Below are 142,983 nucleotides of genomic sequence, written 5' to 3' on the forward strand. Positions count from 1 at the left end.
TTGCTACAAGCAGAGGGTGAAGATTGGAAGCCTGTTGCCTATGCCTCCAGGTCTATGACTGATACTGAGTGTCGATACGCGAGATTGAAAAAGAATGTCTAGGCTTGGTAGTTGGACTAGAAAAGTTTCATGGCTACATATATGGACTTCCCACCTTCACATTTGAGACAGACCACAGCCCTCTGGTTGCCATCATAAAAAAAAACCTGAGTGAGATGTCTCCAAGGATTCAACGACTCATGATGAAGCTGCAAAGATATGACTTTGAACTGATCTACACACCAGGCAAATACATAATGTTAGCAGATGCACTATCCCGAGCACCCAAAATGAGTTATGTGAGCTCTACTGAAGAAGACGTGGATGTTCATGTGAGTATGGTCACTGCTGCGCTGCCCATGTCAGACACAAAATTAAAGCAAATAGCAGAAGAAACAGTAAAAGATACAGGCCTAGAAATTGAGTGGGCTTTGCGCCCATTTTGCGGCACTAGAGGTCATTGCGCTGGACTTACAGCCGGTTCAGAAATTCCCTGGGGCCCTACCATCGGCGGTAGACCAGTTGCGCTGCGCCGGCACTGATGACGTCATCGGTGTACGCAGCGTCCCGGTTGCCGTGGTGACGGGCCCCAGCGCCGAAATTGAGTTGCGGCCGCCTCGCCCGTGGCAGCCGCAACTAAGACTCTGGCAACCGAGTCTTACAGGAGTTTGCGCTGGCGCATTAAGGTCGCGCGGCGGCCGGCCGCTTTCCCGCCGGCCGCCTGCCCGCACCTCCCTCCCCGGACTCCTCCACCCCCCCCCCGCGGAACAGATGCTTCTGGGCTGCGAGCCCGGCACTTCCCCAAGGTGCCGGGCTCATTTTTGTGAAGATTTTACCGGCCAGCGGGCGGGTGCAGGCAGCTCCTCCTTAACTGAAGGAGGAGGCCTGCACTTCCCGAGTCTGCCGCACTGCATCGGGCGCCGCAGCGCTGGAATAGCGCCGCAATGCGGCAGGTAGCGCCCATTTTCAGGCGCAAACACCCTTCAGTAGCGCCGGCAGCCGTTTGGGCGCGGCGCAACTGAATTTTTGGCATGCGCAGGGGGACATAGCGCCAGCGCTAACTTTCCGGCGCTAAAGCCCTGGCGCGGCGCCAACTGAATTTCTAGGCCACAGTCTTACAAACAGTAATAGAGAACATTCATCATGGTTGGCTAAAAGGTTCCTGTCCAAAATATTTTCACATAAGGTCAGAATTGAGTGTCGCAAGTGGACTATTACTAAAATAGAACAGAATAGTCATTCCACAGGCTCTACGTTGAGACATGCTCAAAAGGATTCATGAGGGACACCTCGGAATTGAAAAATGCAAAAGGAGGGCAAGAGAGACTGGCCTAGAAATTCAGTTGCGTCCGCCAGCCGTTAGCGCCATAAGAGGGGTAGATTTCCAGCGCTAGGCACTTAGCGCCCGGGCGCAGGCCGATCTGTGCCTACGCCCAACTTCAGTTGACATTTAGCGCCGGCGCAAAGTGTTTGCGCCCGCTCAGCTGCGCGCGCAGCTTATGATGTCATTTCGTCGTGCAACGCTGTTTGTGCGCCCAAACCGGAAATTCAGTGGTGCCCGCCCAATGTGGGCGTGGCGCTGTTAAGAACTGTGAAGTGGAATGCAGCAGAGGCCCTGCGGGCCTCGGGGAGCGCTAATTAAAGGGCACTTAGACTGAACTATAAAGGCCAGCCATTTTGCTGCAATGACTTTAGTGCTTTGGATTTCTGGACAGAGACCAAGGAACAGACCTTCCTGATTTGGGACAACATAGGCGAGGTATTTTTGGCTTCTGGCCAGAGCTTGGAAATTTCACTCATTGTGATTTCACTGTTTGCAAGTTTATTATGGGGGCTGCATGGGGTTCCAACCCTCAGTTCCAGCATTATGTGCGAAGGGCTCGCAGACGCTGTGTGAGAGGGCCAGCCATGCCTAGATGCAGAGGGGCCATCAGGCGTCGGCAACGTAGGCCTTACCCACTCAGGGAATACCGGCAGCAGGTGTCCTATCTCACCATGACTGCCGCGCATTGTGTTAAGAGGCTGCGCTTCAGAAGGGAGGTGGTTGCAGAGATCTGCCAGCTGCTTCACAGAGATCTGCATCCACAGCTGATGTGCAGGACGTCTCTGTCGGTGGAAGTGAAGGTCACGGTGGCTCTGAACTTTTATGCAAGCGGCTCATTCCAAGCCGCTGCTGGGGACATAGCGAACATTTCCCAGTTCGCCGTGCATCGCTGCATCCGGCAGGTCACCGATGCCCTTTTCACAAGGAGACACCAATTCATCTCCTTTCCCATGACCCTAGAGAGGCAGGAGCAGCGTGCAGTCGGATTTGCCAGGATCGCCGACTTCCCCATGGTGCAGGGCGCCATTGACTGCACGCATGTGGCTATGCGGGCACCTATCGACAATGCCGAGGATTACCGCAACCGGAAGGGCTACCATTCCCTCAATGTACAGCTGGTGTGTGACCACAGGCAGCGCATCCTAGCTGTCAATGCCCGCTTTCCAGGAAGCAGCCACGATGCATTTATCCTGCACCAGGCTACTGTGGCTGACATGTTCGAGGCACAGCCTCCACCAAGGGGATGGCTTATTGGGGACAAGGGCTACCCTTTGTGTACATGGCTCATGAACCCGCTCCGCGCGCCCGGGACCCCTGCGGAGGAGGCATACAACGAAAGCCATCAAGCCACAAGGAACATCATAGAGCAAACGATTGGCGTCCTCAAGCAATGGTTCCGCTGCCTGGATCGATCCGGCGGATCTCTACAGTATTCGCCGGATAGAGTCTCCCAGTTCGTCATCGTTTGCTGCATGCTGCACAACCTGGCTATCCGCAGGACTCAGGCACTGCCACCTCATGTTGGACCACCACCTCAGGAGGACGAGCAGGAGGACCATGAGGAGGAGGAGGAGGAGGAGTTGTACCAGCCCAGGAGGGAGCCACAAGGTCCAAGGGCCGTCCGCCGGCGGCTTATTGAACGGCACTTCTAGGCCCCCTGTCAGGGAATGGCTTGTGGCAATGAACGCACCTGAATGCAGCCGCTCCGCAAGCCCTCAGCCGGTTAATGCAACAACCACTTGAAACATGACACCTGGACAAGCTGAATAAATAAAAAGCTTTATTTAACAAACTCAGGGCCCTTCCCACATGAAACAGAAAAACAGACAACACCCCCAAAAAACAGTCAAAAACATATCTCACTCCCACAACCTGGGGAGGAATAACAAAACTTGTCCATCCAATTGGCCTTCATCCTCGGCCTAACCAAGAAAAACCCCCCCATACAGAACACAAACACCCCCATATAAAAAAACAGTTGCCTTCATCTTCGGCGTTAGCAAAATAAGCCCCCCCCATACAGAACACAAACACCCCCATATAAAAAAACAGTTGGCAACACACTCTACTTGGTGTGCCGAGAGGGCGAGTCCTTGTGCAGGCTTCTCCGGCCCCTGCCCGACCTGTTGCTCCACCTCAACCTGGGCCCTGTGGGTGTTGCAAGGCTGGGGGAAGGCTCCTGAGGGGCACAATGCGTGACGGCAGATGCCCTTGGGGGTCGGCCTAGACGAGGTCCAGCCCTGGAGGGGCCGGCTGCTGACTGCTGCAGCTGTGGCTGGGCAGCATCAGTCTCTCCAGCAGCTCGTCGCAGCTTGGCTGGGGGAGTGGCAGTGGCGGCTGCATCAATGGAGGCAAGCTGGCTGATGCCAGGCACTCGCTGGTCGCCAGAGACACTGGCACTCGGCCGGGCTGGCACTGCAGCAAGCACAGCAATCTGGTGAAGGCCAGACCGCTGTGCTGCAGCAGGGCGGCGGGTGCCCTGGCGATGCTTCCGTGACACAGCGAGTGTGGCAGAAGTGAGTGCCCGAACTGCCCTGGTCTGTGCCCGCATCAGATCAGCCAGTGTCTGCATGGCACCACTCATGAACTCTCGACTCGCGTCCTGTGCTGCCGCGAGTTGGTCGACACCACTGGCCTGTGAGTCCCCGAAATCGGCCACACTATGAGCCAGGGACTCAATGGCCTGAGGCAACTGTCCCACAACCCCCATGAACTCGTTGTGGCGCCGCTCCGAGGCCGCGGACATTTCATCAAGGAGGCGCACCTCCTGGGCGAGGACCGTCTCCGGACTGGAGGCCGGACTCTCCCTCTGGGGAGAAGGCCGCCGAGCTGCCCGACCCTTCCCGCGTGCCTGGACGCCACTGGGCCCAGCAACTGCCCTCCCCTGCAACACTTCCCCCCTCTGGGGAGAAGGCCGCCGTGCTGCCCGACCCTTCCCGCGTGCCTGGACGCCACTGGGCCCAGCAACTACACCCCCCTGCAACACTTCCCCCCTCTGGGGAGAAGGCAGCCGTGCTGCCCGACCCTTCCCGCGTGTCTGGACGCCACAGGGCCCAGGAGCTACAGCCCCCTGCAACACTTCCCCCTGGCTCTCCTCCAGGCAAGATGTGTCCCCTCCATTGCCATCCCCTGGTGCGGATGAGGGTTCCCCCGATGTGCCGCCTTCCTCTTGGTCCTCGTCGTCCTCCTCTTCCGAGGGACTGGCACTCTCAGCTTCAGGGACCTCCTCCTCACCAGCTGAAAGCAGGAAGGCACAAGAGTAGCTTTAGAGTGAGGACAGGGCGTCAGCGAGGGAGGCATGATTGGTGGCATTATGCGCATTGGTCGGACAGTGGCAAAGGATGTAGATCTGAAGCGCAAGGGGAACGAGAGAGGTGCAAACGGTCATGTCCTTACCATTGGGGCCCAGCACAGGGTCGGCATCTCCAATAGCAACGGGGCCAACCACCCGGGCACGCATGAGTCGAGCCACGTGCTCCTCCAGGTCACTGAGCTCCTGGAACTGGGCACAGCCTCCCCCGGTGACAGTCCGGCTCCTCAGATTCTGCGCCAGCTTGGCCTGCAAGAGAAAGGATGGCCTCTAAGTACAGTGTGGTGCCCTGTTGTTGTGTGCACTGCCTCCCATGGTCGAATAGCTTGGCCAGTGTGGTGCCCTGTTGTTGTGTGCACTGCCTCCCATGGTCGAATAGCTTGGCCAGTGTGTGAAGTGCAGAAAGTGCTATTGATGATCATGCCAGTGCCATAGCTGCGGGAGGAGGGCTGGCCATTAGGCCTTTGAGGTCCCTTTGCCCACAATGTGAGGTGCACATGCAAGGATGAGGAGGACACTGGAAAGGGTACTCACCCTGACCAACCGAGTGAGGTCGTTGTACTTCTTGCGGCATTGGTCACCAGTCCTGGGGACATCGCTGTTGGCTGACACCCTCAGGGCGATTTCCCTCCAGGCTCTCCTGTACTGCCTCCTGGGAGCCTTCTTGCCACTGTCCGGGCACAAGATCGCTCTGTTCTTTTCCAACCCCCTAAGCAGCACCCTCAAAGCATGCTCTGAGAAGCGCTGCGCTCGTTCACGGGCCTTCTGCATGGCTTCAGGTGCTATTTGGGTCCACCAGCTGTGTTCAGGCCTAGCTGCAGGGCTCCACTATCCAGGGCGTGGCAGCAGACAAAGTCGACCCTTCCCCCTTTAAGAGCTGGCCGGCGTCAGGGTGTCTGCTGTCAATCAAAACATGACCGCACCTGCGCTGCGCCCGGCCTCGGCGTTATCAGTCCGCACCGCCGGCTTAGCGCCTAAAGATAGGAGTGCAATGCCAGTTTCAGCGCTCGCCCAAACTCCTTGGCCAAAGCTACTGAATTTCGGCGAAGTGGCCTCCACTTTCCGGCGGGCGCTAACTTTACCGCCCGCCCGACTTTACTGCCCCAAAAGTGGCTCGACTGAATTTCTAGGCCACTGTTTATTGGCCTGGCATAAATAAGGACATTGAGAACATGATAGGCAAATGTGAGACATGTCAGAAACACCAAAACAAACAAGCAAAGGAACCAATGATAGTAGCTGACATACCAACAGCACCATGGCAAAAGGTTGGTATGGCCCTTTTTCATTTAAATGGTAAAGACTATCTAATAGTGATTGACTACTATTCTAACTATCCTGAGATGGCGCTGCTCTCAAGCACCACAGCAAGCAGTGTCATAATGCATGTGAAATCCATCTTCGCCAGACATGGAATTCCCAGGATTGCCATTAGTGACAATGGTCCGTGCTTCAACTGTAAGGAGTGGCAACAGTTTGCAGCACATTATGACTTTCAGCACATCACATCCAGTCCTTTGTATGCTCAGTCAAATGGTAAGGCAGAGAAAGGTGTTCAAGTTCTCAAGCAGCTACTGAAGAAAGCGACAGAAAGCAAGTCTGATCCTTATCTCGCCCTGCTGAGCTACTGAGCCTCACCTTTAGACTGTGGTTCTTCACCTGCTGAACTACTAATGGGTCACAAGTTGCACACCACGCTACCCTGCTGTGCAAAAGAACAGCATAGTGAGGAACTGAGACAGAGACTTCAACTGTTAAAGCTGAAACAGAAATCATACTATGACAAGTCATCCAAAACTCTAAAACCATTGACAAGGGATGATGTTGTCAGGATTGAGGAATCCAGATGCATGGAACAGGAAAGCTGCAGTTCTTGAGGAAGTAGGACCAAGGTCATAAACTGTTAGAACTGAGGAAGGACAGATTCTCAGGAGGAACCGCCGTTCCCTCCTAAAAACACAAGAGACTATTCAAGACCAGATTGATGACAATGCCGCAATTGCATCTTGTCATTCACCGCCAGAACAATCTCATGAAGGCACATCAGACTTACCCATGTTGAGAAGATCCACACATGAAGTAAAAAAGCCTGATAGACTTAATCTTTGAGTACAATGTAAAGCTTTGAAAATGTGTTGACTGTTTTGAAAATGTTTATGTTTATAGAGCACTAACAAAAGTGTTACTGATATTATCTTTATTGTTTTCTTGAAAGTTGATTGATATTGATTTTGTTAAACCTCAAAGAAAGGGGGATGTAATGATCAATAACATGTAATTCTATAGTGGACACTAGGTGGAGCCGTAGAGCTGTGTAGAGCTGTATATAGCTGTATGTATATAAGACTACACTACCCAGCTGTATGTATATTAAGACTACATTACCCAAGAGGCACTAGGCTACCCACAAGGCAGCAGTCAAGATGGATGCCTCTACAGATACTGTATCTGGTCCACATGTGCACAATAAAGTGTCTAGCAAAAGCTAGCTGTGTTCATAATAAGAATGTCTATTTATTAATGAACATAAGACTGGGTTGTCTGAAACTACATAAGGTAACAGAAATGGAGGATCACCAGACTATCTGGGTTACACTCAAGATAGACAGAGTCCAAGTGAAAATGGAATTGGACACAGGGTCAGCTCTAACAGTCATAAATCAAAGAGACTACAAGCGGCTATTTTCACACATACCCTTGAAAGCTACAGAGATGTTCTTGAAGATGTATACGGGGCAAAAAGTCTACCCCAAAGGAAAAATAAGGGTGAAAGTGACATATAAAGGCCAGGAAATACCTAAAATGAATATATATGTATTGCCAAATGGAGGACCACCACTGCTAGGACATGAATGGATCCGGAAGATACAATTAGGTTGGCATTCCATACAGGCACTGAAGGTTGAGGCCAAAATGGATGACGACGTCACACCTGGATGACTGTCAAAAGTGCTAACTGACGCAAAAGAAGTGTTCCAGGAGGGACCAGGAACACTAAAAGGAATAACAGCAACGATTAAAATAGAGGAAAATGCAAGCCCAAAGTTTCTGAAGGCCAGACCAGTGCCTTATGCGATCAGACCAGCGGTTGAAGCAGAGCTGGAAGGTTTGGAACGTTCAGGAGTACTGTCCAAAGTGGACTGGAGCGAGTGGGCTACACCCATCATTCCTGTAATGAAGAGGTCGTTGAATAATACGCCTGGGGAACCAAAGAAGGTCCGCATCTGTGGGGATTTTAAGGTGACAGTGAACCCAGTCCTTCACACGGTGCAATATCCGCTTCCACGAATTGAGGATATTTTTGCCTCGCTATCTGGAGGTAAACGCTTCACCAAAATTGATCTAGCCCAGGCGTACTTGCAAATGGAGGTAGAAGAAGCTTCGAAACATTATCTTACGATCAACACTCATAAAGGTCTCTATCAATACAAACGGCTGGTGTTTGGAGTAGCCTCGGCTCCGGCTATCTGGCAAAGGGTGATGGATCAGGTCCTGCAAGGGATTCCAGGGACCCAGTGTTATTTGGATGACATCTTGGTCACGGGCGAAAATGACGGTGATCACCTCGCCAACTTGGAGAAGGTGCTCACCAGATTAAAGGAGTATGGGCTATGAGCTAATCGCCACAAGTGCGAGTTTTTCCAGAAACAGATCTCGTATTGTGGCCACGTCATCGATGAAGAGGGGTTACATAAGTCCCCTGACAAGATTGAGGCAGTAGTCAAGGCTCCAGCACCGGAAAATGTTTCACAACTGAGGTCGTTCCTCGGGCTGGTAAACTACTACCACAAGTTCTTACCAAATTTGTCTACGGTATTTCACCCACTGAACACCCTACTGCAAACAGGAGTACCATGGAAGTAGGATGACGAACGTAGATGAGCTTTCCAGAAGTGTAAAGAATTGATCACAACAAAAGAGGTGTTGGCCCATTTCAACCCAGCACTACCAATTCGTTTGGCATGTAATGCATCACCCTATGGTATTGGAGCGGTGCTGTCGCACAAATTCCCAGACGGGTTGGAGAGGCCAGTAGCCTTTGCGTCTCGGTCACTAACCTCAGCCGAGTGCAACTACGCCCAGATTGACAGGGAGGCCCGCAGCCTAGTATGGGGAGTAAAAAAATTCAACCACTATCTGCATGGGCAGAAGTTCACCTTGCTGACTGACCACCAACCACTTGTCTCCATCTTTAATCCTAAGAAGGGCGTTCCAGTGATGACTGCACAGCGGTTACAAAGATGGTCCCTGTTTCTAGGGGCGAATCAATATGAAATAGAATATAAAGGCACGAAACAGCATGGGAATGCTGATGGGCTATCGCGCCTGCCACTGCCTACTGTGGAGGAAGTTCATCAATAATTGAACGATTGCCAGTAACAAACACGGATATAGAGAAAGAGACCCGCAATGATCCAACACTGTCGCGGGTATATGAATTGACGGTGAGGGGATGGCCAACACATGGCGACTCACTGTTGCCAGCATTCTCATCCAGAAGAGAACAGCTGTCAGTATGCCAGGGGACAGTGATGTGTGGATCCAGAGTGGTGATTCCACCCAAGTTAAGGGAGAGAGTGCTAAATGAGCTACATGAAGGTCATCTGGGGGGAGTGAAAATGAAAAGCCTTGTTAGGGCTTATGTGTGGTGGCCGGGAATCGATCAACAAATCGAAGACCTAACTAAGAGCTGCTCAGGATGCCAGAAGGTCCAAAATGCACCACCACATGCCCCTCTACACCCATGGGAGTGGCCCTCCTCTCCATGGCAACGGGTGCATATTGATTTCGCTGGTCCATTCATGGACTCAATGTTCTTAACAGCAGTGGATGCTCATTCAAAGTGGCCTGAGGTGATAAAAATGTCTTCAACCACTACAGAGAAAACGATTGCGGTCCTACGGACCATATTTGCCAGAAACGGTTTGCCAGAGCAGATTTGCACTGATAATGGACCACAGTTTGTGTCCGACGAGTTCCAAAAATTTATGAGAAGGAATGGGGTAAGGCATTACACATCCACCCCGTATCATCCAGCCACAAATGGATTGGCTGAGAGGTTCGTACAAACATTTAAGAAGGCGATAAAGGCCATGTGCGACGATGAAATTCCACTACAGCATAAGATGGACAATTTCTTAGTAGCCTACCGAAACGCGACACATGCAGTTACCAACCAGACCACGGCCATGATGTTCTTTAATCAAAGGTTGAGATCTCGTCTGGACATGCTCAGACCAAATGTGCGAAGAAACGTTGAGGAAAAACAATTCCAGCACATCAATGAGAAGCCGACAAGGAGCTTCAATGTAGGACAACCAGTCTTGGCCCGTGACTACCGAACAGAGAAATGGCAACCCGGAATGATATGTACAAGGCAGGGGCCATTAATGTACACAGTGGATGTCGGGGAGAACATTGTGAGACGCCACGTCGATCAGATCTTAGCATCACAGGAACGAGTCAACCCCATGTCTCGAGTACCTGGGGATGAACCCGACATACCGGTAGCATCTACTTCAGACCCAGTAGCAGTGGAACCCGATGAACTACCCAATGAAAAGGGGTCAGAATCGCCTCTGCACCAAGAACAAGAACCTCCGGAAAGGTACTATCCCGAAAGGGTCAGGAAGCCGCCCCAAAGACTGAATCTATAAATGGAATTTTGTTGTTTAATGCACATGTTGAAATATTAATTGTTATTTGAATATTAGGAGTACTACTAATCTAAAAGGGGAGGAATTGTAGTGAATGTGCCTTTAAGTCAGAACTACTTTTACAGCTCCTGTATACTGTAGTACCGGCAGTGACCACGCTGGTATATAAGCTTTGCGCATGTCTCTGTACCCCAAGTCTTGAGACTACCCTCCTCCAGTAAAGACCTGTTTATTGCTAATGTACAGCATCCGTGTGATTATTTAAATATAGCATATCCACTGAACCACGGATCCAACAGAAAGGACAGTGTATCTAATGCACTGTGACACCCTGTCCCAGAGGGGGAAAGGACAGTGTATCTAAAGTACTGTGACACCCGGTCCCAGAGGGGGAAAGGAAAGTGTATCTAACGCACTGTGACACCCTATCCCAGAGGGGGAAAGGACAGTGTATCTATCGCACTGTGACACCCAGTCCCAGAGGGGGAAAGGACAGTGTATCTAATGCACTGTGACACCATGTCCCAGAGGGGGAAAGGACAGTGTATCTAATGTACTGTGTCACCCGCTCCCAGAGGGGGAAAGGACAGTGTATCTAACGCACTGTGACACCCGGTCCCAGGGAGGAAAAGGACAGTGTATCTACCGCACTGTGACACCCGGTCCCAGAGGGGGAAAGGACAGTGTATCTAACACACTGTGACACCCGGTCCCAGAGGGGGAAAGGACATTGTATCTAACACAATGTGACACCCGGTCCCAGAGGGGGAATGGACAGTGTATCTAACGCACTGTGACACCCGGTCCCAGAGGGGGAAAGGACAGTGTATCTAATGCACAGTGACACCCGGTCCCAGAGGGGGAATGGACAGTGTATCTAACGCACTGTGACACCCGGTCGCAGAGTGGGACAGGAAAGTGTATCTAGCGCACTGTGAGACGCGGTCCAAGAGGGGGAAAGGACATTGAATCTAAAGCTGTGTGACACCCGGTCCCAGAGGGGGAAAGTACACTGTATCTAACACACTGTGACACCCGGTCCCAGAGGGGGAATGGACAGTGTATCTAACGCATTGTGACACCCAGTCCCAGAGGGGGAAAGGACAGTGTATCTAACGCACTGTGACACCCGGTCCCAGAGGGGGAAAGGACAGTGTATCTAACGCACTGTGCCACCCGGTCACAGAGGGGGAAAGGACAGTGTATCTAACGCACTGTGACACCCGGTCGCAGAGTGGGAATGGACAGTGTATCTAACGCATTGTGACACCCGGTCCCAGAGGGGGAAAGGACAGTGTATCTAAAGCACTTTGACACCCGGTCCCAGAGTGGGAAAGGACAGTGTATCTAACGCAGTGTGACACCCGGTCACAGAGGGGGAAAGGACAGTGTATCTAATGCACTGTGACACCCGGTCGCAGAGTGGGAATGGACAGTGTATCTAACGCATTGTGACACCCAGTCCCAGGGGGGGAAATCACAGTGTATCTAACGCATTGTGACACCCGGTCCCAGAGTGGGAAAGGACAGTGTATCTAACGCATTGTGACACCCGGTCCCAGAGTGGGAAAGGACAGTTTATCGAACGCACTCTGACACCCAGTCCCAAAGGGGAAAGGACAGTGTATCAATCGCACTGTGACACCCGGTCCCAGAATGGGAAAGGACAGTGTATCTAATGCTCTGTGATACCCGGTCCCAGAGGGGGAAAGGACAGTGTATCTAACGCACTGTGACACCCGGCCCCAGAGGGGGAAAGGACAGTGTATCTAACGCACTGTGACACCCGGTCCCAGAGAGGGAAAGGACAGTGTATCTAACGCACTGTGACACCCGGTCCCAGAATGGGAAAGGACAGTGTATCTAATGCTCTGTGATACCCGGTCCCAGAGGGGGAAAGGACAGTGTATCTAACGCACTGTGACACCCGGCCCCAGAGGGGGAAAGGACAGTGTATCTAACACACTGTGACATCCGGTCCCAGAATGGGAAAGGACAGTGTATCTAATGCTCTGTGATACCCGGTCCCAGAGGGGGAAAGGACAGTGTATCTAAAGCACTGTGACACCTGGTCTCAGAGGAGGAAAGGACACTGTATCTAACGCATTGTGACACCCGGTCCCAGAGGGGGAAAGGACAGTGTATCTAACACACTGTGACACCCGGCCCTAGAGGGGGAAAGGACAGAGTATCTAACGCACTGTGACACCCGGTCCAGAGCGAGAAAGGACAGTGTATCTAACACACTGTGACACCCAGTCCCAGAGGGGGAAGGACAGTGTATCTAACATACTGCGACACCCGGACCCAGAGGGGGAAAGGACAGTATATCTAATGCATTGTTACACCCGGTCCCAGAGGGGGAAAGGACAGTGTATCTAACGCACCGTGACACATGATCCGAGAGGGGGAAAGGACAGTGTACCTAACGCACTGTGACATCCGGTCCCAGAGAGGGAAAGGACATTGTATCTAACGCACTTCAACACCTGGTCCCAGAGGGAGAAAGGACAGTGTATCTAACGCACTGTGACACCCTGTCCCAGAGTGGGAAAGGACAGTGTACCTAACGCACTGTGACATCCGGTCCCAGAGAGGGAAAGGACATTGTATCTAACGCACTGTGACACCCGGTCCCAGAGGGGGAAAGGACAGTGTATCTAACACACTGTGACACCCGGTCACAGAGGGGGAAAGGACAGTGTATCTAACGCTCTGTGACACCCGGTCCCAGAGGGGGAAAGGACAGTATATCTAACAAACTATGACACCTGGTCCCAGCTGGGGAAAGGATAGTGTATCTCATGCACTGTGACACCTGGTCCCAGAGGGGAAAAGGAGAGTGTATCTAATGCACTGTGACACCCGGTCCCAGAGGGGGAAAGGACAGTGTATCTATTGCACTGTGACACCCGGTCCCAGAGGGGGAAAGGAGAGTATATCTAATGCACTGTGACACCCGGTCCCAGAGGGGGAAAGGACAGTGTATCTAATGCACTGTGGCACCCGGTCACAGAGGGGGAAATGACAGTGTATCTAATGCACTGTGACACCCGGTCCCAGAGAGAGAAAGGACAGTGTATCTTATGCACCATGACAACCGGTACCAGAGTGGGAAACGACAGTGTTTCTAATGCACTGTGACACCCTGTCCCAGAGGGGGAAAGAACAGTGTATCTAACACACTGTGACACCCGGTCCCAGAGCGGGAAAGGACAATCTATCAATCGCACTGTGACACCCGGTCCCAGAGAGGGAAAGGACAGTGTATCTAACGCACTGTGACACCCGGTCCCAGAGGGAGAAAGGACAGTGTATCTAACGCACTGTGACACCCGGCCCCAGAGGGGGAAAGGACAGTGTATCTAACACACTGTGACATCCGGTCCCAGAATGGGAAAGGACAGTGTATCTAATGCTCTGTGATACCCGGTCCCAGAGGGGGAAAGGACAGAGTATCTAACGCACTGTGACACCCGGTCCCAGAGGGGGAAAGGACAGTGTATCTAACGCACTGTGACACCCGGTCCCAGAGGGGGAAAGGACAATGTATCTAACACACTGTGACACCCGGTCCTAGAGGGTAAAAGACAGTGTATCTAACGCATTGTGACACCCGGTCCCAGAGGGGGAAAGGACAGTGTATCTAACGCACTGTGACACCCGGCCCTAGAGGGGGAAAGGACAGAGTATCTAACGCACTGTGACACCCGGTCCCAGAGGGGGAAAGGACAGTGTATCTAACACACTGTGACACCCAGTCCCAGAGGGGAAAAGACAGTGTATCTAAAGCACTGTGTCACCCGGTCCCAGAGGGGGAAAGGACAGTGTATCTAACGCACTGTGACACCCGGACCCAGTGGGGAAAAGACAGTGTATCTAAAGCACTGTGTCACCCGGTCCCAGAGGGGGAAAGGACAGTGTATCTAACGCACTGTGTCACCCGGTCCCAGAGGGGGAAAGGACAGTGCATCTAACACACTGTGACACCCTGTCCCAGAGGGGGAAAGGGCAGTGTATCTAACGCACTGTGACACCTGGTCCCAGAGGGAGAAAGGACAGTGTATCTCGCGCACTGTGACACCCGGTCCCAGAGGGAGAAAGGACAGTGTATCTAACGCACTGTGACACCTGGTCCCAGAGGGAGAAAGGACAGTGTATCTAACGCACTGTGACACCCGGTCCCAAAGGCAGAAAGGTCAGTGTATCTAATGCACTGTGACATCCGGTCCCAGAGAGAGAAAGGACGTTGTATCTAACGCACTGTGATACCCGGTCCCAGAGGGAGAAAAGACAGTGTATCTAACGCACTGTCACACCCGGTCCCAGAGGGAGAAAAGACAGTGTATCTAACGCACCGTGACACATGGTCCGAGAGGGGGAAAGGACAGTGTACCTAACGCACTGTGACACCCGGTCCCAGAGGGGGAAAGGACATTGTATCTAACGCACTGCAACACCCGGTCCCAGAGGGAGAAAGGACAGTGTAGCTAATGCACTGTGACACCCTGTCCCAGAGCGGGAAAGGACAGTGTATCTAACGCTCAGTGACACCCGGTCCCAGAGGGGGAAAGGACAATGTATCTAAAGCACTGTGACTCCAGGACCCAGATGAGAAAAGGACCGTGTATCTACTGCACTGTGACACCCGGTCCCAGAGCGGGAAAGGACAGTTTATCTAATGCACTGTGACACCCAGTCCTTGGCTGGGATAGGACAGTGTATCTAACACACTGTGACACCCGGTCCCAGAGGGCGAAAGGACAGTAAGAACATAAGAACATAAGAAATAGGAGCAGGAGTAGGCCAATCGGCCCCTCGAGCCTGCTCCGCCATTCAATAAGATCATGGCTGATCTGATCCTAACCGCCAATCTACTATCACAGAATCATCTCCTGAATCTAACAGAATTAGACACACGAAATAGGAGCAGGATCAGGCTACACGGCCCCTGGGCCCACTCCGCTACCCACAGGGCCATGACCTATCCGAACCTAGACTCATGTCCAAATTCCTGCCCGCTCCCCGTAACCCTTAATTCCCTTTACTTCTAGGAAACTGTCTGTTTCTGTTTTAAATTTATGTAATGATGTAACTTCTACAGCTTTTTGGGGCAGCATATTCCATGGACCTACCACCCTCTGAGTGAAGTAGTTCCTCCTCATCTCAGTTTTGAAAGAGCAGCCCCTTATTCTAAGACTATGCCCCCTAGTTCTAGTTTCACCCATCATCGGGAACATCCTCCCTGCATCCACCCGATCCAACCCCTTCACAATCTTATATGTTTCAATAAGATCGCCTCTCATTCTTCTGAACTCCAATGAGTAGAGTCCCAATCTACTCAACCTCTCCTCATATGTCCATCCCCTCATCCCCGGGATTAACCGAGTGAACCTTCTTTGTACTGACTCGAGAGCAAGTATGTCTTTTCTTAAGTATGGACACCAAAACTGTATGCAGTATTCCAGGTGCGGTCTCACCAATACCTTGTACAACTGAAGCAATACCTCCCTATTTTTATATTCTATCCCCCTAGCAATGAAAGCCAACATTCCATTGGCCTTCTTAATCACTTGCTGCACCTGCATACTAACCTTTTGAGTTTCGTGCACCAGGACCCCCAGATCCCTTTGTACTTCAGTACTTTCCAGTTTCTTGCCATTAAGATAATAACTTGCTCTACGATTTTTCCTGCCAAAGTGCATAACCTCACACTTTCCAGTATTGTATTCCATCTGCCAAATCTCTGCCCACTTACTTAGCCTGTCTATGTCCCCTTGCAGGTTTTTTATGTCCTCCTCACTCACTACTTTCCCTCCCATCTTAGTATCATCTGCAAACTTTGATATGTTACACTCGGTCCCCTCCTCCAAATCGTTAATATAGATTGTAAAGAGTTGGGGACCCAGCACTGACCCCTGCGGAACACCACTAGTTACTGATTGCCAGTCTGAGAATGAACCATTTATCCCAACTCTCTGCCTTCTGTTAGATAGCCAACCTCTATCCATGCCAGAATATTACCCCGAATCCCGTGATTTTTTATCTTAAGCAATAATCTTTTGCATGGAACCTTGTCAAATGCCTTTTGGAAGTCTAAATACACTACGTTAACTGGTTCTCCTTTATCCACCCTATATGTTACTTCCTCAAAGAACTCCAGCAAATTTGTCAAACATGACTTCCCCTTCATAAAACCATGCTGACTTTGTCCTATTAAATTATGATTATCCAAATGTCCTGTTACTGTCTCCTTAATAATGGACTCCAAAATTTTACGTAACACAGATGTCAGGCTAACCGTCCTATAGTTTCCAGCCTTCTGTCTACTGCCCTTTTTAAATAAGGGTGTTACATTAGCAGTTTTCCAATCTGCCGGGACCTTTGCTGAGTCCAGGAAGTTTTGGAAAATTATTACTAATGCATCCACAATCCCTACCGTCACTTCCCTCAAGACCCTAGGATGTAAGCCATCAGGTCCAGTTGATTTATCCGCCTTGAGTCCCATTATTTTACCGAGTACCACTTCCTTAGTGATTTTGATCGTGTTTAGCTCCTCCCCCCCTATAGCCCCCTGTTTGTCCAGTGTTGGGATATTCTTAGTGTCCTCTACTGTAAAGACTGATACAAAATATTCATTCAGTGTTTTTGCCATCTCCATATTTCCCACCATTAATTTCCCGGTCTCATCCTCTAAGGGACCAACATTTACTTTAGCCACCCTTTTTCTTTTTATATAACTATAAAAACTCTTACTATCTGTTTTTATATTTTTTGCTAATTTACTTTCATAATCTATCTTCCCTTTCTTAATCAATCTTTTTGTTATTTTTTGCTGTCTTTTAAAGTTTTCCCAATCCTCTATCCTCCCACTAGATTTGGCTACCTTATATGCCCTTGTTTTTAGTTGAATACTATCCTTAATTTCTTTACGTAGCCATGGATGGCTGTCTTTTCTTTTACATCCTTTTCTTCTCAGTGGAATATATATTTTTTGGAAGTTGTAAAATAACTCCTTAAATGTACACCACTGATCATGTATCGTCTTACCCTTTAATCTATTTTCCCAATCCACTCTACTCAATTCCGCTCTCATACCTTCATAGTCTCCTTTACTCAAGCTTAGCACGCTTGTTTGAGATCCAACCTTCTCACCCTCTAATTGAATATGGAATTCAACCATGTTATGGTCACTCATTCCAAGGGGATCCTTTACTAGGACATTTTTAATTAATCCTGCCTCATTACACAGGACCAGATCTAAAGTTGCTTGCCCCCTGGTCGGTTCAGTTACATACTGCTCAAGAAACCCATCCCTAATACACTCAATGAACTCATCCTCAAGGCAGCCCTGCCCAATTTGATTTGTCCAATTAATATGATAGTTAAAATCCCCCATAATTATAGATGTTCCCTTATTACAAGCCTCAACTATTTCCTGATTGATACTCCGTCCAACAGAGTTGCAACTGTTCGGAGCCCTATAGACTACGCCCACTAGTGTTTTTTCCCCCTTATTATTCCTTATCTCCACCCAAACTGTTTCATTATCCTGATCTTTTGACCCAATATCATTTCTCTGTATTACAGTGATTCCTTCCTTTATTATCATAGCCACCCCACCTCCCCTTCCTTCCTGCCTGTCCTTCCTGATCGTTAAATAACCTGGTATGTTTAATTCCCAGGCAATGTCACCCTGCAGCCATGTTTCTGTAATGGCCACAAGATCATACCCATATGTAGTTATTTGTGCCATTAACTCATCTATTTTGTTACGAATGCTACGTGCATTCAGGTAGAGAACTTTCAAATATGTTTTGTGACACTTAGGCCTAGAAATTCGGTTGTGGGTTGCGCTAAGTCCCCCTGCGCGCGCCAAAAATTCAGTAGCGCCGCGCCCAAACGGCTGCCGGCGCTACTAGAGGGTGTCAGCGCCTCGAAATGGGCGCTGAGTGCCGCATTGCGGCGCAATTCCAGTGCTGCGGCACCCGATGCGGTGCGGCAGGCTGGGGAAATGCAGGCCTCCTCCTTCAGTTAAGGAGGAGCTGCCTGCACCCGCCCGCTGGCCGTTCAAATGTTCAGAAAAATGAGCCCGGCACCTCGGACAAGTGCCGGGCTTGCAGGCCAGACGCATCTGTTCCGCGGTGGGGGGGGTGGAGGAGTCCGGGGAGGGAGGTGCGTGCAGGCGGCCGGCGGGAAAGCAGCCGGCTGCCGCGCGACCTTAATGCGCCGGCGCTAACTCCGGCAAGACTCGGTTGCCAAAGTCTTAGTTGCGGCTGCCACGGGCGAGGCGGCCGCAACTCAATTTCAGCGCTGGGGCCCGTCACCATGGCAACCGGGACGCTGCGCACACCGATGACGTCATCAGTGCCGGCGCAGCGCAACCGGTGTAACGCCGACGGAAGGGCCCCACTGAATTTGCCAACTGGCCATAACTCCGGCGCTAGGCCCTCCAGCGCCCCAAATGGGGCGCTAAGCCTACTGAATTTCTAGGCCTTAGTTCCTGCTTTTGCCCTTTTTATTACTTTACCTTTCACTCCATACCTTCTGCCCCTTCCTGACACGCTCTGGTTTTTAATTTCCCCACTGCTACCTAAGTCTATGACCTTCTCTGTTGTCATTTTTATTATTTGCTCTCTAGGAACCTGCCCCCCACTAGTTAGTTTAAAGCCCTCTCTACAGCCCTAGTTATATGATCCACCAGGACTCTAGTCCCAGCACTGGCCAAGTGAAGCCTGTCCCAACGGAACAGCTCCCTCCTGCCCCAGTACTGGTGCCAGTGTCCCAGGAAGCAAAACCCATTTCTCCCACACCAGTCTTTGAGCCACGCATTTAACTCTCTAATTTTATTTGTCCGAGCCAAATTCGCTCGTGGCTCAGGTAATTATTACCCTTGAGGTTCTGTTTTTTAATTTGACCCCTAGCTGCTCATACTCCTTTAACAGAACCGGCTTCCTAGTCCTATCTACGTCGTTTGTACCAACATGGACCATGACAACTGGATCCACCCCCTCCCACTGCAAGTTTCTTTCCAGCCCAGAGGAGATGTCCTTAACCCTGGCACCGGGTAGGCAACACAGCCTTCGGGACTCTCGCTCTCGGCTGCAGAGAACTCTATCTATCCCCCTAATAATACTATCCCCTATCACTACAACATTTCTATTTACTCCCCCCTCTTGAATGGCCCCCCGTTCCACGGTGCTGTGGCCAGGTTGCTCATCCTCCCTGCAGTCCCTGCTCCTGTCCCCACAGGGAGTAAGAACCTCAAACCTGTTGGACAAGAGCAAGGGCTGCGGCTCCTCCAGCTCTACCTCCTGGATCCCCGTACCTGCCTCACTCGTAGTCACACCGTCCTGTCCCTGACCATGGGCTACATCTGAATTAATTAACTTCATAGGTGTGACCACCTCCTGGTACACAGAGTCCTGGTATTCTCCCCCTCCCTGATGTGTCGCAGTGTCTGAAGCTCAGACTCCAGCTCATCAACACGGAGCTGGAGTTCCTGTAGCAGCAGACACTTGTCACAGACATAATCACCGTGAGCCTCAATGGGGTCCACCGGCTCCCACATCTCACAACAGTAACACATCACCTGCTCCATTCTATGTAACTAATTAACATTTTTATTGTTAGTTATGGAAACCCTCTGCCCGATTTTAGATGCTAGTATCCCCTTCAATTAACTGGATTTAAATTAAATCATCCCTCTAATTACACCAGTTAAATGGTTTACCAACAGTCACTCTGCACCAGAAAGGCCTTATTAACTACAACCCACAGAGTTAAAGTTTGAAAAGAGCACCTATCACCCCACTTTCCCTAACTCACACTTACCCAAACACACAGCACTCTCTGATGACTCGCACTCAGTGCTTGCTCGCACAAGGACTCTTCTTTTTATACTGTTTGTTTGTTTACAGCCAAATGAGTCACCCCTGCTGATTGGTTAGAAAACTGGTTTCCACTGCCTGCTGTGCCAATTTACTCCTACTGCAGTGTAACCTTGTTTTACTCTTCTTAAACCAACAGAATCCCAAATATTTAACTTTTCCCCTTTACTTAAACTTCTTAAGTAATCTTATCAAGAATGATTTAAAGAGAAATAACAGCTAAAGAACTCTCACACTTACCCAAACTCACAGCACTCTCTGATGCACTGTGACACCCGGTCCCAGAGGGAGAAAGGACAGTTTGTCAAATGCACTGTGACACACAGTCCCAGAGGTGGAAAGGACAGTATATCTAACACACTGACACCCGGTCCCAGAGGGGGAAAGGACAGTGTATCTAACACACTGACACCCGGTCCCAGAGGGAGAAAGGGCAGTGTATCTAATGCACTGTGACACCCAGTCCCAGGGGGGAAAAGACAGTGTAAGTATTTCTCCAGTCTGACCTCTGCTGTCTCTCGCACAGCCTCCCGGACCTTCTGGACCATGTTCTTCATCCTGAAGTCAGAGGTGATGCTGTCACAGTCGAACGGCTGGCGGCACTCAGGACAGAGTTGCCCACATCGGGGTGCCTCCCTCCGGAACCTCTCGATGCAGCAGCGGCAGAAGTTGTGCCCACACCGGAGAGTGATGGGATCGGAGTAAACCTCACAGCAGATGCAACAGGTGAGCTCCTCAGAGAGCCACTGCACACTGACGGATGGGGTGTGAGGAGGGGAACTGCGGAGGGGGCAAGGCAAAGAGTCAGACATCAGGATTTGGACTTGTGGTCCCTCCCCCGGTCTCTCTCCCTCAGTCTCTCTCACCAGTCTCTCTCCCCAGTCTCTCTCTCTCGCTCTCCCAGTCTCTCTCCCCAGTCTCTCCCCCCAGTCTCTCTCCCCCAGTCTCTCTCCCCAGTCTCTCTCTCTTTCTCCCCCAGTCTCTCCCCCCCAGTCTCTCTCCCCCAGTCTCTCTCCCCCAGTCTCTCTCCCCATCACTCTCCCCCAGTCACTCTCCCCCAGTCTCTCTCCCCCAGTCTCTCTCACCCAGTCACTATCCCCTAGTCACTTTCCCCCAGTCTCTCTCCCCCAGTCTCTCTCACCAATCTCTCTCTCCCCCAGTATCTCTCACCCAGAATCTCTCCCCAGTCTCTCTCCCCCAGTCTCTCTCCCCAAGTCCCCCGCCCCCAGTCTCTCTCCCCCAGTCTCTCTCCCCAGTCACTCTCCCCCGTCACTTTCCCCCAATCACTCTCCCCCAGTCTCTCTCACCACTCTCTCTCCCCCAGTCTCTCTCCCCCTACTCTCTCTCCCCAGTCTCTCTCCCCAGTTTCTCTCCCCAGTCTCTCTCCCCCAGTCTCTCTTCCCCAGTCTCACTCCTCCAGTCTCTCTCCCCCAGACTCTCTCCCCAGTCTCTCTCTCCCCCAGTCTCTCTCCCCAGTCTCTCTCCCCCAGTCTCTCTCCACCAGTCTCTCTCCCCCAGTCTCACTCCCCAGTCTCTCTTCCCCAGTCTCTCTCCCCAGTCTCTCTCCCCCAGTCTCTCTCCTCCAATCTGTCTCCCCCAGTTTCTCTCCCTCAGTCTCTCTACCCCAGTCTCTCTCCCCCAGTCTTTCTCTCCCCCAGTTTCTCTCCCCCAGTCTCTCTCTCCCAGTTTCTCTCCCCCAATCTCCCTATCCCAGTCTCTCTCCCCCATTGCTCTCTCCCAGTCTCTCTCCCCCAGTCTCTCTCTCCCCCAGTCTCTCCCCCCCAGTCTCTCTCTCCAGTCTCCCACTCCCCCAGTCTCTCTCCCCTAGTCTCCATCTCCCCTAGTCTCTCTCTCCCCAGTCTCTCTCTCCCCTGGTCTCCCTCTCCCCTAATCTCTCTCTCCCCTAGTCTCTCTCTCCCCTGGTCTACATCTCCCCTAGTCTCTCTCTCCCCTAGTCTCTCTCTACCCCATTCTCTCTCCCACAATCTCTCTCCCCCAGTCTCTCTCCCCAGTCTCTCTCTCCCTAGTATCTCTCACCCAGTCTCTCTCTCGCCAGTCTCTCTCCCCAGTCTCTCTCCCCCAGTCCCCCTCCCCCAGTCTCTCTCCCCCAGTCTCTCTCCCCCAGTCACTCTCCCCCAGTCACTTTCCCCCAGTCACTCTCCCCCAGTCTCTCTCACCATTCTCTCTCCCCAGTCTCTCTCCCCTAGTCTCTCTCCCCCAGTCTCTCTCCCCAGTCTCTCTCCCCAGTCTCTCTCCCCCAGTCTCTCTTCCCCAGTCTCACTCCCCCTGTCTCTCTCCCCCAGATTCTCTCCCCAGTCTCTCTCTCCCCCAGTCTCTCTCCCCAGTCTCTCTCCCCCAGTCTCTCTCCACCAGTCTCTCTCCCCCAGTCTCAATCCCCAATCTCTCTCCCCCAGTCTCTCTCCCCAGTGTCTCCCCCCAGTCTCTCTCCCCCAATCTCTCTCCCCCAGTTTCTCTCCACAGTCTCTCTACACCAGTCTCTCTCCCCCTGTCTCTCTCTCCCCCAATCTCTCTCCCTCAGTCTCTGTCTCTCCCAGTCCCTCTCACCAGTCTCTCTCCCGCAGTCTCTCCCCCCCAGTCTCTCTCCCCCAGTCTCACTCCCCCAGTCTCTCTCCCCGTCACTCTCCCCCAGTCTCTCTCCCCCAGTCACTCTCACCCAGTCACTCTCCCCCAGTCACTTTCCCCCAGTCTCTCTCCCCCAGTCTCTCTCACCAATTTCTCTCTCCCCCAGTATCTCTCACCCAGCCTCTCTCCCCAGTCTCTCTCCCCCAGTCTCTCTCCCCCAGTCCCCCGCCCCCAGTCTCTCTCCCCAGTCTCTCTCCCCAGTCACTCTCCCCCAGTCACTTTCACCCAATCACTCTCCCCCAGTCTCTCTCACCAATCTCTCTCCCCCAGTCTCTCTCCCCCTAGTCTCTCTCCCCCAGTCTCTCTCCCCAGTCTCTCTCCCCAGTCTCTCTCCCCCAGTCTCTCTTCCCCAGTCTCACTCCCCCAGTCTCTCTCCCCCAGTCTCTCTCCCCAGACTCTCTCCCCAGTCTCTCTCTCCCCAGTCTCTCTCCCCAGTCTCTCTCCCCCAGTCTCTCTCCACCAGTTTCTCTCCCCCAGTCTCACTCCCCAGTCTCTCTCCCCAGTCTCTCTCCCCAGTCTCTCTCCCCAATCTCTCTCCCCCAGTTTCTCTCCCCCAGTCTCTCTACCCCAGTCTCTCTCCCCCAGTCTCTCTCTCCCCCAGTTTCTCTCCCCCAGTCTCTCTCTCCCAGTTTCTCTCCCCCAATCTCCCTATCCCAGTCTCACTCCCCCGTCGCTCTCACCCAGTCTCTCTCCCCCAGTCTCTCTCTCCCTCAGTCTCTCTCCTCCAGTCTCTCCCCCCCAGTCTCTCTCTCCTGTCTCCCTCTCCCCCGTCTCTCTCCCCTAGTCTCCATCTCCCCTAGTCTCTCTCTCCCCTAGACTCCCTCTCCCCTGGTCTCCCTCTCCCCTAATCTCTCTCTCCCCTAGTCTACATTTCCCCTAGTCTCTCTCTCCCCTAGTCTCTCTCTACCCCATTCTCTCTCCCCCAGTTTCTCTCCCCCAGTCTCTCTCCCCAGTCTCTCTCTCCCCCAGTATCTCTCACCCATTCTCTCTCCCCAGTCTCTCTCCCCAGTCTCTCTCCCCCAGTCCCCCTCCCCCAGTCTCCCTCCCCCAGTCTCCCTCCCCCAGTCACTCACCCCCAGTCACTTTCCCCCAGTCACTCTCCCCCAGTCTCTCTCACCACTCTCTCTCCCCCAGTCTCTCTCCCCCTAGTCTCTCTCCCCCAGTCTCTCTCCCCAGTCTCTCTCCCCAGTCTCTCTCCCCCAGTCTCTCTTCCCCAGTCTCACTCCCCCAGTCTCTCTCCCCCAGACTCTCTCCCCAGTCTCTCTCTCCCCCAGTCTCTCTCCCCAGTCTCTCTCCCCCAGTCTCTCTCCACCAGTCTCTCTCCCCAGTCTCAATCCCCAATCTCTCTCCCCCAGTCTCTCTCCCCAGTCTCTCTCCCCCAGTCTCTCTCCCCCAATCTCGCTCCCCCAGTTTCACTCCCCCAGTCTCTCTACCCCAGTCTCTCTCCCCCAGTCTCTCTCTCCCCCAGTCTCTCTCCCCTACTTTCTCTCCCCAGTCTCTCTCCCCAGTCTATCTCCCCAGTCTCTCTCCCCCAGTCTCTCTTCCCCAGTCTCACTCCCCCATTCTCTCTCCCCAGACTCTCTCCCCAGTCTCTCCCTCCTCCAGTCTGACTCCCCTGTCTCTCTCCCCCAGTCTCTCTCCAACAGTCTCTCTCCTCCAGTCTAACTCCCCAGTCTCTCTCCCCCAGTCTCTCTCCCCAGTCTCTCTTCCCCCAGTCTCTCTCCCCCAATCTCTCTCCCCCAGTTTCTATACCCCAGTCTCTCTACCCCAGTCTCTCTCCCCCAGTCTCTCTCTCCCCAGTTTCTCTCCCCCAGTCTCTCTCTCCCAGTTTCTCTCCCCCAATCTCCCTATCCCAGTCTCTCTCCCCCAGTCGCTCTCCCCCAGTCTCTCTCCCCCAGTTTCTCCCTCAACAGTCTCTCTCCCCCAGTCTCCCTCTCCCCCAGTCTCTCTCCCCCAGTCTCCATCTCCCCTAGTCTCTCTCTCCCCTAGTCTCTCTCTCCCCTGGTCTCCCTCTCCCCTAATCTCTCTCTCCCCTAGTCTCTCTCTCCCCTGGTCAACATTTCCCCTAGTCTCTCTCTCCCCTAGTCTCTCTCTACCCCATTCTCTCTCCCCCAGTCTCTCTCCCCCAGTCTCTCTCCCCAGTATCTCTCTCCCCCAGCATCTCTCACCCAGTCTCTCTCCCCAGTCTCTCTCCCCCAGTCTCTCTCCCCCGTCACTCTCCCCCGTCACTCTCCCCCAGTCACTCTCCCCCAGTCTCTCTCTCTCAGTCACTCTCCCCCAGTCTCTCTCACCACTCTCTCTCCCCCAGTCTCTCTCCCCCTAGTCTCTCTCCCCCAGTCTCTCTCCCCAGTCTCAATCCCCAATCTCTCTCCCCCAGTCTCTCTCCCCAGTCTCTCTCCCCCAGTCTCTCTCCCCCAATCTCGCTCCCCCAGTTTCTCTCCCCCAGTCTCTCTACCCCAGTCTCTCTCCCCCAGTCTCTCTCTCCCCCAGTCTCTCTCCCCCTACTCTCTCTCCCCAGTCTCTCTCCCCAGTCTCTCTCCCCAGTAGTCTCTCTCCACCAGTCTCTCTCCCCAGTCTCAATCCCCAATCTCTCTCCCCCAGTCTCTCTCCCCAGTCTCTCTCCCCCAGTCTCTCTCCCCCAATCTCGCTCCCCCAGTTTCACTCCCCCAGTCTCTCTACCCCAGTCTCTCTCCCCCAGTCTCTCTCTCCCCCAGTCTCTCTCCCCTACTTTCTCTCCCCAGTCTCTCTCCCCAGTCTATCTCCCCAGTCTCTCTCCCCCAGTCTCTCTTCCCCAGTCTCACTCCCCCATTCTCTCTCCCCCAGACTCTCTCCCCAGTCTCTCCCTCCTCCAGTCTGACTCCCCTGTCTCTCTCCCCCAGTCTCTCTCCAACAGTCTCTCTCCTCCAGTCTAACTCCCCAGTCTCTCTCCCCCAGTCTCTCTCCCCAGTCTCTCTCCCCCAGTCTCTCTCCCCCAATCTCTCTCCCCCAGTTTCTATACCCCAGTCTCTCTACCCCAGTCTCTCTCCCCCAGTCTCTCTCTCCCCAGTTTCTCTCCCCCAGTCTCTCTCTCCCAGTTTCTCTCCCCCAATCTCCCTATCCCAGTCTCTCTCCCCCAGTCGCTCTCCCCCAGTCTCTCTCCCCCAGTTTCTCCCTCAACAGTCTCTCTCCCCCAGTCTCCCTCTCCCCCAGTCTCTCTCCCCCAGTCTCCATCTCCCCTATTCTCTCTCTCCCCTAGTCTCTCTCTCCCCTGGTCTCCCTCTCCCCTAATCTCTCTCTCCCCTAGTCTCTCTCTCCCCTGGTCAACATTTCCCCTAGTCTCTCTCTCCCCTAGTCTCTCTCTACCCCATTCTCTCTCCCCCAGTCTCTCTCCCCCAGTCTCTCTCCCCAGTATCTCTCTCCCCCAGCATCTCTCACCCAGTCTCTCTCCCCAGTCTCTCTCCCCCAGTCTCTCTCCCCCGTCACTCTCCCCCGTCACTCTCCCCCAGTCACTCTCCCCCAGTCTCTCTCTCTCAGTCACTCTCACCCAGTCACTCTCCCCCAGTCACTTTCCCCCAGTCTCTCTCCCCCAGTCTCTCTCACCAATTTCTCTCTCCCCCAGTATCGCTCACCCAGTCTCTCTCCCCAGTCTCTCTCCCCCAGTCTCTCTCCCCCAGTCCCCCGCTCCAGTCTCTCTCCTCAGTCTCTCTCCCCAGTCACTCTCCCCCAGTCACTTTCCCCCAATCACTCTTCCCCAGTCTCTCTCACCACTCTCTCTCCCCCAGTCTCTCTCCCCCTAGTCTCTCTCCCCCAGTCTCTCTCCCCAGTCTCTCTCCCCAGTCTCTCTCCCCCAGTCTCTCTTCCCCAGTCTCACTCCCCCAGTCTCTCTCCCCCAGACTCTCTCCCCAGTCTCTCTCCCCCAGTCTCTCTCCCCCAGTCTCTCTCCCCAGTCTCACTCCCCCAATCTCTCTCCCCCAGTTTCTCTCCCGCAGTCTCTCTACCCCAGTCTCTCTCCCCCATCTCTCTCTCCCCCAGTCTCCCTCACAGTCTCTCTCTCCCAGTTTCTCTCCCCCAATCTCCCTATCCCAGTCTCTCTCCCCCGTCACTCTCTCCCAGTCTCTCTCCCCCAGTCTCTCTCTCCCCCAGTCTCTCTCCCCCAGTCTCTCCCCCCCAGTCTCTCTCTCCAGTCTCCCTCTATCCCAGTCTCTCTCCCCTAGTCTCCATCTCCCCTAGTCTCTCTCTCCCCTAGTCTCTCTCTCCCCTGGTCTCCCTCGCCCCAATCTCTCTCTTCCCTAGTCTCTCTCTCCCCTGGTCTACATCTCCCCTAGTCTCTCTCTCCCCTGGTCTCTCTCTACCCCATTCTCTCTCCCCCAGTCTCTCTCCCCCTGTCTCTCTCCCCAGTCTCTCTCTCCCCCAGTAGCTCTCACCCATTCTCTCTCCCCAGTCTCTCTCCCCAGTCTCTCTCCCCCAGTCCCCCTCCCCCAGTCTCTCTCCCCCAGTCTCTCTCCCCAGTCACTCTCCCCCGTCACTTTCCCCCGTCACTCTCCCCCAGTCTCTCTCACCACTCTCTCTCCCCCAGTCTCTCTCCCCCTAGTCTCTCTCCCCCAGTCTCTCTCCCCAGTCTCTCTCCCCAGTCTCTCTCCCCCAGTCTCTCTTCCGCAGTCTCACTCCCCCAGTCTCTCTCTCCCCAGTCTCTCTCCCCCAGTCTCTCTCCACCAATCTCTCTCCCCAGTCTCTCTCCCCAGTCTCTCTCCCCAGTCTCTCTCCCCCAATCTCTCTCCCCCAGTTTCCCTCCCCCAGTCTCTCTACCCCAGTCTCTCTCCCCCAGTCTCTCTCTCCCCCAGTCTCTCTCCCCCTAGTCTCTCTTCCCCAGTCTCTCTCCCCAGTCTCTCTCCCCAGTCTCTCTCCCCCAGTCTCTCTTCCCCAGTCTCACTCCCCCATTCTCTCTCCCCCAGACTCTCTCCCCAGTCTCTCTCTCCCCCAGTCTCACTCCCCAGTCTCTCTCCCCCAGTCTCTCTCCAACAGTCTCTCTCCCCCAATCTCACTCCCCAGTCTCTCTCCCCCAGTCTCTCTCCCCAATCTCTCTCCCCCAGTTTCTATACCCAAGTCTCTCTACCCCAGTCACTCTCCACCAGTCTCTCTCTCCCCAGTTTCTCTCCCCCTGTCTCTCTCTCCCAGTTTCTCTCCCCCAATCTCCCTATCCCAGTCTCTCTCCCCCAGTCGCTCTCTCCCAGTCTCTCTCCCCCAGTTTCTCCCTCCCCCAGTCGCTCTCCCCCAATCTCTCTCCCCCAGTCTCTCTCTCCAGTCTCCCTCTCCCCCAGTCTCTCTCCCCTAGTCTCCATCTCCCCTAGTCTCTCTCTCCCCTAGTCTCTCTCTCCCCTGGTCTCCCTCTCCCCTAATCTCTCTCTCCCCTAGTCTCTCTCTCCCCTGGTCTACATTTCCCCTAGTCTCTCTCTCCCCTAGACTCTCTCTACCCCAGTCTCTCTCCCCAGTCTCTCTCCCCAGTCTCTCTCCCCCAGTCTCTCTTCCCCAGTCTCACTCCCCCAGTCTCTCTCCCCCAGACTCTCTCCCCAGTCTCTCTCTCCCCAGTCTCTATCCCCAGTCTCTCTCCCCCAGTCTCTCTCCACCAGTCTCTCTCCCCCAGTCTCACTCCCCAGTCTCTCTCCCCAGTCTCTCTCCCCAGTCTCTCTCCCCAGTCTCTCTCCCCAATCTCTCTCCCCAGTTTCTCTCCCCCAGTCTCTCTACCCCAGTCTCTCTCCCCCAGTCTCTCTCTCCCCCAGTTTCTCTCCCCCAGCCTCTCTCTCCCAGTTTCTCTCCCCCAATCTCCCTATCCCAGTCTCTCTCCCCCGTCGCTCTCACCCAGTCTCTCTCCCCCAGTCTCTCTCTCCCCCAGTCTCTCTCCCCCAGTCTCTCTCCCCCAGTCTCTCTCTCCTGTCTCCCTCTCCCCCGTCTCTCTCCCCTAGTCTCCATCTCCCCTAGTCTCTCTCTCCCCTAGACTCCCTCTCCCCTGGTCTCCCTCACCCCTAATCTCTCTCTCCCCTAGTCTCTCTCTCCCCTGGTCTACATTTCCCCTAGTCTCTCTCTCCCCTAGTCTCTCTCTACCCCATTCTCTCTCCCCCAGTCTCTCTCCCCCAGTCTCTCTCCCCAGTCTCTCTCTCCCCCAGTATCTCTCACCCATTCTCTCTCCCCAGTCTCTCTCCCCAGTCTCTCTCCCCCAGTCCCCCTCCCCCAGTCTCCCTCCCCCAGTCTCCCTCCCCCAGTCACTCACCCCCAGTCACTTTCCCCCAGTCACTCTCCCCCAGTCTCTCTCACCACTCTCTCTCCCCCAGTCTCTCTCCCCCTAGTCTCTCTCCCCCAGTCTCTCTCCCCAGTCTCTCTCCCCAGTCTCTCTCCCCCAGTCTCTCTTCCCCAGTCTCACTCCCCCAGTCTCTCTCCCCCAGACTCTCTCCCCAGTCTCTCTCTCCCCCAGTCTCTCTCCCCAGTCTCTCTCCCCCAGTCTCTCTCCCCAGTCTCAATCCCCAATCTCTCTCCCCCAGTCTCTCTCCCCAGTCTCTCTCCCCCAGTCTCTCTCCCCCAATCTCGCTCCCCCAGTTTCTCTCCCCCAGTCTCTCTACCCCAGTCTCTCTCCCCCAGTCTCTCTCTCCCCCAGTCTCTCTCCCCCTACTCTCTCTCCCCAGTCTCTCTCCCCAGTCTCTCTCCCCAGTCTCTCTCCCCCAGTCTCTCTTCCCCAGTCTCACTCCCCCATTCTTTCTCCCCCAGACTCTCTCCCCAGTCTCTCCCTCCTCCAGTCTGACTCCCCTGTCTCTCTCCCCCAGTCTCTCTCCAACAGTCTCTCTCCTCCAGTCTCACTCCCCAGTCTCTCTCCCCCAGTCTCTCTCCCCAGTCTCTCTCCCCCAGTCTCTCTCCCCCAATCTCTCTCCCCCAGTTTCTATACCCCAGTCTCTCTACCCCAGTCTCTCTCCCCCAGTCTCTCTCTCCCCAGTTTCTCTCCCCCAGTCTCTCTCTCCCAGTTTCTCTCCCCCAATCTCCCTATCCCAGTCTCTCTCCCCCAGTCGCTCTCCCCCAGTCTCTCTCCCCCAGTTTCTCCCTCAACAGTCTCTCTCCCCCAGTCTCCCTCTCCCCCAGTCTCTCTCCCCCAGTCTCCATCTCCCCTAGTCTCTCTCTCCCCTAGTCTCTCTCTCCCCTGGTCTCCCTCTCCCCTAATCTCTCTCTCCCCTAGTCTCTCTCTCCCCTGGTCAACATTTCCCCTAGTCTCTCTCTCCCCTAGTCTCTCTCTACCCCATTCTCTCTCCCCCAGTCTCTCTCCCCCAGTCTCTCTCCCCAGTATCTCTCTCCCCCAGCATCTCTCACCCAGTCTCTCTCCCCAGTCTCTCTCCCCCAGTCTCTCTCCCCCGTCACTCTCCCCCGTCACTCTCCCCCAGTCACTCTCCCCCAGTCTCTCTCTCTCAGTCACTCTCACCCAGTCGCTCTCCCCCAGTCACTTTCCCCCAGTCTCTCTCCCCCAGTCTCTCTCACCAATTTCTCTCTCCCCCAGTATCGCTCACCCAGTCTCTCTCCCCAGTCTCTCTCCCCCAGTCTCTCTCCCCCAGTCCCCCGCTCCAGTCTCTCTCCTCAGTCTCTCTCCCCAGTCACTCTCCCCCAGTCACTTTCCCCCAATCACTCTTCCCCAGTCTCTCTCACCACTCTCTCTCCCCCAGTCTCTCTCCCCCTAGTCTCTCTCCCCCAGTCTCTCTCCAAAGTCTCTCTCCCCAGTCTCTCTCCCCCAGTCTCTCTTCCCCAGTCTCACTCCCCCAGTCTCTCTCCCCCAGACTCTCTCCCCAGTCTCTCTCCCCCAGTCTCTCTCCCCCAGTCTCTCTCCCCAGTCTCACTCCCCCAATCTCTCTCCCCCAGTTTCTCTCCCGCAGTCTCTCTACCCCAGTCTCTCTCCCCCATCTCTCTCTCCCCCAGTCTCCCTCACAGTCTCTCTCTCCCAGTTTCTCTCCCCCAATCTCCCTATCCCAGTCTCTCTCCCCCGTCGCTCTCTCCCAGTCTCTCTCCCCCAGTCTCTCTCTCCCCCAGTCTCTCTCCCCCAGTCTCTCCCCCCCAGTCTCTCTCTCCAGTCTCCCTCTATCCCAGTCTCTCTCCCCTAGTCTCCATCTCCCCTAGTCTCTCTCTCCCCTAGTCTCTCTCTCCCCTGATCTCCCTCGCCCCTAATCTCTCTCTTCCCTAGTCTCTCTCTCCCCTGGTCTACATCTCCCCTAGTCTCTCTCTCCCCTGGTCTCTCTCTACCCCATTCTCTCTCCCCCAGTCTCTCTCCCCCAGTCTCTCTCCCCAGTCTCTCTCTCCCCCAGTAGCTCTCACCCATTCTCTCTCCCCAGTCTCTCTCCCCAGTCTCTCTCCCCCAGTCCCCCTCCCCCAGTCTCTCTCCCCCAGTCTCTCTCCCCAGTCACTCTCCCCCGTCACTTTCCCCCAGTCACTCTCCCCCAGTCTCTCTCACCACTCTCTCTCCCCCAGTCTCTCTCCCCCTAGTCTCTCTCCCCCAGTCTCTCTCCCCAGTCTCTCTCCCCAGTCTCTCTCCCCCAGTCTCTCTTCCGCAGTCTCACTCCCCCAGTCTCTCTCCCCCAGACTCTCTCCCCAGTCTCTCTCTCCCCAGTCTCTCTCCCCAGTCTCTCTCTCCCCCAGTTTCTCTCCCCCAGCCTCTCTCTCCCAGTTTCTCTCCCCCAATCTCCCTATCCCAGTCTCTCTCCCCCGTCGCTCTCACCCAGTCTCTCTCCCCCAGTCTCTCTCTCCCCCAGTCTCTCTCCCCCAGTCTCTCTCCCCCAGTCTCTCTCTCCTGTCTCCCTCTCCCCCGTCTCTCTCCCCTAGTCTCCATCTCCCCTAGTCTCTCTCTCCCCTAGACTCCCTCTCCCCTGGTCTCCCTCTCCCCTAATCTCTCTCTCCCCTAGTCTCTCTCTCCCCTGGTCTACATTTCCCCTAGTCTCTCTCTCCCCTAGTCTCTCTCTACCCCATTCTCTCTCCCCCAGTCTCTCTCCCCCAGTCTCTCTCCCCAGTCTCTCTCTCCCCCAGTATCTCTCACCCATTCTCTCTCCCCAGTCTCTCTCCCCAGTCTCTCTCCCCCAGTCCCCCTCCCCCAGTCTCCCTCCCCCAGTCTCCCTCCCCCAGTCACTCACCCCCAGTCACTTTCCCCCAGTCACTCTCCCCCAGTCTCTCTCACCACTCTCTCTCCCCCAGTCTCTCTCCCCCTAGTCTCTCTCCCCCAGTCTCTCTCCCCAGTCTCTCTCCCCAGTCTCTCTCCCCCAGTCTCTCTTCCCCAGTCTCACTCCCCCAGTCTCTCTCCCCCAGACTCTCTCCCCAGTCTCTCTCTCCCCCAGTCTCTCTCCCCAGTCTCTCTCCCCCAGTCTCTCTCCCCAGTCTCAATCCCCAATCTCTCTCCCCCAGTCTCTCTCCCCAGTCTCTCTCCCCCAGTCTCTCTCCCCCAATCTCGCTCCCCCAGTTTCTCTCCCCCAGTCTCTCTACCCCAGTCTCTCTCCCCCAGTCTCTCTCTCCCCCAGTCTCTCTCCCCCTACTCTCTCTCCCCAGTCTCTCTCCCCAGTCTCTCTCCCCCAGTCTCTCTTCCCCAGTCTCACTCCCCCATTCTCTCTCCCCCAGACTCTCTCCCCAGTCTCTCCCTCCTCCAGTCTGACTCCCCTGTCTCTCTCCCCCAGTCTCTCTCCAACAGTCTCTCTCCTCCAGTCTCACTCCCCAGTCTCTCTCCCCCAGTCTCTCTCCCCAGTCTCTCTCCCCCAGTCTCTCTCCCCCAATCTCTCTCCCCCAGTTTCTATACCCCAGTCTCTCTACCCCAGTCTCTCTCCCCCAGTCTCTCTCTCCCCAGTTTCTCTCCCCCAGTCTCTCTCTCCCAGTATCTCTCCCCCAATCTCCCTATCCCAGTCTCTCTCCCCCAGTCGCTCTCCCCCAGTCTCTCTCCCCCAGTTTCTCCCTCCCCAGTCTCTCTCCCCCAGTCTCCCTCTCCCCCAGTCTCTCTCCCCTAGTCTCCATCTCCCCTAGTCTCTCTCTCCCCTAGTCTCTCTCTCCCCTGGTCTCCCTCTCCCCTAATCTCTCTCTCCCCTAGTCTCTCTCTCCCCTGGTCTACATTTCCCCTAGTCTCTCTCTCCCCTAGTCTCTCTCTACCCCATTCTCTCTCCCCCAGTCTCTCTCCCCCAGTCTCTCTCCCCAGTATCTCTCTCCCCCAGCATCTCTCACCCAGTCTCTCTCCCCAGTCTCTCTCCCCCAGTCTCTCTCCCCCGTCACTCTCCCCCGTCACTCTCCCCCAGTCACTTTCCCCCAGTCTCTCTCTCTCAGTCACTCTCACCCAGTCACTCTCCCCCAGTCACTTTCCCCCAGTCTCTCTCCCCCAGTCTCTCTCACCAATTTATCTCTCCCCCAGTATCTCTCACCCAGTCTCTCTCCCCAGTCTCTCTCCCCCAGTCTCTCTCCCCCAGTCCCCCGCTCCAGTCTCTCTCCTCAGTCTCTCTCCCCAGTCACTCTCCCCCAGTCACTTTCCCCCAATCACTCTCCCCCAGTCTCTCTCACCACTCTCTCTCCCCCAGTCTCTCTCCCCCTAGTCTCTCTCCCCCAGTCTCTCTCCCCAGTCTCTCTCCCCAGTCTCTCTCCCCCAGTCTCTCTTCCCCAGTCTCACTCCCCCAGTCTCTCTCCCCCAGACTCTCTCCCCAGTCTCTCTCCCCCAGTCTCTCTCCCCCAGTCTCTCTCCACAGTCTCTCTCCCCCAATCTCTCTCCCCCAGTTTCTCTCCCGCAGTCTCTCTACCCCAGTCTCTCTCCCCCATCTCTCTCTCCCCCAGTCTCCCTCACAGTCTCTCTCTCCCAGTTTCTCTCCCCCAATCTCCCTATCCCAGTCTCTCTCCCCCGTCGCTCTCTCCCAGTCTCTCTCCCCCAGTCTCTCTCTCCCCCAGTCTCTCTTCCCCCAGTCTCTCCCCCCCAGTCTCTCTCTCCAGTCTCCCTCTCCCCCAGTCTCTCTCCCCTAGTCTCCATCTCCCCTAGTCTCTCTCTCCCCTAGTCTCTCTCTCCCCTGGTCTCCCTCGCCCCTAATCTCTCTCTTCCCTAGTCTCTCTCTCCCCTGGTCTACATCTCCCCTAGTCTCTCTCTCCCCTGGTCTCTCTCTACCCCATTCTCTCTCCCCCAGTCTCTCTCCCCCAGTCTCTCTCCCCAGTCTCTCTCTCCCGCAGTAGCTCTCACCCATTCTCTCTCCCCAGTCTCTCTCCCCAGTCTCTCTCCCCCAGTCCCCCTCCCCCAGTCTCTCTCCCCCAGTCTCTCTCCCCAGTCACTCTCCCCCAGTCACTTTCCCCCAGTCACTCTCCCCCAGTCTCTCTCACCACTCTCTCTCCCCCAGTCTCTCTCCCCCTAGTCTCTCTCCCCCAGTCTCTCTCCCCAGTCTCTCTCCCCCAGTCTCACTTCCGCAGTCTCACTCCCCCAGTCTCTCTCCCCCAGACTCTCTCCCCAGTCTCTCTCTCCCCAGTCTCTCCCCCAGTCTCTCTCCACCAATCTCTCTCCCCAGTCTCTCTCCCCAGTCTCTCTCCCCCAGTCTCTCTCCCCCAATCTCTCTCCCCCAGTTTCCCTCCCCCAGTCTCTCTACCCCAGTCTCTCTCCCCCAGTCTCTCTCTCCCCCAGTCTCTCTCCCCCTAGTCTCTCTTCCCCAGTCTCTCTCCCCAGTCTCTCTCCCCAGTCTCTCTCCCCCAGTCTCTCTTCCCCAGTCTCACTCCCCCATTCTCTCTTCCCCAGACTCTCTCCCCAGTCTCTCTCTCCCCCAGTCTCACTCCCCAGTCTCTCTCCCCCAGTCTCTCTCCAACAGTCTCTCTCCCCCAATCTCACTCCCCAGTCTCTCTCCCCCAGTCTCTCTCCCCAATCTCTCTCCCCCAGTTTCTATACCCAAGTCTCTCTACCCCAGTCACTCTCCACCAGTCTCTCTCTCCCCAGTTTCTCTCTCCCAGTCTCTCTCTCCCAGTTTCTCTCCCCCAATCTCCCTATCCCAGTCTCTCTCCCCCAGTCGCTCTCTCCCAGTCTCTCTCCCCCAGTTTCTCCCTCCCCCAGTCTCTCTCCCCCAATCTCTCTCCCCCAGTCTCTCTCTCCAGTCTCCCTCTCCCCCAGTCTCTCTCCCCTAGTCTCCATCTCCCCTAGTCTCTCTCTCCCCTAGTCTCTCTCTCCCCTGGTCTCCCTCTCCCCTAATCTCTCTCTCCCCTAGTCTCTCTCTCCCCTGGTCTACATTTCCCCTAGTCTCTCTCTCCCCTAGTCTCTCTCTACCCCATTCTCTCTCCCCCAGTCTCTCTCCCCCAGTCTCTCTCCCCAGTCTCTCTCTCCCCCAGCATCTCTCACCCAGTCTCTCTCCCCAGTCTCTCTCCCCCAGTCTCTCTCCCCCGTCCCCCTCCCCCAGTCTCTCTCCCCCAGCCTCTCTCCCCCAGTCACTCTCCCCCAGTCACTTTCCCCCAGTCACTCTCCCCCAGTCTCTCTCACCACTCTATCTCCCCCAGTCTCTCTCCCCCTAGTCTCTCTCCCCCAGTCTCTCTCCCCAGTCTCTCTCCCCAGTCTCTCTCCCCCAGTCTCTCTTCCCCAGTCTCACTCCCCCAGTCTCTCTCCCCCAGACTCTCTCCCCAGTCTCTCTCTCCCCCAGTCTCTCTCCACAGTCTCTCTCAATTCACAATTCACAATTCAAATCGCTTTATTGGCATGATAAGGTACATCTTATGTTGCCAAAGCATCAAAATACATTTATGGTTGAACACATAAACGCGATTCTATTCATACAGTTTATAAATATACATTCGCCTTGTTTGTATATATTCTTGTCTTAGTTTACTGGTTGTCCCTCTGTTCATGGCAAGCTGTAACATAGTGTGCCGCCAGTGTTACACAGCTTCTCTCCTCCCCCAGTAGGAAAGGGAGTTTTTGGTTGTCATTCAGATTTCTGAATTCAGGGCATATTTGGGAGAATTTTTGGTAGAAATTCTCCCTGATGTCCTGATATTTTCCACAGGCTGTGAGGAAGTGCATCTCTGTCTCAACTACTCCCAGACTGCAGTGAGAGCATATCCTGTCTTCTCTTGGCAGCCTGGTCTGCCTGTGTCTGCCTTTTTCGATCGCTAGGCTATGTTCGCTAAGTCTGTACCTTGTCAAGGTTCTTCTCAGTTTCTCTCCACCAGTCTCTCTCCCCCAGTCTCACTCCCCAGTCTCTCTCCCCCTGTCTCTCTCCCCCAGACTCTCTCCCCAGTCTCTCTCCCCTAGTCTCTCCCCCCAGTCTCTCTCCCCCAGTCTCTCTCCCCCAATCTCTCTCCCCAGTTTCTCTCCCCCAGTCTCTCTACCCCAGTCTCTCTCCCCCAGTCCCTCTCTCCCCCAGTTTCTCTCCCCCTGTCTCTCTCTCCCAGTTTCTCTCCCCCAATCTCTCTATCCCAGTCTCTCTCCCCCAGTCGCTCTCTCCCAGTCTCTCTCCCCCAGTCTCTTTCTCCCCCAGTCTCTCTCCCCCAGTCTCTCTCCCCCAATCTCTCTCCCCAGTCTCCCTCTCCCCCAGGCTCTCTCCCCTAGTCTCCATCTCCCCTTGTCTCTCTCTCCCCTAGTCTCTCTCTCCCCTGGTCTCCCTCTCCCCTAATCTCTCTCTCCCCTAGTCTCTCTCTCCCCTAGTCTACATCTCCCCTAGTCTCTCTCTCCCCTAGTCTCTCTCTACCCCATTCTCTCTTCCCCAGTCTCTCTCCCCCAGTCTCTCTCCCCCAGTCTCTCTCTCCCCTAGTCTCTCTCTCCCCCAGTCTCTCTCCCCAGTCTCTCTACCACAGTCTCTCTACCCCAGTATCTCTCCCCCAGTCTCTCTCTCCTATTCTCCCTCTCCCCTAGTCTCCATCTCCCTAGTCTCTCTCTCCACTAGTCTCTCTCTCCCCTAGTCTCTCTCTCCCCCAGTCTCTCTCCTCAGTCTCTCTCCCCCAGTCTCTCTCCCAGTCTCTCTCCCGAGTCTCTCTCCCCAGTCTCTCTCCCCCAGTCTCTCTCCCCAGTCTCTCTCCCCCAGTCTCTCCCCCCAGTCTCTCTCCTCAGTCTCTCTCCCCCAGTCTCTCTCCCAGTCTCTCTCCCCAGACTCTTTCCCCAGTCTCTCTCACCAGTCTCTCTCCCCAGTCTCTCTCCCCCAGTCTCTCTCCCCCAGTCTCTCCCACAATCTCTCTCACCAGTCTCTCTCCCCCAGTCTCTCTCCCCCAGTCTCTCTCCCCCAGTCTCTCTCCCTAGTCTCTCTCCCCCAGTCTCTCTCCCCCAATCTCACTCCCCCATCTCACTCCCCCAGTCTCTCCCCCCAGTCAATTCAATTCAATTCAAATTGCTTTATTGGCATGACAAGGTACATCTTATGTTGCCAAAGCACTGATAAAACATTTATGGTTGAACACATAAACGCAGATCTATCCATACAGTGTATAAACAAATATATCCCTGTGTGTATAAATATACACTCATATAATATGCATATAATCTTTTCTTAGGTTTAATGGTTGTCCCTCTGCTTATGGCAAGCTGTAACATAGTTTGCCACTAAAGTTACGCAATTTCTCTGTTCCCCTAATAGATATGGGAGTTTTTGGTCATCATTCAAACATTTGAATTCAGGGCATATTTTTATGAATTTTGGGTAGGAAATCCCCCTTATGCCCTGATAGTTTCCACAAGCTGCGAGGAAGTGCATCTCTGTCTCCACCACTCCCTGACTGCAGTGAGAGCATATCCTATCCTCTCTTGGCAGCCAGGTCTGCCTGTGTCTGCCTTTTTTGATGGCCAGGCTATGCTCACTAAGTCTTTACATAGTCAAGGTTTTTCTCCATTTGCTATCTTTTACCATGGTCAGGTATTCAGCCATGGTGTATTGTCTGTTTAGGGCCAAGTAGCAATCGAGTTTGTTTTGGGTTTTTGTTGTTTCTGTCCAATAGGTCAGATATTTTTCCTTTTGTTTAGTAACAATTGTGTTGGGTCGAATTCTGTGTGCTACAATGTCACTGTCCTGGAGCTGGTTATTATTAGTGGTGTTAGTAGTTACTTCACTGAGTCCCAGGACTAGTTGACTGAGGGTATTCTTCTTTATGATCCTCTCTTGGCATTTCAGGGCTTCATAATGATAGCAGTGGGGGTTGCTCATTTTTAGGTGTTTCCAAAATTTGGTGGCTCTTTTTTGGATATTAATTAGTAGTGGATATTGGCCTAGTTCTGCCCTGCATGCATTGTTTGCGGTTTTCCTCTGAGTCTGGAGGATAGTTTTACAGAATTCTGCATGTAGGATCTCAATTGGGTGTTTGTCCCATTTTGCAAATTCTTTTTGTGTTAGCGGACCCCACACCTCACTGCTATAGAGTGCAATTGGTTCAATTATTGATTTAAAATTTTTGACCCAAATGCCAATTGGGATTTCTATTTGGATTGACTTTTTAATGGCATAGAAGGCCCTTTTTGCTTTCTCTTTCAGATCATTCACAGCCAGATGAAAATTTTCCATAGAACTGATTTTTAAGCCTAAGTATGTGTAGTTTGTAGTTTGTTCAATTTTAGTTGTTCCTGGTGTGAAATTTATTCTGGGTCCCTGATGTCTGGGTCTTTGCTGGAACACAAGAACTTTGGTTTTTTGGGGGTTTATTGTCAGGGCCCAGGTCTGACAGAACGACTCTAGCAGATCCAGGTTCTGCTGTTGACCCTCCTCAGTTGGTGAGAGCAGAACCAGGTCATCTGCATAGAGGAGGAATTTAACCTTGGAGTCATATAGGGCGAGGCCAGGTGCTGTAGATTGTTCAAGTAGTTTTGCCAATTCATTTATGTAAATATTAAAGAGTGTCGGTGAGATGGGCGAGCCCTGTGCCACGCCACACCCCTGTGAGAAGTATTTTGTTTGTTTGTCTCCAATTTTAACTGCACATTTATTGTTTTTATACATTGATTTAATTACATCATATGTTTTTCCCCCTACACCACTTTCAATAAGTTTCAAGAATAGACCGTCGTGCCAAATAGAATCGAAAGCCTTCTGGAAATCTATAAAGCAGGCAAAAATTTTGCTTTTGTTTTGGTGAACATGTTTGTCAATTAGCGTGTGTAGGTTGAAGATATGATCCGATGTTCTATAATTTGGTAAGAATCCAATTTGGCTTTTACTCAAGACATTGTGCTCCTCAAGGAAGTTTATAAGTCTTTGGTTTATGATACAACAGAATACCTTCCCCAGGTTACTGTTCACACAGATGCCTCGATAGTAATTTGGGTCAACTTTGTCTCCACTTTTGTATATTGTAAAGTCCGTGCCTCAATAATACACGGACTTCGGGAGAACAGTTTAACAGGTACTTTACTGAACAGGAGGGCAACGTCAGACTGAAATACAGAAGCCTGCCTAGGGCCTTTTATACAGGGGTGGTCACTGCCGGTACTGCAGTCTAAAACCAGTTCTTCCCTTAAAGGTACATACACAACAATTCCTCCCCTTTTAGATAAACAGTACATAACATTCATTTAACAACGAAATAATAACTAATTACAACTTTCTGGATATTATATACATCAACTGAAATAATCATTTATAAGTTCAGTCTTTGAGGAGGCTTCCTGATCCTGACTGGATAGCGCCTTTCTTGAGTATCCTGTTCTTGCGGCGAAGCTGATTCTGGTTCATGGTCACTGGTTGGGTCGTCAGCTTCCAATACCACTGCTTCTGAGGTAGACGCAATCTGTACTTCAGGTTGATTACCAGGTGCACCTTCTCGTGGCACGGGTTTGGCTTGTTCCTGTGACTCTAGAATCTGGTCAGCATGGCGCCTCACAATGCTCTCTCCAACGTCCACTGTGTACATTAGTGGTCCCTGCTGTGTGCATATCATTCCTGGCTGCCATTATTCTGTTCGGTAGTCGCGGGCCAAGACTGGTTGCCCTACCTTGAAGCTCCGGGTTGGCTTCTCATTTATGTGCTGGAATTGCTTATCCTCAACATCTCGTCTTATGTTTGGTTTGAGCAAATCCAGGCGACATCTTAGCCTTCGGTTGAAGAGCATTACGGCTGGAGCTTGGTTGGTTACTGCATGTGTCGCATTCTGGTAAGCAAACAAGAAACTACCCACCTTGTGTTGTAGTGGTATGTCGTCATTATACATTGCTTTATGGCCTTTTTAAAGGTCTGAACAAACCTCTCAGCCAATCCATTTGTGGCTGGATGATATGGGGCAGATGTGTAATGTTTCACCCCATTATTCTTCAGGAACCTCCAGAAATCCTCAGACACAAACTGTGGGCCATTGTCGGAGCAAATCTGTTCTGGCAACCCATTCCTGGTGAAGATGGTCCTTAGGACTGCAATAGTTTTCTCCGTGGTGGTGGAGGACATTTTAGTGACCTCTGGCCATTTCGAATGGGCGCCCACAGCGATTAGAAACATTGAGTCCATAAATGGACCAGCGAAATCAATGTGTACCCATTGCCATGGAGATGAGGGCCACTCCCATGGATGTAGCGGGGCCTGTGGTGGAGCGTTTTGGACCTTCTGGCATCCTGTGCATCTCTTGGTCATATCCTCGATTTCTTTATCGATTCCCGGCCACCACACAAACGCCCTGGCTAGGCTCTTCATTTTTACCCCGCCCAGATGACCCTCATGAAGCTCATTGAGCACTCTATCTCTCAACTTGGGTGGAATTACCACTCGGGATCCACACATCAAGGTTCCCCGGCAAACTGACAGCTGTTCTCTCCTTGGCGAGAATGCTGGCAACAGTGAGTCGCCATATGCTGGCCATCCCTTCGCCGTCAAATCGTAGACTCGAGAGAGTGTCGGGTCATTTCGGGTTTCCTTCTCTATACTCGAGTTTGTAACAGGCAAACATTCGACTATGGTCACATGGAATATCTCAACAGGGTCCACTGCCGGTGTTTCTTCTACCGTAGGCAACGGTAGGCGCGACAGCCCATCAGCGTTTCCATGCTGTTTCATACCCTTGTACTCTATGTCGTACTGATGTGCCCCTAGAAAAAGTGACCATCTTTGCAGCCGTTGCGCCGTCATCACTGGAACGCCCTTCTTTGGGTTAAAAATGGAGACCAGGGGCTGATGATCAGTCAGTCGGGTGAATTTCTGCCCGTGCAGATAGTGATTGAACTTCTTCACCCCCCACACCAGGCTGAGAGCCTCCCTGTCAATCTGGGCGTAGTTATGCTCGGCTGAGGTTAGCGAGCGCGACGCAAAGGCTATTGGCCTCTCTGAACCGTCACGGAATTTGTGTGACAGTACCGCTCCAATGCCAACCAAATCGGTAGTGTTGGGTTGTAGTGGGCCAATACTTCTTTTGAAGTGATTAGGCATTTACATTCATGAAAGGCACGCTTACACTCATCACTCCATTTCCATGTCACTCCAGTTTGCAGCAGGGCGTTCAGTGGGTGCAGAATTGTAGATAAATTCGGCAAGAACTTATGGTAGTAGTTCACCAACCCGAGGAACGACCTCAGTTGCGACACATTTTCCAGTGCTGTAGCCTTGACTGCAGCCTCAATCTTGTCCGGCGACTTATGCAACCCTTCCTCATCAATCATGTGGCCACAATACGAGATTTGTCTCCTGAAGAACTCGCATTTGGGACAGTTGGCTCACAGCCCATATTCCTGCAATCTTGTGAGCACCTGTTCCAGGTTGGCAAGGTGTTCATTGTCATTTTCGCCCGTAACCAGGATGTCGTCCAAATAACACTGGGTCCCTGGGATCCCTTGCAGGACTTGTTCCATTGCCCTCTGCCAAATAGCCGGGGCCGATGCTACCCCGAATACCAGTCGATTGTACTGGTAAAGGCCTTTGTGAGTGTTTATCGTGAGGTATTTTCTAGATGCTTCTTCCACCTCCATTTGTAGATACGCTTCGGCCAGATCAATCTTTGTAAAATGTTTCCCTCCAGATAGTGAGGCGAAAATATCTTCTATCCGCGGAAGTGGATACTGTACTGTGTGCAGGACTGGGTTCACAGTTACCTTGAAGTCCCCACAGATGCGAACCTTCTTCGGTTCCCCAGGCATGCTGCTCAATGCTTTCTTCATTACAGGAATGATGGGTGTGGCCCACTCGCTCCAGTCCACCTTGGACAGCACACCCGAATGCTCCAGACTCTCCAGCTCTGCTTCAACGGCTGGGCGGATCGCGTAAGGTATCGGTCTGGCCTTGAAAAATTCCCTACAGTTTGCGTTATCCTCAATCTTTATGGTTGCCTTTACTCCTTTTAGAGTCCCAAGTCCTTGTTGGAACACCTCTTCCGCGTCAGATAGAATTTGTGACAGACGTCCAGGTGCGACGTGATCATCCTTTTTGTCAGTCACAGTTAGCGCCAGAATGGAATGCCAATCCAATTGTATTTTTCGGACCCATTCACGTCCCAATAATGGTGGTCCTCCATCTCGTAGTATATACATATATAGTTTCTGTGTTTCCTTGCCGTTATATTTAACTGGCACCCTTATTTTTCCTCTGAGGTAGACCTTTTGTCCCGTGTATGTCTTCAATACAATGGACGTGTCCTTTAAGAGTATGTGTGAGAATAGCCGCTCATAGTCTCATCGATTCATGACAGTTAGGGCTGATCCTGTGTCCAATTCCATCTTTACTGGGGACCCTGCTATCATGAGGGTGACCCAAATGGTTCGGTGATCTTCCTTTGCAATCACGTTGTGTAACTTTAGACAACTTAGTCTCCTGCTCCCGGAGTCCTTATCACTCTCCTGATCTTCTGAACTACTATCTGTCAATTTCTTTACTTTCCTGTACTGTTGCTTAGTAGTCCTTGTCGTGTTGGCTTTCTTTCCTGACCTGCAGACTCTTGCTATATGTCCCATTTTCCCACATTGCCTGCATACTTTGTCCTTAAACCAGCAGTCCTTCTGCTCATGGGTTGTTCTGCCGCAGCGATAGCACTTTTCTGCTCCATACGCCATTTCGTTAGCGCTGTATTCTTGTGGTTTCTGTTGTATTTCCACAGCTCCCCGTGCTGCTGCTTCGTAGGATACTGCCACGCTGAAAGCCTGTTCTAGCGTCAGGTCCTTTTTTGAAAGTAGTCGTTTCTGGGTTCCTTCACTCTGGAGCCCGCATACAAACTTATCCCTTAAGGTGTCTGCCAGTCCTGCTCTGAACTGGCAGTGCTTCGATAACTTACGTAGTTCCGTAAGATAGTCAGCATTGCTCTCATCTTTGTGCTGGTTTCTTTTATGGAACTTGAATCTTTCTGCTATCAGCAGCAGTGTAGGGTTTAGGTGTTCCTGTAAGGTATTAACAATCTCCTCAAAACTTTTCTCCATTGGTTTAGCTGGGGTAATTAAATTCCACAATAGGCCGTACGTACTCGCGCCCATCAAATTCAATAATACCGACGCCCTCTTTCCATCGGCCACCTCATTTGCCTTGCAGTACACTTCAATTCTTTCCACATACGTGGTCCAGTCTTCTACCTCGTTGTCGAAAGCAGTGATACTGCCACTTTTTGGCATCTTGGGTGATTTAAAATGGCGCCTCCCGTGCTTTTTCTCCTTCCCCAATGGAATAAAATGGCGCCTCCCGCGCTTTTCCTTCTTCCCCAACGGGGTAAAATGGTGCCTCCTGTGCTTTTCCTTCTTCCCCTTGCTGCCGCGCTGCTCCTAGCGTTCTACGGGGTAATGGCGGCGACCCGCGGCTTTGGCGCGTCTCGCTTTCCTTCCCCCCCGTTTATTTTCTCTCCGCTGCCCGGTTCTTGAGCACCGACCGTGCCCTGTGCGCTCCACCCTCTCTCTCTCTTGTTTTTATTTCCCGGCGACGCTGCGCGGCCCATTTTGTAGAGCCGCTCGATCGAGCTTGAGCCCGCCGCAGTCCGGAAGGGTCAGTGCACTACCTGCTACTAGCACGATTTGCTGGAACACCTTAACTGGGGAGCCAAGCACAGCTCTCCACAGTCTCTCCTGCAATTCTCCGAACACCGATGAATTCTTTGGGCGGTTGCCCGCGGTCGACGCCCGTTGCTCAGACTATGACCTCCAAGAAACCTCCTCTCAGGGCGAGATCCCCGTGAGATGATGCCACACTGCAGGTGAGTTTGAACTTATTCGTCGCCACTGTAAAGTCCGCGCCTCAATAATACACGAACTTTGGGAGAACAGTTTAACAGGTACTTTACTGAACAGGAGGGCAACGTCAGACTGAAATACAGAAGCCTGCTAGGGCCTTTTATACAGGGGTGGTCACTGCCAGTACTGCAGTCTAAAACCAGTTCTTCCCTTAAAGGTACATACACAACATATATGGGCGTTATGAGTCCTTTGTTCCAGATATCAGGGAAGTAACCGACACTCAGAACCAAGTTGAAGAGTTTTAGGATAGCCAATTTCATTTTATCGTCCGTGTGTTTAATCATCTCGTTTAGGATGCCATCTGCACCGCAAGCTTTTCCTGGTTGCAGGTCCTTGAGTTTTTCAAATAGTTCTTTTTCAGTTATTAGGGAGTCTAACGGGTTTTGGTTATCTTTTATGGCCAGTTCGAGCTTTTCCAGTTTTTTGCATATTTGATATTGTGTGTGTTTTTCTGGTATAATTTTTCAAAATGGTTTTCCCATGTGTCTCCATTTTGAATGGGCAATTCATCGTGTTGTTTTTTGTGTAATGTATTCCAGTTGTCCCAGAAACAATTAGAATCAATAGATTCCTCAATGGAGCTGAGTGCATTCTTAATATACTGTTCTTTCTTGGTTCTGAGTGTGTTTTTGTATTGTGTATTGTGTATTTGTATTGTGTTAGTGCCTGACAATAAGTAAGGCGTAATTCCTCATTTTCTGGCTGTCTGTGTTTTTGGTTTGAAATATTTCTGAGTTTTTCCCTCATGTTATGGCAGTCTGAATCAAACCATTTTTCGTGGTTTTTTGTTTTGGGTTTATTCTTGCGAACTTTCAAGTTTGACATTAATGCCAAATTATCAAAAATATTATTTAGGTTATTCACTGCCCGGTTTACGCCTTCTTTATTGTGAGCGTATGTGCTCTCTCCCCCAGTCTCTCTCCCCAGTCTCTCTCCCCCAGTCTCACTCCCCCAGTCTTTCTCCCCCAGTCTCTCTCCCCAGTCTCTCTCCCACAGTCTCTGTCCCCAGTCTCTCTCCCCCAGTCTCTCTCCCCCAGTCTCTCTCCCCCAGTCTCTCTCTCCCCAGTCTCTCTCCCCCAGTCTCTCTCCCCCAGTCTCTCTCCCCCAGTCTCTCTCTCCCCAGTCTCTCTCCCCCAGTCTCTCTCCCCCAGTCTCTCTCCCACAGTCTCTGTCCCCAGTCTCTCTCCCCCAGTCTCTCTCCCCCAGTCTCTCTCCCCCAGTCTCTCTCTCCCCCAGTCTCTCTCCCCCAGTCTCACTCCCCCAGTCTTTCTCCCCCAGTCTCTCTCTCCCCCAGTCTCTCTCCCCCAGTCTCACTCCCCCAGTCTCTCTCCCCCAGTCTCCCTCCCCAGTCTCTCGCCCCCAGTCTCTCGCCCCCAGTCTCTCGCCCCCAGTCTCTCTCCCCCAGTCTCACTCCCCCCAGTCTCTCTCCCCAGTCTCTCTCCCCCAGTCTCTCGCCCCCAGTCTCTCTCCCCCAGGCTCCCTCCCCCAGTCTCACTCTCCCCCAGTCTCTCTCCCCAGTCTCTCTCCCCAGTCTCTCTCCCCCAGTCTCTCTCCCCAGTCTCTCGCCACCAGTCTCTCTCCCCCAGTCTCTCGCCCCAGTCTCTCTCCCCAGTCTCTCTCCCCAGTCTCTCTCCCCCAGTCTCTCTCCCCCAGGCTCTCTCCCCCAGTCTCACTCTCCCCCAGTCTCTCTCCCCAGTCTCTCTCCCCCAGTCTCTCTCCCCAGTCTCTCTCCCCCAGTCTCTCTCCCCAGTCTCTCGCCCCCAGTCTCTCTCCCCCAGTCTCTCTCCCTCAGTCTCTCTCCCCAGTCTCTCTCCCCCAGTCTCTCTCCCCAGTCTCTCTCCCCCAGTCTCTCTCCCCAGTCTCTCTCCCCAGTCTCTCTCCCCCAGTCTCTCTCCCCAGTCTCTCTCCCCCAGTCTCTCGCCCCCAGTCTCTCTCCCCCAGGCTCCCTCCCCAGTCTCTCTCCCCAGTCTCTCTCCCCCAGTCTCACTCTCCCCCAGTCTCTCTCCTCAGTCTCTCTCCCCAGTCTCTCTCCCCAGTCTCTCTCCCCAGTCTCTCGCCCCCAGTCTCTCTCCCCCAGTCTCTCGCCCCAGTCTCTCTCCCCAGTCTCTCTCCCCAGTCTCTCTCCCCCAGTCTCTCTCCCCAGTCTCTCTCCCCCAGTCTCTCTCCCCCAGTCTCTCGCCCCAGTCTCTCTCCCCAGTCTCTCTCCCCAGTCTCTCTCCCCCAGTCTCTCTCCCCAGTCTCTCTCCCCCAGGCTCTCTCCCCCAGTCTCACTCTCCCCCAGTCTCTCTCCCCCAGTCTCTCTCCCCAGTCTCTCTCCCCCAGTCTCTCTCCCCAGTCTCTCTCCCCCAGTCTCTCTCCCCCAGTCTCTCGCCCCCAGTCTCTCTCCCCCAGTCTCAGTCTCCCCCAGTCTCTCTACCCCAGTCTCACTCTCCCCCAGTCTCTCTCCCCCAGTCTCTCGCCCCCAGTCTCTCTCCCCCAGTCTCTCTCCCCAGTCTCTCTCCCCCAGTCTCACTCCCCCAGTCTTTCTCCCCCAGTCTCTCTCCCCCAGTCTCTCTCCCACAGTCTCTGTCCCCAGTCTCTCTCCCCCAGTCTCTCTCCCACAGTCTCTCTCCCCAGTCTCTCTCCCCAGTCTCTCTCCCCCAGTCTCTCTCCCCCAGTCTCTCTCGCCAGTCTCTCTCCCCCAGTCTCTCGCCCCCAGTCTCTCTCCCCCAGTCTCTCTCCCACAGTCTCTCTCCCCAGTCTCTCTCCCCCAGTCTCTCTCCCCAGTCTCTCTCCCCCAGTCTCTCTCCCCCAGTCTCTCTCCCCAGTCTCTCTCCCCCAGTCTCTCGCCCCCAGTCTCTCTCCCCCAGTCTCTCGCCCCCAGTCTCCCTCCCCCGTCTCCCTCCCCCATCTCCCTCCCCCAGTCTCACTCTCCCCCAGTCTCTCTCCCCCAGTCTCTCTCCCCCAGTCTCACTCTCCCCCAGTCTCTCTCCCCCAGTCTCTCTCCCCGAGTCTCGCTGTCCTCCCTGGATCACACTCGCACCCACCCCCCAAGAAACACAAATGCGCATGATCCATACCTTCTCGATTGAACGCTCCTCATGGCAGAACACAGTTCAACGATTGTCACTAACTATCACCGAGTAGATCTCCAGAGATGGACTGTCAATGCAAACATCAGGCAGTGAATGACAGGCAGCGAGAGAGAGAGAGAGACAGGCAGCAAGAGAGAGAGAGACAGGCAGTGGGAGAGAGAGTGAGACAGGCAGCAGGAGAGAGAGACAGGGGGTGGGTGAGAGAGAGAGACAGGCAGTGGGAGAGAGAGTGAGACAGGTAGTGGGAGAGAGAGACAGGCAGTGGGAGAGAGAAAGAGAGAGACAGGCAGTGGGCGAGAGAGAAGACAGGCAGTAGAGAGACAGGCAGTGTGAGAGAGAGAGACAGGCAGCAGGAGAGAGAGAGAGAGACAGGCAGCGGGAGAGAGAGAGAGAGACAGGCAGCAGGAGAGAGAGAGAGAGACAGGCAGAGGGAGAGAGAGAGAGAGTGAGGCAGCGGGAGAGAGAGAGAGACAGGCAGCAGGAAAGAGAGAGAGAGAGACAGGCAGCGGGAGAGAGAGAGAGAGAGACAGGCAGCGGGAGAGAGAGAGAGAGACAGGCAGCGGGAGAGAGAGTGAGACAGGTAGTGGGAGAGAGAGAGAGACAGGCAGCGGGAGAGAGAGAGAGGCAGGCAGTGGGAGAGAGAAAGAGAGAGAAAGACAGTGGGAGAGAGAGAGACAGGCAGCGGGAGAGAGAGAGAGTCAGGCAGTGGGAGAGAGAGAGACAGGCAGTGGGAGAGAGAGAGACAGGCAGCAGGAGAGAGAGAGACAGGCAGCGGGAGAGAGAGAGACAGGCAGTGGGAGAGAGAGAGAGACAGGCAGCGGGAGAGAGAGGGACAGGTAGCGGGAGAGAGAGAGACAGGCAGTGGGAGAATGAGAGAGAGAGCCAGGCAGTGGGAGAGAGAGACAGGCAGTGGGGTAGAGAGAGAGAGACAGGCAGTGGGAGAGAGAGAGACAGGCAGCGGGAGAGAGAGAAAGACAGGCAACGTGCGAGGGAGCGAGAGAGACAGGTAACGGGAGAGAGAGAGAGACAGGCAGTGGGAGAGAGAGAGAGAGACAGGCAGTGGGAGAGGGAGAGAGAGACAGACAGCGGGAGAGAGAGAGAGACAGGCAGTGGGAGAGAGAGAGAGAGACAGGCAGTGGGAGAGGGAGAGAGAGACAGGAAGCGGGAGAGAGAGAGAGAGACAGACAGCGGGAGAGAGAGAGAGACAGGCAGTGGGAGAGAGAGAGAGACAGGCAGTGGGAGAGAGAGAGAGAGAGACAGACAGTGGGAGAGTGAGAGAGAGACAAGCAGTGGGAGAGAGGGAGAGAGACAGGCAGTGGGAGAGAGAGAGAGAGAGACAGGCAGCGGGAGAGAGAGAGAGAGAGAGACAGGCAGCGGGAGAGAGAGAGACAGGCAGCGGGAGAGAGAGAGAGAGAGACAGACAGCGGGAGAGAGAGAAAGACAGGCAGTGGGAGAGAGAGAGAGAGAGAGACAGGCAGCGGGAGAGAGAGAGAGAGAGAGACAGGCAGCGGGAGAGAGAGAGACAGGCAGCGGGAGACAGAGAGAGATCGGCAGAGGGAGAGAGAGAGAGACAGGCAGCAGGAGAGAGAGAGAGAGAGACAGGCAGTGGGAGAGCGAGAGAGACAGGCAGCAGGAGAGAGAGAGACAGGTAGTGGGAGAGAGAGAGAGAGAGACAGGCAGCGGGAGAGAGAGAGACAGGTAGCGGGAGAGAGAGAGAGAGAGACAGGCAGCGGGAGAGAGAGAGAGAGACAGGCAGTGGGAGAGAGAGAGTGAGAGACAGGCAGCGGGAGAGAGAGAGAGATAGACCGGCAGCGGGAGAGAGAGAGACAGGCAGCGGGAGAGAGAGTGAGACAGGCAGCGGGAGAGAGAGTGAGACAGGCAGTGGGAGAGAGAGAGAGACAGGCAGTGGGAGAGAGAAAGAGAGAGACAGGCAGTGGGAGAGAGAAAAACAGGCAGTGGGAGAATGAGCAAGAGACAGGCAGCGGGAGAGAGAGAGACAGGCAGTGGGAGAGAGAGAGAGAGACAGGCAGCGGGAGAGAAAGAGAGAGACAGGCAGTGGGAGAGAGAGAGAGACAGGCAGCAGGAGAGAGAGAGAGAGAGCCAGGTAGCAGGAGATAGAGAGAGACAGGCAGCGGGAGAGAGAGAGACAGGCAGTGGGAGAGAGAGAGAGACAGGCAGTGGGAGAGAGAGAGAGACAGGCAGCGGGGGAGAGAGAGAGACAGGCAGCGAGAGTGAGAGAGAGAGACAGGCATTGGGAGAGAGAGAGAGAGACAGGCAGCGGGAGAGAAAGAGAGAGACAGGCAGTGGGAGAGAGAGAGAGACAGGCAGCAGGAGAGAGAGAGAGAGAGCCAGGTAGCAGGAGATAGAGAGAGACAGGCAGCGGGAGAGAGAGAGACAGGCAGTGGGAGAGAGAGAGAGACAGGCAGTGGGAGAGAGAGAGAGACAGGCAGCGGGGGAGAGAGAGAGACAGGCAGCGGGAGAGAGAGAGAGAGAGACAGGCAGCAGGAGAGAGGGAGAGAGAGAGAGAGACAGGCAGCGGGAGAGGGAGAGACAGACAGCGGGAGAGAGAGAGACAGGCAGTGGGAGAGAGAGGCAGGCAGCGGGAGAGAGAGAGACAGGCAGCGGGAGAGAGAGAGAGAGACAGGCAGTGGAAGAGAGAGAGAGAGAGACAGGCAGTGGGAGAGAGAGAGCCAGGTAGCGGGAGATAGAGAGAGAGGCAGCGGGAGAGAGAGAGACAGGCAGTGGGAGAGAGAGAGAGACAGGCAGTGGGAGAGAGAGAGAGACAGGCAGCGGGGGAGAGAGAGAGACAGGCAGCGAGAGAGAGAGAGAGAGACAGGCATTGGGAGAGAGAGAGAGAGACAGGCAGCGGGAGAGAAAGAGAGAGACAGGCAGTGGCAGAGAGAGAGAGACAGGCAGCAGGAGAGAGAGAGAGAGAGCCAGGTAGCAGGAGATAGAGAGAGACAGGCAGCGGGAGAGAGAGAGACAGGCAGTGGGAGAGAGAGAGAGACAGGCAGTGGGAGAGAGAGAGAGACAGGCAGCGGGGGAGAGAGAGAGACAGGCAGCGGGAGAGAGAGAGAGAGAGACAGGCAGCAGGAGAGAGGGAGAGAGAGAGAGACAGGCAGCGGGAGAGAGAGAGACAGACAGCGGGAAAGAGAGAGACAGGCAGTGGGAGAGAGAGAGGCAGGCAGCGGGAGAGAGAGAGACAGGCAGCGGGAGAGAGAGAGAGAGACAGGCAGTGGGAGAGAGAGAGAGAGAGACAGGCAGTGGGAGAGAGAGAGACAGGTAGCGGGAGAGAGAGAGACAGGCATTGGGAGAGAGGGAGACAGGCAGCGGGAGAGAGGGAGACAGGCAGCGGGAGAGAGAGAGACAGGCAGTGGGAGAGAGAGAGAGACAGGCAGCGAGAGAGAGAGAGACAGGTAGCGGGAGAGGGAGAGACAAGCAGTGGGAGAGAGAAAGAGAGAGACTGGCAGTGGGAGAGAGAGAGACAGGCAGCAGGAGAGAGAGAGAGACAGGCAGCGGGAGAGAGAGAGAGAGACAGGCAGCGGGAGAGAGAGAGAGAGACAGGCAGCGGGAGCGAGAGAGAGAGACAGGCAGCGGGAGGGAGAGAGAGAGACAGGCAGCGGGAGAGAGAGAGAGAGACAGGCAGCGGGAGAGAGAGAGTGACAGGCAGCGGGAGAGAGAGAGAGAGAGAGACAGGTAGCGGGAGAGAGAGAGAGAGAGCGACAGGCAGTGGGAGAGAGAGATAGAGACAGGCAGTGGGAGAGAGAGAGAGAGACAGGCAGTGGGAGAGAGAGATAGAAGAAGGAGATAGAAGCCCTACATGCAGAATTCTGCCGAAGCATCCTTCGCATCCAAAGAAAAACGCCAACAAATGCATGCAGAGCCGAACTAGGCAGATACCCACTGATAATAAACATCCAAAAACGAGCACTAAACTTCCTAAATCACCTCAAATCTAGCTCCCCAGACACCCTTCATTTCAAAGCCTTTCAGACCCAAGAGCTAAACCGAGAAAAGAGTCCCCTGAGTCAGCTGCTACTGAAACTAAGTACTCAGCCGGACCCTGACCAGCCCCAGACCAACACAGCCGTCCAAACACCAATCCGAGTGAACCAAATCATTAAACAATGCAAAGAAACCTACCTGGAACATTGGAACAAAATAACCGAAAGCCAAAGCAGATTAGAATGTTACCGGGCCCTAAAAAGAGAATATAAACTGGCAGACTACCTCACGACCATCAGAGACACAAAACAGAGACAGACCCTCACCAGGTACAGGCTAAGCGACCACCAACTGGAAATTGAAAAAGGCAGATACAAGAAATCCTGGCAGCCTAGAGAGAATAGAATATGCGATCAATGTCTGGCCGGCGAGGTTGAAACAGAAATGCATTTCCTCCTAAAATGCGAAAAATTCAACACATCAAGAAACATATTATTCAACAAGCTAAGCCAAACAACCCCAGATTTCAAGGAACTGGATGACCTGTCAAAATTGAGATTAGTCCTGGGAGAAGGAGACAGACCATACCTTGGGGCCAAATATGTAACAACCTGAGGACTGTTTAAAATTAAGACTGTTTAAAATTAATATTGAACGTACCAAATGAAGTACAAAGACTGTTTAAAATTAATATTGTTTAAAAGTAATATTGTATGTACCCAACAAATGTCAAATCGATTGACACCTACAGAATGTTTGAAAATGTACCTTTTTGCTATGTAAGCTTTGGCAATATGGTTCTCTGTAAACTTTCATGCCAATAAAGCATTTGAATTTGAATTTGAATTTGAATTTGATAGAGACAGGCAGTGGGAGAGAGATAGAGACAGGCAGTGGGAGAGAGAGAGAGACAGGCAGCGGGAGAGAGAGAGAGAGACAGGCAGTGGGCGAGAGAGATAGAGACAGGCAGTGGGAGAGAGATAGAGACAGGCAGTGGGAGAGAGAGAGAGACAGGCAGCGGGAGAGAGAGAGAGAGTGAAGACTGTTCCTTTAAAGCACAGATGTCTGTACCTGACTCACGATCTCACTCTGGAAGCAGTAACTGGAACACAGCCGGTTTAAGCGGAGCTGGGTGGATTGTGGCAGTGAGGCTGTCCCGGACCGAGCCAGCTGTGAACTCTCCTCACTCTCTGTGACTCTCTCTGTCTCTTCCTGTCCCTCTGTGACTGTGTCTCTCTCTCTCTGTCTCTCCCTCTGTGACTCTGTCTCTCTCTCTGTCTCTCTCTATCTGTGACACTGTCTCTCACTCTCTCTCTCTGTCTGTCTGTCTGTCTCTGTCTCTCTGTCTCTCTGTGACTCTGTCTCTCTCTCACTCTCTGCCTTGCTCTGTGTCTCTCTCTGTCTCTCTGAGACCCTGTCTCTCTCACTCTCTGTCTCCCTCACTCTCTGCCTCTCTCTGTGTCTCTCTCTGTCTCTCTCTGACTCTGTCTCTCTCTCACTCTCTCTCTCTCTGTCTCTCTCTGACTCTGTCTCTCTCACTCTCTGCCTCTCTCGGTGTCTCTCTCTGTCTCTCTGTGAGTCTGTCTCTCTCACTCTCTGCCTCGCTCTGTGCCTCTCTCTGTCTCTCTCTGACTCTGTCTCTCTCTCACTCTCTGCCTCGCTCTGTGTCTCTCTCTGTCTCTCTCTGACTCTGTCTCTCTCTCACTCTCTCTCACTCTCTGTCTCTCTGTGACCCTGTCTCTCTCACTCTCTCTCTCTGTCTCTCTCGGACTCTGTCTCTCTCTCACTCTCTGCCTCGCTCTGTGTCTCTCTCTGTCTCTCTCTGACTCTGTCTCTCTCTCGCTCTCTCTCACTCTCTGTCTCTCTCTGTGACTCTGTCTCTCTCTGTGTCTCTGTCTCTCTCTCACTCTCTCTCTGTCTCTCTCTGACTCTGTCTCTCTCTCACTCTCTGCCTCACTCGGTGTCTGCCTCTGTCTCTCTCTGACTCTGTCTCTCTCCCTCTCTGCCTCTCTCTCTGTCTCTCTCTGACTCTGTCTCTCTCACTCTCTGCCTCACTCGGTGTCTCTCTCTGTCTCTCTCTGACTCTGTCTCTCTCACTCTCTGCCTCTCTCTGTGTCTCTCTCTGTCTCTCTGTGACTGTCTCTCTCACTCTCTCTCTCTCTCTCTGTCTCTCTCTGTCTCTCTCTGACTCTGTCTCTCTCTCACTCTCTCTCTCTCTGTCTCTCTCTGTCTCTCTGTGTCTCTGTCTCTCTCTCACTCTCTGCCTCACTCTGTGTCTCTCTCTGTCTCTCTCTGACTCTGTCTCTCTCACTCTCTGCCTCTCTCTCTCTCTCTGTCTCTCTCTCACTCTCTGCCTCGCTCTGTGTCTCTCTCTGTCTCTCTCTGACTCTGTCTCTCTCACTCTCTCTCTCGGACTCTGTCTCGCTCTCACTCTCTCTCTCTGACTCTGTGTCTGTCTCTGTCTCTCTCTGACTCTGTCTCTCTCACTCTCTCTCTCGGACTCTGTCTCTCTCTCAGTCTCTCTCTCTGGCTCTGTGTCTCTCTCTGTCTCTCTCCCTGACTCTGTCTCTCTTACTCTCTGCCTCTCTCTCTGTCTCTCTCTGACTCTGTCTCTCTCACTCTCTGCCTCTCTCTCTGTCTCTCTCTGACTCTGTCTCTCTCACTCTCTGCCTCTCTCTCTGTCTCTCTCTCCCTCTCTCTCACTCTCTGCCTCTCTCGGTGTCTCTCTCTGTCTCTCTGTGACTCTGTCTCTCTCTCACTCTCTGCCTCGCTCGGTGTCTCTCTCTGTCTCTCCCTGACTCTGTCTCTCTTACTCTCTGCCTCTCTCTCTGTCTCTCTCTCCCTCTCTCTCACTCTCTGCCTCTCTCGGTGTCTCTCTCTGTCTCTCTGTGACTCTGTCTCTCTCTCACTCTCTGCCTCTCTCGGTGTCTCTCTCTGTCTCTCTCTGACTCTGTCTCTCTCTCACTCTCTGCCTCTCTCGGTGTCTCTCTCTGTCTCTCTGTGACTCTGTCTCTCTCACTCTCTGCCTCACTCTGTGTCTCTCTCTGTCTCTCTCTGACTGTCTCTCTCACTCTCTGCCTCGCTCTGTGTCTCTCTCTGTCTCTCTCTGACTCTGTCTCTCTCACTCTCTGCCTCGCTCTGTGCCTCTCTCTGTCTCTCTGTGACTCTGTCTCTCTCTCACTCTCTGCCTCACTTTGTGTCTCTCTCTGTCTCTCTCTGACTCTGTCTCTCTCTCACTCTCTGCCTCTCTCGGTGTCTCTCTCTGTCTCTCCCTGACTCTGTCCAATTCCAATTCCAATTAAAATGCTTTATTGGCATGAAAGTTTACAGAGAACCATATTGCCAAAGCTTACATAGCAAAATCTCTCCCTCTCTGGCCTGGACAGACCCAGCTGTGAAATCCCCTCACCCTTTGCCCGAGCTCTCACCAGTGGCGAGAAGGTTCCAGGCTGTCCCGAGCGACACGACGCAGTGACTAGTGGGAGGAAGCGGAGAGAACAGGAAGCAACAATCCCTGGCCTGTGCTCATTCACCTCTTTCACTTTCGCTTGCTCTGGATTCACGCCCTGAACCGTGGTTTCGGGGAAAACAAGATTTCGCTGCCCTTGCATTCTCAGAGCAGATAAAGTCACTTGATACGTCTGCTGGCTCGTGTTCATGGGGGCCCTATTTTTTTATTCATTCCTGTGATGTGGGCGACGCTGGCAAGGCCCAGCATTTATTGCCCATCCCTAATTGCCCTTGAGAAGGTGGTGGTGAGCCGCCTTCTTGAACCACTGCAGTCCGTGTGGTGAAGGTGCTCCCACAGTGCTGTTAGGGAGGGAGTGCCAGGATTTTGACCCAGCGACGATGAAGGATCGGCCGATATATTTCTAAGTCAGGATGGTATGTGACTTGGAGAGGAACTTGGAGGGTGATGGTGTTCCCATGCGCCTGCTGCCCTTGTCCTTCTAGGTGGAAGAGGTCGCGGGTGTGATGAAATATTCCATTCACCACTGCCTGTGACTGAGATCGGTTTCAGTGTCATTTCCCTTCCCCCAGACCTCATTGTATTGTGTACTGGAATGTGCTGTATTGTATACTGGAATGTGCTGGAATGTGCTGTGTGTAGGGCTCCGCCCATACCTGGCCCCGTTTGTAAGCTAGCTTCAGTCTGGCCTCAGTCTCCAGAAGGAAGACATCTCTCTCTCTTACGTGTTACTTTCTAAGTTAATAAAAGCCTTGTTTTTGTTCTGCTAACTTCGAGTCTCGGAATTATTGAGGCACATCAGCGGGTTTGGGAGATGCTGCCGAAGAAGCCTTGATGAGTTGCTGCAGTGCATCTTCTAGATGGTATACACTGCAGCCACGGTGCACTGGTGGTGGAGGGAGTGAATGTTTAAGGTGGTGGATGGGGTGTCAATCAAGCGGGCTGCTTTGTCCTGGATGGTGTCGAGCTTCTTGAGTGTTGTTGGAGCTGCACTCATCCAGGCAAGTGGAGAGTATTCCATCACACTCCTGACTTGTGCCCTGTAGATGGTGGAAAGGCTTTGGGGAGCCAGGCAGTGAGACACTCACTGCAGAATACCCAGCCTCTGACCTGCTCTTGCTGCCACAGTATTTATGTGGCTGTTACCATCTCAGTGTCCTCTTGGCCACGATGCTGAAGTTAAAGCCGCCACAAAGCAAACCAAAGGAAATGCGGAGATTCTGGGAGCCATAAAATGTACAAACTTTATTTACTGTCACTTTTACAAAAAGCAAACACCTCGTCAGATTTCTGGAACTCACAATATATATCAGCGGCACTCCTGCCGGTGGGGTACACAGAGGCAGGGGTTGTGAAATGGGGACATTTTAGTAGATTCTTCCCTGCTGTTGAACCGGGTGTGGCAGCATGATAACCCCACATCCCCCCGACCTGCAGGGGGCAGGACAGTAAACTTATAGCCGGGTGTCGTACTTGGAGGGGGTCCTTCCCTGTCCTTCACCCCCACCCCACACACACTCACACACACACACACACACACACACACACACACACACACACACACACACACTCACTCACACACTCACACACTCACACACACACTCACACACTCACACACTCACACACACACTCACACACACACTCACACACTCACACACACACTCACACACACACTCACACACACACACTCACACACACACACTCACTCACACACTCACTCACTCACACACTCTCACTCACACTCACACACTCACTCACACACTCACTCACTCACACACTCAAACACTCACTCACACACTCACACACTCACACACTCACTCACTCACACACACACTCACACTCACTCACACTCACACAGGGTGCAGTGCTCGTGCAACACCTCCACCTGGTGTTCAGAAGCAGGACTGTATTAAGAAGAACCTCTCCCTCCTCCTTTCCCCTCCGGGGGCCGGGACAGGAGCTGGGACCGCCCCCACACCCCCGCCCCCCCAAGACCCCCGCAGGTGCCATCTTTCGGGATGAGACGTTAAACCCGAGGGGTCCCGCCTGCTCTCTCAGGTGGGACGTAAACTCCCACAGCACTGTTGGGAGAAGAGCGAAGGGGGAATTCTCCACCCGTGTCCTGGGGCCAATATTTATCGCTCGACCAACATCACTAAAAAAACCGAGAGAGAGAATCTGGCCATTTATCACATTGGCTGTTGGTGGGATCTTGCTGTACCCACCTCGGCGGCCTACATCACAACAGTGACCACGTTTCCGATTGGCTGCCGAGCGATTCGGGGACGTGCCAAGGGGCCGGTGTGAAAACGGGAATGCCGTCCTTTCTCCAGGTTGGGTGGCTGACCTTTGCCCTCTGCCCCTTGCCGAGGCTCCGCGGGAATCAGGAATACTTGGCGACCAGGCCGGCGAAGTGCTCCCCCGAGACCCGCAGCCAGCGGGCGCAGCGGGTGCAGACCTCCAGGCCCCGGACCTTCTTCTCCCAGCCGCTGGCGGCGAGACCCGGGCTCTGGGAGTGCCAGGGCTGCCCGTGGGGAGCCAGGCCGGGCCCCAGGCCGGACAGCAGCAGCTCCAGGTTGACCGTCAGGCCCCGGATGTTGACGGTGAAGTAGGTCAGCTCCTCCAGCAGCTGGGCCTGACCCGGGTTCAGCTGCCGCTGCTCCTCCAGCACCAGCCCCAGGTAGTGGGCCAGGCCCGCGTAGGCCCGGTGGTCTGCGAGCAGCCAGGCCCCCTCCTCCCTCTCCTCGTCGTCGTGGGGGAGCAGCGGCAGGCCCGGCAGGGGCGTGCTCGGGGGCTGGAAGCTCGGGCGGTTGAAGGGGGGTCCCTGGTGTCGCCTCTGCAAAAGAGAACACAAGGCAAGCTCGCCGTCAGGCTGGGCTGATTGAAAGGACCTGAGCATCGCCACAGGCACGGCTGAGACACACAGACAGACCATACAGACAGACCACACAGACACAGGCTGACCACACAGACACAGACTGACCACACAGACACAGACTGACCACACCGACACAGACTGACCACACCGACACAGACTGACCACACAGACACAGACTGACCACACCGACACAGACTGACCACACCGACACAGACTGACCACACAGACACAGACTGACCACACCGACACAGACTGACCACACAGGCACAGACAGACCACACAGACACAGGCTGACCACACAGACACAGACTGACCACACAGACACAGACTGACCACACCGACACAGACTGACCACACAGGCACAGACAGACCACACAGACACAGGCTGACCACACAGACACAGACTGACCACACAGACACAGACAGGCCACACGGACACAGACAGACCACACGGACACAGACAGACCACACAGACACTGACTGACCACACAGACACTGACTGACCACACAGACACAGACAGACCACACAGACACAGACAGGTCACACCGACAGACCACACAAACACAGGCAGATCACACAGACACAGACAGACTACACAGACACAGACACAGACAGACCACACAGACACAGACAGATCAAACAGACACAGACAGATCACGCAGACACAGACAGACCACACAGACACAGACAGGTCACACAGACAGACCACACAAACACAGGCAGATCACACAGACACAGACAGATCACACAGACACAGACAGATCACAGAGACACAGACAGATCACACAGACACAGACAGACCACACAGACACAGGCAGATCACACAGACACAGACAGATCAAACAGAATCAGACAGATCACACAGGCACAGACAGACCACACAAACACAGGCAGATCACACAGACACAGACAGACTACACAGACACAGACACAGACAGACCACACAGACACAGACAGATCACACAGACAGACCACACAGACACAGACTGACCACACAGACACAGACAGATCACACAGACACAGACAGACCACACAGACACAGACAGATCACACATACACAGACAGATCAAACAGACACAGACAGATCACACAGACACAGACAGACCACACAGACACAGACAGACCACACAAACACAGACAGACCACACAGACACATACTGACCACACAGACACACAGACAGACCACACAGACACAGACTGAACTCACAGACACAGACAGACCACACAGACACAGACAGATCACACAGACACAGACAGATCACACAGACACAGACAGACCACAAAGACACAGGCAGATCACACAGACACAGACAGACCACACAGACACAGACTGACCGCATAGACACAGACAGACCACATAGACACAGACTGACTACACAGACACTGACTGACCACATAGACACAGACTGACCACACAGACACAGACAGACCACACAGACACAGATTGACCACACAGACACAGACTGACCACACAGACACAGACTGACCACACAGACACAGACAGACCACACAGACACAAACTGACTACACAGACACAGACAGGCCACACAGACACTGACAGACCACACAGACACAAACTGACCACACAGACACAGACTGACCACACAGACACAGACAGACCACACAGACAGACCACACAGACATAGACTGTTCACACAGACACAGACAGACCACACAGACACAGACTGACCACACAGACACAGACTGTCCACACAGACACAGACTGACCACACAGACACAGACAGACCACACAGACAGACACACGCACACACAGACTGACCAGACACACTGAGTGTCCAGACAGACAGACATACAGACAGAAACACAGACACGCACAGAGGAACAGACACACACACGTATATTGGCACCGGAGAGATATCCAGGTGAAAACAACGGGAATTTCGACACCACCTTTAGCGTAGTGAAACTTCACAGAGCCCTCAAAGAAAGAAAATGGACGGCGAGCCAAAGAAGGAGACATGAGGAGCAGTGACCCAAAGGCTCGGTCAAAAACATATCATTTAAGGAGCGTCTTAAAGGAGGAGAGGGAAGTGGAGAGTCGGAGAGGTTTAGGGAGGGAACTCCAGAGCTAAGGGCCTCGGCAGCTGAAGGCACGGCCGCCAATGGTGGAGCGATGGAAATCGCGGGATGCGCACGAGGCCAGAGCTGGAGGAGCGCAGAGATTTACGGAGGGTTGTGGGGCTGGAAGAGGTTGCAGAGATAGGGAGGGGCGAGGGCCATGGAGGGATTTGAACAGGAGGATGAGGATTTTAAATTGGAGGGATGAGCCGAGAGCCAATGTAGAGACATTAATCCGGGACAAAATGAATTGGCATTTGGAAAAGTATGGGCTAATAAATGAAAGCCTACACGGATTTGTCGTGTTTGACTAACTTGATTGCATTCTTTGATGAAGTAACGGAGAGGGTTGATGAGGGTACTGTGGTTGATGTGGTGTATATGGACTTACAAAGGGTGTTTGATAAATGTAATGTATTATCACATGGTTTGTCACATGGTTTAGTATGAGCATGCTCAGTTCGCTCTGGCCTAGTAAACAAGAACCTTGACTAGCAACTCAACGGGCTGGATTTTCATTGAGGAGGCGGGTAGGAGGCGGGACTACGACTTTTGGGGTTGTAGCCCCGCCTCCATCGAGTTCTAGCCAACCCACGTGATCTTGACTTGATTGACCTTGTTGAGCCCGCCCAGCAACAGGTGACATCACAGATTAACATTTCATCTGTCAAGACCTTTTGACAGATGAAATATCAGTGTTTGACAGCTCTTTGAAGCTGTCAAACACTGACAATCTGTACACTAAGTTAATTCCTTCCTCTCAGGCTGATTTAGAGATCTCTCCAGAACAGAAAGCTGAATGCTGGAACTTTTGACAGCTCGCAGCCATTCTGCTTTCTGTGCCGGTGAGATGAGGGACTCCCGAGACCTGTAGGAAGGAAGGCTGTAAAGGTAAGTAAAGGTAAGTAAAACCATAGCTGAAGCGCTCCAGCCCAGGTATCTCTTACCTCAACACAGTATATTCCTTCAATTCCTTCCTCCCCTACCTGTCTCTGCACCTGCTTAATATCTGTTACATCGCCAGCTTTTTCCAGTTCTGAGGAAGGGTCCCAGACCTGAAACGTTAACTCTGTTTCTCTCTCCACGGATGCTGCCTGGCCTGCTGAGTTTCTCCAGCGTTTTCTGAATGTATTATCACCTGGTTTGTCACATGGTTTAGTATGAGCATGCTCAGTGCGCTCTGGCCTAGTAAAGCCAGCACACGGACCAGCAACTCATCCTGTCTCTGTCCTTCATTTGTTCTCCCCACATAGTAACATACAATAGACTAGTTAGCAAAATTAAGACACATAGGAATAAGGAGATAGAGGCATCAGGGGTACAAAATTGGCTAAGGGACAGAAAGCAGAGAGTAGCGGTGAACGGTGTAATGCTATCAGCAAATAGAGATGGTATTTGCCTGTTTGATTATGCCTTATCAGCATGTTTGCAGGTATTGATTGCTTGTGCCTGACCAGCAGAGGGCATGTGACAGAGACAAGCAAGGCAGTTTAGTTTAGTTTCAGTTTCGTTCTAGATGCATCACTAGCATGATGTCTCCTGTAAATGCTGTTAAAAGAGTTGAACAAACTTTAGATTAAAAGTCATTCTCTTTCATAAATGTCTCGTCATTGAACCCACAAAGAAATCAATACATGGTGTCAGAAGTGATTGAAAGAGATGAAGAGGAATAATCTGAAGTTAAATCAGCTCTCCACATATTAGCAAGCCAAAAGAGAACATCGTTGCTTACCATTGGAGAATAGCTAACAAAGTGCAAAAATGGAAGGTTTACACCCACCGGCGAAGCTTCAGTTGACAGGTAATGTGGCTGAAAATTGGAGGAGATTCAAACAACGTGTAGGGTTGTATTTATCAGCAATCGGAGCTGACGATAAAAGTAATAAAAAGAAATCGTCACTGTTTTTACATGTCGTGGGTGATGAAGTGCTGGAGGTGTATAATAACTTCACATTCGCTGCTGATGGAGACAAAATGAAGCTAGATAAAATAATGGAACAGTTTGAGGCCTACTGCATACCTAAACATAACGTGACATTTGAGAGGCACAGATTTTTCACATGTGTACAGAAAATGGGTGATACTATTGATCAGTATGTGACTGAACTGAGAAACAGAAGCAAATCGTGTGAATTTGGGGGACTGACAGACTCGCTGATAAAAGACAGACTGGTGTGTGGTATTCTGAATAATGGTCTAAGGGAAAGACTGCTCAGAGAGCAAGATCTAGACCTGGGAAAAGCCATAGCACTGTGTAGGGCTACAGAGACTGTGAAGTTGCAGGCAAAGGAGCTGTTCAGTGACAATAGCTGCAACGTGGATGCAGTGAGAAAGAACGGATACAAACCGTTTAACAAAAAGAGCGCCAATGTGAAAAAAGAGGCGTGGCCAGCGAACGAAAATGAAAGGGACAATCAAAAGACATGTAGTCGATGCGGTACACAGCATACACCAAAAAAGTGTCCAGCATATGGTAAAACATGCAATAGTTGCAACAAAAACATGCAACAGTTGCAACAAAAACAACCATTATGCCCGTTGCTGTAAGAACCAAGCGCAACAAAGCAAGGTCCATACAGTAGATGAAAGCGAGATAGAGGAGTTCAAAGTAGATGTTGTGTCTGAAAACAAAAAAGAAGAAAGAGACTGGATGTTGACACTAAAAGTGAATGACATACACATTCCATTTAAATTGGATACTGGAGCACAAGTTAATGTGATATCAGAGACTGATTTTAAGAAAATTAGACCCAGACCAAAGATACATGGAATAAAAGTGAAAGTGACAGGATACTCAGGTACTGATATACCAGTGAAAGGAAGATGCATTGTCAAAGTAACACACAAGGACAGAGAGCACACGCTAGCATTAATCGTGGTGCCAAAGGATGTGCAAGCCATACTAGGTTTAAAAGCCTGTGAGAGACTGAACCTGGTAAAGAGAGTCCTCGTTGTGGAAAGCGAAGGGGAGACAGTCTATGATGAACAGAATGTTGCGTACACACCGGGTAAGCTGATGTATACAGCAGACACGTTGTCCAGATTTGTTGACCCAGGAGAGCCCGCAAACACAGTGAAAAGACTGATGTACAAGGCAAAAGACAGTGGAACTGACTTCTACCAGAGCATGCTTGTATACCGCACAACGCCGCTCGAGTGTGGTATGTCACCAGCCCAACTCCTTATGGGACGTATGCTAAGGTCAAACCTACCCATCCCAGAGAACCTCCTGAAAACAAAAGAGGGGGAGAAAGTGAGGAAGTTCAAAGAACAACAGAAAGAAAAGCAAAAGTACTACTATGACAGAGGAACACAAAACCTACCTGAACTCCACACTGGTGACCAAGTAAGGTTCAAAGACAAAACAAACACATGGACTCAGAAGGGAACTGTCCTGAGTGAAGTTCAACCAAGATCATACACCATTCAGACAGAAGAGGGTGCTGTTCTGAGAAGAAATCGTCGAGATCTTCTCATGGGACCAGCCACAGCAGGTCAAGAGACTGATACTGTTGAACAACCTGATCACACAGCTGAGAAGACATCATCTGAGGCAACAACTCAGATTCAAGGACAATCAATCAGAAAATCCTCAAGACACGTGAAGCCTCCTGAGAGACTCATTGAGCAAATTTAAGGACTATTGTTATAGAAGGAAGTAATGTTATCTTATTCTTTCTTCAAGTTCTAGTGTATTGACATATTTCAAGTGAACACACAAAGCAAGGTTAAAAAACCTTGATCATGATAATGATAATGTAAGTTCATTAAGTGTTACAGTTAAAATGCAGATTAATACAAAGAAAACATGTTGTTAGTTAAAAGTAAAATACTTTTGTTTTAAGAAAAGGAGATGTAATGATATCAGCAAATAGAGATGGTATTTGCCTGTTTGATTATGATGCCTTATCAGCATGTTTGCAGGTATTGATTGCTTGTGCCTGACCAGCATAGGGCATGTGACAGAGACAAGCAAGGCAGTTTAGTTTAGTTTCAGTTTCGTTCTAGATGCATCACTGGCATGATTTCTCCTGTAAATGCTGTTAAAAGAGTTGAACAAACTTTAGATTAAAAGTCATTCTCTTTCATAAATGTCTCGTCATTGAACCCACAAAGAAATCAATACAAACGGTTGTCTTACGGACTGGAGGGAGGTAGACCGTGGTGTTCCCCAGGGTCAGCTGCAGCTCAGTGGGAGGCACACTCGCCTCTGGGTCAGAAGGTCACGGGTTCAAAAACCACTCCATGGACTTGAGCACAAAAATCTAGGCTGACACTCCAGGGCAGTACTGAGGGAGCGCTGCACTGTCGGATGTTCAGTACTGAGGGAGCGCTGCACTGTCGGAGGGTCAGTACTGAGGGAGCGCCGCACTGCCGAAGGGGCAGTACTGAGGGAGTGCCGCACTGTCAGAGGGGCAGTACTGAGGAAACGCTGCACTGTCAGAGGGGCAGTACTGAGGGAGCGCTGCACTGTCGGAGGGGCAGTACTGAGGGAGCGCTGCACTGTTGGAGGGGCAGTACTGAGGGAGTGCCGCACTGTCAGAGGGGCAGTACTGAGGGAGTGCCGCACTGTCGGAGGGGCAGTACTGAGGGAGTGCCGCACTGTCGGAGGGGCAGTACTGAGGGAGCGCCGCACTGTCGGAGGGGCAGCACTGAGGGAGCGCCGCACTGTCGGAGGGGCAGTACTGCGGGAGCGCTGAACTATCAGAGGGGCAGTACTGAGGGAGTGCTGCACATTCGGAGGGTCAGTACTGAGGGAGCGCTGTACTATCGGAGTGGCAGTACTGAGGGAGCGCTGCACTGTCAGAGATGCCGTCTTTCAGATGAGTCATAGATTCATGGATTCATAGCGGCACAGAAGGAAGCCATTCGGCCCATCGAGTCTGTGCCGGCTCTCTGTAGAGCAATCCAGTCAGTCCCATTCCCCCACTCTATCCCCATAGCCCTGCAAGTTTATTTCCCTCAAGTGCCTATCCCGTCTCCCCGAGTGTCTCCGCTTCCACCACTTCCGTCAGCAGCGAGTTCCAGGTCCTCACCACTCGCTGCGTAAAAAAGATTTTACTCACATCCCCCCTGTATCTCTTGCCCAAACCCTTAAATCTGTGTCCCCTAGTCCTTGTACCAACAACTAGTGGGAACAGCCTTTCCCCGTCTAGCCTATCCAAACCCGTCATAATCCAAACTCTATCAAATCACCCCTCAACCTCCTTTGCTCTAATTAAAACAAATCCAGCTTCTCCAACCTGTCCTTGTAGCTAAGATCCCCCATCCCCGGAACCATTCTGGTAAATCTCCTCTGCACCCTCTCGAGGGCTTTCACATCCTTCCTAAAGTGTGGTGACCAGAACTGGACACAATACTCCAGTTGTGGCCTAACCAGCGCTTTATAAAGGTTCAGCATAACTTCGCTACTTTTGTACTCAATACCTCTATTTATGAAGCCCAAGATCCCATATGTTTTGTTAACCACTCTCTCAATATGTCCCGCCACCTTCAGGGACCAATGCACATTAACTCCCAGATCCCTCTGACCCTGTACACTCTGTAAAACTGTGCCATTAAGTGTATATTGCCTCTCCCTGTTCCTTCTGCCAAAATGCATCACCTCACACTTCACTGTATTAAATTCCATCTGCCACCTGTCTGCCCATTCTATTAGCCTTTCTATGTCCTGTTGCAGTCGATTGGTATCACCCTCACTGTTTGCCACACCCCCAAGTTTGGTGTCATCAGCAAATTTAGAAATTCTACTCAGTATTCCAATATCCAGGTCATTTATATATATCAAAAAAAGCAGTGGCCCCAGCACTGACCCTTGGGGAACACCACTGTCTACCATCCTCCAGTCTGAAAAACAGCCATTTACCACAACTCACTGTTTTCTGTCCTTAAGCCAATTCCTTATCCAAGCTGCCACTGACCCACCTATTCCATGAGCCTCAATTATGTTAACCAGCCTTCTAAGTGGTACTTTGTCAAACGCCTTCCTAAAATCCATGTAGACAACATCCATTGCATTCCCTTCATCGATCCTCCCTGTTACTTCATCAAAAAATTAAATCGAGACGTTAAACCGAGGCCCCGTCTGCTCTCTCAGGTAGACGCAAAAGATCCCACGGCACTATTTCGAGGAAGAGCAGGGAAGTTCTCCCCGGTGTCCTGGGGCCAATATTTATCCCTCAACCAACATCATGAAAACAGATGATCTGGTCATTATCACATTGCCGTTTCTGGGAGCTTGCTGTGCGCAAGTTGTCTGCCGTATTTCCCACATTGCAACAGTGACACCACTTCAAAAAGTACTTCATTGGCTGTAAAATGCTTTGAGACATCCGGTGGTCGTGAAAGGCGCTATATAAATGCAAGTCTTTCTTTCCCCCACAGGGGTCAGTGTTGCAACCACCGCTCTTTTTGATATATATTAATGACCTGGACTTGTGTACACAGGGGCATCATTTCATAGTTTGCAGATGACACGAAACTTGGAAATGTCGTAAGCAATGAGGAGGATTGTAACAGAGTTCAGGAAGACACAGACAGCCTGGTGAAATGGGCAGACAAGTGGCGGATGCAGTTTAATGCAGAGAAGTGTGAACTGATACATTTTTGTAGGAAGAATGAGGAGAGACAGCATGAACTAAACGGTACAATTTTAAAGGGGGTGCAGGAACAGACAGACCTGGGGCGGGGGTGTATGTATACAAATTTCTGAAGGTGGAAGGACAAGTTGAGCAGGCTGTTAAAAAAGCATATGGGGCCCTTGGCTTTATTAATAGAGGATTCGAGTACAAAAGCAAGGAAGTTATGCTAAACCATTATAAATCACTCATTAGGCTTCAGTTGGAGTATTGTGTTCAATTCTGGGCACCGCACTTTAGGAAGGATTTAAAGGCCTTGGAATGAGTGCAGAGGAGATTGACCAGAATGGTACCAGGGATGAGGGACTTCAGTTATGTGGAGAGACTGGAGAAGCTGGGATTGTTCTCCTTAGAGCAGAGAAGGTTAAGGGGAGATTGACCAGAATGGTACCAGGGATGAGGGACTTCAGTTATGTGGAGAGACTGGAGAAGCTGGGGTTGTTCTCCTTAGAGCAGAGAAGGTTAAGGGGAGATGGACCAGAATGGTTCCAGGGATGAGGGACTTCAGTTATGTGGAGAGACTGGAGAAGCTGGGGTTGTTCTCCTTAGAGCAGAGAAGGTTAAGGGGAGATTGACCAGAATGGTACCAGGGATGGGGGACTTCAGTGATGTGGAGAGACTGGAGAAGCTGGGGTTGTTCTCCTTAGAGCAGTGAAGGTTAAGAGGAGATTGACCAGAATGGTACCAGGGATGAGCGACTTCAGTGATGTGGAGAGACTGGAGAAGCTGGGGTTGTTCTCCTTAGAGCAGAGAAGGTTAAGGGGAGATTGACCAGAATGGTACCAGGGATGGGGGACTTCAGTGATGTGGAGAGACTGGAGAAGCTGGGGTTGTTCTCCTTAGAGCAGTGAAGGTTAAGAGGAGATTGACCAGAATGGTACCAGGGATGAGGGACTTCAGTTATGTGGAGAGATTGGAGAAGCTGGGGTTGTTCTCCTTAGAGCAGAGAAGGTTAAGAGGAGATTGATTAGAATGGTTCCAGGGATGAGGGACTTCAGTTATGTGGAGAGACTGGAGAAGCTGGGGTTGTTCTCCTTAGAGCAGAGAAGGTTAAGGGGAGGTTGACCAGAATGGTTCCAGGGATGAGGGACTTCAGTTATGTGGAGAGACTGGAGAAGCTGGGGTTGTTCTCCTTAGAGCAGAGAAGGTTAAGGGGAGATTTAGTAGAGGCATTCAAAATCATGAAGGGTTTTGATAACACTAAATACTGAGAAATTGTTTCCAGTGGCAGGAGGGTCGGTAACCAGAGGACACAGATTTAAGGTGATTGGCAAAAGAACCAGAGGGGGAGATGAGGAGAATGTTTTTACGCAGCGAGTTGTTGTGATCTGGAATGCGCTGCCTGAAAGGGCGGTGGGAGCAGATTCAATAGTAACTTTCAAAAGGGAATTGGATCAATGCTTGAAGGGGAAAAATGACAGGGCTGTGGGGAGAGAGCAGGGGAGCGGAATTAGTGTGATAACTCCTTCAAAGAGCCAGCACAGGCAAGCTGGGCCGAATGGCCTCTTTCTGTGCAGTATCAGTCGATGATCCTATGGTATTCAAAGAGGGCGTCTCAGTGAACAGGGGGAGGTGAGGGCACAATCGAGACAGACAGACGGAGCACAGACAGTGACGCACAGACACACACACACTCACATATAGGTCTACCAGACGCTGAGAGCGGGAGCTCAGCTCCTGAATCAACTGGTACGTCTTGTGGGTGATGGTTGAAACATTTCTCAACATGGAGCGAGTGAAGACTCGGGCGAAGATGTTCCCTGTGGAGAAGGAAGGGAAGGAAGATGGTCAGTCCTGACAGTAGGAGGGAGGGCGCTGTCTACTGTACAGAGTAACTGTACCGAGTCACTGTTTATTCAGGGTAAGGGTCACTCACTGTAACTGTACAATCACTGTTTATTCAGGGTAAAGGTCACTCACTGTGTAACTGTACAGAGTCACTGTTTATTCAGGGTAAGGGTCACTCACTGTGTAACTGTACAGAGTCACTGTTTATTCAGGGTGAGGGTCACTCACTGTGTAACTGTACAGAGTCACTGTTTATTCAGGGTAAGGGTCACTCACTGTGTAACTGTACAGTCACTGTTTATTCAGGGTAAGGGTCACTCACTGTATCTGTACAGAGTCACTGTTTATTCAGGGTAAGGGTCACTCACTGTAACTGTACAGAGTCACTGTTTATTCAGGGTGAGGGTCACTCACTGTGTAACTGTACAGAGTCACTGTTTATTCAGGGTAAGGGTCACTCACTGTGTAACTGTACAGAGTCACTGTTTATTCAGGGTAAGGGTCACTCACTGTGTAACTGTACAGAGTCAATGTTTATCCAGGGTAAGGGTCACTCACTGTGTAACTGTACAGAGTCACTGTTTATTCAGGGTAAGGGTCACTCACTGTGTAACTGTACAGAGTCACTGTTTATTCAGGGTGAGGGTCACTCACTGTGTAACTGTACAGAGTCACTGTTTATTCAGGGTAAGGGTCACTCACTGTGTAACTGTACAGTCACTGTTTATTCAGGGTAAGGGTCACTCACTGTATCTGTACAGAGTCACTGTTTATTCAGGGTAAGGGTCACTCACTGTGTAACTGTACAGAGTCACTGTTTATTCAGGGTAAGGGTCACTAACTGTGTAACTGTACAGAGTCACTGTTTATTCAGGGTAAGGGTCACTAACTGTGTAACTGTACAGAGTCACTGTTTATTCAGGGTAAGGGTCACTCACTGTGTAACTGTACAGAGTCACTGTTTATTCAGGGTAAGGGTCACTTACTGTGTAACTGTACAGAGTCACTGTTTATTCAGGGTAAGTGTCACTCACTGTGTAAATGTGCAGAGTCACTGTTTATTCAGGGTAAGGCTCACTCACTGTGTAACTGTACAGAGTCACTGTTTATTCAGGGTAAGGCTCACTCACTGTGTAACTGTACAGAGTCACTGTTTATTCAGGGTAAGGCTCACTCACTGTGTAACTGTACAGAGTCACTGTTTATTCAGGGTAAGGGTCACTCACTGTGTAACTGTACCGAGTCACTGTTTATTCAGGGTAAGGGTCACTCACTGTGTAACTGTACAGAGTCACTGTTTATTCAGGGTAAGGGTCACTCACTGTGTAACTGTACAGAGTCACTGTTTATTCAGGGTAAGGCTCACTCACTGTGTAACTGTACAGAGTCACTGTTTATTCAGGGTAAGGCTCACTCACTATGTAACTGTACAGAGTCACTGTTTATTCAGGGTAATGGTCACTCACTGTGTAACTGTACAGAGTCACTGTTTATTCAGGGTAAGGGTCACTCACTGTGTAACTTTACAGAGTCACTGTTTATTCAGGGTAAGGGTCACCCACTGTGTAACTGTACAGAGTCACTGTTTATTCAGGGTAAGGGTCACTCACTGTGTAAATGTGCAGAGTCACTGTTTATTCAGGGTAAGAGTCACTCACTGTGTAACTGTACAGAGTCACTGTTTATTCAGGGTTAGGGTCGCTCACTGTAACTGTACAGAGTCTCTGTTTATTCAGGGTAAGGGTCACTCACTGTGTAACTGTACAGAGTCACTGTTTATTCAGGGTAAGGGTCACTCACTGTGTTACTGTACAGAGTCACTGTTTATTCAGGGTAAGAGTCACTCACTGTAACTGTACAGAGTCACAGTTTATTCAGGGTAAGAGTCACTCACTGTAACTGTACAGAGTCACTGTTTATTCAGGGTAAGAGTCACTCACTGTAACTGTACAGAGTCACTGTTTATTCAGGGTAAGGGTCACTCACTGTGTAACTGTACAGAGTCACTGTTTATTCAGGGTAAGGGTCACTCACTGTAACTGTACAGAGTCACTGTTTATTCAGGGTAAGGTTCACTCACTGTGTAACTGTACAGAGTCACTGTTTATTCAGGGTAAGGGTCATTCACTGTAACTGTACAGAGTCACTGTTTATTCAGGGTAAGTGTCACTCACTGTGTAACTGTACAGAGTCACTGTTTATTCAGGGTAAGGTTCACTCACTGTGCAACTGTACAGAGTCACTGTTTATTCAGGGTAAGGGTCATTCACTGTAACTGTACAGAGTCACTGTTTATTCAGGGTAAGGGTCACTCACTGTGTAACTGTACAGAGTCACTGTTTATTCAGGGTGAGGGTCACTCACTGTGTAACTGTACAGAGTCACTGTTTATTCAGGGTCAGGGTCACTCACTGTGTAACTGTACAGAGTCACTGTTTATTCAGGGTAAGGGTCATTCACTGTAACTGTACAGAGTCAGTGTTTATTCAGGGTAAGGGTCACTCACTGTGTAACTGTACAGAGTCACTGTTTATTCAGGGTAAGGGTCACTCACTGTGTAACTGTACAGAGTCGCTCTTTATTGAGGGTAAGGGCCACTCACTGTAACTATAGAGAGTCACTGTTTATTTTGGGTAAGGGTCACTCACTGTAACTGTACAGAGTCACTGTTTATTCAGGGTAAGGGTCTCTCACTGTGTAACTGTACAGAGCCACTGTTTATTCAGGGAAAGGGTCGCTCACTGTGTAACTGTACAGAGTCACTGTTTATTGAGTGGCTTTTAGCGCCGGGTCTAAATCTTAGCGGCCGCTCGCGGGCGCAGGCAGATCATGACGTAATTTCAGTGTGCAATGCCTTTTTGGCGCCCCGGACCGGAAATTCAGTGGTGCGTATTATGTCCACGTGTAATTGAGACACGGACTGCAGGAGTTGGTTATAACAGGTCTTTACTGAGTGGAGACAAAATGGAACTAACTATGCAAAGTTACTTCACAGGCTTATATACAGGGGTGGTCACTACTGGTACTGCAGTATACAGGGGCTGCAGAATATAGTTCCTTCTGCAAAGTACATACACTACAATTCCTCCCCTTTTAGCTAAACAGTACATAACATTCGATTAATAATTAAATAACATATTTACAATTACAGTTGACATATACATTAGCTGAAGTTAAGCAATTATAAGTTCAGTCTTTGAGGAGGCTTCCTGATTCTGTCCAGATAATGCCTCTTTGGGGTATCAGGTTCTTCTGGCAGAGTTGATTCAGAATCAACGTCGTTGTTGGGTTCATCTGCTTCCAATATTCCCGATTCTGAGGTAGATGCAATTGGTGCTTTGGTTTCATCACCAGGTGTATCGGATCGTGGTGTGGAATTGACGTTTTCCAGTGACTCTAGAATCTGGTCAGCATGGCATCTTACAATGCTCTCTCCAACGTCCACGGTATACATTAGAGGTCCTTGCCGTGTACAGCTCGTTCCTGGCTGCCATTTCTCTGCGCGGTAGTCCCGGGCCAAAACTGGTTGACCTATCTTAAAACTCCTGGTCGGCCTTTCATTCATATTCTGAAACTGCCTGTTCTCCCCTCCCACATCTCTTCTGATGTTTGGCTTAACCAAATCCAAGCGGCATCGTAGTCTTCGATTGAAGAACATCATGGCTGGAGTTTGGTTGGTAGCCGCATGTGTCGCATTTCGGTAGGCAAACAAGAAGTTATCCACCTTGTGTTGTAGGGGTATGTCTTCATTACACATTGCCTTGATAGCCTTCTTGAATGTTTGAACGAAACTCTCAGCCAATCCATTGGTGGCTGGATGATATGGGGCGGATGTGTAATGCTTAACACCATTGTTCTTTAAGAACCTCCGGAACTCTTCAGACACAAACTGTGGTCCATTGTCGAAGCAAATCTGTTCAGGCAGCCCAGTTCTGGTGAATATGGTTCGTAAGACTGTGATAGTTTTTTCTGTGGTGGTTGAGGACATTTTTATTACCTCTGGCCACTTTGAATGTGCATCCACCGCAATTAAAAACATCGAGTCCATAAATGGACCAGCAAAATCAATGTGCACCCTTTGCCATGGAGATGAGGGCCACTCCCATGGATGTAGAGGGGCTTGTGGTGGGGCATTTTGGACCTTCTGGCATCCTGTACAGCTCTTGGTCATCTCTTTGATTTCTCTATCGATTCCCGGCCACCACACAAACGCTCTGGCTAAGTTCTTCATTTTTACCCCTCCGAGATGACCCTCATGAAGCTCATTGAGCACTCTATCCTTCAATTTGGGTGGAATTACCACTCTGGATCCACACATCAAGGTTCCTCTGCACACTGACAGCTGTTCTCTTCTCGGCGAGAATGCTGGCAGCAGTGGTTCACCATGTGCTGGTCAACCCTTCACTGTTAAATCATAGACCCAGGAGAGTGTCGGGTCATTTCGTGTTTCCTTTTCTATGTTTGCATTCATTACAGGTAGACATTCGACTATAGTCGAGTGGAATATCTCCACTGGATCCACTGCAGGTGCTTCTTCCACCATCGGCAACGGTAGGCGCGACAATCCATCAGCATTCCCATGCTGTTTAGTTCCTTTGTACTCGATGTCATATTGGTGTGCCCCTAGGAAAAGGGACCACCTCTGTAGCCGTTGTGCTGTCATTATCGGGATGCCCTTCTGAGGGTTGAAAATGGAGACAAGAGGTTAATGATCAGTTAGTAGAGTAAATTTCTGACCGTGCAGGTAGTGATTGAACTTCTTCACCCCCCACACCAGGCTGAGGGCCTCTCTGTCAATCTGGGCGTAGTTACGCTCGGCTGAAGTTAACGAGCATGACGCAAAAGCTATCGGCCTCTCTGAACCATGAAGGAATTTATGTGACAGTACCACTCCAATGCCGTAGGGAGACGCATCACACGCCAGTCTTATCGGTAGTGATGGGTTGTAGTGAGCCAATACTTCTCTTGAAGTGATTAGGTCTTTACTCTTCTGAAAGGCCCGCTTACATTCATCACTCCATTTCCATGCTACTCCAGTTTGTAGTAGGGCGTTCAGTGGGTGCAGAATTGTGGACAAATTCGGCAAAAACTTATGGTAGTAATTCACCAATCTGTGGAATGACCTCAGTTGTGACACATTTTCAGGCGCTGGAGCCTTAAACTACCACTACAATTTTGTCAGGGGACTTTTGTAACCCCTCTTCATCAATCACGTGGCCACAATACGATATCTGTTTCTTAAAAAACTCGCACTTGGGGCGATTGGCTCGTAGTCCATGTTCTCTTAGTCTAGTGAGCACCTGCTCTAGGTTGGCAAGGTGTTCACTGTCATCTTCACCTGTCACTAGGATGTCGTCCAAGTAACACTGAGTCCCCAGAATCCCTTGCAGGACTTGTTCCATCGCTCTTTGCCATATCGCCGGAGCTGATGCTACTCCGAATACCAGTCGATTATACTGGTAAAGACCTTTGTGAGTGTTTATCGTGAGATACTTCCTAGAGGATTCTTCAACCTCCATCTGCAAATATGCTTGTGCTAGGTCAATTTTTGTAAAACGCTTCCCTCCAGATAGTGAGGCGAAAATATCTTCTATCCTCGGGAGAGGATATTGTACTGTGTGAAGGACTGGGTTCACCGTCACCTTGAAGTCCCCACAGATGCGAACCTTCCTTGGCTCCTCAGACTTATTGTTTAACGTTTTCTTCATGACAGGAACGATGGGTGTCGCCCACTCACTCCAGTCTACCTTAGATAACATGCCTGCATTCTCCAGATTCTCCAGCTCTGCCTCAACGGCTGGGCGAATTGCATATGGCACCGGTCTTGCTTTGAAAAACTTGGGAATTGCATTCTCTTCTATTTTTATCGAGGCGGTTACGCCTTTAAGAGTTCCCAGTTCTTGTTGAAATACCTCTTTGGCGTTAGCTAAGATTTTTGACAATCGTCCAGGTGTGACGTCATCATCCTTTTTACCAGCCACCGTCAGTGCCTGAATGGAGTGCCAGGCTAAACATATCTTTCTGATCCATTCCCGTCCCAATAATGCTGGTCCACCATCTTGCAGTATGTACAGATACAATTACTGTGTTTCCTTGCCGTTGTATTCGACAGGCACCCTTATTTTCCCTCTGGGGTGTACTTTTTGCCCCGTATACGTCTTCAAGACAATGGATGTCTCTTTCAAGGGTATGTGTGAGAATAGCCGCTCATAGTCTCGTCGATTCATGACGGTCAGGGCTGATCCTGTATCCAATTCCATTTTGACTTGGGACCCTGCTATCGTGAGGGTGACCCAAATGGTTCGGTGATCCTCTTTTGTGATTACATTGTGAAGTTTGAGACAGCTTAGTCTCTTGTTCCCGGATTCACTATCGCTCATCTGGTCTTCGGAACTACTGTCCGTCATCTTTTGTACTTTCGTGTACTGTTCCTTAGTAGTCTTTTTGTTGTCGTTAGTCTTCTTCCCAGACCTGCAAACTCGTGCAATGTGTCCCATCTTTCTGCATTGCCTGCATATTTTGTCCTTGGACCAGCAGTCCTTCTGGTCATGGGTTGTTCTGCCGCAGCAATAACATTTTTCAAATCCCCGTGTCATTTCGTGGGTGCCGTATTCCTGTGGCTTTTGCTGTATTTCCGCAGCTCCCCTTGCTGCTGCTTCGTACGATACTGCCACCCTGAAAGCCTTATCTAGCGTCAGCTCTTTCTCTGAGAGTAACCTCTTCTGGGTTCCTTCACTCAGGAGTCCACAGACAAATTTGTCCCGTAGAGTATCTGTCAGTACTGCTCCGAACTGGCAGTGCTTTGATAGCTTGCGTAGTTCTGTAAGATAATCAGCATTGCTCTCATCTTTATGCTGATTTCTCCTGTGGAATTTAAATCTTTCTGCTATCAGCAGCGGTGTAGGATTTAGGTGTTCCTGTAGGATATCAACAATTTCGTTAAAACTCTTCGCCATCGGTTTGGCTGGAGTAATCAGGTTCCGCAATAGGCCGTACGTTCTTGCGCCCATTAAGTTCCGTAGTACCGATGCCTTTTTCTCATTGGCTACTTAGTTTGCCTCGCAATATACTTCGACTCTTTCCACATACGTGGTCCAGTCTTCTATTGCATTATCGACGGCAGTGATATTGCCAGTCTTCGGCATCTTGGAAATCTAAGATGGCGCCTCCCGCGCTTTGCCTTCTTCCCCGATTTAACAAAATGGCACCTCCCGCGCTTTCCGTCTTCTCCGCTGCTGCTAGCGCTGTTGCTGGCGTTTTATGCCTTGATGGTGACGCCCTATGGTCTTCACGCACTTCCCCCCGCGCTGCTGCTAACGCCGCTCTCCGCAGTTCCCGTGGCAAACTGCAGCTCCTCGCGGCTTTCCGCGCTTCTAATTTCTTTTATTACCCCGTTGTCGGAGCAACCCTACGGGACACTCTCCTCCCTCTTCTCGGGTCTGTACACTGCCCGGCTTCGTAGCACCGGCCGCGCCCTGTGTGCTCCACCCTCTCTCTCTCTCTCTCTCCTCTTCCCGACAACGCTGCTCAGCCCCGTTGAAAAGCCACCCGATCGAGCTCTAGCCCGCCGCAGCCCAGGAAGGATCAGTGTACTACCTGCCACCAGCCCGATTAGCTGGAACACCATCGACAGGATAACCAAGCCCCGCTCTTGACAGCCTCTCCTGCAAATCTTCAACTCCGATGAATCAGAGGCGGTTGCCCACGGTCGACGCCCGTTTCTACTGTTTGTTTTATTATTTTTTTTCTTTCTTCCTTCTGGCCTCGACCACTTCGCTTCAGGGATGGATCCCCATGAGGTGGTGCAGACTGTAGGTAAGTTCGGATCTGCTCGTCGCCAGTATTATGTCTGTGTGTAATTGAGACACGGACTGCAGGAGTTGGTTATAACAGGTCTTTACTGAGTGGAGACAAATTGCAAATAAATATGCAAAGTTACTACACAGGCTTATATACAGGGGTGGTCACTACTGGTTCTGCAGTATACAGGGGCTGCAGAATATAGTTCCTTCTACAAAGTACATACACTACAGTGCGCCCCTTCGTTCCGCCTGGCGCTAATAAGGACAGCTTACTGGAACGTTCCCCAGTCGCTCTCGGGCTTAGGGGGGCGCTCTTTAAAGGGGACTGCACTGGTATAAAAGCGGCAGCCATTTTGGGAGCACACCTTCTTTGGGATTTTCACAGAGTTGCAGAGTTGCACTCTGAGAGCCATATCACTAGTGACCCAGTGCTGCCAGAGGACCTTCAGCCTTCAGACCATCACCCTGCTGCTGGTGAGCCTTTACACCCTGTATAATTTCTTGTTACCTATTATTATGGGGGCTGCTTTGGAGGGGAACGTCCTGCTGCTCGACCATCTGGAAAGGGCACAGAGATGGAGGGAGAGAGGGCCAGGAATGGCCAGACGGAGGAGGGCCAACAGACGTCGCCACACCAGACCTTACGCTGCCAGGGTATTCAGGCAGCAGTTCTCTTACCTGTCGGAGGAGCAGTGTCTTAGGAGGCTGCGATTCAGAAAGGAGCTGGTGACTGAGCTGTGCCACCTGCTTCAGGCAGATCTTCAGCCGCAGATAAGGTGCAGGATCTCTCTGTTGGTGGCTGTCAAGATTACAGTAGCACTGAATTTCTATGCGACCAGCTCCTTTCAGGCAGCAACTGGGGACATTGCCAACATCTCCCAGTTTGCGGTGCATAGCTGCATCCAGCAAGTAACAGATGCCCTGTTTAAAAGGCGGCGGCAGTACATCTCCTTCACTGTGACACCGGAGAAGCAGCGGGAGCGGGCAGAGGGCTTCGCGGCAATGGTGCAGGGCACCATTGACTGCATGCATGTGGCTTTGCGGGCGCCTGTTTTGAATCCTGAGGACTTCCGCAACCGCAAGGGGTTCCACTCCTTGAATGTGCAGCTGGTCTGTGACCACCGGCAGCTGATCCTCGCGGTCAATGCACAGTTCCCAGGCAGCAGCCACGACGCATTCATCCTGCACCAGACTTCAGTAGCAGACCTTTTTGAGGCCCCGGCTCACCCAGAAGGCTGGCTTCTCGGTGACAAGGGCTATCTTCTGTGCCCATGGCTGATGACCCCGCTCCGTTCGCCCACCACCCCTGCAGAAGAGCACTACAACGTCAGCCATCAGGCGACGAGGAACATTGTGGAGCACACAATCGGCATGCTGAAGCAGTGGTTCCGCTGTTTGGACCACTCGGGAGGCGCCTTGCAGTACTCACCAGAGCGAGTTTCCCACTTCGTCATTGTCTGCTGCATGCCCCATAACCTCGCCACCCTGCGCACCCAGCCAATGCCAGCAGACATTGAAGGACCAGCAGAGGAGGAGGAGGAGGAGGAGAAGGAGCAGGAGGAGAAGCAGGAGGAGGAGGAGGAGGACCAAGACGGGAGGGTCCCAGAAACTGGAAGAGCCGTCCGTCAGAGGCTGATAAGGAGTCGGTTCTAGGCCCCTCTGACAGAATGCTTGGTGCCAATCGAAGACCAGGAATGGAACCATTCGGATAACCCAAAGCCTATGAAGGCCAGTATGAATGTAAATAGCAGCCATGGCCAATGTCAATAAAATAATTTGTTTATTTTGAAAAATGTGCTTCCTTCCAACATGACAAAGCAATGGCACCAGAAAGCTTAACTGACAAACTAACACATAATTGGCTCGCACACCCGGGAGACTATCCAAAACATTACTAACATTCAGACCAAGTGACTCGCACACCCGGGAGACTATCCAAAACATTACTAACATTCAGACCAGCATCCACGGCCTTGATTTCTAGACATCTCAGCAGCACCTTCTACTCTTTCCCCTTTGATGGTGATCTACTTCTCTTGCGAGAACGGCCCCTTCCCTCCCTGCAGCTCCTCCGTAATGGGACCCCAGTGGCTGCATGAAGGCTGGGGGAGACCTGCTGACTGTCCGAAAGCGCAGATGCCCCTGAGGGACGGCCTGGATGGACTCTGGGCTTGGAGGGCCCGGATGCTGACTGCTCCAACTGGGCATGGGTGGAAGCAGTCTGTCCTGCAGGTGATGGCAGCTGCAATGGAGACGTGCCAGCGGTGGCATCAGGAATACTGACATCCTGAGAGCGGACACCTGCTCCGTGGTCGGCCGACACACTGGCACTCTGATGGGGCAGCACCGCAGCATGCGAACCAATCAGCTGGTCCACAGATTGCTGGCCTGCTGTGGTGCTGCAAGGGCCCCGGGTAATCCTGCCTGATCCATCGAGGGTGGCAGCAGTCAGTGCTTGCGTGGCCTCAATCTGCCTCTGCATGAGGCCAGCGAGTGACTGCGTGGCAGCACTCAGCACTTGTGTGGCAGGTGCCAGTGCTTCGGTGAAGCCCTGGACAGTCCTTTCCAGTGCTTCGGTCAAGCCCTGGACAGTCCTTTCCAGTGATGTGCCGAAGCCCTGGACAGTCCTTTCCAGTGATGTACCGAAGCCCTGGGCACTCCTTTCCTGTGCTGCCCCGAAGTCCTGGGCACTCCTTTCCTGTGCTGCCCCGAAGTCCTGCACACTCCTCGCCTGTGCTGCCCCGAAGTCTTGCACACTCCTTGCCAGTGTCTCGATGGATTCAGGCATCCTTGCCACTGCAGCCATCAGCTCAGTGTGCCTGGGCCGAGCCTGGGCGCACATTTCTGCGAGGGAACGCACCTCTTCTGCGCTCTGTGCAGCAATCATCGTGGCCTGACTCGCCCTCCGGGGAGACGGCTCCCGAACTTCCCTACCCCCCTTGCGTTGCTGGAGCCTGCTGGTTCCTGGAACTGGTTGCTCCTCAGAGCCATCCCCCCCGCTCCCTTCCAGGGAAGCACTATCCCCAGTCTGCAGATGGGCTGGCTCGCCTGAGGGTGGTACGGATGGTCCGGCTTCCTCCTGCTCGTCGCCTCTGGAGTCAGTATCTCTGGCAGCTTGATGTCCGGGCTCCCGAGCTTGTGATGCAGCATCTGAAAGCAGGGAGGTTGAAGAGTGGCTTTAGCGAAAGGACAGGGTGGCAGCAAGGGATGCCAGATTGCTGCAATGCTCTGACATGGGTCCAGAGTGAAAAAGCATGCTGGTGGGGGGAACAAGTGGAAGGAGGCAGTTCAAAAAGGTGATGACCTTACCATTGCTGTGCACAATGGGGTCGGCAGCTCCAGTGGTGACAGGACCAGTCATCCGGCCTCCAACAATCTGGTAGACTCGTTCCGCCAGGTCCGTCAGTGTCTGCAGGTGAGGCCGACCTCCTCCGATGCGAAGCTGCTCCCTCCGGTTCCTGGCCAGCTTGGCCTGCAGGAGAAAGGACGGGAAGTGATGAAACATGCTGCCCTGAGTTGTCATCTCATGCCCCCCATGGTGGAACAGCCCTTACAGTATGCCCTGAGTGGTCATCTCATGCCCCCCATGGTAGAACAGCCCTTACAGTATGCCTTGAGTTGTCATCTCATGCCCCCCATGGTGGAACAGCCCTTACAGTATGCCCTGAGTGGTCATCTCATGCCCCCCATGGTAGAACAGCCCTTACAGTATGCCTTGAGTTGTCATCTCATGCCCCCCATGGTGGAACAGCCCTTACAGTATGCCCTGAGTGGTCATCTCATGCCCCCCATGGTGGAACAGCCCTTACAGTATGCCCTGAGTGGTCATCTCATGCCCCCCATGGTGGAACAGCCCTTACAGTATGCCCTGAGTGGTCATCTCATGCCCCCCATGGTGGAACAGCCCTAACAGTATGCCCTGAGTGGTCATCTCATGCCCCCCATGGTGGAACAGCCCTTACAGTATGCCCTGAGTTGTCATCTCATGCCCCCCCCATGGTGGATCACCCTTACAGTATGCCCTGAGTTGAATGTGCGTGTGCGTTCCCAGAAAGGGCCATGGGTGCTGGCTGACAGATGGCCATTGGGGCATCGCGCACCCTCTGGCCATAAAGTCAGGTGCAGATAGAGGGATGAAGAAGATTGCCAAAAAGCCACTCACCCTAACGACCCGAGTGAGATCGTTGAACTTCTTCCTGCATTGCACAGGAGTCCTGGGCACCACGCTGCTGGATTTGACTATTTGCGAAACTTCCCTCCAAGCTCTGCGGTACTCGTTCTGATGAGGCCTCCTGCCATTGTCAGGGTACAGCACTGCTCGCCGGCGCTCCACTGCACCAACCAAAGCATTCAATGCCCCATTGGTAAAGCGCTCCGCTCTCTGCCTCACCCTTTCCATCTGGTCAAAGTTTGTAACGCCACAGAATGAACAGCGCCGATTTTGAGGCCTACAGGGTGATGAGTGTGGCTGCTGATCCTAAATGACCCGCCCCTTTAAGAGCTGGCCGGCGCCAGCACGTCTCGTGGTCATCGATTATTGACAGCACCTGCGCTGCGCCCGGCCGCCCAGATATTGAGTAGTGCCGCCAGGTTAGCGCCTTAGGAGTCCCGTGCAGTGCCTGATTTTACGTCGCAATCACCTTTAGGGGCGATGCAACCCAACATCGCTCGAGCTGGCGATGAGTTGCGCCTGCCGATAGATTTTGCGCACCGCCAATTCTAGCGCCCCAAGCGGGGCTATACCCAATTTCACCCCCACTGTTTATTCAGGGTAAGGGTCACTCACTGTAACTGTACAGAGTCACTGTTTATTCAGGGTATGGGTCACTCACTGTGTAACTGTACAGAGTTACTGTTTATTCAGGGTAAGGGTCACTCATTGTGTAACTGTACAGAGTCACTGTTTATTCAGGGTAAGGGTCACTCACTGTGTAACTGTACAGAGTCACTGTTTATTCAGGGTAAGGGTCACTCACTGTGTAACTATACAGAGTTACTGTTTATTCAGAGTAAGGGTCACTCACTGTGTAACTGTACAGAGTCACTGTTTATTCAGGGTAAGGGTCACTCACTGTGTAACTGTACAGAGTCACTGTTTATTCAGGGTAAGGGTCACTCACTGTGTAACTATACAGAGTTACTGTTTATTCAGAGTAAGGGTCACTCACTGTGTAACTGTACAGATTCACTGTTTATTCAGGGTAAGGGTCACTCACTGTATCTGTACAGAATCACTGTTTATTCAGGGTAAGGGTCACTCACTGAGTAACTGTACAGAGTCACTGTTTATTCAGGGTAAGGGTCACTCACTGTGTAACTGTACAGAGTCACTGTTTATTCAGGGTAAGGGTCACTCACTGTGTAACTATACAGAGTTACTGTTTATTCAGAGTAAGGGTCACTCACTGTGTAACTGTACAGAGTCACTGTTTATTCAGGGTAAGGGTCACTCACTGTGTAACTGTACAGAGTCACTGTTTATTCAGGGTAAGGGTCACTCACTGTGTAACTATACAGAGTTACTGTTTATTCAGAGTAAGGGTCACTCACTGTGTAACTGTACAGAGTCACTGTTTATTCAGGGTAAGGGTCACTCACTGTGTAACTGTACAGAGTCACTGTTTATTCAGGGTAAGGGTCACTCACTGTGTAACTGTACAGAGTCACTGTTTATTCAGGGTAAGGGTCACTCACTGTGTAACTGTACAGAGTCACTGTTTATTCAGGGTAAGGGTCACTCACTGTAACTGTACAGAGTCACTGTTTATTCAGGGTAAGGGTCACTCACTGTGTAACTATACAGAGTTACTGTTTATTCAGAGTAAGGGTCACTCACTGTGTAACTGTACAGATTCACTGTTTATTCAGGGTAAGGGTCACTCACTGTGTAACTGTACAGAGTCACTGTTTATTCAGGGTAAGGGTCACTCACTGTAACTGTACAGAGTCACTGTTTATTCAGGGTAAGGGTCACTCACTGTGTAACTATACAGAGTTACTGTTTATTCAGGGTAAGGGTCACTCACTGTGTAACTGTACAGATTCACTGTTTATTCAGGGTAAGGGTCACTCACTGTAACTGTACAGAATCACTGTTTATTCAGGGTAAGGGTCACTCACTGAGTAACTGTACAGAGTCACTGTTTATTCAGGGTAAGGATCACTCACTGTGTAACTGTACAGAATCACTGTTTATTCAGGGTAAGGGTCACTCACTGTGTAACTGTACAGAGTCACTGTTTATTCAGGGTAAGGGTCACTCACTGTGTAACTGTACCGAGTCACTGTTTATTCAGGGTAAGGGTCACTCACTGTGTAACTGTACAGAGTCACTGTTTATTCAGGGTAAGGGTCACTCACTGTAACTGTACAGAGTCACTGTTTATTCAGGGTAAGGGTCACTCACTGTGTAACTGTACAGTCACTGTTTATTCAGGGTAAGGGTCACTCACTGTGTAACTGTACAGAGTCACAGTTTATTCAGGGTAAGGGTCACTCACTGTAACTGTACAGAGTCACTGTTTATTCAGGGTAAGGGTCACTCACTGTGTAACTGTACAGAGTCACTGTTTATTCAGGGTAAGGGTCACTCACTGTGTAACTGTACCGAGTCACTGTTTATTCAGGGTAAGCGTCACTCACTGTGTTACTGTACAGAGTCACTGTTTATTCAGGGTAAGGGTCACTCACTGTGTAACTGTACAGAGTCACTGTTTATTCAGGGTAAGGGTCACTCACTGTAACTGTACAGAGTCACTGTTTATTCAGGGTAAGGGTCACTCACTGTAACTGTACAGAGTCACTGTTTATTCAGGGTAAGGGTCACTCACTGTAACTGTACAGAGTCACTGTTTATTCAGGGTAAGGGTCACTCACTGTGTAACTGTACAGAGTCACTGTTTATTCAGGGTAAGGGTCACTCACTGTAACTGTACAGAGTCACTGTTTATTCAGGGTAAGGGTCACTCACTGTGTAACTGTACAGAGTCACTGTTTATTCAGGGTAAGGGTCACTCACCGTGTAACTGTACAGAGTCAATGTTTATTCAGGGTAAGGGTCACTCACTGTGTAACTGTACAGAGTCACTGTTTATTCAGGGTAAGGGTCACTCACTGTGTAACTGTACAGAGTCACTGTTTATTCAGGGTAAGGGTCACTCACTGTAACTGTACAGAGTCACTGCTTATTCAGGATATTATATTCAAATTACTGATTGTTTGGACCCAGCGACAAGTCCGGACATGATTTTGGAATGTGTAGGAGCTCAGGCATGCTCACTGGCAGAGTCAAGGAATGCAAGAATCTGGGAGGAGGACAGTGTGGACGGGAGCAGCGCGCCGAACACGCCCATGCAAATCCATCAACAAGTCTCTCAATCTTTGTACTGATCCATGTCTGCAGCCCGTATCTATTCATCTGTCTGTCAATCGATTAGATTCCAGTCTGTAACTCACTCCCGGGTATCTGTTATTCTATATATAAACCCCCCGAACCCCTCGATTAGATTCCAGCCTGTAACTCACTCCCAGGTATCTGTTATTCTATACATAAACCCCCCGAACCTCTCGATTAGATTCCAGCCTATAACTCACTCCCGGGTATCTGTTATTCTATATATAAACCCCCCAAACCCCTCAATTAGATTCCAGCCTGTAACTCACTCCCAGGTTTCTGTTATTCTATATATAAACCCCCTGAACCCCTCAATTAGATTCCAGCCTGTAACTCACTCCCGGGCATCTGTTATTCTATATATAAACCCCCCGAACCCCTCGGTTAGTTTCCAGCCTGTAACTCACTCCCGGGTATCTGTTATTCTATATATAAACCCCTGAACCCCTCGATTAGATTCCAGCCTGCAGCTCTCTCCTGGGTATCTGTTATTCTATATATAAACCCCCTCGAACTCCTCGATTAAATTCCAGCCTGTAACTCACTCCCGGGTACCTGTTATTGTATATATAAAAACCCTGAACCCCTCGATTAGATTCCAGCCTGTAACTCACTCCCGGGTACCTGTTATTGTATATATAAAAACCCTGAACCTCTCGATTAGATTCCAGCTTGTAACTCACTCCTGGGTATCTGTTATTCTATATATAAACCCCACATACTCCTCGATTAGATTCCAGCCTGTAACTCACTCCTGGGTATCTGTTATTCTATATATAAACCACCCGAACCCCCCGATTAGATTCCAGCCTGTAACTCGCTCCCGGGTATCTGTTATTCTATATATAAATCCCTCGAACAACTCAATTAGATTCCAGGCTGTAACTCACTCCCGGGTATCTGTTATTCTATATATAAACCCCTCGAACTCCTCGATTAGATTCCAGCCTGTAACTCACTCCCAGGTATCTGTTGTTCTATATATAAACCCCTCGAACTCCTCGATTAGATTCCAGCCTGTAACTCACTCCCGGGTATCTGTTATTCTATATATAAACCCCTCAAACTCCTCGATTAGATTCCAGCCTGTAACTCACTCACGGGTACCTGTTATTGTATATATAAAAACCCGGAACCCCTCGATTAGATTCCAGCCTGTAACTCACTCCTGGGTATCTGTTATTCTATATATAAACCCCACAAACTCCTCGATTAGATTCCAGCCTGTAACTCACTCCTGGGTATCTGTTATTGTATATATAAACCCCCCGAACCCCTCGATTAGATTCCAGCCTGTAACTCAGTCCTGGGTATCTGTTGTTCTATATATAAACCACCCGAACACCTCGATTAGATTCTAGCCTGTAACTCACTCCCAGGTACATGTTATTATTCTATATATAAATGCCCCGAACTCCTCGATTAGTGTCCAGCCTGTAACTCACTCCCAGGTACCTGTTAGTCTATATATAAACCCCCGAACCCCTCAATTAGATTCTAGCCTGTAACTCACTCCCGGGTATCTGTTACTCTATATATAAACCCCCCGAACACCTCGATTAGATTCCAGCCTGTAACTCACTCCCGGGTACATGTTATTCTATATATAAACCCCCAGAAACCCTCAATTAGATTCCGGCCTGTAACTCACTCCCGGGTACCTGCTATTCTATATATAAACCCACCCGAACCCCTTGATTAAATTCCAGCCTGTAACTCATTCCTGGGTACCTGTTATTCTATATATAAACCTACCCGAACCCCTCGGTTAGATTCCAGCCTGTAACTCACTCCCGAGCATCTGTTATTCTATATATAAACCCCCTCGAACTCCTGGATTAGTTTCCAGCCTGTAACTCACTCCCGGGTATCTGTTATTCTATATATAAACCCCTTGAACTCCTCGATTAGATTCCAGCCTGTAACTCACTCCCGGGTATCTGTTATTCTATATATAAACCCCCTGAACCCCTCGATTAGATTCCAGCCTGTAACTCACTCCCGGGTATCTGTTATTCTATATATAAACCACCCGAAGCCCTCAATTAGATTCCAGCCTGTAACTCGCTCCGGGGTATCTGTTATTTCTATATATAAACCACCCGAAGCCCTCGATTAGATTCCAGCCTGTAACTCACTCCCGGGTATCTGTTCTATATAAACCCCCCGAACACCTCGATTAGCTTTCAGCCTGTAACTCACTCCCGGGTATCTGTTATTCTATATATAAATCCCTGAACCCCTCGATTAGATTCCAGCCTATAACTTACTCCCGGGTATCTGTTATTCTATATATAAACCCCCCGAATCCCTCGATTAGATTCCAGCCTGTAACTCACTCCCGGGTATCTGTTATTCTATATATAAACCCCCCGAACCCCTCGATTAGATTCCAGCTTGTAACTCACTCCCAGGTATCTGTTATTCTATATATAAACCCCCCGAACCTCTCGATTAGATTCCAGCCTGTAACTCACTCCCAGGTATCTGTTATTCTATATATAAACCCCCCGAATCCCTCGATTAGATTCCAGCCTGTAACTCACTCCCGGGTATCTGTTATTCTATATATAAACCCCCCGAACCTCTCGATTAGATTCCAGACTGTAACTCACTCCCGGGTATCTGTTATTCTATATATAAACCCCCTGAACCTCTCGATTAGATTCCAGCCTGTAACTCGCTCCCGGGTATCTGTTATTCTATATATAAACCCCCCGAACCCCTCGATTAGATCCCAGCCTGTAACTCACTCCCGGGTATCTGTTATTGTACATATAAACCCCTCGAACTCCTCGATTAGATTCCAGCCTGTAACTCACTCCCGGGTATCTGTTATTCTATATATAAACCCCCCGAACCCCTCGATTAGATCCCAGCCTGTAACTCACTCCCGGGTATCTGTTATTCTATATATAAACCCCTCGGACTCCTCGATTAGATTCCAGCCTGTAACTCACTCCCGGGTATCTGTTATTCTATATATAAACCCCCCGAACCCCTCGATTAGATTCCAGCCTGTAACTCACTCCCGGGTATCTGTTATTCTATATATAAACCCCCCGAACCCCTCGATTAGATTCCAGCCTGTAACTCACTCCCGGGTATCTGTTATTTTATATATAAACCCCAGAACTCCTCGATTAGATTCCAGCCTGTAACTCACTCCCGGGTATCTGTTGTTCTATATATAAACCCCCCGAACCTCTCGATTAGATTCCAGCCTGTAACTCACTCCCGGGTATCTGTTATTCTATATATAAACCCCACAAACTCCTCGATTAGATTCCAGCCTGTAACTCACTCCCGGGTATCTGTTATTCTATATATAAACCCCACAAACTCCTCGATTAGATTCCAGCCTGTAACTCACTCCCGGGTATCTGTTGTTCTATATATAAACCCCACAAACTCCTCGATTAGATTCCAGCCTGTAACTCACTCCCGGGTATCTGTTATTCTATATATAAACCCCACAAACTCCTCGATTAGATTCCAGCCTGTAACTCACTCCCAGGTATCTGTTATTCTATATATAAACCCCACAAACCCCTCGATTAGATTCCAGCCTGTAACTCACTCCCGGGTATCTGTTATTCTATATATAAACCCCACAAACCCCTCGATTAGATTCCAGCCTGTAACTCACTCCCGGGTATCTGTTATTCTATATATAAACCCCAGAACCCCTCGATTAGATTCCAGCCTGTAACTCACTCCCGGGTATCTGTTATTCTATATATAAACCACCCGAACCCCTGGATTAGATTCCAGCCTGTAACTCACTCCCGGGTATCTGTTATTCTATATATAAACCCCCCGAACCCCTCGATTAGATTCCAGCCTGTAACTCACTCCCGGGTATCTGTTATTCTATATATAAACCCCCCGAACCCCTCGATTAGATTCCAGCCTGTAACTCGCTCCCGGGTATCTGTTATTCTATATATAAACCCCCCGAACCCCTCGATTAGATCCCAGCCTGTAACTCACTCCCGGGTATCTGTTATTGTACATATAAACCCCTCGAACTCCTCGATTAGATTCCAGCCTGTAACTCACTCCCGGGTATCTGTTATTCTATATATAAACCCCCCGAACACCTCGATTAGATTCCAGCCTGTAACTCACTCCCGGGTATCTGTTATTCTATATATAAACCACCCGAACACCTCGATTAGATCCCAGCCTGTAACTCACTCCTGGGTATCTGTTATTCTATATATAAACCACCCGAACACCTCGATTAGATTCCAGCCTGTAACTCACTCCCGGGTATCTGTTATTCTATATATAAACCACCCGAACACCTCGATTAGATTCCAGCCTGTAGCTGTTTTATTCACAAGTTAAACAGCAGACAACAGCTGTAGAGGTGACAGGGTCACCAGAGAGAGTTCAGAAAGAGAGGGGGATAAACTGGATGAGAGCAACTGGCAGAATGCACCCCAGGTACAAGGAGCAGGATAGAGAAAAGAGGAACAGGCGGAACGGTTAAGGGGGAGCGAGAGAGAGAGAGAGAGAGAGAGATTCAGCGAGTAGTTTGTGCCGTGGGTTAATTGAGCAAAGTGGAGAGGTACGCAGGGCACTCACTGCTGATGATTTCCAGGTTACTGCTCCGGTCTCCGATTTACAATGGCATGCTTCTGAACAGCTCTTCCTCCTTTAGAATCCCCCGAGGGCAGTCTGGAGTTTCCCTGCTCCTCCCTGCCCTCCCCCTCATTTCTCGAGACTTTGGAAGAATGAGAGGTGATATCATTGAAATATTCTTACTGGGCTTGACAGGGTAGATGCTGGGAGGACGTTTCCCCTGGCTGGGGAGTCCAGAACCAGGGGTCACAGACTCAGGATAAGGGGTCGGCCATTCAGGACTGAGATGAGGAGGAATTTCTTCACTCAGAGGGTGGTGAATCTTTGGAATTCTCTGCCCCAGAGGGAGGCTCAGTCATTAAGTATATTCAAGAGAGATTGATAGATTTTTGAATATTAAGGGAATCAAGGGATGTGAGGATAGTTCAGGAAAGTGGAGATGAGATAGAAGATCAGCCATGATCTTATTGAATGGCGGAGCAGGCTCGAGGGGCCGAATGGCCTACTCCTGCTCCTGTATCTTATGTTCTCATGTCCTCACAACCTCAGCTCCCTGCTGTCCTCCTCTCCCAGGTTCGGTATGGCTAGGAATGCTGCTCTGGGTAGATGGGCGAGGGAGGGCGATGGGCAGGTGAGGACATTCCGCGTGGGTTACCGGGACGCTGTCAGAAATCCACAGGTTAGGGAAGGCAGGGAGCTGGTGAGAGTCAGGCAGCGCCAGTCAGTGATCGCAGCAACAGACTCGTCGACTGGGAACAGTGCCATGGGCTGGAGCAGGGGCCACACAGGGGGAAACTCTTTCAGAGCTGCTCAGGGTTTAACCAATTACATTCCCCGAACGCTTCACTCAAAGATTAACCCATTAAACCTCCTTCGATGCCTTCACTCCCAGGGCAGGTACAGCACGGGTTAGATACAGAGTAAAGCTCCCTCTACACTGTCCCATCACACACTCCCAGGGCAGGTACAGCATGGGTTAGATACAGAGTAAAGCTCCCTCTACCCTGTCCCATCTAACACTCCCAGGGCAGGTACAGCACGGGTTAGATACAGAGTAAAGCTCCCTCTACACTGTCCCATCTAACACTCCCAGGGCAGGTACAGCACGGGTTAGATACAGAGTAAAGCTCCCTCTACACTGTCCCATCAAACACTCGCAGGGCAGGTACAGCACGGGTTAGATACAGAGTAAAGCTCCCTCTACACTGTCCCATTAAACACTCCCAGGGCAGTTACAGCACGGGTTAGATACAGAGTAACGCTCCCTCTACACTGTCCCATTAAACACTCCCAGGGCAGGTACAGCACGGGTTAGATACAGAGTAAAGCTCCCTCTACACTGTCCCATCAAACACTCCCAGGGCAGGTACAGCACGGGTTAGATACCGAGTAAAGCTCCCTCTACACTGTCCCATCAAACACTCCCAGGGCAGGTACAGCACGGGTTAGATACAGAGTAAAGCTCCCTCTGCACTGTCCCATCAAACACTCCCACAGCATGTACAACACGGGTTAGATACAGAGTAAAGCTCCCTCTACACTGTCCCATCAAGCACTCCCAGGGCAGGTACAGCACGGGTTAGATACAGAGTAAAGCTCCCTCTATACTGTCCCATCAAACACTCCCAGGGCAGGTACAGCACGGGGTTAGATACAGAGTAAAGCTCCTTCTGCACTGTCCCATCAAACACTCCCAGGACAGGTACAGCATGGGTTAGATACAGAGTAAAGCTCCCTCGACACTGTCCCATCAAACATTCTCAGGGCAGGTACAGCACGGGTTAGATACAGAGTAAAGCTCCCTCTACACTGTCCCAGCAAACACTCCCAGGGCAGGTACAGCACACGTTAGATACAGAGTAAATCTCCCTCTACACTGTCCAATCAAACACTCCCAGGGCAGGTACAGCATGGGTTAGATACAGAGGAAAGCTCCCTCTACACTGTCCCATCAAAAACTCCCAGGGCAGGTACAGCACAGGTTAGATACAGAGTAAAGCTCCCTCAACACTGTCCCATCAAACACTCCCAGGGCAGGTACAGCACGGGGTTAGATACAGAGTAAAGCTCCCTCTGCACTGTCCCATCAAACACTCCCAGGACAGGTACAGCACGGGTTAGATACAGAGTAAAGCTCCCTCGACACTGTCCCATCAAACATTCTCAGGGCAGGTACAGCACGGGTTAGATACAGAGTAAAGCTGCCTCTACACTGTCCCAGCAAACACTCCCAGGGCAGGTACAGCACACGTTAGATACAGAGTAAATCTCCCTCTACACTGTCCAATCAAACACTCCCAGGGCAGGTACAGCATGGGTTAGATACAGAGGAAAGCTCCCTCTACACTGTCCCATCAAAAACTCCCAGGGCAGGTACAGCACAGGTTAGATACAGAGTAAAGCTCCCTCTACACTGTCCCATTAAACACTCGCAGGGCAGGTACTATTAGATCCGTGTGTTAATGGAGACACGGAATGCAGGAGTTGGTTTGACAAGTCTTTACTGAATGGAGACAACCTGGAAACTGAAACTACAGAAGCCTGCTAGGGCCTTTTATACAGGGGTGGTCACTGCCGGTACTGCAGTCTGAGACCAGTTATTCCGTTAAAGGGACATACACAACAATTCCTCCCCTTTTAGATAAACAGTACATAACATTCATTTAACAACTAAATAATAACTAATTACAATTACGGTTGCTAGATACATTGGTTGAAGTTAAGCAATTATAAGTTCAGTCTTTGAGGAGGCTTCCTGATTCTGTCTGGATAACACCTCTTTGGGATATCAGGTTCTTCTGGCAAGGTTGAGTCGGGATCAATGTCATTGTTTGGTTCGTCTGCTTCCAATATCACCGATTCTGCGGTAGATGCAATTGGTACTTCGGTTTCATCGCCAGGTGTATCGGATCGTGGTGTGGAGTTGACGTTTTCCAGTGGCTCTAGAATCTGGTCAGCATGGCGTCTTACAATGCTCTCTCCAACGTCCACGGTATACATTAGAGGTCCTTGCCGTGTACAGATCGTTACTGGCTGCCATTTCTCTGTGCGGTAGTCCCGGGCCAAAACTGGTTGACCTATCTTAAAACTCCTGGTCGGCCTTTCATTCATATTCTGAAACTGCCTGTTCTCCACATCTCTTCTGACGTTTGGCTTAACCAAATCCAAGCGGCATCGTAGTCTTCGATTGAAGAACATCATGGCTGGAGTTTGGTTGGCAACCACATGTGTCGCATTCCGGTAGGCAAACAAGGAGTTATCCACCTTGTGTTGTCGGGGTATATCTTCATTACACATTGCCTTGATAGCCTTCTTGAATGTTTGAACAAACCTCTCGGCCAATCCATTAGTGGCTGGATGATATGGGGCGGATGTGTAATGCTTAACACCATTGTTCTTTAAGAACCTCCGGAACTCTTCAGACACAAACTGTGGTCCATTGTCAGAGCAAATCTGTTCAGGCAGCCCATTCCTGGCGAATATGGTTCGTAAGACTGTGATAGTTTTTTCTGTGGTGGTTGAGGACATTTTTATTACCTCTGGCAACTTTGAATGTGCATCCACCGCAATTAAAAACATCGAGTCCATAAAGGGACCAGCAAAATCAACGTGCACCCTTTGCCATGGAGATGAGGGCCACTCCCATGGATGTAGAGGGGCTTGTGGTGGGGCGTTTTGGACCTTCTGGCATCCTGTGCAGCTCTTGGTCATCTCTTCGATTTCTCTATCGATTCCCGGCCACCACACAAACGCTCTGGCTAAGTTCTTCATTTTTACCCCTCCCAGATGACCCTCATGAAGCTCATTGAGCACTCTATCCTTCAATTTGGGTGGAATTACTACTCTGGATCCACACATCAAGGTTCCTCTGCACACTGACAGCTGTTCTCTTCTCGGCAAGAATGCTGGCAGCCGTGGTTCGCCATGTGCTGGCCATCCCTTCACCGTTAAATCATAGACCCAGGAGAGTGTCGGGTCATTTCGTGTTTCCTTTTCTATGTTTGCATTCGTCACAGGGAGACATTCGACTATAGTCGAGTGGAATAACTCCACTGGATCCACTGCCAGTTCTTCTTCCACCGTCGGCAATGGTAGGCGCGACAATCCATCAGCATTCCCATGCTGTTTAGTTCCTTTGCACTCGATGTCATATTGGTGTGCCCCTAGGAAAAGGGACCACCTCTGTAGCCGTTGTGCCGTCATTATTGGTACGCCCTTCTGAGGGTTGAAAATGGAGACGAGAGGTTGATGATCAGTTAGTAGAGTAAATTTCTGACCGTGCAGGTAGTGATTGAACTTCTTCACCCCCCACACCAGGCTGAGGGCCTCTCTGTCAATCTGGGCGTAGTTACGCTCGGCTGAAGTTAACGAGCGTGACGCAAAAGCTATCGGCCTCTCTGAACCATCAAGGAATTTATGTGACAGTACCGCCCCAATGCCGTAGGGAGACGCATCACACGCTGTTGTGTCCGTGTGTTAATGGAGACACGGAATGCAGGAGTTGGTTTAACAGGTCTTTACTGAACAAAGTCTGGAGGTGAACTAAAAGATACAAGACACCATACAGGCTTATATAGCCCGAGTGGCCACTACCGGCATTACAGTACACAGGGGCTCTTAAAGGCACATACACCACAATTCCTCCCCTTTTAGACAACCAGTACATAACATTTTAAGTAATCATTAATTAACATGTTTACAAGAACAATAATCTACACATTTGCTGCAGTTAATCAATTATAAGTCAGTCTCTCTGGAGGCTTCCTGACTCGGTCCGGATAACGCCTCGGTGGTGTAGTAGTTTTTGGTGGTGTAGTAGGTTCTTTTGGCAAGGTCGATTCGGCTTGAATGCCAGTGTCGGGTTCATCTGGTTCCAGTATCACTGGATCGGAGGTAGATACTATGGGTATCTCTGCTTCATCATTAGGCGTATGGAGTTGTGGTGTAGGTTGTCCCTTTTCGGATGACTCTATGATCTGGTCAGCATGGCGCCTTATTATGCTTTCTCCAATGTCCACGGTATACATCAGCGGTCCTAGTCGTGTGCAAATAGTTCCAGGCTGACATTTCTCGGTACGGTAGTCCCGGGCCAAAACTTGTTGACCTATCTGGAAGGTTCTAGTTGGCCTTTCATTCATGCCTTGAAATTGCCGGTTCTCCACGTCCCTTCTGATGTTTGGCTTGATCAAATCCAGCCGGCATCTTAGGCTTCTATTGAAAAACATCATGGCGGGAGTTTGGTTTGTAACCACATGTGTTGCATTCCTGTATGCAAACAAGAAGTTATCTACTTTATGCTGTAGATTTATGTCTTCATTACCCATGGCCTTTATGGCCTTCTTGAAGGTCTGGACAAACCTTTCAGCCAATCGATTGGTGGCGGAATGGTATGGGGCGGACGTGTAGTGCTTAACCCCATTGTTTTTTAAGAACTTCCTGAATTCTTCGGACACAAATTACGGTCCATTATCAGAACAGATCTGTTCAGGCAGCCCATTCCTGGCAAATATGGTCCTTAATACTGTGATGGTTTTTTCCGTGGTGGTGGAGGACATCTTTATTACCTCCGGCCACTTGGAGTGTGCATCAACCGCGATTAAGAACATTGAGTCCATAAATGGACCAGCAAAGTCGATGTGTACCCTTTGCCATGGAGATGAAGGCCACTCCCATGGATGTAGAGGGGCTTGTGGTGGGGCGTTTTGGAACTTCTGGCATCCTAGACAGCTCTTGGTCATTTCTTCGATGTCTCCATCGATACCTGGCCACCACACAAACGCTCTGGCTAGGTTCTTCATTTTCACTCCACCCAGATGCCCCTCGTGAAGCTCCTTTAGCACTTTATCCTGGAGTTTGGGTGGAATCACCACTCTGGATCCACACATCAAGGTTCCTCGGCACACTGACAGCTGTTCTCTTCTTTGCGAGAATGCTGGCAACAGTGGTTCTCCATGGGCTGGCCATCCCTTCACCGTTAAATCGTAGACTCGTGAGAGAGTCGGGTCATTTCTCGTTTCCTTTTCAATGGTAGAATTTGTTACTGGTAGACATTCCACTATGGTTGAGTGGAACATCTCCACTGGGTCCACTGTAGGTGCCTCTTCTACCGTTGGCAACGGTAGGCGCGGTAAACCGTCAGCATTCCCATGCTGTTTTGATCCTTTGTATTCTATGTCATATTGGTGTGCCCCTAGGAAAAGGGACCACCTCTGTAGCCTTTGCGCTGTCATAATGGGAACGCCCTTTTTAGGGTTGAATTGGAGACGAGGGGTTGATGGTCAGTCAACAAGGTAAACTTTTGTCCGTGTAGGTAATGGTTGAATTTCTTCACTCCCCATACCAGGCTGAGTGCTTCCCTGTCGATCTGGGCATAGTTACGCTCAGCTGAGTTCAATGAGCGTGACGCAAAAGCTATTGGCCGCTCCGAGCCATCAGGGAATCTATGCGATAATACTGCTCCTACGACGTAAGGGGATGCATTTTTAAACAAGGGGTGAATGTGGTAAACCACTGTTATACTTGTCTGTGTCTGTATGTGTATTCCAATAGGTACAGGTCTGGACATGCCTCGGCTGACTCCTCCCACTATTCCAGGTATATAAGTGACTACCTCCCAGTCCCTTAGTATTCTGGATGGGTCGACCACTCGAGACAAGACCTTCATTCTTTAGTTAATAAAAGCCTGATTGTTACTCGCTTAACCTCAGTCTTTTGAGTAATTGATGGCGCATCAATTTTATTAACTAAATTTTTTATAATGGAGAAGATCCTCACACCAGCATGCCTGGACCTGGACAGTCGGGAAGCGGACGCTTCCACCAAGTTTGCTCACTGGCTCACCTGCTTTGAGACATTCCTGACTGCCTCCACTGCGGTCGAAACGGATGCGGACAAACTGTCTGTCCTGATCTCCAAGGTGAACCACCGAGTGTACTCAGTCATCCGGGATGCGACCTCGTACACAGCCGCCCTCCAGCTCCTCAAGACCCAGTACACGCGCCCTGTGAACGAAGTATACGCTAGGCACCTTCTGGGGAGTCGCAAGCAACAACCTGGGGAATCGACTGAGGAATACCTCCAAGCACTGTCCGTGCTTGGCCGGGCCTGTGGGTGTAAGGCGGTAACGCCCACTAAGTACACGGAGGAACTGATCCAGGATGCCTTCGTAGCGGGCCACAGGTCCAACTACACCCGACAGCGACTGCTGGAGCAGAGTGACCTCACCCTCGACAAAGCCTCCGAAATCGCAATAACGCTGGACGCAGCCTTCCGGGGCATGGATGCTTACTCCTCTGCACCGTGGACGCCGCTGGGAACGACAACCTGGGACACGGTAGGACAGCCCCATAGCACTGTGCCACCCCAGCCACAGCCCAACAACGGCCCAACTACTGCAGCAGTGTCCCAAAGCCAGACAGCACGGTGGCATAGTGGTTAGCACTGTTGCCTCACAGCGCCAGGGACCCGGGTTCGAATCCGGCCTCGGGCGACTGTCTGTGTGGAGTTTGCACATTCTCCCCGTGTTTGCGTGGGTTTCCTCCGGGTGCTCCGGTTTCCTCCCACAGTCCAAAGATGTGCGGGTTAGGTTGATTGGCTATGATAAATTGACCCTTAGTGTTAGGGGGATTAAATACGTGGGGTTACGGGGATAGGGTGGGATATGTGTTGGTGTAGGGGTTACGGGGATCGGGTGGGATATGTGTCGGTGCAGGCTCGATGGGCCGAAATGGCCTCTATCTGCACTGTGGGGTTTCTGTGATTTCTGTGATTTCTGTGAGCAGTATCCCAAGGCCAGAAATGCTACTTCTGTGGCCAGGCCAAACACCCCAGAGCGCGCTGCCCGGCGAAGAATGCGACCTGCTCGGGCTGCGGAAAAAAGGGACACTACGCCAGCGTCTGCAAGGCCAAAGCCACCCCGAACGCCAGCAGCGCCGCGTGTGGGCCGTGTGAGCCGCCATCTTGGGCCTCCCCAGCCATGTGCGAACCACCGCTGCAGCAGCCATCTTGGACGACTCCAGCCACATGGGAATCATGGACGCCGCCATCTTGGACACCAGCCAGGACGCAGCAGACCACCAACCCCCCCCCATCTGATACCCGCAGCGACACACCGACCCCTATGCTGGCCTCTGTGACGCTGGACCAAACGAGACCGCACCAGCTAGCCCGGTCCAAAATGGACGTTAAGGTAAACGGCCATGCAATAAACTGCCTTTTTGACTCCGGGAGCACAGAGAGCTTCATCCACCCCGACACGGTGTGGCGTTGCTCTCTCCCAGTCCTGCCTGCGCACCAGCGGATTTCTATGGCCTCCGAGTCCCAGTCAGCGGACATTGGCGGCTACTGCGTGGTGACACTAGTAGTAGACGGGACTGTGTTCAATAATTTTAAACTCCTGGTCCTGCCCGACCTCTGCGCTGCCGTTCTACTGGGGTTGGATTTCCAGTGCCACCTCAAAAGCGTTACGATGGCGTACGGTGGCCCCCTCCCCCCACTCACAGTCCACAGCCAGCAGCCCCCAAATTGCCCGCCGCGCACCAGATGCAACCTCTCCACACTCAGAGTCCCACCCCCCTCACTGTTTGCTAACCTCACCCCCGACTGTAAGCCCATCGCCACAAAGAGCAGGCGATACAGTGCCGGGGACAGGGTTTTCATCAAAACCGAAGTGGAACGGCTCCTGAAGGAGGGGATTATTGAGGGCAGCTCCAGCCCCTGGCGAACCCAGGTTGTGGTCGTTAAGACCGGCGAGAAACAACGCCTGGTCATCGGCTACAGCCAAACAATAAACCGCTACACCCTGTTGGACGCCTACCCACTCCCCCGCATAGCCGACATGGTCAACCAGATCGCGCAGTACCGCGTCTTTTCGACCATTGACCTGAAATCAGCGTACCACCAGCTCCCCATCAGCCCTGAAGACCACCAGTATACTGCTTTTGAGGCAAACGGCCGCCTCTATCACTTCCTTAGGGTTCCCTTCGGCGTTACCAATGGGGTCTCCGTCTTCCAAAGGGAGATGGACCGGATGGCCGATCAAAACGAGCTGCAGGCCACTTTCCCTTACCTAGATAATGTGACCATCTGCGGCCGTGACTTGCAGGACCATGACGCAAACCTCGAGAAATTCCTCCGCACCGCCCAACTCCTGAACCTGACATATAACAAGGAGAAGTGCATATTCCGCACAGACCGCCTCGCCATCCTTGGCTGTGTTGTGGAACACGGGGTCATCGGTCCCGACCCGGACCAGATGCGCCCCCTTATGGAACTCCCACTGCCCCACTGACTAAAAGCTCTGAAGAGGTGCCTAGGGTTTTTTTCCTACTACGCTCAGTGGGTCCCCTACTATGCAGACAAAGCCCGTCCGCTGATCAAGTCCACCTCTTTTCCCGTGACGGCAGAGGCCCGCTTAGCCTTCCACCGTATCAAGGAAGACATTGCCAAAGCCACCATGCACGCAGTGGACGAATCCATCCCCTTCCAGGTGGAAAGCGATGCGTCCGACTTCGCTCTGGCCGCCACCCTTAATCAGGCGGGGAGACCTGTGGCATTCTTCTCACGAACCCTCCAGGGCCCGGAGACCAGACACTCCGCGGTCGAGAAGGAGGCCCAGGCTATCGTGGAGGCTGTGTGTCATTGGAGGCACTACCTGGCTGGAAAACGATTTACCCTGCTCACTGACCAGCGTTCAGTTGCTTTTATGTTCAACAACAAGCAGAGGGGCAAAATCAAAAATGACAAGATCTTGAGGTGGAGAATCGAACTTTCCACCTACAATTACGAGATCTTGTACCGGCCCGGGAAGCTCAATGAACCCCCAGATGCCCTATCACGTGGCACCTGCACCAGCGTGCAGATCGATAGGCTGAGGGCCCTCCACAATGACCTCTGCCACCCGGGGGTCACCAGGTTCTTCCACTTCATCAAGGCCCGCAACCTGCCTTACTCCATCGAGGAGGTCAGGACCATGACCAAGAACTGCCAAGTCTGCGCTGAGTGCAAACCGCACTTTTATAGACCAGACAGGGCCCACCTGATAAAAGCCACTCGCCCTTTCGAACGCCTGAGCGTCGATTTCAAAGGGCCTCTCCCCTCCTCCGACCGCAATGTGTACTTCCTCAACATCATTGACGAGTACTCCCGGTTCCCGTTCGCTATCCCCTGCCTGGACATGACCAGTGCCACGGTCATTAAATCTCTGAACAGCCTCTTCACCCTGTTCGGTTTCCCCAGCTATATCCATAGCGACCGGGGCTCATCGTTTATGAGCGACGAACTCCGTCAGTACCTGCTAACTAGGGGTATTGCCACAAGCAGGACCACCAGTTACAACCCCCGGGGGAACGGACAGGTGGAAAGAGAGAATGCAACAGTTTGGAAGGCCGCCATACTAGCCTTAAAGTCTAGGGGCCTTCCGACCTCCCGCTGGCAGGAGGTGCTCCCCGATGCGCTCCACTCGATTCGGTCACTGCTCTGCACTGCCACCAATGCCACCCCTCATGAGAAAATGTTTGTCTTCCCAAGGAAGTCCACATCGGGGACATCGTTACCGCCATGGCTGACGTCCCCAGGGCCGGTACTCCTGAGAAGACACGTGAGGGCCAATAAAATGGACCCCCTGGTCGAGAGGGTCGACCTCCTCCACGCCAACCCCAGTACGCTTACATTGCGTACCCGGACGGGCGGGAGGACACAGTCTCCATACGAGACCTCGCACCCTCGGGGACCGCTGTAACCCACTACCAATTACCACCCCCCCCACGACCCGATATCCAACCCCAGCAGCCGGCTCGCCTTGGACCGTCACCCACGAGGACTACACTCCAGGGCCCCAGCCTACACGGGACACGGCGCCGGAAGCTCCACCACCCCTGCCGTCGCCACGTCGATCACAGCGGCAGACAAGACCTCCGGAGAGACTCCAATACACGAACTTTTAAATACATTTTACCCCACCGGACTCATTTTTAAACAAGGGGTGAATGTGGTAAACCACTGTTATACTTGTCTGTGTCTGTATGTGTATTCCAATAGGTACAGGTCTGGACATGCCTCGGCTGACTCCTCCCACTATTCCAGGTATATAAGTGACTACCTCTCCGTCCCTTAGTATTCTGGACGGGTCGACCACTCGAGACAAGACCTTCATTCTTTAGTTAATAAAAGCCTGATTGTTACTCGCTCAACCTCAGTCTTTTGAGTAATTGATGGCGCATCAATGACCGCTTCAATTTTTTCAGGTGACTTATGCAACCCTTCCTCGTTAATTATGTGGCCACAATATGATATTTGTTTCTGGAAAAATTCGCACCTGGGGCGATTTGCTCGTAGGCCCCGTTCTCTCAGCCCAGTGAGCACCTGCTCCAAATTGGCAAGGTGCTCGTTGTCATTTTCTCCTGTTACAAGGATGTCGTTTAGGTAGCATTGAGTCCCCGGAATCCCTTGGATGACTTGCTCCATAGCTCTTTGCCAGATAGCTGAAGCTGATGCTACTCCGAAAACCAATCGATTGTACTGGTACAGGCCTTTGTGTGTGTTTATCGTGAGATACTTTTTAGAGGCCTCTTCAACCTCCATCTGTAGATATGCCTGTGCCAAGTCAATTTTGGTGAAACGTTTCCCTCCGGATAGTGAGGCGAAAATATCTTCTATCCTCGGAAGAGGATAGTGTACCATGTGAAGAACCGGGTTTACAGTCACCTTGAAGTCCCCACAGATGCAAATTTTTCTCTGTTCTTCAGATTTATCATTATTCAACGTTTTCTTCATGACCGGGACGATGGGTGTTGCCCACTCGCTCCAATCTATCTTGGATAACACGCCTGCCTTTTCCAAATTCTCCAGCTCTGCCTCGACTGCTGGACGAATTGCGTTCGGCACCGGCCTTGCCTTAAAAAACTTGGGAATTGCCGCATCTTCCACTTTTATTGAGGCGGTGATGCCTTTCAAGGTTCCTAGTTCCTGTTGAAACACTTCTTTGGCGTTGGCCAAGATGTCTTTTAATCGTTCAGGTATGACGTCATCATCTTTTTTTTTCTTACTGGTCACCGTCAGTGCCTGAATGGAGTGCCAGTCTAAACGTATCTTCCTGATCCATTCACGTCCCAACAGCGGTGGGCCACCATCTTGCAGAACGTATAAATACAACTTCTGTATTTCCTTGCTGTTGTATACAACAGGCACCCTTATTTTCCCTCTGGGGTATACTTTCTGCCCCGTATATGTTTTCAAGATAATGGATGTGTCTTTCAAAGGTATATGCAGAAATAGCCGCTCGTAATCCCGTCGACTTATGACGGTTAGAGCTGATCCTGTATCTAGCTCCATTTTAACTGGGGATCCCGCTATCGTGAGGGTAACCCAACTGGTCTGGTAATCTTCTTTGGCAATTACATTATGTAATTTGAGACAGCTTAGTCTCTTGTTTCCGGAGTCGCTATCACTCTTCTGGTCTTTGGAGCTACTGTCCGTCATCATTTGTACCTTTCTGTACTTTTCCTTATTGATTTTTTTTCTGTCAGTGGATTTTTTGTTTCCAGATCGGCATACACGTGCAATGTGTCCCATCTTTCTGCATTGCCTGCATGCTTTGTCCTTGAACCAGCAGTCCCTCTGGTCATGGGTGAATCTGCTGCAGCGATAACATCTCACGAAACCCTGTGTCATTTCATGGGTGCCGAAGTCCTGTGGCTTTTGCTGTATCTCTGCAGCTCCTCTTGCTGCTGCTTCGTATGATACAGCCACACTGAAAGCCTTGTCCAGTATCAAATCTTTCTCAGAAAGTAGCCTTTTCTGTGTTCCTTCACTTAGGAGACCTCAGACGAATTTGTCTCTAAGAGAACCTGCCAGTCCTGCCCCGAATTGGCAGTGCTTTGACAGCTTCCTTAATTCGGTGGGGTAATCAGCGTTACTTTCATTCTTGTGCTGATTCCTCCTGAAGAATTTGAATCGTTCCGCTATCAGCAGCGGTGTTGGGTTTACGTGCTCCTGTAGGGTATCAACAATCTCCTTAAAATTCTTGTCCATCGGTTTGGCTGGAGTGATTAAGTTTCGTAACAGCCCGTATGTCCTTGCGCCCATTAGATTTAGAAGTACCGATGCCTTTTTATCATCCTCTATTTCATTTGCTGTGCAATATACCTCCACTCTTTCCACATATGTGGTCCAATCCTCTATATCGCTATCGAAAGCAGTAATATTGCCAGTCTTAGGCATCCTGAAAAAGAAATGGCGCCTCCCGCGCTTTCCTTTCTTCCCTGCCGAGAAAAAATGGCACCTCCCGCGCTTTCCCACCGCTGCCACTGCTGACAACGCTGTTCTCCGCGGTTTTTATTTACACAGGTATTTTTAATAGTTGGAGACTCGTTCCCGCCGGACTCTCTGGGACTTTTCCCTCCCTCTGCTTGGTCCGAATGCCGACCTGCTTTGCAGCGCCGGCCGCCTCCCGAGTGCTCCACCCTCCGTCTCTGTTTGCCTCCACCTTCGCTGCTCGGCCCCGCTGCAGAGACAGCCGATCGAGCCCCAGCCCGCCGCCCAGGAAGGATTATTGCAGTACCTGCCAACAGCCCGGCTAGCTGGTGAAACCACAGTTTTTTTCTCGTTTTTTTTTCTTTTTTTTTCTTCTAGCTTCGTCTGAGGAATTGATCTCCTTGAGGTGCTGCCGAATTGCAGGTAAGTCCATTTCCAATTCGTCGCCACTGTTGTGTCCGTGTGTTAATGGAGACACGGAATGCAGGAGTTGGTTTAACAGGTGTTTACTGAACAAAGTCTGGAGGTGAACTAAAAGATACAAGACACTATACAGGCTTATATAGCCCGAGTGGCCACTACCGGCATTACAGTACACAGGGGCTCTTAAAGGCACATACACCACACACGCCAGTCTTATCGGTAGTGATGGGTTGTAGTGAGCCAATACTTCTCTTGAAGTGATTCGGTCCTTAGTCTTCTGAAAGGCCCGCTTACATTCATCGCTCCATTTCCATGCTACTCCCATTCGTAGTAGGGCGTTCAGTGGATGCAAAATTGTGGACAAATTCGGCAAAAACTTATGGTAGTAATTCACCAATCCGAGGAATAACCTCAGTTGCAACACATTTTCAGGCGCTGGAGCCTTAATTACCGCTTCAATTTTGTCAGGGGACTTATGCAACCCCTCTTCATCAATCACGTGGCCACAATATGATATCTGTTTCTTAAAAAACTCGCACTTGGGGCGATTGGCTCGTAGCCCATGTTCACGTAGTCTAGTGAGCACCTGCTCTAGGTTGGCAAGGTGTTCACTGTCATCTTCACCTGTCACCAGGATGTCGTCCAAGTAACACTGAGTCCCCGGAATCCCTTGCAGGGCTTGTTCTATCGCTCTTTGCCATATCGCCGGAGCTGATGCTACTCTGAATACCAGTCGATTATACTGGTAAAGACCTTTGTGAGTGTTTATCGTGAGATACTTCCTAGAGGATTCTTCAACCTCCATCTGCAAATATGCTTGTGCTAGGTCAATTTTTGTAAAACGCTTCCCTCCAGATAGTGAGGCGAAGATATCTTCTATCCTTGGAGGAGGATATTGTACTGTGTGAAGGACTGGGTTCACCGTCACCTTGAAGTCCCCACAGATGCGAACCTTCCTTGGCTCCTCAGACTTATTGTTTAATGTTTTCTTCATGACAGGAATGACGGGTGTTGCCCACTCGCTCCAGTCTACCTTAGATAACACGCCTGCATTCTCCAGATTCTCCAGCTCTGCCTCGACGGCTGGGCAAATTTCATATGGTACCGGTCTTGCTTTGAAAAACTTGGGAATTGCATTCTCCTCTATTTTTATCGAGGCGGTTACACCTTTAAGAGTGCCCAGTCCTTGTTGAAATACCTCTTTGGCGTCAGCTAAGATTGTTGACAGTCGTCCAGGAGTGACGTCGTCATCCTTTTTACCAGCCACCGTCAGTGCCTGAATGGAGTGCCAGTCTAAACTTATCTTTCTGATCCATTCACGTCCCAATAACGGTGGTCCACCATCTTGCAGAATGTAAAGATACAATTTCCATATTTTCTTGCCATTGTATTCGACAGGCACCCTTATTTTTCCTCTGGGGTATACTTTTTGCCCCGTATACGTCCTCAAGACAATGGATGTCTCTCTCAAGGGTATGTGTGAGAATAGCCGCTCGTAGTCTCGTCGATTCATGACGGTTAGCGCTGATCCTGTATCCAATTCCATTTTGACTTGGGACCCTGCTATCGTGAGGGTGACCCAAATGGTTCGGTGATCCTCTTTTGCGATTACGTTGTGAAGTTTGAGACAGCTTAGTCTCTTGTTCCCGGATTCACTATCGCTCATCTGGTCTTCGGAACTACTGTCCGTCATCTTTTGTACTTTCCTGTACGGTTCCTTAGTAGCCTTTTTGTTGTCGTTGGTCTTCTTCCCAGACCTGCAAACTCATGCAATGTGTCCCATCTTTCCGCATTGCCTGCATATTTTGTCCTTGGACCAGCAGTCCTTCTGGTCATGGTTTGTTCTGCCGCAGCGATAACATTTTGCAAATCCCCGTGTCATTTCGTGGGTGCCGTATTCCTGTGGTTTTTGTTGTATTACCGCAGCTCCCCTGGCTGCTGCTTCATACGATACTGCCATGCTGAAAGCCTTATCGAGTGTCAGCTCTTTCTCTGAGAGTAACCTCTTCTGGGTTCCTTCACTCAGGAGTCCACAGACAAATTTGTCCCGCAAGGTATCTGCCAGTCCTGCTCCGAACTGGCAGTGCTTTGATAGCTTGCGTAGTTCCGTAAGGTAATCAGCATTGCTCTCATTTTTATGCTGATTTCTCCTGTGGAATTTAAATCTTTCTGCTATCAGCAGCGGTGTAGGATTTAGGTGTTTCTGTAGGATAGCAACAATTTCGTTAAAACTCTTCGCCTTCGGTTTGGCTGGAGTAATCAGGTCCTGCAATAGGCCGTACGTTCTTGCGCCCATTAAATTTAGCAATACCGATGCCTTTTTCTCATCGGCTATTTCGTTTGCCTCGCAATATACCTCGACTCTTTCCACATACGTGGTCCAGTCTTCTATTGCATTATCGAAGGCAGTGATATCGCCAGTCTTTGGCATCTTAAAAATCTAAAATGGCACTTCCCGTGCTTTTCCTTCGTCCCCGATGGATCAAAATGGCGCCTCCCGCGCTTTTCCTTCGTCCCCGATGGATCAAAATGGTGCCTCCCGTGCTTTTCCTTCTTCCCCGCCGAGTTAAGATGGCGCCTCCCGCGCTTTCCCACCGCTGCCGCTGCTGCCAACGCTGTTCTCCGCGGTATTTTTATTTTTCTATCGCGCTTCAATGTTTGCTCTGTTAATTGAAGAACCGTTCCCGTCGTGGAGCGGACCCTCTGGGACACTTCCCTCCCTCTTCTTAGGTCCGAACGCTGCCCGGCTGCGAAGCACCGGCCGCGCCCTGTGTGCTCCACCCTCTCTCTCTCTCACTTTGCTTCCCGACTCGCTGCCCGGCCCCGTTGCAGAGCCACCCGATCGAGCTCTAGCCCGCCGCAGCCCAGGAAGGATCAGTGCACTACCTGCCACCAGCCCGATTAGCTGGGAAACCACAGACTGGAGAACCAAGCCTGGCTCTTGACAGTCTCCCCTGCAAGTTTTCAATCCGATGATTTGGAGGGCGGTTGCCCACGGTCGATGCCCGTTTCTCGAGTTTCTTTGGATTATGTTTTTCTTTCTTTCTTCTGGCTTCGACCTTCAATAACGTCGTCTGAGGTGCTGCCGAGTTGCAGGTAAGTTCGTTTCTTACTCGTCGCCAGTATTAGATCCGTGTGTTAATGGAGACACGGAATGCAGGAGTTGGTTTAACAAGTCTTTACTGAATGGAGACAAACAGGAAACTGAAACTACAGAAGCCTGCTAGGGCCTTTTATACAGGGGTGGTCACTGCCGGTACTGCAGTCTGAGACCAGTTATTCCGTTAAAGGGACATACACAACAGGTACAGCACAGGTTAGATAGAGAGTAAAGCTCCCTCTACAATGTCCCGAAAAACACACCCAGTACTGGTACAGCACGGCTTAGGTACAGAGTAAAGCTCCCTCAACACTGCCCCGTCAAACTCTCCCCAGTGCAGGTAAAGTACGGGATCGATACAGAGCAAAGCTCCCTCTACATTGACCCATCAAACAATCCCAGAGCAGGTAAAGCACGGGGTAGATACAGAGTAAAGCTCCCTGTACACTGTCCCATCAAACACTCCCAGGGCAGGCACATAGAAACATAGAAGATAGAAGCAGCAGTAGGACATTCGGCCCCTCGAGCCTGCTCCGCCATTCAATGAGATCATGGCTGATCATCCAAATTCAGTACCCTGTCCGTGCTTTCTCCCCATATCCCTTGATCCCTTTCGCCTTAAGAAATATATCTAACTCCTTCTTGAATATATTTAATGAATTGGCCTCAACTGCCTTCTGTGGTAGAGAATTCCACAGGTTCACCACTCTCTGGGTGAAGAAATTCCTCCTCATCGCTGTCCTAAATGGCTTACCCCTTATCTTTAGCTTGTGACCCCTGGTTCTGGACTCCCCCGTCATCGGGAACATCCTTCCTGCATCTAGTCTGTCCAGTCCTGTTAGAATTTTATAAGTTTCAATGAGATCCCCTCTCATTCTTCTAAACTCCAGCGAGTATAAGCCCAATCGACCCAATCTCTCCTCATACGTCATTCCTGTCATCCCAGGTATCAGTCTGGTGAATCTTCGCTGCACTCCCTCCATGGCAAGAACATTCTTCCTCAGATAAGGCGACCAAAACTGCAAACAATACTCAAGATGTGATCTCACCAAGGCCCCGTACAACTGCAGCAAGACATCCTTGTTCCTGTACTCGAACCCTCTCGCTACGAAGGCCAATATACCATTTGCCGCCTTAACCGCCTGCTGCACCTGCATGCTTACCTTCAGCAACTGGTGCACAAGGACACCCAGGTCTTGTTGCACTTCTCCTTCTCCCAATCTATTGCCATTCAGATAATAATCTGCCTTCCTGTTTTTGCCACCAAAGTGGATAACCTCGCATTTATCCACATTATACTGCATCTGCCATGTTTCTGCCCAATCACCCAACCTGTCCAAATCATATTGGAGTTTCTCGGCATCCTCCTCACAGCACACACGCCCACCCAGCTTTGTGTCGTCTGCAAACTTGGAGATATTACATCTAGTTCCCTCGTCTAGATCATTCATATATATTGTGAATAGCTGGGGTCCTAGGACCGATCCCTGCGGTACCCCACTAGTCACTGCCTGCCACTCGGAAAAAGAGCCCTTTATTCCAACTCTTTGCTTCCTGTCTGCCAACCAGTTCTCTATCCAAGTCAGTACCCTGCCCCCAAAGCCATGTGCCTTAACTTTACACGCTAATCTCTTATGCGGGACCTTATCGAAAGCCTTCTGAAAGTCCAAATACACCACATCCACTGGTTGTCCCTTAGCTATTCTACCAGTTACATCCACAAAAAATTCCAGTAGATTAGTCAAGCACAATTTACCTTTTGTAATTCCATGTTGACTTTGTCCGATCCTGTCACTGTTTTCCAAGTGCTCTGCTATTACATCTTTTATAATGGACTCTAGCATTTTCCCCACTACCAATGTCAGGCTTACCGGTCTATAATTCCCCGTTTTCTCTCTACCACCTTTTTTGAATAGTGGGGTAATATTAGCTACCCTCCAATCCATGGGAACTGTTCCAGAGTCTATCAAATTTTGGAAGATGACCAGCAATGCATCTACTATTTCTAGGGCCACTTCCTTAAGTACACTAGGATGTAGATTATCAGGCCACTGGGGATTTATTGGCCTTCAAATCCGTCAATTTTCCTAACACCATTTCCCTACAAATACTGATTTCTTTCAGTTCCCCCCTCTCATTAGACCCTATGTTCCCTGACATCTCTGGGAGGTTATTTGTGTCCTCCTTTGTGAAGACAGAACCAATGTATGTATTTAATTGGTCAGCCATTTCTTTGTTTCCCATTATAAATTCCCCTGATTCTGACTGCAAGGAACCTACGTTTGACTTCACCAATCTTTTTCTCTTCACATATCTATAAAAGCTTTTACAGTCAGTTATTATGTTCCCTGATAGCTTACTCTCATACTTTATTTTCCCTCTCTTAATTAATCCCTTTGTCCTCCTTTGTTGAATCCTAAACGGCTCCCAATCCTCAGGATTATTGCTTTTTCTGGCCAATTTATATGTCCTCTCCTTGGATCTTATGCTATCCCTAATTTCCCTTTATAGCCACGGTTGATTCACCTTTTATGTTTTATTTTTATGCCAAACAGGGATGACCAAATTCTGTAGTTCATCCATGTGATCTTTGAATGTTTGTCATTGCCTATCCACCGTCAACCCTTTGAGTAACATTCCCCAATCAATCCTACCCAACTCGTGCCTCATACCATCGTAGTTCCCTTTATTTAAATTCAGGACCCTAGTCTCTGAGTCAACTACTTCACGCTCCATCTTAATGAAGTATTCTATCATATTATGATCGCTCTGACCCAAGGGGCCTTGCACAACAAGATTGCTAATTAATCCTTTCTCATTACGTAATACCCAGTCTAAGATGGCCTGATCTCTAGTGGGTTCCTCGACATATTGGTTCGGGAAACCATCCTGTATACACTCCAGGAATTCCTCCTCCACAGTATTGTTACTAATTTGGTTAGCCCAAACTATATGTAGATTAAAGTCACCCATGATAACTGCTGTGCCCTTATTGCGTGCATCTCTAATTTCCCGTTTAATGCCATCCCCAACCTCTGCATTACTGTTTGGGGGTCTATATACCACTCCCACTAATGCTTTCTGCCCCTTGGTATTTCTCAGTTCTACCCATACAGATTCCACATCATCAGAGCTAATATCCTTCCTTTAAATTGTGTTAATCCCCTCTTTAACCAGCAATGCTACCCCACCTCCTTTTCCTTTTTGCCTATCTTTCCTGAATATTGAATACCCCTGGATGTTGAGTTCCCAGCCTTGGTCACCCTGGAGCCATGTTTCCGTAATCCCAATCATATCATATCCATTTACCTCTATTTGCGCAGTTAATTCATCCACCTTATTACGAATGCTCCTCGCATTAAGATACAAGGCCTTCAGGCTTGTTTTTTTAACACTCTTACACTTTTTAGAATTATTATTTACTGTGGCCATGTTTGATTTAAAACCTTGATTTCTCTGACTGCCACGTTTTTTTTCTCCTTCCTGTCTCTTGCTTGTACCCTTGTTTCCCTTTCCTCTGTCTCCCTGCTCAGGTTCCCAACCCCCTGCCATTTTAGGCTAACCCTCCCCCAGAGCACTAGCAAACACACCCCCTAGGACATCGGTTCCGGTCCTGCCCAGGTGCAGACCATCCGGTTTGTACTGGTCCCACCTCCACCAGAACCGGTTCCAATGGCAGGTACAGCAAGGGGTAATATACAGAGTAAAGCGCCCTCGACACTGTCCCATCAAACACTCCCAGGGCAGGTACAGCTCGGGTTAGATACAGGGTAAAGCTCCCTCTACACTGTCCCATCAAACACTCCCAGGGCAGGTACAGCACGGATTAGATACAGAGTAAAGCCCCCTCTACACTGTCCCATCAAACACTCCCAGGGCAGGTACAACTCGGGTTAGATACAGGGTAAAGCTCCCTCTACACTGTCCCATCAAACACTCCCAGGGCAGGTACAGCACGGGTTAGATACAGAGTAAAGCTCCCTCGACACTGTCCCATCAAACACTCCCAGGGCAGGTACAGCACGGGTTAGATACAGAGTAAAGCTCCCTCTACAATGTCCCATCAAACACTCCCAGGGCAGGCAGAGCACGGGTTAGAGTTATACAGCACAGAAAGAGGCCCTTTGGCCCATCGCGTCCGCGCCGGCCATCAGGCCCCCTCTAATCTAATCCCATTTTCCAGCATTTGGTCCGTAGCCTTGTATGCTATGGCGTTTCAAGTGCTCATCCAAATGCTTCTTGAATGTTGAGGGTTCCTGCCTCTACCACCCTTTCAGGCAGTGAGTTCCAGATTCCAACCACCCTCTGGGTGAAAAAGTTCTTCCTCAAATCCCCTCTAAACCTCCTGCCCCTTACCTTGAATCTATGCCCCCTGGTTATTGACCCCTCTACTAAGGGGAAAAGCTCCTTTCTATCTACCCTATCTATGCCGCTCATAATTTTGTCCACCTCAATCAGGTCCCCCCTCAGCCTTCTCTGCTCCAGGGAAAACAACCCCAGCCTGTCCAGTCTCTCTTCATATCTGAAGCGCTCCAGCCCAGGTAACATCCTGGTGAATCTCCTCTGCACCCTCTCCAAAGCAATCACATCCTTCCTATAGTGTGGCGACCAGAACTGCACACAATATTCCAGCTGTGGCCTAACCAGCATTTTGTACAGTTCCATCATAACCTCCCTGCTCTTATATTCTATGCCTCAGCTAATGAAGGCAAGTATCTCATATGCCTTTTGTAGGGGGTTCCTCTTGCTCGTTCTGGTCTCCTGCCAGGCTTTGTGCAATAATTACCCTTGAATGGTTCGACCCACTCTCCCCTACGGTTCCAGACCTTGGACTTAGATGCAGAGAACTGTAGTGCAGAGAAAGGACTCAATAGACCAGGTTGAATAGCACGAAATGGATGCTTTTATTTTTAAACAGTTTGAAGCATTACAAAATACATGTCATAGGCACAGATTAAAGTAACTACAATCATGCACAAATTTATGAACTTGACTCTATGGAAATGGGGAACACACGGCACGTCGTAAAAGGGGAAACACATTACGATTTAACCTTACTCCCTCCCCTAAATACCTAAACTAAGCTTCGACTTGAGGAACTCGGGATCATGCTCACCACTATCAGAATCGCAAAAAGGGGTTCGCAGCCTTTCTGGCACAGCTTTCCGTCGTCACGTGGATTTGGAAACTTCTGGCGCAGCTTGTTTTTCTCTCTCTCTCAGGCGATGAGGCAGTGGACACAGCCTCGATGAGCGCTCGTCATGGCTGAAATCCACCAAGTCTGTTGTGGATTTGGGTTCATGGAACAGTCCCTGCCACCAATGTGATATTGAAGAAATGGATGCACGTGTCGAGGCCTTGCCTGGCTAGGCTCGGAATGTCCTTTTTATCCGACCTGGATCGTCGGTTTTTCCCGAGGGTGTCTTCTCCTTCGGCCTGGGTCGTCGATGATCTCCCGACAACAGCACCCGGGCCACCCTCGTTGTCTTCCCGTCGTGACCGAGCCTTGTCTGGCTGAACACCGACCACGTTGTCTTTTTCCCGAAGTTGTCCGTCTGAAGCGTCTTTATCGATTCCGAAGCTACCGAGGTGGAAGAGAGGGCAGGGCAGGCCATGCTGATGGACTTTTCAAAATCCATATGTATACCCTTTTGGGCCAGCCTTATCTCCCGCCAGATCATAGTCCAGTCTTTGTAATATTTTGGCGGGCAGAAATCTCTGCAGGGGCGCTTTGTCTTGTAACGGGAGCCAGTGATAACTTAACTGGCCTTCCTGGCCGATAATGTCTTTTAATGTCTTTTACATTGTCACCGTGACTTGGTTCGCATATTGATCGGTCTGGTGATTTCCCTTGATGGCTGTTAAACGGTTTCTCCTTTGTACATTAAATGGGTATAAGTGTTCATGCATTGTCCGCCCATATCTTGATGGGCCCCATCCTGTTTGCCTGAAACCGTCCTGTACTTAGAATCCATTGAATATGTATGCTGTTTCCCTGAGTTTCGGTTTCCCGATACTGGCTTTCGCGGGCTTACTGTTTTCAATCCACAAGCCTGTCTGGCTTGCAGTAACAGAAATCAAATGGTCCAGAAACTGATCACGAGGCCCGGCGGCCATTTTGTATGCCCTTTTATCAAAGGTTTTTCTGTGCAAGCTTACTTTGGTCAATAAACTGTCTTATTTTATCCTGTTTTCTTGCGTGATTATTGCTGAAAATTTCGAATCTTACACTTTTTAACCACCTTATCCACCTGCCCTGCTGCCTTCAGGGATCTATGTACATGCACACCAGGGTCCCTCTGATCCTCTGTCTTTCCTAGGGTCTTACCATTCATTGTGTATTCCCTTGCCTTGTTAGTCCCTCCAAAATGTATCACCTCACACTTTTCAGGGTTAAATTCCATTTGCCACTGTTCCGCCCATCTGACCAACCCATCTATATCGTCCTGCAGACTGAGGCTACCCTCCTCGCTATTTACCACCCCACCAATTTTCGTGTCATGTGCGAACTTACTGATCATACCTTTCACATTCACATCCAAATCATTAATGTAGACCACAAACAGCAAGGGACCCAGCACCCATCCCTGCGGTACACCATTGGACAGAGGCTTCCAGTCACAAAAACAACCTTCGACCATCACCCTCTGCCTTCTGCCACTAAGCCAGTTTTGTATCCAATGTGCCAAGGCACCCTGGATCCCATGGGCTCTTACCTTCTTGACCAGTCTCCGATGCGGGACTTTATCGAAAGCCTTACTGAAATCCATGTATACCACATCCACTGCGTTACCCTCATCCACACACCTAGCCACCCCCTCGAAAAATTCAATCAAATTAGTCAGACATGATCTTCCCTTGACAAAGCCATGCTGACTATCCCTGATTAATCCTTGCCTCTCCAAATGGAGACTAATTCTGTCCCTCAGAATTTTTTCCAATAATTTCCCTACCACTGATGTTAGGCTCACTGGCCTGTAATTCCCTGGTTTATCCCTACTACCCTTCTTGAATAATGATACTACGTTAGCTGTTCTCCAGTCCTCTGGCACATCCCCTGTGGCCAGAGAGGTTCTGAAAATTTGTGTCAGAGCCCCTGCAATCTCCTCCTTTGCCTCACACAGCAGCCTGGGATACATCTCGTCCGGGCCTGGGGATTTATCCACTTTTAAGCCTGCTAAAACCGCTAGTACCTCCTCCTTCTCGATGCTAATATGTTCAAGTATATCACAGTCCCCCTGCCCTATTTCTATGTCTACATCGTCCTTCTCCATAGTGAACACAGATGCAAAAGATTCATTTAAAACCCCACCTACATCTTCTGGCTCCACACACAGATTGCCACTTTGGCCCCTACTGGGCCCTACTCTTTCCCTAGTTAGCCTCTTGCCCTTAATATACTTATAAAACACCTTAGGATTTTCCTTTATTTTGCTTGTCAGTGTTATTTCATGGCCCCTCCTCACTCTCCTAATTTCTTTTTTAAGTATCCCCCTGCACTTTTTATACTCCTCTAGGGCTTCCGATGTCTTTAGTCCTTTGTATCTGCCAAAAGCCCCCCCTTTTTTTCCTAATCCATTCTCATATATCCCTTGACATCCAAGGTTCCCTGGGCTTGTTGGTCCCACCCTTGACCTTTACGGGAACATGTTGCCATTGTACTCTCTCAATTTCCTTTCTGACAGACTCCCATTGCTCCGATGTGGATTTTCTTACAAGTAGCTGATCCCAGTCCACTTTGGCCAGATCCTGCCGTATCAATTTAAAATCGGCCTTCCCCCAATTTATAACCTTTATTTCTGGTCCATCTCTGTCCTTTTCCATGACTACCTTAAAACTCACCGAATTATGGTCACTGTCACCAAAGTGCTCACCTACTAACACTTCTACCACTTGCCCGGCCACATTCCCTAGAATTAGGTCCAGTACCGCCCCCTCTTGTAGGACTTTCTACATGCTGGCTCAAAAAGATACAGAGTAAAGCTCCCTCTACACTGTCCCATCAAACACTCCCAGGGCAGGTACAGCACAGGTTAGATACAGAGTAAAGCTCCCTCTACACTGTCCCATCAAACACTCTCAGGGCAGGTACAGCACGGGTTAGATATAGAGTAAAGCTCCCTCTACACTGTCCCATCAAACACTCCCAGGGCAGGTACAGCACGGGTTAGATACAGAGTAAAGCCTAATCTACACTGTCCCATCAAACACTCCCAGGGCAGGTACAGCACAGGTTAGATACAGAGTAAAGCTCCCTCTACACTGTCCCATCAAACACTCCCAGGGCAGGTACAGCACAGGTTAGATACAGGGTAAAGCTCCCTCTACACTGTCCCATCAATCACTCTCAGGGCAGGTACAACACGGGTTAGATACAGAGTAAAGCTCCCTCTACACTGTCCCATCAAACACTCCCAGGGCAGGTACAGCACGGGTTAGATACAGAGTAAAGCTCCCTCTGCACTGTCCCATCAAGCACTCCCAGGGCAGGTACAGCACGGGTTAGATAAAGTGTAAAGCTCCCTCTGCACTGTCCCATCAAACACTCCCAGGGCAGGTACAGCACGGGATGGATACAGAGTAAATCTCCCTCTACACTGTCCCATCAAACACTCCCAGGGCAGGTACAGCACGGGTTAGATACAGAGTAAAGCTCCCTCTACATTGTCCCAAAAAACACTCCCAGGGCAGGTAGAGTACGGGTTAGATAGAGAGTAAAGCTCCCTCTACACTGCCCCATCAAACGCACCCAGGGCAGGTACAGCACAGGTTAGATACAGATTAAAACTCCCTCTACACTGCCCCAACAAACACTCCCAAGGCAGGTACAGCATGGTTTAGATACAGATTAAAACTCCCTCTACGCTGTCCCATCAAACACTCTCAGGGCAGGTACAGCACGGGTTAGATACAGAGTAAAGCTCCCTCTACATTGTCCCAAAAAACACTCCCAGGGCAGGTAGAGTACGGGTTAGATACAGAGTAAAGCTCCCTCTACACTGCCCCATCAAACGCACCCAGGGCAGGTACAGCACAGGTTAGATACAGATTAAAACTCCCTCTACACTGCCCCAACAAACACACCCAGGGCAGGTACAGCATGGTTTACATACAGATTAAAACTCCCTCTACACTGTCCCATCAAACACTCTCAGGGCAGGTACAGCACGGGTTAGATACAGAGTAAAGCTCCCTCTACACTGTCCCATCAAACACTCCCGGGGCAGGTACAGAAGTGGTTAGATACAGAGTAAAGCTCCCTCTACACTGTCCCATCAAACACACCCAGGGCACGTACAGCACGGGTTAGATACAGAGGAAACCTCACTCTGCACTTTCCCATCAAACACTCCCAGGGCTGGTACAGCACGGGTTCGATACAGAGTAAAGCTCTCTCTGCACTGTCCCATCAAACACTCTCAGGGCTGGTACAGCGCGGGTTAGATACAGAGTAAAGCTCCCTCTACACTGTCCCATCAAACACTCTCAGGGCTGGTACAGCACGGGTTAGATACAGAGTAAAGCTCCCTCTGCACTGTCCCAACAAACACTCCCAGGGCAGGTACAGCACGGGTTAGATACAGAGTAAAGCTCCCTCTACACTGTCCCATCAAACACTCCCAGGGCAGGTACAGCATGGTTTAGATACAGTGTAACGCTCCCTCTGCTCCGTGATCCTACGTATCTCCATGCCGTAAGCAGCGGTGTAACTCACGGTGGGAATTGACTGCTCGGGTGGACCTCCTGTTGCCCGGTTTTGCGGTGTGCCGGAGCTTGAAGCCACTGCGTGTTGTTGCCTGGTCCATTGTTGCGTTGGGTGAGTGGGGAGAGAAGGGTTGGCTTTTGCTGGGTTCAAGCTGACTGCCGTCCTCACCGATGTGGCACCGTGTCCAGTATGCAGAGTAGAATGGGAGAACTCACACAAACCCTGGCCAGGAGCCACCTCTCGGCTTTCATTAGCTTGAGACTGCCAGCTCCCTCCTCCTCACCTGATCTGGTTTCTGCCGCTCCTGGGTCACAGTGCACTTTCATTCTATTCTTTAAACCTAACCTCACCCAGGAGCAGGCGTGTGAGAGGCAGCTACCCTGTGAATAATGCAAAGCATAAGAGAGGGAGAGAGAGACTGAGAGAGAGAGAGAGAGGTAGAGAGAAAGAGACAGAGACACACATAGAGAGACAGACAGAGAGTGAGACACCGAGAGAGAGGGGGAGAGCCAGACAGAGAGAGAGAGAGAGAGAGAGAGGGAGATAGAAGGGGAGAGACAGAGAGAGAGAGAGAGAGAGAGAGTGAGAGAGAAAGGCAGGGAGATAGACTGGGAGAGAGAAGGGGCGAGACAGACAGAGAGAGAGACAGAGAGAGAGACACACAGGAACCTAGGAACAGGACAGAAATCCCTGTTCTATGCAGACGACCTGGTTCTGCTGTCTCCCACAGAACAGGGATTACAGCAACAGTTAGACCTACTCGACAAATACTGCCAAAATTGGGCCCTGACAGTAAATCTAAAGAAAACCAACATCATGATTTTTCAAAAAAGGCCCAGATGTCAGGAAAACAAATACCAGTTTACTCTCAGTGATACCATCATAGGACACACTATGAGCTACACTTACCTTGGCCTAACCATTACAGCATCAGGGAGCTTCAGCATAGCAGTGAATGCACTAAAAGAAAAAGCCCGAAGAGCCCTATATGCAATAAAAAGAAAATTCTACAACATCCAAATTCCAATCAAAATCTGGCTCAAAATATTTGATAGTATAATCCTGCCCATTGCGCTGTATGGTAGTGAAGTATGGGGCCCACTCAATCACAATAGCTACACTAAATGGGAAAAACACACAATAGAAGCCCTACATGCAGAATTTTGCCGAAGCATTCTTCGCACCCAAAGGAAAACACCAACAAATGCATGTAGAGCCGAACTAGGCAGATACCCACTGATAATAAACATCCAAAAACGAGCACTAAACTTTCTAAATCACCTCAAATCTAGTTCCCCAGACACCCTTCATTTTAAAGACCTCCAGACCCAAGAGCTGAACCCAGAAATGAGTCCCCTGAGTCAGTTGTTACTGAAACTAAGTACTCCTACCCAGCCGAACCCTGACCAGTCCCAGACCAACACTGCTCTCCAAACATCAATCCGAGTGAACCAAATCATTAAACAATGCAAAGAAACCTACCTGGAACATTGGAACAAAATAACCAAAAGCCAAAGCAGATTAGATTGCTACCGGGCCCTAAAAAGAGAATATAAACTGGCAGACTATCTCTTGACCATCAGAGACACAAAACAGAGACAGACCCTCACCAGATACAGACTAAGCGACCACCAACTGGCAATTGAAAAAGGAAGATACAAGAAATCCTGGCAACCTAAAGAAAATAGAATATGTGATCACTGTCTGGCCGGCAAGGTTGAGACAGAGGTGCACTTCCTCCTAAAATGCAAAAAATTCAACAAAACAAGAAACATATATTTTGACAAGCTAAGCCTTACAACCCCAGATTTCAAAGAATTGGATGACCTGTCAAAATTAAGAATAATCCTGGGGGAAGGAGACAGACCATATCTTGGTGCCCAGTATGTAACAACATGTCACAACCTGAGGAACAGTGAGTGACTAACGAGCACACCCATAGCGTATATAATCTAAAAATGTTTAAATCAATACCGAGTGTAACCAACGACTGTTTAAATTAAATACTGAATGTACCCAACGAGGGTCAACGACTGTTTAAATTAATATTGTCTGTACCCAACGAGGGTCAAATTTGTTTGACACCTACGGAATGTTGGAAACCTGTACTTTTTTGCTATGTAAGCTTTGGCAATATGGTTCCCTGTAAACTTTCATGCCAATAAAGCATTTGAATTGAAATTGAATTGAATTGAGAGTCAAAGAGAGAAAGACAGAACGAGAGAGAGACACAGAGAGAGACACAGAGAGAGAGACAGTGAGAGAGAGAGAGAGTGAGAGAGACAGAGAGAGAGACAGTGACATGGAGAGAGAGTCAAAGAGAGAAAGAAAGAGAGACAGAGCGAGAGAGACAGAGATAGAGAGACAGTGAGAGAGAGAGACAGTTTCAGTCTAACTGCAGAACAAAGGGCTATGTTTGCACAGCAATCTAGCCCCATTTCAACACCACTTACACGCAATGGATACATCTAAACCACGGAAAAAGGACTTTGATAGGGGACAGATCAGTATGGATGGGTTTGAATCACCCATTACTCCCTTTTGTTCAGCCCAGGGAGCTCCGGAGGTGGGCGGGAACATTTCGGCCAGACACATTCAAACCACTCCAAACCCATCTGAGTCAGCCAATCATAGCCTTTCTCTTGTGTATTTGGGCTTTTGGGCACCAATTTTGCACACAGAGTTTTCAGCGCCAAACAGCAGGAGTTGGCAGGATATAAAAGATAGCTCCTGAGAAGCTATCTCTCTCTTACTTCCTTGGACTCCAGGTGAGCAGGTTTCTGACTCCTCAGCAAAGCAATCTAGTCAGGAATTAGGGCGTGGTGATGTAAGGGAAATTGCTAAGATTGTTTAATTAACATTGTAGCTACTTATCCCTCATTTTTGCCGTCCACCGTCCCCTGTTAAGTTTTTCTGTAATTACTGTGTTCGTGTGGTATAGTTTCTTTAGTTTAATAAAATTTGACTTTCTCACACCCAGACCAGTTGTCCATTTTAATATATCATTAATTATAAGCCCTCCAGTCAGAACTGGAAGGTGGGGTAGCGATTCGAAACCGCTGTTTAACTTGGTTTACAGTGTAGCAGCAAAAGGCTGCCTGACCAGGTGAATTACCGTAAACCAGGTAAAAGGTTGGAATTGGTCAGAGTGCAGGCAAAGCTGCCTGACCAGGCAAATTACCGTAAACCAGTTAAAAGATGCCCCCCTACACTGGTACCATTCTGGTCAATCTCCCCTTAACCTTCTCTGCTCTAAGGAGAACAGGCCTCTCTGTTACATTGGTGCGTAGGGTGAGTGGAGAGAGAAGGGTTGGAGGTTGCAGGGGTTCAAGCTGACCGCAGTCCTATCTGAAGTGGCACCGTGCCCAGTATCTGGAGCAGAATGGGAGAACTCATGCAATACTGGCCAGGAGCCACCTCTCGGCTTTACTGAGCATGAGACTGCCAGCTCCCTCCTCCTCACCCGATCAGGTTTCTGTCGCTCCTGGGTCACTATGGAGTTCCATTCTATTCGTTAAACCTGATCTCACCCAGGAGCGGGTGTGGGAGAGGCAGCTACCCTGTGAATAATGGAAAGGATAAGAGAAAGAGAGAGTCAGAGAGAGAGAGAGAGAGAAAGCGAGAAAGAGACAGAGACGCGCAAAGAGAGAGAGAGACAGACAGAGAGAGACGCAGAGAGAGAGACTGAGAGGGAGGGTTGTTAATCTTTGGAAATCTCTACCGCAGAGGGCTGTGGAGGCTCAGTCGTTGAGTATATTCAAGACAGAGATCGATAGGTTGCTGGATACTAAGGGAAACAATGGATATGGGGATTGGGCCAGAAGGTGGAGTTGAGGTAGAAGATCAACCATGATCCTATTGAATGGCGGAGCAGGCTCGAAGGGCCGAATGGCCTACTCCTGCTCCTATATCTTACATTGACAAAAATCTATCAATCTCCGACTTAAAATTAACAATTGACTCAGTTTGCCGTTTGCGGAAGAGAGTTCCAAACTTCTCCCACCCTTTGTGTGTAGACGTGTTTCCTAACTTCACTCCTGAAAGGACTGGCTCTAATTTTTAGACTCTATCCCCTAGTCCTAGACTCCCCGACCAGCGGAAATAGTTTCTCTCTATCTACCCTATCTGTTAGAATCATAGAAAGGTTACAGCACTGAAGGAGGCCATTTGGCCCGTCGAACCCATGCTGGCTCTCTGCAAGAGCACTTCAGCTAGTCCCACTCCCCCACCCTTTCCCCGTAGTCCTGCAAATCTTTTTCAAGGAAGGATGTGACGGCTTTGGTGAGGGTGCAGAAAAGATTTACCCTAATGTCGCCTCTGGTTCTTTTGCCAATCACCTTAAATCTGTATCCTCTCGTTATCAACCCTTCAGCCATTGGAAACAGTTTCCCCTTATTTACCCTATCTGAACCCTTCATGATTTTGAACACCTCGATTAGATCTCCCCTTAACCTTCTCTGCTCTAAGGAGAACAACCCCAGCTTCTCCAGTCTCTCCACATCACTGAAGTCCTTAATCCCTGGTACCATTCTGGTCAATCTCCCCTTAACCTTCTCTGCTCTAAGGAGAACAACCCCAGCTTCTCCAGTCTCTCCACGTAACTGAAGTCCTTAATCCCTGGTACCATTCTGGTCAATCTCCTCTTAACCTTCTCTGCTCTAAGGAGAACAATCCCAGCTTCTCCAGTCTCTCCACATAACTGAAGTCCCTAAACCCATGGTACCATTCTGGTCAATCTCCCCTTCACCTTCTCTGCTCTAAGGAGAACAACCCCAGCTTCTCCAGTCTCTCCACATCACTGAAGTCCCTCATCCCTGGTACCATTCTGGTCAATCTCACCTTAACCTTCTCTGCTCTAAGGAGAACAACTCCAGCTTCTCCAGTCCATCAATAGTCTAACATTTTCCTCAGTTGACATCTTGAAGCAAAGTTCAGACCCCTGGGGAGATGGGGACGGAGGGGGGCCGGGGTGTGGTGGAGTGAATTACAACAGAGGCCAACCAGGACATCCCGAATCATCCGAATCCACTGCCGTTGGCATCCAGAGAGAGAGAGATGGTTGACCCTGGGGAAAGAGGAAAGCTAAACCGCAGCCAGGAGACAACCAGCAATCCGCGGCTGAGCCAGAACATGATCCAACAACTTCCATTTATATAGCGCCTTTAATGCAGTAAAACGTCCCAATGCGCTTCACAGGAGCGATTATCAAACAAATTTTGACACCTAGCGACATGAGGAGATATTAGGACAGGTGAACAAAAGCTTGGTCAAAGAGGTTCAGTTTTTAAGGAGCGTATTAAAGGAGGCGAGAGAGAGGTTGAGAGGTTTAAGGAGAAAATTTCAGAGTTTAGGGCCCAGGTAGCTGATAGCATGGCCGCCAATGGTGGAGCGATGAAAATCATTGGATGCGCAAGAGGCCAGAATTGGAGGAGCGCCATTTGGGAGGATCATAGGCCTGGAGGAGGTTAGAGAGTTAGGGAGGGGTGAGGCCATGCAGAGATTTGAATATGAGGATGCCAATGTGGGTCAGTGAGCACAGGTAGGGTGATGGGTGAGCGAGATTTTTACGTCCACCTGAGAGTGCAGACTGGGCCCTCAGTTTAACATTCCCTCAGTACTGCCCCTCCGACAGTGCAGCGTTCCCCCAGCACTGCCCCTCCGACAGTGCAGCACATCCAACAGTGCAGCACACCCTAAGGACTGCTCCTCCAACAGTGCAGCACCTCCGACAGTGCGGCACTCCCTAAGGACTGCCCCTCCGACAGTGCAGCACATCCGACAGTGCGGCACTCCCCCAGCACTGCCCCTCCGAAAGTGCAGCACATCCGACAGTGCAGCACTCCCTCAGGACTGCTCCTGTGACAGTGCAGCACCTCCGACAGTGCGACATTCCTCCAGCACAGCCCCTCCAACAGTGCAGCACCTCCGACAGTGCAGCACCTCCAACAGTGCAGCACTCCCTCAGCACTGCCCCTCTGACAGTGCAGCACCTCCAAAAGTGCAGCACTCCCCCAGCACTGCCCCTCCGACAGTGCAGCACCTCCGAAAGTGCGGCACCTCCGACAGTGTGGCACTCCCCCAGCACTGCCCCTCCGACAGTGCAGCACCTACGACAGTGTGGCACTCCCCCAGCACTGCCCCTCCGAGAGTTCAGCAGCTCCAACAGTGCGGCACTCCCCTAGCACTGTCCCTCCGAAAGTGCAGCACCTCCGACAGTGCAGCACTCCCCCAGCACTGCCCCTCCAACAGTGCTGCACCTCCGACAATGCAGCACATCCAACAGTGCGGCACCCCCTCAGGACTGCTCCTCCGACAGTGCAGTACCTCCGACAGTACGGCACTCCCGCAGGACTGCTCCTCCGACAATGCAGCACATCCGATAGTGCGGCACTCTCTCAGGACTGCTCCTCCGACAGTGCAGTACCTCCGACAGTACGGCACTCCCTCAGGACCGCTCCTCCAACAGTGCAGCACCTCCGACAGTGTGGCACTCCCTAAGGACTGCACATCCGACAGTGCAGCACATCCGACAGTGTAAGGGGTTTTCCTCGAGAGGTTTCCCTGAGGTTTCTCTCTCTAGAGGCCTCTCTCTCTTGCACAGTAAAACTTTGAGTGGTTCGACCCACTCACCCCTTAGATTCTATAATCTGGACTTGCAGGAATTGCAATGCAGAGAAGACTCTTGTAGACCAAGTTTGATAAATAAAAATGAAATTTTATTGCAAATGGAAAAATATCAAATCAAATGCAACAAAGACAAGAGTACGGTACATGGGAGGGAAAAACAAATACAAACAAATCATAACGACATTATACTAACTAAGGCAAATATAGGCATCTTATACTGTACAAAGATCATCATGAAATAAAGAAACACATGGAACATCGAGGGACAACAACTCATGTTAATTGTACCCTTAAATCCACCCCCTTATTAAACCTAACTAGATCTGATTGTGAAGGGCCAGAAACATGCTCACCAATCCCACTAGGAAGTGCAAGGTTTTGAAAACGAGGCTGCTGGGGCTGCAACGACTGTCCGATTTTAAACTGTCCTTTTTCTCCGCTCTCTTTGTGACTGTCCGAGCTTGTTGATTCGAGCTTCCTCCAACGTCTTCTCCCAAGCTATGTCTTCCTCCTCAAGCTGCGTTCCGGGGTGCTGTGTCCTGGTCCTGTATCTCAACTCGTCCAAGCTGTCCCTGGGGTCGTTGCCCCTGTCGAGTCGTGTCCCACTGCCGTGTCCTCCAAGCTGCTTCTTCAGCTTGCCTCGAGTGTCGCTTCCAACCCGGTGCTTCTGCTTGTTTCAACTGCTGAAAAGTCTCTTCAGTTATACCTTTCTTCCCGAGGCTTCACTTCCCCCCAAAATCAGGTGAGTCTTTGTTTTAACTTTTGGTGGCTTTGAGCACAGCGGGGCAGTTATTATATTTTAAATCATTTTAAGCGGCTGGTAACAGGCCCATCTCTGGTTTGAAATGGCTTTCATTGTTTTTTACTTTCGTGCTGATCCTGTTACCGAGCCCTTGGTGTTGTCCTCATGAATAAGTTATTGTCTCTTTCATCTGGGTCAACATTTAGATGGCCTCTGTCTCCAGCCAGATCTTGAGTGGATCTGCATCTACTCCACATGCATGCCTGTGGGTCTGGCTTTGTTCTCTCAGAAACAGCTTCCAGAACTTGCTATGGGTTCAATCCACATAGTTGTCTGAGGTTGTGCAGGAACCATTTTAAAGTGTCCCAATAAGCTGGTCACATGATACAGCGGCCATTTTGTATGCCCCTTTTTCTGGGCTTCTTTTAAAACAGTCTTTAAAATCATGGCCTCTTCTGCCCATTGATCCTTATTAATATGAAATCCAATTTTGCGAATCCTACAACAGTGCGGCACTCCCTAAGGACTGCACCTCCAACAGTGCAGCATCTCCGACAGTCTAGCGCTCCCTCAGTACTGCCCCTCCGACAGTGCAGCGCTCTCTCAGTGCTGTCTCTCCGACAGTGCAGCACACCCTCAGTACGGCCCCTCAGACAGTGCAGCACTCCCTCAATACAGCCGCTCCGCCAGTGTTGCGCTCTCTCAGTACTGCCCCTCTGCCAGTGCAGTGCTCCCTCAGTCCTGCCCCTCCGACAGTGCGGCACTCCCTCAGTACTGCCCCTCCAACAGTGCGGCGCTCCCACAGTACTGACCCTCCGACAGTGCAGCGTTCCCTCAATAATGCCCCTCCGACAATGCAGCGCTCCCTCAGTACTGCCCGTCCGACAGTGCAGCACTCCCTCAGCACTGCCCCTCTGACAGTGCAGTGCTTCCTCCGTACTGCGCCTCCGACAGTGCGGCGCTCCCTCAGTACTGCCCATCCGACAGTGCAGCGCTCCCTGAGTACTGCCCCTCCGACAGTGCGGCACTCCCTCAGTACCGCCCCTCCGACAGTGCCGAGCTCCCTCAGCACTGCCCCTCCGACAGTGCGGCTCTTCCTCAGGACTGCTCCTCCGACAGTGCGACACTCACTCAGTAATGCCCCTCCGCCAGTGCAGCGCTCCCTCAGTACTGCCCCTCTGACAGTGTAGCGCTCCCTCAGTACTGCACCTCCGACAGTGTGGCACCCCCTCAGTACTGCCCTTCCGACAGTGCAGCGCTCCCTCAGAACTGACTCTCTGACAGTGCGGAGCACCCACAGTACTGACCCTCCGAAAGTGCAGCGTTCCCTCAATACTGCCCCTCCGACAGTGCAGCGCTCCCTCAGTACTGCCCCTTCGACAGTGCGGCACCCTCTCAGTACTGCCCCTCCAAGAGTGCAGCGCTCCCTCAGTACTGCCCCTCCGATAGTGCAACACTCCCTCAGTACTGCCCCTCTGACAGTGTAGCGCTCCCTCCTTACTGCACCTCCGAAAGTGCGGCGCTCCCTCAGTACTGCCCATCCGACTGTGCAGCGCTCCCTCAGGACTGATCCTCCGACAGTGCAACACTCCCTCAGTAATGCCCCTCCGCCAGTGCAGTGCTCCCTCAGTACTGCCCCTCTGACAGTGCAGCGCTCCCTCAGTACTGCACCTCCGACAGTGCGGCGCTCCCTCAGTACTGCCCCTCCAACAGTGCAGCGCTCCATCAGTACTGACTCTCCGGCAGTGCAGCGCTCCCTCAGTACTGCACATCCGACAGTGCAGCACTCCCTCAGTACTGCCCCTCCGACAGTGCGGCGCTCCCTCAGTACTGCCCCTCCGACCGTGCGGCGCTCCCTCAGTACTGCCCCTCCGACCGTGCGGCGCTCCCTCAGTACTGCCCCTCCGAAAGTACGGCGCTCCCTCAGTACTGCCCCTCCGACATTGCGGCGCTCCCTCAGTACTGCCCCTCCGACAGTGCGGCGCTCCCTCAGTACTGACCGTTTCATCACCATCTTCTGCCGGCTCACTCAATACCCAATACTGCACCGGGACTACTGTGGCCGCAGTGATCAGGGCGCTCTGCGCAATCTTCTGTCTCTAAAAACCTCCCGTGGTATTTCAAATATGAGCCGTAGGTTGAGATGAATGGCTCGCAGTTGCTGTGCAGGATCACACTGAGCTTCTACACCTTGCCGGCCTGGGAGGCTTACGACTGGTCCCACATTATTCTGACCCGGACATTTCCTGTTACCCTGATCTTGCTGCTCAACACCCTCACCATCAGGTTCATCCTAGTGGCCAGCAGCACCCGCAGGAGACGACAGGGTCAATGCAAGGAGGGGACGCATGCTGAACCAGAGATGGAGAAACACAGGAAGACCGTGGTCCTGCTCTTCACCATCTCTGGGAGCTTTGTCCTGCTGTGGTCCGTCTACATCATCTATTTCATGGACACGCGGGTCGGAAACGATAGCTATTACTACAGATTCAACGACCCAGATTACATCTTCCAGGAGGTGGGCTATATGCTGAAGCTGCTCAGATCCTGCACCAACACCACCATCTACATGGCCACCGAGAGAATGTTCAGGCACGAACAGAAAGACGGGCTGATTTATCCGTTCAAACGCCTCACGAAATTAGTGAAGATTGAGAGTCTCCAGCATCGGCACTTGAGACATGCTGGCCCCACAAGCTTTCCCGACTATCAGCCCTCCCTCAACAGATTGTCCGTCTCCCAACTCCCTCCCTCAACATCTTCTCCCTCTCTTCCTCTTCCAGCTCTCTCCCTCAACATCTTCTCACTCTCCTCCTCTCCCGAATCTCTCCCTCAACACCTTCTCCCTCTCCTCCTCTTCCAACTCTCCCTCAACACCTTCTCCCTCTCCTCCTCTCCCAACTCTCTCCCTCAACACCTTCTCGCTCTCCTTCTCTCCCAACTCACTCCAGCACCTTCTCCCTCTCCTCCACTCCCAACACTCTCCCTCAACACCTTCTCCCTCTACTCCTCTCCCAACTCTCCCTCAACACCTTCTCCCTCTCCTCCTCTCCCAACTCTCCCTCAACACCTTCTCCCCCTCCTCCTCTCCCAACTCTCTCCCTCAACACCTTCTCTCTCTCCTCCTCTCCCAACTCTCCCGCAGCACCTTCTCCCTCTCCTCCTCTCCCAACTCTCTCCCACAACACCTTCTCCCTCTCCTCCTCTCCCAACTCTCTCCCTCAACACCTTCTCCCTCTCCTACTCTCCCAACTCTCTCCATCAACACCTTCTCCCTCTCCTCCTCTCCCAACTCTCTCCCTAAAAACCTTCTCCCTCACCTCCTCTCCCAACTCTCTCCCTCAACACCTTCTCCCTCTCGTCTACTCCCAGCTCTCTCCCTCTCCTCCGCTCCCAACTCTCTCCCTCAACACCTTCTCCCTCGCCTCCTCTCCCAACTCTCTCTCTCAACATCTTCTCCCTCTCCTCCTCTCCCAATTCTCTCCTCATCACCTCACCCTCTCCTCCACTCCCAACTCTCTCCCTCAACACCTTCTCCCTCTCCTCCTCTCCCAACTCTCCCCCAACACCTTCTCCCTCTCCTCCTCTCCCAACTCTCTCCCTCAACAAATTCTGCCTCTCCTCCTCTCCCAACTCTCCCTCAAAACCTTCTCTCTATCCTCCTCTCCCAAATCTCTCCCTCAACACCTTCTCCCTCTCCTCCTCTCCCAACTCTCTTCCTCAACACCTTCTCCCTCTCCTCCTCTCCCAACTCTCTGCCTCAACACCATCTCTCTCTCCTGTCCTCCCAACTCTCTCCCTCAACACCTTCTCTCTCTCCTCCTCTCCCTACTCTCCCTCAACACCTTCTCCCTCTCCTCCTCTCCCAACTCTCTCCCTGAACACCTTCTCCCTCTCCTCCTCTCCCAGCACTCTCCCTCAACACCTTCTCCCTCTCCTCCTCTCCCAACTCTCTCCCTCAACACCTTCTCCCTCTCATCCTCTCCCAACTCTCTCCCTCAACACCTTCTCCCTCTCCTCTACCCCCAACACTCTCCCTCAACACCTTCTCCCCCTCCTCCTCTCCCAACTCTTTCCCTCAACACCTTCTCCCTCTCCTCCTCTCCCAACTCTCTCCCTCAACACCTTCTCCCTCTCCTCTACCCCCAACACTCTCCCTCAACACCTTCTCCCCCTCCTCCTCTCCCAACTCTTTCCCTCAACACCTTCTCCCTCTCCTCCTCTCCCAACTCTCTCCCTCAACACCGTCACCCTCTCCTCTACTCCCAAAACTCTCCTTCAACACCTTCTCCCTCTCCTCCTCTCACAACTCACTCCAACACCTTCTCTCTCTCCTCCTCTCCCAACTCACTCCAACACCTTCACCCTCTCCTCCACTTCCAACTCTCTCCCTCAACACCTGCTCCCTCTCCTCCTCTCCCAACTCTCTCCCTCAACACCTTCTCCCTCTCCCCCTCTCCCAACTCTCACCATCAACACCTTCTCTCTCTCCTCCTCTCCCAACTCTCTCCCTCAACACCTTCTCCCTCTCCTCCTCTTCCAAATCTCCCTCAACACCTTCTCCCTCTCCTCCTCTCCCTATTCTTTCGCTCAACACCTTCTCCCTCTCCTCCTCTCCCAACTCTCTCCCTCAACACCTTCTCCCTCTCCTCCTCTCCCAACTCACTCCCTCAACACCTTCTCTCTCTCCTCCTCTCCCAACTCACTCCAACACCTTCTCCCTCTCCTCCACTCCCAACGCTCTCCCTCAACACCTTCACCCTCTACACCTTTCCCAACTCTCCCTCAACACCTTCTCCCTCTCCTCCTCTCCCAACTCTCTCCCTCAACACCTTCTCCCTCTCCTCTACTCCCAACTCTCGCCCTCAACACCTTCTCCCTCTCCTCCACTCCCAACTCTCTCCCTCAACACCTTCTCCCTCTCCTCTACTCCCAACTCTCTCCCTCAACACCTTCTCCCTCTCCTCCACTCCCAACTCTCTCCCTCAACACCTTCTCCCTCTCCTCCACTCCCAACACTCTCCCTCAACACCTTCTCCCTCTCCTCCTCTCCCAACTCTCTCCCTCAACACCGTCTCTCTCTCCTCCTCTCCCAACTCTCTCTCAGCACCTTCTCCCTCTCCTCCTCTCCCAACTCACTCCCTCAAAACCTTTTCTCTCTCCTCCTCTCCCAAATCTCTCCCTCAACACCTTCTCCCTCTCCTCCTCGCCCAACTCTCTCCCTCAACACCTTCTGCCTCTCCTCCTCTCCCAACTCTCTCCCTCAACACCTTCTCTCTCTCCTCCTCTCCCAACTCTCCCTCAGCACCTTCTCCCTCTCCTCCTCTCCCAACTCTCTCCCTCAACACCTTCTCTCTCTCCTCCTCTCCCAACTCTCCCTCAGCACCTTCTCCCTCTCCTCCTCTCCCAACTCTCTCCCTCAACACCTTCTCCCTCTCCTCCTCTCCCAACTCTCTCCCTCAACACCTTCTGCCTCTCCTCCTCTCCCAACTCTCTCCCTCAACACCTTCTCTCTCTCCTCCTCTCCCAACTCTCCCTCAGCACCTTCTCCCTCTCCTCCTATCCCAACTCTCTCCCTCAACACCATCTCCCTCTCCTCCTCTCCCAACTCTCTCCCTCAACACCTTCTCCCTCTCCTCCTCTCCCAACTCTCTCCCTCAACACCTTCTCCCTCTCCTCCTCTCCCAACTCTCCCTCAGCACCTTCTCCCTCTCCTCCTCTCCCAACTCTGTCCCTCAAAACCTTCTCCCTCTCCTCCTCTCCCAACTCTCTCCCTCAACACCTTCTCCCTGTCCTCCTCTCCCAACTCTCCCTCAGCACCTTCTCCCTCTCCTCCTCTCCCAACTCTCTCCCTCAAAACCTTCTCCCTCTCCTCCTCTCTCAACTCTCTCCCTCAACACCTTCTCCCTCTCCTCCTCTCCCAACTCTCTCCCTCAACACCTTCTCCCTCTCCTCCTCTCCCAACTCTCCCTCAACACCTTCTCCCTCTCCTCCTCTCCCAACTCTCTCCCTCAACACCTTCTCCCTCTCCTCCTCTCCCAACACTCTCCCTCAAAACCTTCTCACTCTCCACTACTCCCAACACTCTCCCTCAACACCTTCTCCCTCTCCTCCTCTCCCAACTCTCTCCCTCAACACTTTCTCCCTCTCCTCCTCTCCCAACTCTCTTCCTCAACACCTTCTCCCTCTCATCCTCTCTCATCTCTCTCCCTCATCACCATCTCCCGCTCCTCCTCTCCCAACTCTCTCCTGCAACACCTTCTCCCTCTCCTCCTCTCCCAACTCTCTCCCTCAACACCTTCTCCATCTTCTCCTCTCCCAAATCTCGCTCAACACCTTCTCCCTCTCCTCCTGTCCCAACTCTCGCTCAACACATTCTCCCTCTCCTCCTCTCCCAACTCTGTCCCTCAACAGATTAACCCTGTCCTCCCCTCCCAACTCTCCCCCTCAACACCTTCTCACTCTCCTCCTCTCCCAACTCTCTCCCTCAAAACCCTCTCCCTCTCCTCCTCTCCCAACTCTCTCCCTCAACACCTTCTCCCTCTCCTCCTCTCCCAAGTCTCTCCCTCAACACCTTCTCCCTCTCCTCCACTCCCAACTCTCACCCTCAACACCTTCTCTCTCTCCTCCTCTCCCAACTCTCACCCTCAACACCTTCTCTCACTGCTACTCTCCCAACTCTCTCCCTCAACACCTTCTCTCTCTCCTCCTCTCCCAACTCTCCCTCAACAACTTCTCCCTCTCCTCCTCTCCCAATTCTCTCCCTCAACACCTTCTCCCTCTCCTCCTCTCCCAACTCTCTCCCTCATCACCTTTTCCCTCTCCTGCTCTCCCAACTCTCTCCCTCAACAGCTGCTCCCTCTCCTCCTCTCCCAACTCTCTCCCTCAACACCTTCTCCCTCTCCTCCTCTCCCAACTTTCTCCCTCAACACCTTCTCCCTCTCCTCCTGTCCCAAATCTCTCCCTCAACACGTTCTACCTCTCCTCCTCTCCCAACTCTCCCTCAACACCTTCTCCCTCTCCTCCTCTCCCAACTCTCTCCCTCAACACCTTCTCCCTCTCCTCCTCTCCCAACTCTCTCCCTCAACACCTTCTCTCTCTCCTCCTCTCCCAACTCACTCCAACACCTTCTCCCTCTCCTCCACTCCCAACTCTCTCCCTCAACACCTTCTCCCTCTCCTCCTCTCCCAACTCTCCCTCAACACCATCTCCCTCTCCTCCTCTCCCAACCTTCTCCCTCAACACCTTCTCCCTCTCCTCCTCTCCCAACTCTCCCTCAACACCTTCTCCCTCTCCTCCTCCCCCAACTCTCTCCCTCAACACCATCTCCCTCTCCTCCTCTCCCAACTCTCTCCAACACATTTCCCTCTCCTCCTCTCCCAACTCTCTCCCTCAACACCTTCTCCCTCTCCTCCGCTCCCAAAACTCCCTCAACACCTTCTGCCTCTCCTCCTCTCCCAACTCTCTCCCTCAACTCCTTCTCTCTCTCCTCCTCTCCCAACTCTCTCCCTCAACAACTTATCCCTCTCCTCCTCTCCCAACTCTCTCCCTCAACACCTTCTCCCTCTCCTCCTCTCCCAACTCTCTCCCTCAAAACCTTCTCCCTCTCCTCCTCTCCCAACTCTCTCCCTCAACAACTTCTCCCTCTCCTCCTCTCCCAACTCTCTCCCTCAACATCTTCTCCCTCGCCTCCTCTCCCAACTCTCTCCCTCAAAACCTTCTCCCTCTCCTCCTCTCCCAACTCTCCCCCTCAACACCTTCTCCCTCTCCTCCTGTCCCAACTCTCTCCCTCAACAGCTTCTCCCTCTCCTCCTCTCCCAACTCTCTCCCTCAACACCTTCTCCCTCGCCTCCTCTCCCAACTCTCTCCCTCAAAACCTTCTCCCTCTCCTCCTCTCCCAACTCTCCCCCTCAACACCTTCTGCCTCTCCTCCTGTCCCAACTCTCTCCCTCAACACCTTCTCCCTCGCCTCCTCTCCCAACTCTCTCCCTCAAAACCTTCTCTCTCTCCTCCCCTCCCAACTCTCCCCCTCAACACCTTCTCCCTCTCCTCCTCTCCCAACTCTCTCCCTCAACACCTTCTCCCTCTCCTCCTCTCCCAACTCTCTCCCTCAACACCTTATCCCTCTCCTCGACTCCCAACTCTCTCCCTGAACACCTTCTCCCTCTCCTCCTCTCCCAACTCTCTCATGCAACACCTTCTCTCTCTCCTCCTCTCCCAACTCTCTCCCTCAACACCTTCTCCCTCTCCTCCTGTCCCAAATCTCTCCCTCAACACCTTCTCCCTCTCCTCCTCCCCCAACTCTCCCTCAACACCTTCTCCCTCTCCTCCTCTCCCAACTCTCTCCCTCAACACCTTCTCCCTCTCCTCCCCTCCCAACTCTCTCCCTCAACACCTTCTGCCTCTCCTCCACTCCCAACTCTCCCTCAACACCTTCTCCCTCTCCTCCTGTCCCAACTCTCTCCCTCAACACCTTCTCTCTCTCCTCCTCTCCCAAATCACCCTCAACACCTTCTCCCTCTCCTCCTCTCCAAAATCTCTCCCTCAACACCTTCTCCCTCTCCTCCCCTCCCAACTCTCTCCCTCAACACCTTCTGCCTCTCCTCCACACCCAACTCTCCCTCAACACCTTCTCCCTCTCCTCCTCTCCCAACTCTCTCCCTCAACACCTTCACTCTCTCCTCCTCTCCCAACTCACTCCAACACCTTCTCCCACTCCTCCACTCCCAACGCTCTCCCTCAACACCTTCTCCCTCTACTCCTCTCCCAACTCTCCCTCAACACCTTCTCCCTCTCCTCCTCTCCCAACTCTCTCCCTCAACACCTTCTCCCCCTCCTCCTCTCCCAACTCTCTCCCTCAACACCTTCTCTATCTCCTCCTCTCCCAACTCTCCCTCAGCACCTTCTCCCTCTCCTCCTCTCCCAACTCTCTCTCACAACATCTTCTCCCTCTCCTCCTCTCCCAACTCTCTCCCTCAACACCATCTCCCTCTCCTCCTCTCCCAACTCTCTCCCTCAACACCTTCTCCCTCTCCTCCTCTCCCAACTCTCTCCCTCAACACCTTCTCCCTCTCCTCCTCTCCCAACTCTCTCCCTCAACACCTTCTCCCTCTCCTCCTCTCCCAACTCTCCCTCAGCAACTTCTCCCTCTCCTCCTCTCCCAACTCTCTCCCTCAAAACCTTCTCCCTCTCCTCCTCTCCCAACTCTCTCCCTCAACACCTTCTCCCTCTCCTCTACTCCCAACTCTCTCCCTCTCCTCCACTCCCAACTCTCTCCCTCAACACGTTCTCCCTCGCCTCCTCTCCCAACTCTCTCCCTCAAAACCTTCGCTCTCTCCTCCTCTCCCAATTCTCTCCCTCATCACCATCACCCTCTCCTCCACTCCCAACTCTCTCCCTCAACACCTTCTCCCTCTACTCCTCTCCCAACTCTCTCCCTCAACACCTTCTCCCTCTCCTCTACTCCCAACTCTCTCCCTCAACACCTTCTGCCTCTCCTCCTCTCCCAACTCTCCCTCAACACCTTCTCCATATCCTCCTCTCCCAACACTCTCCCTCAAAACCTTCTCCCTCTCCTCTACTCCCAACACTCTCCCTCAGCACCTTCTCCCTATCCTCCTCTCCCAACTCTCTCCCTCAAAACCTTCTCCCTCTCCTCCTCTCCCAACTCTCTCCCTCAACACCTTCTCCCTCTCCTCCTCTCCCAACTCTCTCCCTCAACACTTTCTCCCTCTCCTCCTCTCCCAACTCTCTTCCTCAACACCTTCTCCATCTCATCCTCTCTCATCTCTATCACTCATCACCATCTCCCTCTCCTCCTCTCCCAAATCTCTCCCGCAACACCTTCTCCCTCTCCTCCTCTCCCAACACACTCCCTCAACACCTTCTCTCTCTCCTCCTCTCCCAACTCTCTCCCTCAACACCTTCTCCCTCTCCTCCTCTCCCAACTCTCTCCCTCAAAACCCTCTCCCTCTCCTCCTCTCCCAACTCTCCTTCAGCACCTTCTCCCTCTCCTCCTCTCCCAACTCTCTCCCTCAAAACCTTCTCCCTCTCCTCCTCTCCCAACTCTCTCCCTCAACACCTTCTCCCTCTCCTCCTCTCCCAACTCTCTCCCTCAACACCTTCTCCCTCTCCTCCTCTCCCAACTCTCCCTCAACACCTTCTCCCTCTCCTCCTCTCCCAACTCTCTCCCTCAACACCTTCTCCCTCAGCTCCTCTCCCAACACTCTCCCTCAAAACCTTCTCCCTCTCCTCTACTCCCAACACTTTCCCTCAACACCTTCTCCCTCTCCTCCACTCCCAACTCTCTCCCTCAAAACCTTCTACCTCTCCTCCTCTCCCAACTCTCTCCCTCAACACCTTCTCCCTCTCCTCCTCTCCCAACTCTCTCCCTCAACACTTTCTCCCTCTCCTCCTCTCCCAACTCTCTTCCTCAACACCTTCTCCCTCTCATCCTCTCTCATCTCTCTCCCTCATCACCATCTCCCGCTCCTCCTCTCCCAACTCTCTCCTGCAACACCTTCTCCCTCTCCTCCTCTCCCAACTCACTCACTCAACACCCTCTCCATCTTCTCCTCTCCCAAATCTCGCTCAACACCTTCTCCCTCTCCTCCTGTCCCAACTCTCGCTCAACACATTCTCCCTCTCCTCCTCTCCCAACTCTCTCCCTCAACAGCTTAACCCTCTCCTCCCCTCCCAACTCTCCCCCTCAACACCTTCTCACTCTCCTCCTCTCCCAACTCTCTCCCTCAAAACCCTCTCCCTCTCCTCCTCTCCCAACTCTCTCCCTCAACACCTTCTCCCTCTCCTCCTCTCCCAAGTCTCTCCCTCAACACCTTCTCTCTCTCCTCCACTCCCAACTCTCTCCCTCAACACCTTCTCCCTCTCCTCCTCTCCCAACTCTCTCCTCAACACCTTCTCTCTCTCCTCCTCTCCCAACTCTCACCCTCAACACCTTCTCTCACTCCTACTCTCCCAACTCTCTCCCTCAACACCTTCTCTCTCTCCTCCTCTCCCAACTCTCCCTCAACAACTTCTCCCTCTACTCCTCTCCCAATTCTCTCCCTCAACACCTTCTCCCTCTCCTCCTCTCCCAACTCTCTCCATCATCACCTTTTTCCTCTCCTCCTCTCCCAACTCTCTCCCTCAACAGCTGCTCCCTCTCCTCCTCTCCCAACTCTCTCCCTCAACACCTTCTCCCTCTCCTCCTCTCCCAACTTTCTCCCTCAACACCTTCTCCCTCTCCTCCTGTCCCAAATCTCTCCCTCAACACGTTCTCCCTCTCCTCCTCTCCCAACTCTCCCTCAACACCTTATCCCTCTCCTCCTCTCCCAACTCTCTCCCTCAACACCTTCTCCCTCTCCTCCCCTCCCAACTCTCTCCCTCAACACCTTCTCCCTCTCCTCCTCTCCCAACTCTCTCCCTCAACACCTTCTCTCTCTCCACCTCTCCCAACTCACTCCAACACCTTCTCCCTCTCCTCCACTCCCAACTCTCTCCCTCAACACCTTCTCCCTCTCCTCCTCTCCCAACACTCCCTCCACACCTTCTCCCTCTCCTCCTCTCCCAACCTTCTCCCTCAACACCTTCTCCCTCTCCTCCTCTCCCAACTCTCCCTCAACACCTGCTCCCTTTACTCCTCTCCCAAATCTCTCCCTCAACACCTTCTCCCTCTCCTCCTCTCCCAACTCTCTCCCTCAAAACCTTCCCCCTCTCCTCCTCTCCCAACTCTCTCCCTCAAGACCTTCTCCCTATCCTCCTCTCCCAACTCTCTCCAACACCTTTCCCTCTCCTCCTCTCCCAACTCTCTCCCTCAACACCTTCTCCCTCTCCTCCTCTCCCAACACTCCCTCAACAGCTTCTGCCTCTCCTCCTCTCCCAACTCTATCCCTCAACACCTTCTCTCTCTCCTCCTCTCCCAACTCTCTCCCTCAACAACTTCTCCCTCTCCTCCTCTCCCAACTCTCTCCCTCAACACCTTCTCCCTCTCCTCCTCTCAACACTCTACCGCAACACCTTCTCCCTCTCCTCCTCTCCCAACTCTCTCCCTCAAAACCTTCTCCCTCTCCTCCTCTCCCAACTCCCTCCCTCAACACCTTCTCATTCTCCTCCTCTCCCAAATCTCTCCCTCAAAATCTTCTCCCTCTCCTCCTCTCCCAACTCTCTCCCACAACACCTTCTCCCTCTCCTCTACTCCCAACTCTCTCCCTCAACACCTTCTCCCTCTCCTCCTCTCCCAACTCTCCCTCAACACCTGCTCCCTCTCCTCCTCTCCCAACTCTCTCCCTCAACACCTTCTCCCTCGCCTCCTCTCCCAAATCTCTCCCTCAAAACCTTCTCCCTCTCCTCCTCTCCCAACTCTCCCCCTCAACACCTTCTCCCTCTCGTCGTGTCCCAACTCTCTCCCTCAACAGCTTCTCCCTCTCCTCCCCTCCCAACTCTCCCCCTCAACACCTTCTCCCTCTCCTCCTCTCCCAACTCTCTCCCTCAACACCTTCTCCCTCTCCTCCTCTCCCAACTCTCTCCCTCAACACCTTCTCCCTCTCCTCGACTCCCAACTCTCTCCCTGAACACCTTCTCCCTCTCCTCCTCTCCCAACTCTCTCCCTCAACATCTTCTCTCTCTCCTCCTCTCCCAACTCTCTCCCTCAACACCTTCTCCCTCTCCTCCTCCCCCAACTCTCCCTCAACACCTTCTCCCTCTCCTCCCCTCCCAGCTCTCTCCCTCAACACCTTCTGCCTCTCCTCCACTCCCAACTCTCCCACAACACCTTCTCCCTCTCCTCCTGTCCCAACTCTCTCCCTCAACACCTTCTCTCTCTCCTCCTCTCCCAACTCACCCTCAACACCTTCTCCCTCTCCTCCTCTCCAAACTCTCTCCCTCAACACCTTCTCCCTCTCCTCCTCTCCCAACTCTCTCCCTCAACACCTTCTCCTTCTCCTCCTCTCCCAACTCTCTCCCTCAACACCTTATCTCTCTCCTCCTCTCCCAACTCACTCCAACACCTTCTCCCTCTCCTCCACTCCCAATGCTCTCCCTCAACACCTTCTCCCTCTACTCCTCTCCCAACTCTCCCTCAACACCTTCTCCCTCTCCTCCTCTCCCAACTCTCCCTCAGCACCTTCTCCCTCTCCTCCTCTCCCAACTCTCTCTCACAACATCTTCTCCCAACTCTCTCCCTCAACACCATCTCCCTCTCCTCCTCTCCCAACTCTCTACCTCAACACCTTCTCCCTCTCCTCCTCTCCCAACTCTCTCCCTCAACACCTTCTCCCTCTCCTCCTCTCCCAACTCTCCCTCAGCACCTTCTACCTCTCCTCCTCTCCCAACTCTCTCCCTCAAAACCTTCTCCCTCTCCTCCTCTCTCAACTCTCTCCCTCAACAACTTCTCCCTCTCCTCTACTCCCAACTCTCTCCCTCTCCTCCACTCCCAACTCTCTCCCTCAACACGTTCTCCCTCGCCTCCTCTCCCAACTCTCTCCCTCAAAACCTTCTCCCTCTCCTCCTCTCCCAATTCTCTCCCTCATCACCTTCTCCCTCTCCTCCACTCCCAACTCTCTCCCTCAACACCTTCTCCCTCTCCTCCTCTCCCAACTCTCCCACAAATCCTTCTCCCCCTCCTCCTCTCCCAACTCTCTCCCTCAACACCTTCTCCCTCTCCTCTACTCCCAACTCTCTCCCTCAACACCTTCTGCCTCTCCTCCTCTCCCAACTCTCCCTCAACACCTTCTCCCTATCCTCCTCTCCCAACACTCTCCCTCAAAACCTTCTCCCTCTCCTCTACTCCCAACACTCTCCCTCAACACCTTCTCCCTCTCCTCCACTCCCAACTCTCTCCCTCAAAACCTTCTCCCTCTCCTCCTCTCCCAACTCTCTCCCTCAACACCTTCTCCCTCTCCTCCTCTCCCAACTCTCTCCCTCAACACTTTCTCCCTCTCCTCCTCTCCCAACTCTCTTCCTCAACACCTTCTCCATCTCATGCTCTCTCATCTCTCTCCCTCATCACCATCTCCCTCTCCTCCTCTCCCAACTCTCTCCCGCAAAACCTTCTCCCTCTCCTCCTCTCCCAACACTCTCCCTCAACACCTTCTCCCTCTCATGCTCTCTCATCTCTCTCCCTCATCACCATCTCCCGCTCCTCCTCTCCCAACTCTCTCCTGCAACACCTTCTCCCTCTCCTCCTCTCCCAACTCTCTCCCTCAACACCTTCTCCCTCTCCTCCTGTCCCAACTCTCGCTCAACACCTTCTCCCTCTCCTCCTCTCCCAACTCTCTCCCTCAACACCTTCTCCCTCTCCTCCTCTCCCAACTCTCTCCCTCAAAACCCTCTCCCTCTCCTCCTCTCCCAACTCTCTCCCTCAACAACTTCTCCCTCTCCTCCTCTCCCAAATCTCTCCCTCAACACCTTCTCCCTCTCGTCCACTCCCAACTCTCTCCCTCAACACCTTCTCCCTCTCCTCCTCTCCCAACTCTCTCCCTCAACACCTTCTCTCTCTCCTCCTCTCCCAAATCTCACCCTCAACACCTTCTCTCACTCCTACTCTCCCAACTCTCTCCCTCAAAACCTTCTCTCTCTCCTCCTCTCCCAACTCTCCCTCAAAAACTTCTCCCTCTCCTCCTCTCCCAATTCTCTCCCTCAACACCTTCTCCCTCTCCTCCTCTCCCAACTCTCTCCCTCAACAGCTGCTCCCTCTCCTTCTCTCCCAACTCTCTTCCTCAACACCTTCTCCCTCTCCTCCTCTCCCAAATTTCTCCCTCAACACCTTCTCCCTCTCCTCCTCTCCCAACTCTCTCCCTCAACACCTTCTCCCTCTCCTCCCCTCCCAACTCTCACCCTCAACACCTTCTCCCTCTCCTCCTCTCCCAACTCTCTCCCTCAACACCTTCTCACTCTCCTCTTCTCCCAATTCTCTCCCTCAACACCTTCTCCCTCTCCTCCACCCTCGACTCTCTCCCTCAACACCTTCTCCCTCTCCTCCTCTCCCAACTCTCACCCTCAACACCTTCTCTCTCTCCTCCTCTCCCAATTCTCTCCCTCAACACCTTCTCTCTCTCCTCCTCTCCCAACTCTATCCAACACCTTCTGCCTCTCCTCCACTCCCAACTCTCCCTCAACACCTTCTCCCTCTCCTCCTGTCCCAACTCTCTCCCACAACACCTTCTCCCTCTCCTCCTGTCCAAACTCTCTCTTTCAACACCTTCTCCCTCTCCTCCTCTCCCAACTCTCTCCCTCAACACCTTCTATCTCTCCTCCTCTCCCAAATCTCTCCCTCAACACCTTCTCTCTCTCCTCCTGTCGCAACTCACTCCAAAATCTTCTCCCTCTCCTCCACTCCCAACTCTCTCCCTCAACAACTTCTCCCTCTCCTCCTCTCCCAACTCACCCTCAACACCTTCTCCCTCTCCTCCTGTCCCAACCTTCTCCCTCAACACCTTCTCCCTCTCGTCCTCTCCCAACTCTCCCTCAACACCTGCTCCCTTTACTCCTCTCCCAACTCTCTCCCTCAACACCTTCTCCCTCTCCTCCACTCCCAACTCTCAGCCTCAACACCTTCTCCCTATCCTCCTCTCCCAACTCTCTCCAACACCTTTCCCTCTCCTCCTCTCCCAACTCTCTCCCTCAACACCTTCTCCCTCTCCTCTTCTCCCAACACTCCCTCAACACCATCTCCCCCTCCTCCTCTCCCAACTCTCTCCCTCAACACCTTCTCTCTCTTCTCCTCTCCCAACTCTCTCCCTCAACAACATCTCCTTCTCCTCCTCTCAATAATCTACCTCAACACCTTCTCCCTCTCCTCCTCTCCCAACTTTCTCCCTCAAAACCTTCTCCCTCTCCTCCTCTCCCAACTCCCTCCCTCAACACCTTCTCAATCTCCTCCTCTCCCAACTCTCTCCCTCAAAACCTTCTCCCTCTCCTCCTCTCCCAACTCTCTCCCTCAAAACCTTCTCCCTCTCCTCTACTCCCAACAGTCTCCCTTAAAATCTTCTCCCTCTCCTCCTCTCCAAACTCTCTCCCTCAACACCTTCTCCCTCTCCTCCTCTCCCAACTCTCTCCCTCAACACTTTCTCCCTCTCCTCCTCTCCCAACTCTCTCCCTCAACACCTTCTCGCTCTCATCCTCTCTCATCTCTCTCCCTCATCACCATCTCCCTCTCCTCCTCTCCCAACTCTCTCCCGCAACACCATCTCCCTCTCCTCCTCTTCCAACTCTCTCCCTCAACACCTTCTCCATCTCCTCCTCTCCCAACTCTCGCTCAACACCTTCTCCCTCTCCTCCTGTCCCAACTCTCTCCCTTAACAGCTTCTCCCTCTCCTCCCCTCCCAACTCTCCCCCTCAACACCTTCTCACTCTCCTCCTCTCCCAACTCTCTCCCTCAACACCTTCTCCCTCTCCTCAACTCCCAACTCTCTCCCTGAACAGCTTGTCCCTCTCCTCCTCTCCCAACTCTCTCCCTCAACACCTTCTCTCTCTCCTCCTCTCCCAACTCTCACCCTCAACACCTTCTCCCTCTCCTCCTCTCCCAACTCTCTCCCTCAATACCTTCTCCCTCTCCTCCTCTCCCAACTCTCTCCCTCATCACCTTTTCCCTCTCCTCCTCTCCCAACTCTCTCCCTCAACAGCTGCTCCCTCTCCTCCACTCTCAACTCTCTCCCTCAACACCTTCTCCCTCTCCTCCTGTCCCAAATCTCTCCCTCAACACCTTCTCCCTCTGCTCCTGTCCCAACTCTCTCCCTCAACACCTTCTCTCTCTCCTCCTCTCCCAACTCTCACCCTCAACACCTTCTCCCTCTCCTCCTCTCCCAACTCTCTCCCTCATCACCTTCTCCTTCTCCTCCTGTCCCAAATCTCTCCCTCAACACCTTCTCCTTCTCCTCCTCTCCCAACTGTCTCCCTCAACACCTTCTTTCTCTCCTCCTCTCCCAACTCACTCCAACACCTTCTCCCTCTCCTCCACTCCCAAATCTCTCCCTCAACACCTTCTCCCTCTCCTCCTCTCCCAACCTTCTCCCTCAACACCTTCTCCCTCTCCTCCTCTCCCAACTCTCTCCCTCAACACCTTCTCTCTCTCCTCCTCTCCCAACTCTCTCCCTCAACACCTTCTCCCTCTCCTCCTCTCCCAACTCTCTCCCTCAACACCTTCTCCTTCTCCTCCTCTCAAAACTCTACCTCAACACCTTCTCCCTCTCCTCCTCTCCCAACTCTCTCCCTCAAAACCTTCTCCCTCTCCTCCTCTCCCAACTCCCTCCCTCAACACCTTCTCAATCTCCTCCTCTCCCAACTCTCTCCCTCAAAACCTTCTCCCTCTCCTCCTCTCCCAACTCTCTCCCTCAACACCTTCTCCCTCTCCTCTACTCCCAACTCTCTCCCTCTCCTCCACTCCCAACTCTCTCCCTCAACACCTTCTCCCTCGCCTCCTCTCCCAACTCTCTCCCTCAAAACCTTCTCCTTCTCCTCCTCTCCCAACTCTCTCCCACAACACCTTCTCCTTGTCCTCCTCTCCCAACTCTCTCCCTCAACACCTTCTCCCTCTCCTCCTCTCCCAACTCTCTCCCTCAACACCTTCTCCCTCTCCTCTACTCCCAACACTCTCCCTCAACACCTTCTCCCTCTCCTCCACTCCCAAATTTCTCCCTCAACACCTTCCCCCTCTCTTCCTCTCCCAACTCTCTCCCTCAACACCTTCTCCCTCTCCTCCCCTCCCAACTCTCCCTCAACACCTTCTCCCTCTCCTCGTCCCCCAACTCTCTCCCTCAACACGATCTCTCTCTCCTGTTCTCCCAACTCTCTCCCTCAACACCTTCTCTCTCTCCTCCTCTCCCTACTCTCCCTCAACACCTTCTCCCTCTCCTCATCTCCCAACTCTCTCCCTGAACACCTTCTCCCTCTCCTCCTCTCCCAACTCTCTCCCTCATCACCTTTTCCCTCTCCTCCACTCCCAACTCTCTCCCTCAACACCTTCTCCCTCTCCTCCTCTCCCAACTCTCCCCCAACACCTTCTCCCTCTCCTCCTCTTCCAACACTCTCGCTCAACACCTTCTCCCTCTCCTCAACTCCCAAATCTCTCCCTCAACACCTTCTGCCTCTCCTCCTCTCCCAACTCTCCCTCAACACCTTCTCCCTATCCTCCTCTCCCAACTCTCTCCCTCAAAACCTTCTCCCTCTCCTCTACTCCCAACAGTCTCCCTTAAAATCTTCTCCCTCTCCTCCTCTCCAAACTCTCTCCCTCAACACCTTCTCCCTCTCCTCCTCTCCCAACTCTCTCCCTCAACACTTTCTCCCTCTCCTCCTCTCCCAACTCTCTCCCTCAACACCTTCTCGCTCTCATCCTCTCTCATCTCTCTCCCTCATCACCATCTCCCTCTCCTTCTCTCCAACTCTCTCCCGCAACACCATCTCCCTCTCCTCCTCTCCCAAATCTCTCCCTCAACACCTTCTCCATCTCCTCCTCTCCCAACTCTCGCTCAACACCTTCTCCCTCTCCTCCTGTCCCAACTCTCTCCCTCAACAGCTTCTCCCTCTCCTCCCCTCCCAACTCTCCCCCTCAACACCTTCTCACTCTCCTCCACTCTCTCCCTCAACACCTCTCCCTCTCCACACCTCACCTCTCTCCCTCAACTCTCTCCACACTCTCCCACTCCCTCACCACTCTCTCACCTCTCTCTCTCCTCCTCTCCCAACTCTCACCCTCAACACCTTCTCCCTCTCCTCCTCTCCCAACTCTCACCCTCAACACCTTCTCCCTCCTCTCCCAACTCTCTCCCTCAACAGCTCTCCCTCTCCTCCTCTCCAACTCTCTCCCTCAACACCTTCTCCCTCTCCTCCTTCCCAAATCTCTCAACACCTTCTCCCTCTGCTCCTGTCCCAACTCTCTCCCTCAACACTCTCCTCTCTCTCCTCCTCTCCCCCTCACACACCTTCTCCCTCTCCTCCTCTCCCAACTCTCTCCCCTCATCACCTTCTCCTTCTCCTCCTGTCCCAATCTCTCCCTCAACACCTTCTCCTTCTCCTCCTCTCCCAACTCTCTCCCTCAACACCTTCTTTCTCTCCTCCTCTCCCAACTCACTCCAACACCTTCTCCCTCTCCTCCACTCCAACTCTCTCCCTCAACACCTTCCCCCTCTCCTCCTCTCCCAACCTTCTCCCTCAACACCTTCTCCCTCTCCTCCTCTCCCAACTCTCTCCCTCAACACCTTCTCTCTCTCCTCCTCTCCCAACTCTCTCCCTCAACACCTTCTCCCTCTCCTCCTCTCCCAACTCTCTCCCTCAACACCTTCTCCTTCTCCTCCTCTCAACACTCTACCTCAACACCTTCTCCCTCTCCTCCTCTCCCAACTCTCTCCCTCAATACCTTCTCCCTCTCCTCCTCTCCCAACTCCCTCCCTCAACACCTTCTCAATCTCCTCCTCTCCCAACTCTCTCCCTCAAAACCTTCTCCCTCTCCTCCTCTCCCAACTCTCTCACTCAACACCTTCTCCCTCTCCTCTACTCCCAACTCTCTCCCTCTCCTCCACTCCCAACTCTCTCCCTCAACACCTTCTCCCTCGCCTCCTCTCCCAACTCTCTCCCTCAAAACCTTCTCCTTCTCCTCCTCTCCCAACTCTCTCCCACAACACCTTCTCCTTGTCCTCCTCTCCCAACTCTCTCCCTCAACACCTTCTCCCTCTCCTCCTCTCCCAACTCTCTCCCTCAACACCTTCTCCCTCTCCTCTACTCCCAACACTCTCCCTCAACACCTTCTCCCTCTCCTCCACTCCCAAATTTCTCCCTCAACACCTTTTCCCTCTCTTCCTCTCCCAACTCTCTCCCTCAACACCTTCTCCCTCTCCTCCTCTCCCAACTCTCCCTCAACACCTTCTCCCTCTCCTCGTCCCCCAACTCTCTCCCTCAACACGATCTCTCTCTCCTGTTCTCCCAACTCTCTCCCTCAACACCTTCTCTCTCTCCTCCTCTCCCTACTCTCCCTCAACACCTTCTCCCTCTCCTCATCTCCCAACTCTCTCCCTGAACACCTTCTCCCTCTCCTCCTCTCCCAACTCTCTCCCTCATCACCTTTTCCCTCTCCTCCACTCCCAACTCTCTCCCTCAACACCTTCTCCCTCTCCTCCTCTCCCAACTCTCCCCCAACACCTTCTCCCTCTCCTCCTCTTCCAACACTCTCGCTCAACACCTTCTCCCTCTCCTCTACTCCCAACTCTCTCCCTCAACACCTTCTGCCTCTCCTCCTCTCCCAACTCTCCCTCAACACCTTCTCCCTATCCTCCTCTCCCAACTCTCTCCCTCAAAACCTTCTCCCTCTCCTCTACTCCCAACTGTCTCCCTTAAAATCTTCTCCCTCTCCTCCTCTCCAAACTCTCTCCCTCAACACCTTCTCCCTCTCCTCCTCTCTCATCTCTCTCCCTCATCACCATCTCCCTCTCCTCCTCTCCCAATTCTCTCCCGCAACACCATCTCCCTCTCCTCCTCTCCCAACTCTCTCCCTCAACACCTTCTCCATCTCCTCCTCTCCCTACTCTCGCTCAACACCTTCTCCCTCTCCTCCTGTCCCAACTCTCTCCCTCAACAGCTTCTCCCTCTCCTCCCCTCCCAACTCTCCCCCTCAACACCTTCTCACTCTCCTCCTCTCCCAAATCTCTCCCTCAACACCTTCCCCCTCTCCTCAACTCCCAACTGTCTCCCTGAACAGCTTCTCCCTCTCCTCCTCTCCCAACTCTCTCCCTCAACACCTTCTCTCTCTCCTCCTCTCCCAACTCTCACCCTCAACACCTTCTCCCTCTCCTCCTCTCCCAACTCTCTCCCTCAATACCTTCTCCCTCTCCTCCTCTCCCAACTCTCTCCCTCATCACCTTTTCCCTCTCCTCCTCTCCCAACTCTCTCCCTCAACAGCTGCTCCCTCTCCTCCTCTCTCAACTCTCTCCCTCAACACCTTCTCCCTCTCCTCCTGTCCCAAATCTCTCCCTCAACACCTTCTCCCTCTGCTCCTGTCCCAACTCTCTCCCTCAACACCTTCTCTCTCTCCTCCTCTCCCAACTCTCACCCTCAACACCTTCTCCCTCTCCTCCTCTCCCAACTCTCTCCCTCATCACCTTCTCCTTCTCCTCCTGTCCCAAATCTCTCCCTCAACACCTTCTCCTTCTCCTCCTCTCCCAACTCTCTCCCTCAACACCTTCTTTCTCTCCTCCTCTCCCAACTCACTCCAACACCTTCTCCCTCTCCTCCACTCCCAACTCTCTCCCTCAACACCTTCCCCCTCTCCTCCTCTCCCAACCTTCTCCCTCAACACCTTCTCCCTCTCCTCCTCTCCCAACTCTCTCCCTCAACACCTTCTCTCTCTCCTCCTCTCCCAACTCTCTCCCTCAACACCTTCTCCCTCTCCTCCTCTCCCAACTCTCTCCCTCAACACCTTCTCCTTCTCCTCCTCTCAACACTCTACCTCAACACCTTCTCCCTCTCCTCCTCTCCCAACTCTCTCCCTCAATACCTTCTCCCTCTCCTCCTCTCCCAACTCCCTCCCTCAACACCTTCTCAATCTCCTCCTCTCCCA

General features: G+C 51.7%; 1 protein-coding gene and 1 long non-coding RNA gene across 3 annotated transcripts; both read right to left on the reverse strand.

The window, feature by feature from the left end:
- Positions 1 to 20,562: 20,562 nt before the first annotated feature.
- LOC147094929 (uncharacterized) lies at positions 20,563 to 54,514 on the reverse strand. The gene is made up of 3 exons (XR_015074764.1): positions 52,027 to 54,514; positions 46,996 to 47,077; positions 20,563 to 21,000 (listed from the first exon to the last, which is right to left on the reverse strand). It is a non-coding gene; the product is annotated as an uncharacterized LOC147094929 (long non-coding RNA).
- Positions 54,515 to 55,649: 1,135 nt separating this feature from the next.
- Positions 55,650 to 114,292, reverse strand: LOC147094930 (cardiotrophin-2-like). Of its 2 annotated transcripts, none has more exons than XM_085974554.1 (3): positions 114,083 to 114,292; positions 67,659 to 67,780; positions 55,650 to 57,260 (listed from the first exon to the last, which is right to left on the reverse strand). In XM_085974554.1, the coding sequence occupies exons 1-3, from the start codon at positions 114,171 to 114,173 to the stop codon at positions 56,808 to 56,810; spliced, it is 666 nt and encodes a 221-aa protein (XP_085830680.1). In that variant the 5' UTR covers positions 114,174 to 114,292; the 3' UTR covers positions 55,650 to 56,807. The 2 variants fall into 2 exon arrangements, with proteins under 2 accessions (XP_085830680.1, XP_085830681.1); XM_085974555.1 differs by lacking the exon at positions 114,083 to 114,292 and adding an exon at positions 87,597 to 88,410.
- Positions 114,293 to 142,983: the final 28,691 nt, after the last annotated feature.

This window comes from Somniosus microcephalus, unplaced genomic scaffold (genome assembly GCF_052327205.1).
Source record: "Somniosus microcephalus isolate GS21.2 unplaced genomic scaffold, FLI_Smic_1.0 unresolved_chr1, whole genome shotgun sequence".
NCBI classification, from domain to species: domain Eukaryota; kingdom Metazoa; phylum Chordata; class Chondrichthyes; order Squaliformes; family Somniosidae; genus Somniosus; species Somniosus microcephalus.

Bases quoted from the DNA above. Each gene is read 5' to 3' on its own strand.
- LOC147094930 (XM_085974554.1), bottom strand. From the start codon at position 114,173: ATGGACCAGGCAACAACACGCAGTGGCTTCAAGCTCCGGCACACCGCA. The intron at 67,781-114,082 runs GTGAGTTACACC...CCTTCTCCACAG, and splicing joins CCGAGCAGTCAATTCCCACC to GGAACATCTTCGCCCGAGTC. The intron at 57,261-67,658 runs GTGAGTGTGTGT...TCTCTTTTGCAG, and splicing joins AGCGTCTGGTAGACCTATAT to AGGCGACACCAGGGACCCCC.